Source organism: Rhinolophus ferrumequinum, chromosome 10, assembly GCF_004115265.2.
Source record: "Rhinolophus ferrumequinum isolate MPI-CBG mRhiFer1 chromosome 10, mRhiFer1_v1.p, whole genome shotgun sequence".
Classification (NCBI taxonomy): Eukaryota; Metazoa; Chordata; class Mammalia; order Chiroptera; family Rhinolophidae; genus Rhinolophus; species Rhinolophus ferrumequinum.
Window position 1 is genome coordinate 51702710 of NC_046293.1, and position 106804 is coordinate 51809513.

General features: G+C 45.2%; 3 protein-coding genes and 1 long non-coding RNA gene across 12 annotated transcripts; 1 reads left to right on the forward strand and 3 right to left on the reverse strand.

Moving 5' to 3' along the window:
* Positions 1-614: 614 nt before the first annotated feature.
* BIN2 (bridging integrator 2) lies at positions 615-31144 on the reverse strand. 2 transcript variants are annotated; one of them, XM_033118378.1, is made up of 13 exons: positions 30990-31144; positions 24552-24632; positions 17824-17878; positions 17424-17518; positions 16771-16866; positions 15387-15494; positions 14994-15079; positions 13798-13873; positions 12867-12949; positions 5224-5971; positions 3689-3769; positions 1889-1963; positions 615-1093 (listed from the first exon to the last, which is right to left on the reverse strand). In XM_033118378.1, the coding sequence occupies exons 1-13, from the start codon at positions 31068-31070 to the stop codon at positions 1064-1066; spliced, it is 1695 nt and encodes a 564-aa protein (XP_032974269.1). In that variant the 5' UTR covers positions 31071-31144; the 3' UTR covers positions 615-1063. The 2 variants fall into 2 exon arrangements, with proteins under 2 accessions (XP_032974269.1, XP_032974268.1); XM_033118377.1 differs by having other exon boundaries at positions 5224-5974.
* Positions 31145-34517: 3373 nt separating this feature from the next.
* Positions 34518-46244, reverse strand: CELA1 (chymotrypsin like elastase 1). 2 transcript variants are annotated; one of them, XM_033117110.1, is made up of 8 exons: positions 45827-46242; positions 45084-45166; positions 43816-43916; positions 42818-42943; positions 41900-42036; positions 40573-40718; positions 35443-35592; positions 34518-34675 (listed from the first exon to the last, which is right to left on the reverse strand). In XM_033117110.1, exons 1-8 carry the CDS (start codon positions 45864-45866, stop codon positions 34658-34660), a joined length of 801 nt encoding a protein of 266 aa, XP_032973001.1. In that variant the 5' UTR covers positions 45867-46242; the 3' UTR covers positions 34518-34657. The 2 variants fall into 2 exon arrangements, with proteins under 2 accessions (XP_032973001.1, XP_032973002.1); XM_033117111.1 differs by lacking the exon at positions 45084-45166 and having other exon boundaries at positions 45827-46244.
* A 7984-nt stretch (positions 46245-54228) lies between these two features.
* On the reverse strand, positions 54229-83704 carry GALNT6 (polypeptide N-acetylgalactosaminyltransferase 6). 7 transcript variants are annotated; one of them, XM_033117104.1, is made up of 13 exons: positions 79864-79890; positions 79144-79255; positions 76957-77197; positions 73381-73973; positions 71625-71797; positions 65639-65788; positions 64358-64592; positions 61164-61281; positions 59592-59792; positions 58921-59052; positions 58206-58307; positions 56986-57138; positions 54229-55970 (listed from the first exon to the last, which is right to left on the reverse strand). In XM_033117104.1, the coding sequence occupies exons 4-13, from the start codon at positions 73869-73871 to the stop codon at positions 55857-55859; spliced, it is 1869 nt and encodes a 622-aa protein (XP_032972995.1). In that variant the 5' UTR covers positions 73872-73973; positions 76957-77197; positions 79144-79255; positions 79864-79890; the 3' UTR covers positions 54229-55856. The 7 variants fall into 7 exon arrangements, with proteins under 7 accessions (XP_032972995.1, XP_032972996.1, XP_032972994.1 ...); XM_033117105.1 differs by lacking the exons at positions 79144-79255; positions 79864-79890 and adding an exon at positions 83634-83691; XM_033117103.1 differs by lacking the exon at positions 79144-79255 and having other exon boundaries at positions 79864-79921.
* Positions 83705-83809: 105 nt separating this feature from the next.
* On the forward strand, positions 83810-93274 carry LOC117028479 (uncharacterized). The gene is made up of 3 exons (XR_004424127.1): positions 83810-84167; positions 87946-88012; positions 93194-93274. It is a non-coding gene; the product is annotated as an uncharacterized LOC117028479 (long non-coding RNA).
* Positions 93275-106804: the final 13530 nt, after the last annotated feature.

Consider the following 106804-nt stretch of genomic DNA (forward strand, 5'->3'; position numbering starts at 1 on the left):
TAACTATTTTCCCTCATCATTGTTTCTTTAGTACCTAGTACAGTGCTTGGCACAGAACAGGTGCTCAATAAATGCTTGATGAATGACTGAACAAAAAGGTGACATCGTCCATCCCCCTTAGAAACAAAAGCAAAGATGGATGAACTTTTGCATGTGTGTTTATCAGGATGGTAGGACTTCAAATTTAGTTTTTTAATGTTTTCACAGAAGCAAATGATAGGACTTGAATCCAGGACTTCTGATTCCTAATCCCATGCCATTTTCATTATATTATACTTCGTATCCTTTCCCTTCACTTGGAGTTCCATTTCTTCTTCCATCCTGCTCAGATCCTTACTTACACCAAGGACGAGATTATAAACATTAGATGCAGCTCTAAAGTGTAACCCCTTTCCAAGGGTAATTGCTTATTAACCAAAGGTGGAGGGCGGGGATGTAGTATAGCATCTAGATTGAGGCATCACTACAGAGTTAGGCCAGGAGGTAGGGTGAGCTGGAGGTCAGGAATGTGACCAACGCTTTCTGAACCTGGGATGGACTCAAGAACCTTGCCCAAGTGGAGAGCAGTGTGCTGGGCTGGGACAACTCCCTGTGTCAAATAAAGAATCCATACGTAGAATAATACTTTATTTAACAACCTGAAAATATGTTCTTTTGCCTTTAAGTCTTGTAAAATGAGTGGTAAATCAAAGATTTGTTTTCTAGTCTCTGAGGAGGTGTGGTTATATATGTGTCTGTGTCTATAGTTGCTTTTGCTTTTTATAGTCATGTTAGCCCTACTTTAATTAATATGTCAAGTCTCATTATTCTAACAATGCTACAACCTGAATTAAATATTCCCTGAGTCGAACAATCTCTTCCCCCAAGCCTGTCCCCCTCCCTGCCCTAAGTCTGCTCCTCAGCCTCCATTAATGCTGGGTCTTTAGGGACCACTAGCATCCATGTTGTTTCAGAGCCTAGAAATGAATGCTGGATCGTACTTAAGTCCCTCTGACCTATGTACCCTCTAGCTGAGGAGTTTCTCTAAGATGTGTCTGCGGGGGGAGGTGTTGGCCGTTCTGCTTCAGCGTTCTGCACTTCGCATTGTAGATGCCTGGAAAGTAAACATGAACGCGTTAGACGCTCTCCTGCCCTCCCACCAACTACTCAAGGAGGGTTAAAAACTCAATTTGCTTCTATCAACGTATATTTCTTGCAATGCACTGGCCTCTGAAGAGGGAGGCGATGTGAAACTGGATTTGGGATTATTGTAAAGACTTGTTGCAGAAGGTTCTTTACATCCTTCACCATCTCTTTATGAGCATTCACAGGAGAAACTTCTTTTTCATCTTAGTAGCAGGAGGTGGTGTTCTCTCAAGGAATGGCATCATAAATTGGGTGAACTGATCAGAATTTTCTCTTTTGGGTGTTTAGAAAGTCTGGAACCAATTTTGGGATCCATCCTTGGTAAGTTTATTTCCTAGAATGCATTTTTGTACTTGCCTAACTCATGGTTCCATTTTATGGCAGTTTCCCTAATATACTTCTGAGTTATTTTGCTATATGTGTGTACGTGTTTACCATTTTATAGACCTTTTGTACATCCTAACTCCTTTTTGAAATAAGTTCAGATGAAACTAGATAAATACTTAGGAGATAGGGCTATGGTGAGAGGTCACGAAGTTCAAAGCCAAGTGTTGGGAAGTGGGCACCAAAAACCCAAAAAGTCCCAGTTTACCATTGGTTCCTCTGGCTCCCCACATGCTTGATTTTGCCCTAAGGGTATTTTTCACTGCTGGGTCCTCCTTGTAGCCCATGGTGAAGATTCCAGCCTGTGGCCAAACTTCTGTCCATCCCCAATGCCCAATCCTGCCACCCAACCTGTTCTCTGTGTATCCAGCCTCCTTACCTCTTCTTGAGGCTCGGGTGCTGTGACGTTACTCTCTTCTGGAACCGCAGAGATGTGAAGCTGGAGGCCTTGGCTCTACAAAAGGAAGAGTTCTGCCAGTGAGAGGTGGCTCAACCTTCCCAGCCTTCAGCTTAGAAGGGTCTTGTGTGCCTTACACTCTCTATATAAAGGTCACAGACAATGCAAAGGGCCAACACACAATGTTTTTCACTACGGCCTGAAGATGTCAGGGAAGGCTTTACTGTCATCCTCCTTCACAGATCAAGAAACCAAGATTCAACAGTGAAATGACTTGCTGGGGCAGGAAATCAGATCTTTGGACCCCAGAGTTATTTCCATGATCAGATACTGTGTGATTTGTGTGACATGCATCTTTATGTATATCTATGTGGGAGTCTGTGAGGGTATAAATATAGGTCTTAAAACTACCACCTACCACTTTTAGACTAACCCTCCTCAAGAATGCACTGCAACTCTCACACTTAGATGATCCTAACCTATGGCAATTAGGAGAGGCAAGTGGTATAATGATTTCTCTGGGAAAAGTTCTAGGTTCCGCGATGGGAACCCAAGGTGTGGAAAGCCCTGTCTAGGAACTGCTAAGCCAGGGGAAGACCTTGGCACTCTATGCTTTAGAATGAATTTATTTTTTTAATTGAAATTTAATTCATACACTGTAAAATTTACCCTTTGAAAATAGAACCAATTTCTATCAGTGTGTCAGCCAGTTGAAATTCTGTGATTTCTCCTGGGAGGAAATTTTCCTTCTTCTTGCTCCTTCCTCTGATTCCAGGTCATGAATTACCTCAAAGGTAATACCACCTTCCAGAAAGTTATAATTCTCACTCAGGTAATTCAAATGCTAAGCAAGAACAGATTTTCTCACAGTCATCTTTTTATTTACCTATTTTTATATGTGATATGTCCATAATTCTGCTTGAGAGAAAATATGATTTATGAGGCATCTGCAAGGGAAGTAAACATGTCTTGTAGGACATAGGCTTTGGTGACAGTGATAGGCTAGATTCTAAGATGCTCTGATTGTTTAATTCCATAGGGAAAATTTGTCTCCTTAGCCAGTGACCAAAGCAATCCAGAGGAGAGGCTGGGAGTGAGAAAACACTATAAATCTCAAATATAAGGAGGTGGCCTCAGGGGGAAAAAGGTTGTGTCTTGTACGTCTTTCCCAAGGAGAACAGCATTACCAGCCTGTTCCTCAAATAGTCAGACAGCATCTTGGCCCCCATAATCTCCCCTTCAATAAGATTACTCCAAGAATGCAAATTTGTTTTATTATTCACCAGAGCCAAACAGAAGTTTACTCTATTGCTGTCTCCATACTAAAATCATGTGTTACAAAGTCAAATTTAGATTCATTTTGGATTTTCCACTGTTGAGTTACTCTTTCCAGTGCAGAAAAGTAAGTACACTTTACCTACTCAAAAATCCCACATTTAGGGAGATGAGGGTAAGGGGGATCAAATATATGGTGATGGAAGGAGAACTGACTCTGGGTGGTGAACACACAATGTAATTTATAGATGATGTGATACAGAATTGTACACCTGAAATCTACGTAATTTTACTAACAATTGTCACCCCATTAAAAAAAAAAATCCCACATTTACCCTGTGCTTGTTCACTACCCACAAGCCCTGCACCTCTCCCTAATCAGCATGGCTACCTCAGACTAGACACCAGCCAAGGGAAAGTTTTGTATCTTGCTCTGTTAGGCCCTTCAGTACCTCATGGGAATTATGACTCAGGGCATAATAACGGTGATGACTTAGACTTTAGTACCTCAGGGGAGTCATCCGAGGTAAGCTTTTTGTTCTCTTCATCCTCTTCCATCTTCCTCACATAGCCAGACTCTGAAAACACCTGTGGATTAAAGTGAACAATGTAGGCCAGTCCCGTACCTTCACAGCCTGGATGCCACCCTGGTACCCTCTGTCCATGTTAACTCCTCTCAGATAGCAGGAGGCCCCCAAGGGAGCATGGTCAACCTCCAGTTAGACATGGCAGAAGTAGGGTGATGTGAGCTGAGGGGTACCAGACATCGCATACTCCCAGATACCCACATGACTCATGCCCTGGCCTCCTTCATTGCTCTAATGTCACCTTCTCCGGCCACTCTGTTTGAAATTGCAATTCAGCCCCCATTCCCTGTTGCCTTCCTCTACTTAATTTCTCTTCCATATCTCTAATCACCACTAATTGTAATTTTATTTAGTTATTCTGTTCCTTGTCTATCTTTCCCTGTCCCCCACTAGTGTAAGATGCAGGAAGGTAGACAATTTTGTGTTTTGTTCACTGTAATACTCCAGCTTCTAGAAAAGTACCTGGTACATAACAGGGGCTCAGTAAGTAATTGTGGAATGAATGAATGATTCTTGGTGCCATCTAGTCAGATGTCTCACCCTAATCTCTACAATGCACCTGACAGGTGATCATATATCCTTAGCTTTTAACATCAAGGAAGGAGAACTATTTCTCAAGGTGGCCTGCCCCATTTCGGTTTTTGAAAGCCCCTTGTGTCCCCTTTCCCCTATATTTAAAAAAATGTTTATATATCATTATTTTAACAGAGCTAATTGCTGAAAGTTCCTCTTGTATTGATCTAAAATGTACTTTAAAAAATCTTTACACATAAGGCCTAGTTCTCATAGAACAAGTCAAATCTCTCTATGATAGCCTTTCCATGTAATTTGAATAGAATATGACTTGATTTCCAGATCCTTCACAGAACTGGTTGCTCTCTAGGGGTTCCGTGTCTCTATTTTAACACAATTCTTTTCTCATTCATATTCTCAATCTTTCAAAAGACCATCTCTTTTGCTTTCCTCCCTCTGTGAGTTCCTTATTCTAGCTCTCTCTCATCATAGGAGATATACCTTGGAAATTTGCTAATGCCCTTGTGCTTGGGGTCTATTTACCATAGTTACAAGTATGACAAACTGAAGCAAGACCCTCCTCCCCTCCCCCTATTAAAAAAGGTAAAGCTCAGGATGCCAGTTGTACGTGCTTTATATTAGAACTCCCAGAACTTGACACACAAAAAAAAAAGAAAAGAAAAGAAAGAGAAGAAATTAGTAGGAATCTGCTCATAATGATATTAGAGATAAGCCCTTTTCAGAAGTCAATTACCCTGAGCATAGGTCACTAAATTAGTTGCTATGAAAATGTGAATCTCCAGAACTAAAAAGATGACAAGGAGTATCCTTGAGACTATAATATAATGACACAAAAACTGATCAACTGTTACCTGACTATAGTAAAGATGATCTACGTGAAGGTTTAAAAGAGAACAAAGACTCAATCAGATGCACTCTCACCTCAGGGACCATCGAGGCGGGGGAAGTACAAAGTTCTTCTGGGTTCACATTGTCAGTGTTTTCTTTTTCTCGGGACTCAGAAGTTCTTACTGGCTTCTCTGGTGGCTGTGCATCAAAAAAGACGTCCGAGGAGGCCCTAGGACTTGGAGTCCCAGCTCCCAAGGAGGCCCTGGAGCTGGTGGGTGAACCCTGGTCAGAGGCTGCAGGGCTGGAGGGTGTGTTCCCTGAGGAGGTCCTACGGCTGGGAGTAGCTCTGGGTGGAGGAGGCCTATTAGGGGGTGCTGAGGTCCTCTGGAGAGAGGCTCTCTTCTTTTGTTGTTCAGACCCTTCACTTGAGGTTCGGGTTCGGAGGACTACTTCTGGGAGAGATGAAGGCTGCTCTGAAGGGATCAGAGCTCTGTCTGGTGATGGAGCTGGGGAGCTAGGGGCAGCTTCCTCCTGGGACTCGCCACCCTCAACGGTGGGAGAGGACAGGGCCTGGGTGGGGCCATTGCAGGCTGGCTGAGGCTCTTCCTCCTCAGAGGAGCTTGCTTCAGCTTCTTCCTCCTCCATTTCCTTGTCTTTGAAGGGCTCTTCTTTAATTTCAGATTTGTCTTCTCCCTGGGTTGGATCAGATGTCAGCTCTTCTTCACTTACTGAGATGGAATCCCTCGCACTCTTCAAGGGAGGTACAGAGGGACTAGTAGGTGAGGTAAGAGGGCTGGAGACTGAAGATGTTTGAACTGGGGAAGAGATGACTAAGGAGCGTCTGCTGTGGCCAAAAAAAAGGAAGGGTATTCAGATTTACAAGAACTGAAACCTGCAAGTTTTATTGGGTATTTTAAACACCCCAAAATAATGATGCCTGCATAGAATAATAAAACAGAATAAAGCAGTTTAAAACGATTCTATATAATTTGCAATAATGCTTACATTATAAAGTGTAGTGAAAAAAGGCTATAAAATTTTATCCACATCACAATCTCAATTATGTAAAAACATACAAAGAAAAAGAGAGTGGAAAGTGACAGCAAAATACTAACAAAATATTTTCTCTGGGGAGAAAGATTCATGGGTGATATAGAGTTGATTCTGTATTTGCAAATTCACCTACTCCCTAAATTTACTTGTAACCCAAAACCAATACTTGAGATGCTTTCATGGCCATTCATGGACATGTACAAGTTGTGAAAAATCAGCGCTTGACAGCACTTTTCCAGCTGAGGTCTAACAAGGAATTCCTCTGCCCTCTTGGTTCAGCTCCCATACTTAAATGTGTCCTTTTGCCATGTTTTTTACATTGTTGTGCTTTTTGGTTAGTGATTTTGCTGTTTAAAATGGCCTCCAAAGGCTAAAGTACTGTCTAAAGACTGTGATGTGCTTTACAGAGAAAATATGTTTACATAAGCTCTGTTCAGGCTTGAGTTATAGCACTGTTGACTGTGAGTTCAGTATTCATGAATTAACAATATACTGAGGGTGCCAAAAAAATGTATACAAGTGGACACTTTGATCAGTGCTGCTCAAGCAGTAGTTCACCATAATCAGAAGTGTCTGGACGCTGATGGTAACCACTTTGAGCACCTCTTGTAATTGCAGAAGTCAAACGTGACGTGTATTCATCTTTTGTTATCGGTATATATTGACTATTACAATTTTAATACAGTTTTCCTTTCTTAAAACGTGTAATCATTTTTTTTTTTTGGCACCCTCTGTATATATTTAATGAGGTGTCTTGAAACAGAAACACACAGAAGACAAGGTTATGTACTGATTGGCTGATGCAAATGTTGGGACCAGGGCCTCACAAAAACCTAACCCTGTATTTCCCTAGGAACAATGGTTCAGTATTCACTAATATATACTTTATAGAACATAACTACCATGAATAACAAAAATTGACTATAACGTTTATGGAGTATGCTGGATACTGCGCTGAGTGCCCCTACAGCCAACATCAGCTTGAATCCTACTCATCTCCTTAAGTGCCTCCTAGGTACTCATGGTCCACCAGCTGATTAAGCAACCCACAAATATTTTCTTGACAGGGACCAACTATGTGTTGTGTCCTGGGCACAAGCATGGGAGATAGGGATAGGAAGAGAAAGACAGAAACTTAGTTCCTGCCCTGTGAGAGTTTCTGATGTGACTTAAGCTGAGTGATATAAGGTTCTTTCTAGCACTAGCATTCTAGGGGTCGGTATGTTTAGAAGGCCCAGGACATAGCAAGAAAACACCAGATTTCCCTACAAGGTTCTGGGACATCTTGGAGTTAGTAACGGTAAGTTTCAGATGAATGGACATTAGAGAGAATTCTGGTTTTCAATATTGCAAAGAGGAGAAACAGAGTTTTTGGAACAAAAGGGAATTCACAAAGGAAATCTACATAGGCCCTTTAGTGATTCTTTTTCATAGTCTGTAACTAATTGCTAAATGAGTAGTACAAGCAAGAGATGTGAGCCCTATTCTTCCTTCAAGTTCCAAGCTCAGGCTCTCCGTCTCCTTAAAGCCTTCCTTGATCATCCACACATTGGCAATTAGTTACCTTTCTGGATTTCCTACTGGTCTCATTAGGCACTTTGTATGTGCAAGTTTATGTCGTTCCTTGTCTCCTCTTAGGCACATTTTCTGTCCTTCTAACTTTTTGTAAATCACTTCAGGGAAAGGACAAATCTCCCTATGTCTTTGAATCCCTAACTCTTGGCTTAAAACCTTACTCATAGGAGGAACTTAATCAAATTTCTTAAACACAGGCTTCAGAATAAGAAAGTGATCACATTCTGAGGGATCAGTGAATTGCTTACACTTACTAGCATAAAGAATGTATGAAAGCAATAGGTACCACAAAAAAAAAAAAAAGAAAAACAAAAAAACGAGACAGGAAAAAAAATGAAAAATGAAACCATAACAGATTGAGAAAGGATTTTGTAATGCATATTATTAAAGGATCAATATCCAGAATATACAAAAACCAAAACCAAAACAAAAACCTCGTATAAATAAAAATTTTTAAAAAGGGTAAACAGATTTTCCCATCAAGATGGCGGAGTAGGTAAATGCTGTGTTTGCCTCCTCTAACAACTGCATCAAAATTACAACAAGTGGTACCCCGGTTTTCGAATGTCTCTGTTGACAAACATTTCAGTTTACGAACGTTGTAAATTTTATGGATCTATGGTATCATTAGATGGTAAAATTCATACTAAATTTGCAGTTTTAGGGGTTGATTTTAAAGGTCTGGAACGGATTAATCCATTTTGCATTACTTTCTATGGGGAAACCGTGCCTTGGTTTTCAAATGTTTCAGAACTCGAACATTCTTCCGGAATGGATTACGTTAGAAAACCGAGGTACCACTGTAAACTATAGTCAGAACAACCATCATTGAGAATTGCCTGAAGTCTAGTTGAACACAAGTCCTACAACTAAGGACACACATGACCACGAGGCTGGTGGGAGGGGCGGAGATGAGGAATGGGCTGGTCCCACACTCTTATGTGGTGGTTAAAAATCGGGAGGGATATCTCAGCTGTGGAGGTAACCCCAGAGGAGCGAGGGTTCCCAGCCCCACACCAGGCTCTCCAGCCCAAGGTTCCAGTGCTGGTAATAAAAGTCCCCACAACTTCTTCTGCCTGTGAAAAAACAGTGAGTGGAGTGCTGCTGGAGGCCTGGATGCTCCTCTTAAAGGGCCCACACACAGGCTTACTCACTGGCAGACTCACTTGCTCTGAGTTCCAGTGTTGGGGCAACAGCTCAAAAGGCGCCAGGGACGTATACGGAGGAACTGAGTTGTCTGGCTTCAGATCAAGGGCTGGAGGGGCAGCGTTTACCCAGACAGAAGTGCTGGCAGAAGTCATTATTTCTTTGTTGAGCCCTCCACACTCCCCATGTGCAAACACAGGGAGCTACCATGTCTGAGTCTCCATAAACCTGGCTAACATTATTTGTCCTGGTGATTTCCTGAGACCCCAACTCACCCAACTTGTGGACCACCCAAGCTGCTTTTCCATACAAATGGCCTGTCTTAGCTCATGCTGTGGACTTTCCTAAAAGTCTCTCAAAGGTTCACAAAACCCGAACAAGCAGCATCTGGTCTCGGTGTGTTTTGTATCTCTTTCTGAGCAGCCCCAAGGCTGGCAATAGCAGTAGCCAGCTTTAGTTTGCAGCTTGGCTTATCCCAGGCACTTCCAAGACCAGCATTGGTGGCTGCCATCTTGGATTGCTTTGTGGCTCATGCCAGGTGGCCCCAGGCAGGACACAGGCTGTGGATGAACTTGGCCTGTGGTGGGGTCCCTTCCAGAAGGCACCAGGACTGGCACACCTGGTGGTTGGCTTCAGACCCAGCTGGAGCACCATCTGGCTGCCTCAAAGGGTGACACACCCAAAGGGAAGACTGGGCAGGTACCAAATCCCTGCTAAAGCAAATCCTGCTCCATAGGGTCAGCCCCTGCATAACAACTCCTCCACTGTAGTCATAGCCAGTCCTCACAACCAATCAGCCAAAGGGTCAATCCCTTTCACTGACGTACAAACAGAAACCAAGGTTCAACTACAACAGGAAGGCATACACAACCCACACAAAGGACACAACTGGAACATCTGGCTCAGGTGACCAGGGAGACTGTGCCACTGGGCCCCACAGGACACCCATTACACAAGGTCATTCTTTAAGACCAGGAGACATAGCACCCTTACCTAACACATAGAAACAAACACAGGGAAGCTGCCAAAATGAAGAGACAAAAAAACGTGTGTTAAATGAAAGAATAGAACAAAGTTCCAGAAAAAGAACTAAACAAAATGGAGGCAAGCAATCTACCAGAAACTGATTATAAGGATGCTCAATGAACTGAGGGGCAGAGTAGATGAACTCAGTGAGAACTTTAACAAAGAGATAGGAAACACAAAAATGGAGATAGTAAGCATAAAAAAGAAACAGTTAGAAATGAAGCATACAATAACTGAAATGAAGAATACATTAGAGTGAATTAACAGTAGATTAGATGAAGCGAAGTATCAAATCAGTGATTTAGAAGGTAGCAGAAAATACCCAATCAGAAGAGCAAAAAGAAAACAAAACCCAAAGAAAATGAGGATAGCTTAAGGGGCCTCTGGGACAACATCAAGTGTACCACCATTCACATCATTGGGGTACTAGAAGGAGAAGAGGGAGAGCAAGGAATTGAAAACCTATTTGAGGAAATGATGACAGAAAACTTCCTTAATTTGGCAAAGAAGATAGACAAAGAAGCTTAGGAAGTGCACAGTCCCAAACAAGATGAACCTAAAGAGGCCCACACCAAGACACATCATAATTAAAATGCCAAAGCTTAAAGACAAAGAGAGAATCTTAAAAGCAGCAAGAGAAAAGCAGTTAGTTACTACAAGGGAGCTCCCATAAGACTGATTTCTCAACAGAAGCTTTGCAGACCAGAAGGGATTGGCACAAAATATTCAAAGTGATGAAAAGCAAGGACCTACAACCAAGATTACTCTACCCAGCAAAGTTATCATTTAGAATTGAAAGATAGATAAAGAGCTTCCCAGAGAAGAAAAAGTTAAAGGAGTTCATCAGTACCAAACCAGTATCACAAGAAATATTAGAAGGACTTCTTTAAGAAGAAGAAGAAGAAAGATAAAAAATATGAATAATAGAATGGCAATAACTATGTATCTATCAACAATTACTTTAAATTTCAATGGATTAAATGCTTCAATCAAAAGATAGAGTGGCTGAATGGATAAGAAAACAAGACCCTTACATATGCTGTCTATAAGAGACACACTTCGGATTGAAAAACACGTACAGACTGAAGAGAAAGGGATGGAAAAAGCTATTTCATGAAAATGGAAACAACAACAAAAAGCTGGGTAGCAATACTTATACCAGGGAAAGTAGACTTTAAGACAAAGGCTATATAACAAGAGACAAAGAAGGATCCAGTAATCCCACTTCTGGGTATCTATCTGAAGAAATCCAAAACACTAATTTGAAAAGACATAAGCATCCATATGTTCATTGCAGCATTATTTACAATAGCCAAGATATGGAGGCAACCAGGGTGTCCATCAATGGATGAATGGATAAAGAAGAGGTGATACATATATACAATGGAATATTACTCAGTCATAAAAGAGAATGAAATCTTGCCATCTGCAACAACATGGATGGACCTAGAGGGTATTGTGCTGAGTGGAGTAATCAGACAGAGAAAGACAAATACCATATGATTTCACTTATATGTGGAATCTAGAGAACAAAATAAACAAACAAAACAGAAACAAACTCATAGATACAGAGAACATTTTGATTGTTGCCAGCTGGGGAGTGTTGGGAGCGTGGGTGAAAAAAGCGAAGAGATTAAGAAATACAAATTGACAGTTACAAAATAGTCATGGGGATGTAAAGTACAGCATAAGGAATACAGTCAATAATACTGTAATAACTACATATGGTGTCCGGTGGGTACTAGATTTATTGGGGTGATCACTTTGTAAGTTACATAAATGTCTAGTCACTATGTGGAACACCTGAAACTAATATATTAATACTATTGTATGTCAACTGTAATTGAAAAATAAAACAATTATTAAAAAAGGTAAACAATCCAAATGAAAAATGTGAAAAAAGAATAAACAGGAGTCACAGAACAGGAATCTTAAATGGCTAATAACAAGATAAGATGTTCAAGCTCACTAGCAATTGTAGAGATGTGAATTAAAACTGCAAAAAATTCCATTTCATACCCATTAGCTTGGAAAAATTAAGAAGTCTGACAGAGTCACATGTAGCAAGAATATGGAGCAATGGGGGCTTTTATTCGCTGTTGGTGGGTTATAAATTGGAACAATCACTTTGAAGAATGATTTGGCCATGGCAATATCTAGTAAGGCTGACGAAGCCCAACTGCACAGACTCTGACTCAGCAATGCCACTCCCAGTACACACCTTAAAGAAGCTCTTGATAACTGTCACACACACACACACAAATGTAAAATGTGTTCACTGCAACATTATTTGTAATAGCAAAAGCTGGAAAACAATCCAAACGTCCACCAGCAGGAGGCCAGATAAATAAAATGTGAACTAGCCATACAATATCATCCATAACAGTATGATAAGGAAAGATCAGAGCTAGCAACATGGAGTTAACAAGGATAAATAAATCTCACAAACAATACTAAGAACAAAAGCAGTTGCAAAAGAAAACATACAGTATAATTCTATTTTTATAAAGTTTAAAAACATGCAAAAAAATATTTTCTGTGTGTGCACGTATGTGTATAATAAAAGTAAAAAGACATGCATGGGAATAATAAATACTGAATTTAAGATAGTGATTTCCTTTGTGGGACGGGGGGTGGGCAGGAAGAGAAAGTGAGTGGGTAAGGGACTCCGGCAGCTTCAATTATATATATAATAGTTGCTTCCTTAAATTCGGTGGCAGGTATATGGCTATTTGTTGTACTATTCTTTATACCTTTAGTTATAGCTGAAATATTTCATAAAAAGATAAAGAATTTACATAGGGACATCATGTAAACAACAAACAATATCATGTACACAAACACAAAGGAAAGGCCAGGATTTGGGACTGGAGACGGGAGCTGAACACATTCACACACAGGGCAAGTGAAGCAGGAAAGTCTCAGACGTTGCTCACCTTGATAGTCCCTTCACCACAAAGACCTTGTTGGAATGTTGCTTCTCCAGTTTGCTCATCACCTCGTAGAGATTGTGGTTCAGCTAGAGCCAGCAAGAGAGAAGGGGGTACTAGACACATGGCACCTGAGGCTGGCACGTCCCTTCCCTCCTCTTTCAGACAGCCCCCCAAAATAAAACCCCCCCACCCTTAACTATAAAATTCTTCCTCATCTCTTTTGCACTAGTGTCCAGGATCCTGTCCCACCACCCCTTCTTCTTGGACTTCCTTCTTAAGTTCTGTCTCTTCCATCAGACTGGCAGCTTTCTTAAGCCTGGGTCCGTGATGTTTGATGTTTGGTTTGAGGTTCTAGCTTCTCTCAGGTGGTCCAGAGAATGAAAACTCATTGTAATATTAACCAGGCAAATCATAATTTAGCCAGAGTAACGGTGGGGAGGAACATGGGTGGATGTGGGTGTGAATATAATTAATAGTGTAATAGCAAAGAGTCTTGGAATCCCAGGACGAGAAAGGACCCCAGGAGATCATGTTCTATGACTGCCTGTCACTCAACAGGATTGGACCAACTACCTGAGAAACTGACTTGTGCTTAAACACTGCCCTGTCTGCTCCCTAGCAATGAAGGACAGAGATTTCACAGTTTGGACCCCCATTTCAGCTCCATAGGCCTAACCTCCTTTATTGAGCTGAAGCTCAAGTTTGGATGCTATTATGTTCAGTTGTTAACGGAGATGAAAAGGGCCCTCTGACACATGGGCTTTAATACAGTCAACACAATCAACCAAGTGCTATTATTTCATTAAGAGAAAAAGGCAAAGATCTGTGGTGCTGATAAGGATATTTAATGAGATGATGTAGGAGTAAGTTAGCACTACCTACATATTGACTAGAAAAACGCACCTGGCATCTTCATTGACCATCTGTTCCTTACCTTGCTCATCTCCCTGTAGAAGACGTCCCTGAGGTTGGAAATGTTTTGGAAGATGGTCACATAACAGCCAATACGACTATCAGGAGGCAAAACAACACACAATACAGGTTAGGGTTGGTAAAGGAAGTCTTTGCTTGAAATACAAAGTAGCAGCTTAAGCCAAAGCCAGCTATCACCAACACTCTTCGGAGAAAAGCACCCCACATCCTAAGACTCAGGATGGTGTGGGATGTGGACTGCTTAGAGCCCGGCCAGGCGCACACTTGACCCTCAGGAGTAGGAAGGCCAAAGAGACACTACCAGTCCAGGCTGACACCCAAGTGTAACAAATCTCTAGTTGTGTGATGTTGTCTGATTCAGGCTCTTTAGGTATTGAAGGAGACACAAAAGTGTTTTGAAGAATTTTTAAAGTGCTATATAAATACAAGGACATATAATTATAATTATGATCATAAGCAATTATTCTTTTCGTTATGCAATATTGCACTTCTATGAAGCTGTATGTACATCAATGGAATTCTATTGGAAATGAATTGGGGAAGTTTACATGTAAAGACCCTATAAAATTTCAATTCTATTTAAATTAGGAGTGGCATAATTAATGTTTTAGAATACGGGTAGTCATTAAAAAGGCTCCATCATATGGAGACTAATATTAAGTGATAATGTGGAATACTGACTACAACTGCATTGAAGCATTTTTTGTACAGTGAAAAGAACATAGGACACAAATAGGATTTCTGCTCAGATTCTTCTTTCAATGTCGAAAATTTACATCTAAACACTTTTACCTACTGTGAAGCAAAGACATCTTCATTAATGGAAATAATCATCCCATGGTTTATTTATGTAAATCTGTGTAAATCTGGATGGTCACACATCAAGCTCGTTTAAAACAACACGCCCTCGTGCATGAAACCAGATACTCTTAGTCTGCATGATGACAGCACTTTACTTGCCAAGATCTGCCTTGAACCAAGAAGTGCCTTGTCTTTACACCCGGAAAAGCTGGCAGGGCAAGGATGGTTATCTCTGTATTGCAGATGAAGAAACCAAGGTCTAGCGAGATAAGGTAGCTTGCCTAGTATCACATAGCAAGTTAGTAGCAGGGCGGAGGCTACATCCCGCTCTTGGACTAGGGCTCTTTCTTCATGAGGTGACTTGAGTCCAGCACTTTCCTGAATCTCAGTCCTTACCTGTTATAAAGAACAGGCAACTCCTCTAGCAGTTCCTGGTTCAGCTCTTCAAACACAGCCTGGGCTTTGTTGAACTCTTCCTCTGCCTAGGTGGCAAAAGAGACAGGACAATTCCCCTCAATCTTGAATCCCAGGCTAGAAGCTGCTTCTTTTATCCTCTGCATTGTTTCCGGGACTAGGCTGACTTGGAACCATGCTTCTTCCCCAGACCCATGCCCTTCCCAGCCTCAAGTCTCTGGCTATCCTTAAAGTATCAGTGTCAAAGGAAAGAGAATTTCCTTGAGGATATTGGATGTTGAATTGATCGTTTCCTAAGCCCAGCGTGGCCCCGCCACCTGCCACCGTCATGGGGAGAGAGGGCAGGAAGGTTTTACTAGGCTTGTTTTTTTTTACCTTGGCAGTTTTGGCCTCATCTTTCTTCTTGGCATTCTGTACCGCCTCCAGGTGGTGTCGGGCACTGTCATAATCCACGAGTTTCCGACCCCGCTTGGAGATTCTTTCCTAACCCAGAGTCAGGAGAGAAGGCCTTGATGCTCTTCCGCGGTCAGGATGGAGGTAACAGGGGACCAAACAGAGAGGCAACAGTCCTAGGTCCTATTATCACATTTCACGTTCTAAGAGGGTTTTATGCCCAACGGATCTCCCTCCCTATCTGGAAAGAGTGGGGAATTCTCAGGAGGAGATAGAGTAAGGGCAATCCTACAGAGCACATGGCAGCCTGAATTAGATATTAATATTTCCTATGAACCCACTATGCACTGGTTCAGCCTCCAGGAAAATGGTCTTGAGAATCCTACGAAATTGAAAGGCAGGAGTTTGGGGTCTTACTCCCAGCGTTGCCATTTATTAGCCTTGTGACCCAGGTCGAGGCCCATCTGTTTTGGAGCCTCAGTAGCCTTATCTGCCCGAGAGCGTTATTTTAAAGATCAAATGCTAAATATAAGTAATTTGAAAACTGTAAAGCACACTGAGCACTGAAAAAATATGAGCACTGAAAGAAAACTGACTCAATCCAAACTACAAATTATGCCAGGGAGACGTAAACGATGTTATTGACCTCTGAGTCATTCTCTCAATCACAGAATTTGAAAGGATCTTAGCGATTATCTGGTCTAACTTCCTATGCAATATATGAAGCTTCTCTACAATAACCAAGATAAGAAGTCATTTGACTTCTGTTTGAAAAGAGAATAGAAACTCACCTTCTCATAGTATATTTGATCTCATTTCATTTTTGGAAAGCTTTAACTATTAGAGATTTAAGGCTCCCTTGCATTTCTTCCTGTTAATCTAAAATCAGTGCCTGATAGACTAGGTGTTTAATAAATATAAGTTAAGAATGAGATAAGATAAGGAGAATAAATGAATTCTCATTCTGCTTCCTAGAACAGTTTAGAACAGGCTCAATTCCTCTTTCACCTAACAGGCTTTCAAGTTTTTGAAGGTAACTCTTATGACTCCTCTAAATTCCTGCTTCTCCACAAAAACCACCTTCCAGTCCCATCAGCTGTTTCTCACAACTAAAAGGGATGCTCTGACCTGGATCTAACTTAAAACCAGCCCAAATAGTTCACTGAAATCTAAGTCTAAACGTAACCTTCACACTGCCTCTAACCGTCTACTCGAACCTCTTCTCTAGCCCTCCACTTTAATCCTTTTTCTACCCGACTTCAATCCTAACCATAAGCTCTACCTCAACTTACCATGTTTAACTCAACATGGTCTTTAACTTATGTGAGCTACTCATAACCCCGCCTTGATTCTGTAAATCGAGTACCTTAATCTCGCCAAACTGGGCGACATAGTTTTCCATGGTCCTCAAAGCTTGGTCAGCTAGTTTCTCTTCATAGTCTTCCCAAAGGAGATCATTATTCTGTGGGACAGAGGCAGAGCGGAGTGGTGAGGGCTCCACTTCTCAACACCTGCATACCAGGGAAATACTCAGATTCTTCCTAAACAGATGTCCCTTTTGGAGCCCTGTATACAGAATATCATGTTGGATTCTGGCAAAGAGTCAGATGAAGAAACAGCCCTTGCCCAAGGAACTGCCTGTAAGAGACTGAACATACATTCAGGGGTTAAGAACAGGAACAGACGGTCAGAGTCTTGGACTCTCGTGCTTGAAGGGTAGGGAAGTTTGGGAGTAAATAATTACATGAAAACAACCAATTAGGTTTCCTGTAGGTAAAACTTCCATAAGGTTTTAAAGAGGGGAAGAGGGTCTAAAACAGAGGAGCCCACCGATTAGGGCAAACTTGTTTTCACCTTCATAGTTGCAGTTTTTCTCTTCCACCCATGACGGAGGCTATACAAATGAGCAATGTGAGTTGGTTCCCTTGTTTTCCTATTTGCTTGGATGAAGAAACTAAGATGAGGCTGAAATGAGGGTAGGAGTGAGGTGTGAGGGGTTGCAAAGCCCAGGACACTTACCCCTACAATGGCCTTTAGATCCTCATGCCCGTCCCACTCGCTGCTGTAGATCTCCTGCAGGGTTTCTGACACTTTCTTTGAACTTTCATGCATCACTGGAAAGAGAGAACTCAGTTTTACCATTAAGGTTCTTAAAAAGTACTTTGGTATAAATATGGGTGACAGGCACATCAGTGGATCCAATTGAGAGGGACAAACTCAGAAGGTTTGGGTTATCACTGAGGGAAGCTGGTTGGGGCTGGGATAGGAAAAGTTACTCTTCCTAGGCCCGCAAAGTTCCAGGAGTGAGGGGCAGGCAAGTGATAAAAAGCCTAAGTATGGCTGTTTCTTTTTCCATCCCCCAGACCTCTTAACTAGCTGCATAAGCGCCTTCTGGATTCTTCTGTGTTAGAATACCCACCTTTGACTGCACTAAGGAAGTTCTTCAGGTCCTTGTATAGCTTGAGGCCTTCTGTCTGAAAGGGAGAAATGCCTTTGGTGACTAAAGAGAGAATTTGGAAAGATGTTCCAGACGTCCAAGTATAAAAGTAGCTTAAAAGCAGAATTTCTTCAAACATTTGCAAATGTTGCAATTAGCCTTTACTCTCCTTACCAAGAAGTTGCCTCTTTTGGGGCAATTTTTAAGTTGGGAGATTGCTCCCATTGCCCTGGCATGTCTCCTTTCCTCTGCTTGTTCCCTCTTCCAGTGAATAAGAGCCTATACCCAAGTTCCTCTGTTGAAATTTAAGTGTCCTACGTGACCCTCTGGCTTAAGCCATCCTCTCTGGGTAAACTGTTACCATCTTCTGCAGACACCAGACTCTCTTCCTTCTCTGCACCATCACAGGTCATTTCTCTCTTCTCCAGTGTTCTCTGCGTCGCCCCGCTTTACCCTTCCCTTCCATCAGTCGCCTGCTTTACGCTTCTCTTCCAAGGAGCCTCATCACGGACTCTCCTGTTCCAACTGCAACATCCTCATGTATAGTTCTATCTACCCACCTGATTCTACCTATGCTCCTGTCTCTGAATTCATGTTTTTTTATGCTAGGACTCCCAAGCACAGATTGGGAGTCCTGCTAAAGAAGAAGAGAGGAGAGTAAAAAAGAGTAAGGAGAGTACGGGTATTTAGATTTGGAAGTTCAAATCTCAACTCTACAGATGAACCACTTTTGTTATACCGTATTTTGCCGCGTGTAATGAGCTCCTGTGAATAACATGCACCCACGTTTTTGGCCCAAACTTTCAGGGAAAAAATCTTTTGTTTTAATTTTTTAATTCAAAATTTTATTTGTTTACATTTAGGTACTTGTTTTTTGTATTATAAAGGAATTTTAGCATCAATTTTTTAACATATTATGGTACAGGAAATTTTATGTAACAAATAATTACAAAACACAAGAACAGATACAAGGTATAAAAAATTTTATGTACTGGTAACAAATTTACAATTTTACCCATCCTAGAAGGCCAAGAACTCTTCATCGTTGCAAGTTCGTTGTATGTTCCACAAAACTGATTACCATATTCCAGGGTATTATTTTGCATACGGATTTCTAGAATTACACTTTTAACTCATAAGCATAATTAAAGAATTAAAAACATTTACATAGATAAGGAGTTAATACTACCCATATATAATGCACATCCTTACTTTTCCCTCACAAATTTGGGCCAAAAAATGTGCATTATACACAGCAAAACACGGGACCTCTGAGTTAGCCTCTGCTTCTTGAATGCCTCCAGCAACCAGAAACTCATGACCTCTTGCTGAGACTGCACTTCATGTGTAAATAGCTCTGACTCTTAGAACTTCTGCACACTAGTCTTAGACTGGCCGTCTGCTTTCAGAGTAGATCTCATTTCTTTTGCACATGTGTTTGAATACTTCTTTCACATGTCCTGTACCAAGTTTTCTCTTTCACAGGCTTCCTCAGGGTGCTGTTTAAAGCCCCTTCCCATTCTGGTCTCTTCCCTCTGTGTGGACCCCAGCTTTTAGGAGTTGGGTGAGAAGGAAGTTTGAGGCCAGACCACTGCCATTTGGGAGCCTGATTTCAGGAGTGTGGGACTGGCGTGAAAGTGCAGCCCACTTCCAGGGTATTCCACAGGGCCAGGCCTATGGTCGGGATAGTGACGCTCACACCAGTTCAGGTGATGGAGGATTTGAGCTAAGATGCATTAGGAAGTACACTATACAATACTTGTGAACTTGTTCCCTTGTTTTATTTGCTTGTGTTCATTACTATAGCGGCTATCGAGCATACCAAAAGTATTAAAAAATTTATAGCAGAAAAACTGAAAATCCAGTAAATTCTACCTGAAAACTTTTTTGTTATCTGTGGAAATCTTTAAGGGAAAGATCATTATTGTTTAATTTTAGCAGCAAAAAATCTAGGTCTACTCAGTCAAGTAAAGAAAACTGGACTAATTTCATTTATCTTCTTGCCTCTAGAACGCACCTCTAAACCAGTCCAAACTCTTGACCAGACTTCAGGTTAAAAGTTCTTCTCAAGGGACTGAATGCCAGGGCTCGAGGGAATCTAATGTCAGAGAGGGGAAAGAACTGGGCGTGTATAGTGTGTCATAGAAAATGAGGATCAAGAGAGCATCAGAGAAATCACCAAGGAAGGGTCAGATGCTACAGAGAGCTTAGAATGCAGGAAGAACCGGTAAAAGTCACTGGATTTGGTAACTGGAGGTCACTGGTGACTGTGAGAAAGTGCATGATGGAGAAAAATTAAGTCAATTTTAAAAAATTCAGAAATACCCAGCATTACCAAGAAGGATGTTTCACTTCCTCTGTGCTTTTTCATTCCCAGCAAAAAACTTTAAATATTCTAAGATGTTAAATGTACATAATATGTTATAAATATGGCTATAGTAGGTAGGTATAAGTTTGAGAGTTTTGAAAACGTGATAACCAAGGTTTTAAAGAGCTTTAGGGATTATAAAAATTAATAAGGCTTTCAGTTTCTTTTTTGAAAGAAAACAACATGGACTCAACTTGTTTTTTTAGAGGAGCAAAGATTTTTATTAAAGCGAAAGTATAGCTCTCTTACAAGAGGGTGTACCCAAATGGGATGCCCCTCCGGACTCAACTTTTTACTTCACCGTGAAGATTTGGTCTCAAAAATACCTATTTGAGGAACGAAAGCTATTACATTATCTTGCATAATTTCTACAAATAAAATTCTTAATTTTTTACCCCATTGGATATTATGTGGCCGGAAAAATCAGATCAATAATCAAGGCAACCATGTATGATCGTACAGGCTGTACGTACCCTGTTCCAAACTAGGGGGTACGATTTATACCATAGTCCATAAAATGTGAATGCCTTCTGCTCTCCGCTGCACCTCACAAAAGCCCAAATCCATTTCTGTGTTTTAGAATCTGGCCTCCTGGTCAAAGTTCTTCCTTTATGCTCTTGCTCTTTCCTTTGAGGAGATAAAGTGTGTGTGTGTGCGCGCGTGCGCGTGCGCGTGCGGTGGTAGTGGGGGTGGGATGGCACTGTGTGTCATTTTATTTCTCTGACCTGTGTGTCCTCCCTGAAACGTCTGCAGGCTGAATAATCCCAGCACATTTCTTCTTTTGTGACAGATGTGACTCTCACACTCTGAGGTTCCCACTTGTCTGGGAGTTAAAAATTTGTCTCTACCACCAATTAGCAAGTTAGTCCACTTCTCTGGCTTTCGTTTCCTCATCTATAAACGCTGGGTAAGGCCATTTCTAGCTCTCAATCTTTTTAGCGTTGCTGCTCTGACTCCTTGTGAAACTCTTGGCAGCACTATAAAGAGTGTGACTTAGTGCTTCCCATCCCTTATACAAACAGTCCCAGCCCTCAGTTAATGAGCCACGCACTCGAGAAGCTTTTCCTAAGCACTCAGGTGGGCAGACACTATGTCCCAAGACCTGGGGTACTGAGGATGGAGAAGAAGATCCCTCTCTTGGGATTCCCTACTTGCTGGAGAAACATGGACTCAGAGAAACCCAAACATTCAGCAAAACAAATAAGTAGCTTCACTAACCCAGAACAAGTGCTGAAAGTGTTTGACTTAAAGGAGGTCCAGAAGGGAAAGACGAAGCTAGATTGTTAGGTTTAATTTTAAGAGCAATGAATTGGAAACAGCTGTCACTATGAGAAACAAAAGATTAAAATACTAGTTGAGGAAAAGAATTCTTCCTATATGTTCTAGAGAGAGTGGAAGGAGGAAGCAAGCAGAGCCCTCAAAGAAAAATTACCTATGGAAATTTGATAAGGAACCTATGCAAGTGGCAAGGCCTGGAAATCAGGCTGGGAAGTTCGGGAGTGATATTTGTTAATAAAAAGTTTACCTACAAGCTGATTGTGGGTGAGGGATAGGGCACATGACCAACTGGGGAAAAAAAGCACAGGGTTTAAGTTTGAATCCTAGCTCTGCAACTTTTATGCTATGTTACCTTGATGAGATCACTTCTCTCTCAGTCAGATCTTATTTCTCCTCAAAGGAGTTAGACGAGATCAGTTGTTGCCAAATGCTGTTCTCAGACTAGCTGCTACATCATAATTACCTAGAAAGCTTACTGTAAAACACAGATTCCCTAGTTAATGATCACCTATGGCTGTTACTACCACACACAAAAGAAGACAACCAGACATTATGTGCCTCCAGATAGAAGAATAGAACACCTATAATAATAAGTATTCTTGCCACCAAAAGAAACAAAAACAAAAATCTGAATCTCATCAACAATTAATTTTCAGAAAATATAAGAGACAGAGGAACATGTTCAACAATACCACAGAGATTCCAACAGCAAAGTTTAGGCTGCAGTGAACCGCAGGAACACAATCTAGTATTATTCACAAACAAACTGCAAAAGGGAGGCGTTAGAAGCCTAGAGATTAGTTAGTTCTAAGAGATTTAAACATGTCAAGAAGCCGCTGATGTAAACAAACTGAAAAAAAAATGACACAATTAGAGGAGTGTGAACACTGGATATTTTATGCTATTGAGAAATTATCGTTAATATTTTTAGATATAACTAAAACTTATGTTTTAGTGGGATATTTAACATGAAATATCTGAAAAGATATCTGTACTATATTGTTAAGTGAAAAAGGCAAGTTATAAAACCATATGAATGGAATAATCTCACTTCTGGAAACCTCACATTTATTTATAGTGGATGTATTTACAGATCATATACATACATAACAAAGTAATTGTAAGGTTATAAAACAGTGTTGGTAGCGTGGAGAGTGTGAAATCATAATTGAATTCATTTTTTTCTTGATGTACTTTCCGATTGGTTATGAGGAAATGTTTTACAGAAAAATATTTTTAGGTGTGATAATGGTTTTGTGGTAATATTTTAAGAGTCCTTATCTTCAGAGATTGATAGTGAAATTTTTATAGATAAAATGATGATATCTAGAATTTGCTTCATAATAATCGAGGTGGAGAGAAAGATGAAACAGGATTCAAAGCTGAGTGATGGGTACACATGGATTCACTAAGCAAGTTTTTCTATCTTTGTATATATACGAAATTTTCCATTAAAACACGCTTAAAAGTACAGATTCCCAGGCCCTCCTACCAAAGACCTTGCATTTAAAAATGTTTACAAATGATTCTCTATACAGTCAACTACTGAATTAGATGATAGCTAATACCTTTTAATATAATTCTAAGGAATTCTTTTCCATATAATTCAATTAACTGACTGATGTTAATTAGTAAGGACAGACACTCACTAATAAAGATTTTAGCTGGTCTTTGGCCCTGGTTCCTGGGAAGTAACCCCGAAATCCTCGGGATTTCTTGAGTGATAAAAGTGTCTTTGTTATTTATGTGGGTCCCTCAGACCATACCTAGGATGGTGACTGATCAGGCTGAAAAGATGAACCATGGAATTGGATGGTTAGGGCTCTGAGACAGGTCCTATCAGCCCAGCCTCCCCCCAGGGCGGGAGAGGACCTAGAGGTTAAGTTCAATGACGTGGCCAATGATTCCCTATATACTGAAATCACAATAAAAACTCTATATCACTGAAACTCGGGGGAGCATCCCTAGTTGGTAATACTAGATCGATGTGCTGGGAGGGGGACATGTCTTAAGGACACAGAAGCTTCACATCTGGGACCCTCCCAGACCTCACCTTATATGTCTTCATTTGGCTGGTCCTCATTTGTATCCTTTATAATAAAACTGTAATTGTACGTAGAGTACTTTCTTCAGTTCTTTCAGTCTTTCTAGTGAATTGTGGAAGCTGAGCAGCTAGTAGGAACCCCCAAATTTGTAGCCAGTTGGTCAGAAATGCAGGTGACCTGGGAACTTGGGAGCTTGTGGCTAGTGTCTAAAGTGAGGCAGTCTAGTGGGGGACTGTGCCCTTAATCTGTGAAATGTGACCTAACTTGTGAAACTTGACCTAACTCTGGGGAGTCAGTGTCAGAATTGCAACGTAATTGGATATTCAGTGAGTTAACAACGCCCTTCTATTATAAAGAGGGAATCACGATCTCCAAGACTGACATAAGAATTAAATGAGATGTGGATAAAGCACTGAGCAGAATGCCTGGTACATGGAGATGGAAAGTCAGATATCCCACAGAAAGTTAACGCTCTGTTATCCACTTCTTAATTAAATTTTTTTACATAAAATTACCCATAATATCCAGTGAAGACAGAAGAAACAGTGAGAATAGGAGGTTAGTTGGTGAGAATGGCGGTGATAAATGGAGGTATTATTTTAGAATAAAGGGCTTACTAGGGTAGATAGACAGAGAGGCCACAAGGGAAACATGGAGCTATGGAGGTGAGAAGAGCCCTAGAGTGGGAGAGAGGAACCCTGGGAAGTAAATAAGGTGGCAGGGACTCATTCTGATTTTGTTTAAGGACCTGGTGATGCCATTGGTGGTACCCTGGGGGAACCACTAAGAGAAACCAACATTTGTCTGCCCCCCAGAACCCAGGGTCAGCAGGAACAGGAAAGGTGGGTTTCTTTGGTTCCAGGGGAAGGGGAAGCATCAGGGCGTCCTGTGGCCCTTTCCCCTGGGGGAGGATGGGTTAGTAGGGATGCTTGCGGGTTTGAAAAACCTGCTGTTCCTCTGCCACTCAGCCCCCATGCCTTCTTTCTTCCCGAGCTTCCCTTCCCCACCCTCCAGATTACCTGCTGATGGTAGAAGTTATTGGCATTTTGTTCAAACCGTTCATCTTTGGTTTCCACAGTTTTCCCCAACTTCTGTAGTACCTGAGGATAGAAGTTGGAAATGTCCATAAGGTTATATAGTTAAGTCTCTCTTATCTGTTGGCCTCATATGACCCTGGCTTCTCTCAAAGTCTCAGATGTAATGAAAGGGCTGCCATATTCATATCAGCCCAATAGGATTAGAAATATAGCACACCGCTGGATAAACAATCATGTTTTGTGGTTCTTCTCAAATGGGGATACTCCTGGGGTATGCAGCAGTGTACCAGGGGGTATATATGAAGCCTGGAATGACACTGTTCTTTACAGTGGGTTTTTTGGGGGGCGGATATGGAGAGAGCATTATATTTAAAAAGGATTAATAAGAAGAATGTAAAACGTACATGGCTTTTAAAGATAAAACATGAGTCTTGAAGACATTTTTCACTTGGGAAGCCCTTTTCCAGCCATAGCCGCAGATTCTTCTAGATAGGTGAGGTGAGAGAGGTGGGCAGGAGACTCTTCCCTTATGAGGGACCTTGTAGAAAACTTTGAGAAGCCGTGATAAAATGCATGTGAAACTCAGTTAGAAATGAATGTCATCCATGTCTATCTCCTCTGCCCTGGGAACCTGAGAGCCAACCATCATCCTCGTCTCAGTGATAATGCAAAGGACATGGAAATGAAGAAGATACAGTACCTGTTCTCACAGGGGACAGACACTCACTTATAAACAAATAAGAAAGTCCTGACTCTTCTACCTGTAACCCATTTTGGAAGGAGGCACCCCCAGGCCCAAGTTGGGATCTCAGGAGTTTCCTGTCCTCAGTTACTTCTCTCTCACCTCCTTCACTGAATCCCTCACCGTGTCCATGTCTGGGAATCCCATGCTTTCCAGTCTCATTTGCCACAGCTTCAGTCCAGCCCTGACTGTTTCTCACGGGCCTGCTACAATAGGCTTATCATGCTGCTGCTTAAAACCTTCTAATGGTTCTCCATTTATCTGCTTCACACATTTTTATTAAACACTCGTTATATATCTATAAGTTATAGATAAGCTCTCCCGTGCATACAGGTCTCAATGATCTAGCTCATCACTTAGCCTCAGGTCTCACTGTTCTCCTTCCTGCAGGTCTCCGTCCCTAACTCTTTATTCATTTCCTGAACAAGCCAGACTTTTCGCGTGTTGTGGATGCTATTCCCTCCTTCTGAAATGCTCTTCCCCACCTTGTCTGTCAGGCTACGCTCTAATACAATGCAATTCATATTCTATATCTGTTCTGACAATTATATCTACTTCATCTTATTAATCAAGTTAATCGCTCCCTCCTAAGCACTTACACCTTCTGTCCCTGTATGCACTTCTGTTACTGTTTTATTATTTGTATTTATCCAGCTATGTATCCTTCTAAACTGTGAGCTCCTTGAGGATAGGACGCTTGACTTACTCATCTAGATTTCTCAGTATCCAGCTTAATACTTATAACAGGAAGGAGAGTGAGACGGATACAAGAGAGGACCAATGGGCTGGGCCTTGAATTAAGATTTTGCTAGATTGGAATAGAGGATAAAGGGCGAGAGTGGAAAGAGGGTTCCAGGCAAAGACGACAGCAGCAAAGTCACAGGATTGTGCAAATTTATAGCAGCTTCATGGGATGGTTCAGCATGGCTGGTTTAGGGTGTCATGGGGAACGTGAGTAAGGAAGCTAGAAAGTCTCATTGTGGGGGGCTTTGAATCACATGCACGACTGCCCAGGTCTTGGGAGTGAGAAAGGCTCTATGTAGAGATTCTGACTCAAGTGTGTCCATTCTTAATCCTGGGGTTAGTACCTCTCACTCCTGGAGCTCTCTCTATCGTGGTTCAGATCAAGCGCTCTGGAGACAGACAGATACGTATATGCCCTCATCTAGGCCTTTGCTCTTATTGGCTATGAGCCTTTGGGCCAATCATTTAAACTCTTGAGCCTCAGTTTACAGAACTCCCTTTCCCTCCGTTAAAATAATAGTATCTCCTGGAGTTGTTGGTAGAATTAAACGATATACATGTAAATTGTTTTCCCAGTGCTGCCCTAAGGTGAGTGAGTCCTCAATATAAATCCACTATCACTATATCTAGTTCTACTCCCTTCCCTATAAATATCTGTATTTCCTTTTCAGTTGAACCATCCGTGTTTGTCTGTGTCTCTACCTTACTTAACACCCAGCTCTGAGTGTGCAGTCTGCCATCTTCCCGGGCTCCACCCTCTCCCCCCAACAAAACACTCTGTCCTCTACCAGAAAGTTGCAAAACCACCTTTAGTGGTTACCACAGCTCTCATTTCCTTCCTGCTACTACTCCTCCCTTCCTTTGCTCGGCCATGGTTCTTTTTAGGAGGAGGGTGTTGAAAGGATAAAGGGGTCAACTGAATCTAGAGTCCATGTGGCACTCCCCAAAGCAGACCTATATCCCCAATCCCCAAAAGGCTCAAGGCAAAAAGTCTTGGAAGATGTGGGAGGGTGTGTGCCGAGGGAACACTCCCACCTTCAATTCTGAAACTGAAAAAGATGCGTATTAGCACCTTGGAAACATAATCCAGTGTCCTAGGCCCCACGTCTTTTGTTGCCCTAAGCAACAGGGCCAGGTGTCATGGCATTTATACTATGCTGCAGACGTTTGTCCTCAACTAGAGTTCCTTGAGGGAAGAGGATGTACAGAGGCTCCACAGACGTTTGTTGAACTAATAAATTCTACCTTTGGATCACTTTCTAATGAAAGCCCACATAATACTAATCCCTAAAGTCCTGCACTGAGAATTTTGCTCCAAGTTGCTTGGTTTAGCAGCTGAGAAGTTAGAATATAGATACTTAGAGAGAAAGACAGGGACAAGAGAAAGTAAACGTGGCAAAATGTAAACTCTTGGTGAAAGAGGTGAGGAATATTCCAGTGTTCATTGATTTAACTTTTGTGTAGACGGGGGTAGGAGGGTATAGCTTTAAAAACAACCATCACTGCAGACATGTTTGGTGGCTATAGTTCCTCACCAGGACCCTTCCCAATAATCATTTATTATATCTTAGTGACTTTTCTCTGTTGGGATAATTTGAATAGGGCTTGGATATTAGATATTACGGAATTTTGCTAAAAACTTTTTCTTAGGTGCAGTAACGATATTGTAGTTATGTAAGAAATCCTTCTTCTCAGGATATGTGCTGAAATCGGTTCTCCTTAATGTGGCCCTAATATCCTTTCCATCCTTTTCTCCCACCACTCCCTGTGCTCCAGCTCAGCGGGCCTTTCTCACTATTCTGCCTAAAAGGGTTTCCAGACCATCCCTTGCATGCTATGCTGGCATTCCTCTTCTGGAATGCTCTCTCACCACTTGCCTGAAGAACTACTAATTAGCCATAATTCCTATCTCAAATTCAGGCTCCAACTACAAACCCGCCCTCAATTCTTCTTAATCTTTCTGTCTTCTGAATTCCCACAGACATGCGGATGTCTCAGGTCACTAACTTTACTTTTTTTTTTTTTTTTAAACTAGATTGTAAGCTTCTGCCAGGCAAGAATGCCTCTTACGCGTTTCTAAATTCCCTCCTGGGTGCAGCCCTGTATCCTAGACAAAGCAGTTTTTCTCGAAATACTGTTGATCGGCCATGTGGGATACAAGTTGAGTAAAAGTCAACAGAAGAAAAGGCCAACAAAGGGGAGGTAAACAATACCCTTTGGGCTAGATCTGAGAGTTGTGTCACAGAGCAATCACAAAGAGTTGGTGAAAGCATTAGTTTGAAATGTGAAGATGTATCATATTGTCAAAACACAATAAAGCCAGTTTGAATTCAATCTCATGTTGAGTCTGGGTAGAACTGGAAAATAAAACAAGAATGTTTCATCTCCATTGTGTCTGTGACCGGACCTTCACTCCTAGCTTTTCAGAGGAGGCCTGAGCAGAAGGTGTTCCTACTCCTAGCCTTGCTCCTGAGAGAAGAACAGCAGGAAGTGGGCAGGCCAGCAGGAAGTGGGGAGGCACAGATGTCAGAGCGGGTTACCAGGAACCCTGGTACGAGAGCAGCCTGAGGTTGGCGTCCAAAGGCAATACACCTGGGTTCCAGCGATAGTTCTCACACGTGCCAATCTCTTTTGAGACTGGTTTCCTCATTTCTAAAATTGGGATACTAATAACATGCTGAAGGGTTGAAAAGATGAAGTGAGATCATATCATGAGAATATTGGCTCTATAAAGGGAAAGATCATGTCTTCCTTATATTCCTGTGCCTCGGCCATCGCCGGCACTTGATAGTTGATACGTTTGACTTTTTGACGATAGTTATTACATATTACTCAGAAGATTACAGCTAATTGCTTATAGAAAAATTGTGAAGTGTCCCAGGGAGTCCTTTTGTTTCTTCTTCTTCTTTTTTTTTTTTTTGGAGTCCTTTCTTTTGACTGTAATTTTGCCGTTTTAATCTTGCCTTCAATAACTTCCCATTCAACAATATAAAAATAACTTCCCAAGATTCAAAGACTCTGGCAGGCTGAGCTGAGCTCCTCGCCATATCCCAGACCATTCTCAGTCTATCCAAGCAGCATTCTCGATCTCTAGGGTGTCAGCTGAACTACTTCAAGTTCAATGTCTGCCTGCCCTTGTGTCTAAGTCTGGGTTCAGAGTATCTTCTTGTTTTCTGTAACAACTTGGGAATTCCCCAGGGCAGATGTGAGTTTGCTTCTCTCTGCCTTCTCAGGGTTCAGACCAGGAAAAACAGGGTGTACCTGGGAGGCTGGTTTTCCCTTTGGGAAGTGTTTGAGGTTCAAGGAGCCATCTCCCCTTCTCACTTTGGTGTCCTTACCACGTTGAGTTTCCAAATCACTGAATTTCTGTCATTTTATAGATGCAGAATCTGAAGCCCAGAGTAGGTACATTATTTATCTAAGGCTTAGGAGTCCATGCTTAGAAAAGGAGAAAAATCCCAAAGCAAGGGCATAATGTTGATGATAGGCTGGATGGGGACAGAAGGTGAGAGTGAAGTGCAATCAATTGATGTTGTTTTAAAAATAACTATTATCCCTAAGTTTTTTTGTCTTTGGGATTTTCCTTTTGTTTTTCCAACCCATAGGATAGCTAGCCTTCCCCTCTTCTCTAGTACTTCCTCTTCTCTAGTTTCTCCACACTGCTTCTAACTGGACTTTCCCATAGACTCTGACATCTAGCTATCAAATCAGTTAACAGGACAGCCTTTGGAGAGGCTGAAGCCGTGACCACGGTGAAGTTAAAGTGAGGTGAAGTAACAAAGTCTAGCCACACAAAATCTTTCCATTTTCCTCAGTTCTTTCACATGACCCGGCTTCCTTTTTTCCCCAATCCCATTGTGAGCCTCTTAAAGATAGCGGCTATATCTACATTCCATCAATTCTCTGTTGATTGCTGATAATCCCACTTGGGAGAGCTGATTACCTTTCATCTTTCCAGGACCCAAGCCAGTGCTGTGCTTTTAGAAAATGACACAAATATTTCAGCTCTTAAGCATGTGGTATTTATCCAAATGCTTCTAAGACCAACTCTTAGAAAACCACCATTCTATGTCAGGTCCTTCTTATCTCTCCCTTCTCTTTTTCTTCTGGCTTATTCATCTTCCCATACCATCTTATCTACCAGAGTGTTGACAGGTGGCCAGAAGAGGTTCAGGTTAGAAGCAAAAACATGTATACTCTGTATAGGCAGAAACAAGAATGACATTAAAATGTGTAGAGAAGTGTCCACACAATCTACATAGGTAGGCAAGTTATAGATAGAAAGCCTCTGTAAATGCTAGTAGATCTAAGGAAGGACACAGACAAGAGATGCTCCTTCATCGCCCTGGGGCAGTGCTCTCCAACGCCAAAGGGACTGTACAGGAAGCAGATAAAGGTTACTACTTACATCAGCTTAAACAACACCCACAGGCCAGGCAGGGTTAGGTACAGAATCATGCAGAACGACTCTGGTCCAAGCCCACCGGTGGCCTTTACCAGCAGCAGGGCCGGTCATTGCTGTCTTACCCCTTTGGGAAAAGACCCTCTTTGAACCCTCAATTTCATCATCTGTAAAATGCCATCCTTGCTGGATTGCTAGCATAAAAACTGTTACATAGCAGTTGCCAACGTCGGTTCCTTTCCTTCACTCTTTCTGGGTCAGCCCAAGCGTTGAGGCTCCTGAGAGAGACTGCTGTCTCCCCAGCTTCCCCCATCCTTGTCCAAGATCGGGCCATGTTCTCCGTCTCTGTCAAGTCTGCCTGTTTTCATGGACGCCCTCTGCCCACCTCCCATTTCCCCGGGGAAGCGGGAGACCCTTCTCTTCAGTCCAGGCTTCCTGGGCCCCCTGAGCACCCTGCACGCCCCTCGCCATGCCTCGGGCCTCCGCTCGTTGCTAGCAACGGTGACCGGCAGGTAGCGAGGCCGGTGCCTACCTTCTCCTGGGCTCTGCTGAACTTCTTCTGCACCTGCTTGGCAAAGAGGCCGGCAGCGCCGCCCGCCTTGCCCTCAGCCATCCTGTCGGCTCCCCGGGGATGGCCTGCCCTGGCCCCGAGCTCTGCGGTTTTCTGGAGGCCCCTGAGGAGGAAGTGCGGCCTCCCGGCATGCCTCGCATCCGGCCTGGTGGGCGGGCCTCCTACTTCCCCTGCCCGCTGCTGGCCCTGCGAGGCCCGCCGAGCCACCCCTGTGGCCGCCCCAAGACCACTCTGAGACCACCCTGAAACCCAGTGCAGCGAGCCTGGGCCCGTAGAGCGGCCACCCTGAGACCTGCTGCGAGGTCCTCTAGGAGGCCCCCGGGAGCCCAGCCAGCAGTGGCCCCTGAGGGCCTCCCCCTGCCCATCACGGTCCTGCTCGGGGGTGCGGCCCAGTGCAGCCAAGTGGAGACTTTTGGAGATTAGGGTAGGGCTGGGCCCTACCTAAACACTGCCTTCAGGCAGTGCTCATTCAAGAGCAACTTCAAAGTTCTCCAGCTCTAAGGTATAGGAGTACCAGCCCCATTGAACAGACTTTTCAAAGAGGGCCAAGATTCATTCGTTTTCAAAAGCCAATTAGTTATAATGATCGGTACTGGAAAATAACTGAAGCAATTGGGTAGAAAATATGATTTCCACTCAGTAAGAGTACTTAACTGTAAGGGAAAATGCATTTCACTTTTATGGGTATGGGTACTGGGTTGCCAAGTACTTACTTCAGGTTGCAATTTTTTTTTTTATTAGTTTCAGGTGCACAAAACCATGTACTAGTTAGACATTTATCATTTATATCCCTCACACTGTGTCAGCCCCCTTCCCCCATCCACTATCCCTCTGACATCACAAACAGCCATTACATTTCCACTGTCTCTATTCCTAATGCTGTACTCTGCTTCTTGTAACTATACATATATATATATATATATATATATATATATATATATATATAAACTTGTCGTTGACATTCATTATTGTTCAGCTCCAGCCTCAGGTGTACAGTGCAATGATCATGTACATTTATACAATGGAGTATTATGCAGCCATAAAGAAGAAAGAAATCTTACCATTTGCAACAACATGGATGGACCTAGAGAACATTATGTTCAGTGAAATAAGTCAGATAGAGAAAGACAAATACCATATGATCTCACTTATATGTGGAATCTAAAGAAAAGCATAAATGAATGAACTAATCAGAAACAGTTTCAGAGACATAGAGGAAAAACTGAGGGTTGCTAGATGGGAGGGGGGTGGGGATTAGAAAGCACAGTCAGTATATTGGGGAATGTAATCAATAATGTTGTAAAGATTTTGTAGGGTATCCGATGGACCCTTGTCTCGTTAGGGAGACCACCTCAGGGAAGATGTAGATGCCTGATCAGGTTGCAATTTTTAAAGATGGAAAGCCTCTATCAGAGAAGTTGGCTCTAAGCCTAGAACTGGTAGAGAGAATGCAGAAGTGGGACAGGACTCCAGACATGGATTTGAAAGGGAGGAACAACGGAGGTCTTAGAGGTAGAAACGGGAGTCCTCAGGAAAGGAAAGGAAACTGAGAAAACTGAGGAGGAAAGTATGGAGCCTGTGCTGGGGATGGGGAGCAGATTTTTCTAGCTGGATAAACTAGTACAATGTACTAGAAGGAGGCAGAATGTGAAGGTGACACAGATTGCAAAAGTTCGGGTGGGACAGCTGAGATTACAACTGTTGCTTCTCTAGGTAGAAGGTCTCCAAATGGAAGTTACTCCCTATTTGTTTGAGGAGATAGCAGGAAAATAGGACACTAGGTAGGGAGGAACCATTTACTCAAAGATTTTACAATGCAGGTAGAATTCCCTTAAGGAAGGGAGGAGGGTCAAAATATACTTCCTAAGGAGTGGAGAGGGAAGCTGGAGACTGTAGACAAAATTAAAGACCCCGATTTGCTATTGTTTTCCAGGTCATTCCCCCAAATAGACATACTGCACTCAGGGTCAACTGTGTGATACGCATTCCTGAGTGCTGGGAAGCCAAGCACAAATTTAAAAAATGTGATTCCTGTCCTCAGATAATGAATGTCTGGAGGTGGAGAAAGGTTGGTGATCAGATGATTATAATGTTATGTTATATATGTTATTAATTTATAGAGAAAGATACAACATTTTCAGGTCATAGGTCAATAGGGTTTATTCTGAATGTTAGCCGTGGGGATGGTCTAGAAGGGGCAGTGAAGAAAATGGAAGGACTTGATGTTGAATGGGGAGAAGCCCCGAGAATGGTGGTACTGTGGGGACAACTGAGAGAAGATAGTGATCACAAGTGTGTCACTAGCAGGAGTGACCTGTGTCACTCTCAGGAATTCACAGCATCCTCAGCCATGCAGCCCAAACATTGCCTCCTAAGAAATAAGAAACTCTCTTCAGTACCAATCTCTTGGGAACCAAAATCGATGGTCACCAAATCATGTAACATTAGAGCAGAAACAATCTTTAGAAGTTACCTAGATAGGGAAACCGAGTGACAGAAAAGGCTGGTGACTTGCCCAAGGGTACCCATTCCTCAGTTGTAGAATTGAGGTTGGGAATATAGGCATCCTGACTCCAGCCCAGCCTCTTATAGTATATACACTGTTCTAGAGGCCTCTGCTGACATAGCAGCCAACAAATTCCAGGACCAGTCTTAGCCAGTTGCTCCTGCTGTAATACCTGCCTGGTCTCTCTTGTCTGGTCCTCAGTGACTGCTCTGGAAAGCTGCTTCTCATCCTCTTAGCCTGCTCTCAGTTCCCTCTTCCCTTTATCATAGGCCACTTTAACAAACTGAGCCCTGGCCAGGATAGGGCAAATTATCAGCTTCCCAGTTCTCTGTGGTTTAGAGAATCCTGGATCCGGTTGGCTATTTTAGCTCCAGCCTTGAAGTGCTGGCTCATACTTATTTTGAGGCCCCATATTGTTGTCTACTCTCCCTTTTTGTTCTGCTTCTTCCCCTCAATCCTTTTTTTTCTTTATTTAATAGCTTATTTTCTCCTTTTTTCTATTCTGTCCTTCCCAGTCTCCTTTCTAATTTGTCGCTTTCTTGGTCTGCTGGCATCTGGTCTACCACCTAATCCTATACTCCTATCTCTAGTATATCCTAGTATGAAGTTGCCATCACCCAGAACCTTGGGGTGAGCCCATGTTCTAGGCATTGAAGGGGGAAACAAAAGATGGAGGAGCCCAAAGTGTACCTGGGAGAGTCAGGGCACATTCAGTCACTCAGGAATATTTAAAAGCACTCTGTGCCTTTAAATGTAGCAAATAATGCATAGGAGGAGGGGCAAATGGGCAGATTAATGGGTAGGTAGATTCTAAAATAATCCAAAAAGGATAATATAAAATCACTACCACTTGGCTTAGTTTGTGAACTAATACAGGTGGCAGCAAATGGAAGAACCAGCCCAGAAATGTGATTAAATCCAACTTGGGTCCTATAACTGCACTTCTTCTAGAGGGCTCAATTACAAATAAAAAGACACAGGTAGACAATGTAGAAGCAGTTTTATTTGCTTTTCTGTATCTGGCTCAATAGTCTCCTAGAATGTTTTTGTCCTTGATGACCTCAAGTCCTGTTGTGGGGATTGAATGAGCATCTTGGGATGGCCGTTGTACTCAGGAAAAGGTTCAGTTGTTGGCAACGACCTGAAGGAAAAACCAGTTATATCCACAGTCAATTAGTTCTGCCCATCGCCTTTCTTTTTTCCTCAGGGCTCCAAGTTGAGTATGACCCTGTACTGGGCCATATGGGTAGTTCAGAGGGTTGGGGGGCAGGAAGTAGGTCTCAGCTGTGTTAGGACAGTTCAATGTTATAGGCAGAGACCCAGGACTCAGTGGCAAGGACAGACTGTGAAACAGGTGCGAGTCAGCGCTCTTACCACCAGACTCCAGAATGTGTGAAGACTGGAGGGTGTAGGTGGGATGACTGCCTGAGAGGCTCTCCCACTAGGTCAGTGTATGTAGAGTCTCGCCTAACCCTCATTGTTTACAGTGGTGAAACCTCTTTCCAAAGGGTAGAGAAAATTCTCATAATGCCCTTGGAAAGAGCTGGTAGGAGAGCATGCTAGTGCCTCTTCCGTTGCCCAGGAGTGTGCAGGCCTCGGAAGCTGTTTTCCCCTTGGCTCTGGCTTACGACAGCACTGACATGTGCCTGGTTCAGATCTGTTGTTACCACCATCTTACCCTAAGCAGTAAACAATACGGTGACGCCTGCTTTGTGGGTATGTGAAGGGGAACTCAGGATGGCAGCATTATTGAGGGAAAGCGCACTATGAAGGGAAGGGAAAGGAGGAAAACATATGAGTGTGGTGAGGAAGAGGATGGCTTCCCCTGCCCAACTTTTGCTCCCCAACCCAGCCAGTGCATGGGTCTCCTGGTGACTCTATTTCAACCCATCATTTGAGAGGACTCACATTATTTATCCAACTGATGTAAGCAGAAACCCGGGTGAAGACCGTGGGCTTCCTGGAGACATTACAACCCTGGCTGGACACAAAGCTGGTCACTCCATGGACAGCATACTGGCCATTCACCAAGCAGTTGAGAGGGCCCCCAGAATCACCCTGCAAGAAGGAAAAGCAGAGTCCTAAAATTCCAGATATTTTGACCTTTGGGCCTTTACTTTTGCTTATACCAGGCACCCCATCTCTGTTTGTGAAATCCTGTACAGTTTCAAAGCTAATTCAAATCACCACTTTCTTCATATCTCCACCATCAAGATGAATCTCTTCTTTCTTTCTAAACAAGCACAGTACTTCTTCTTTTCTTTTGCAGTATTTATGTCATGTTCTGCCTTGTATTTTGGTTTCATAATTTGTTTCTACCTCCTACACATATCTATGAGCTTGAGACAGGAAGTAGGTCTTGATATTTTTCCTTTCCACAATGCTAGCATAGAACTTTGAACATCTTAAGCTTAATAGCTTGTACTGACCTAAACTGAAGGTGGGATGGGAGAAAAGAGTCTTCTAATGATTTCTTTATTCCCAGCATTTAGACCAACTGGTCTAATTAGACTTAGCATTTAGACACAGGGCAGGTAGTGAACACATATTAAACGAAACTGGGGTGAAGTGGAGAGAAAGCGATGAAATGGGTTTACATGCTCAGTCTTAGAATCAAAGGAACCTGGGTTTATAGAATATGACCTTGACACTCTTCTTACCCAGTTCCCAGAATGCTAGTTCTATAATTACAGACATAAAATTGGACGATATTTCACTGACCAGCATAAGAGGGAACCAGCATAAGATACTGACATTGGGCGTCCCCCAATGAAATGGCCTAGCCAGATCACCTGACAAATCAGTTCACTATAGATGAACCCCACCTAAGGCTCAGAGCTACCTATCAGCTTTTTATTAGGTTGTTGCAAAAGTAATTACAGTTTTTGCAATTATTTTTAACCTTTTAAACCACAATTACTTTTGCACCAACCTAATACGACCCCACTCTGAAATAAGAGGAGACGGTCAAGGATTACCAAACATTTGAAGAAAGCCTCTAATATAAAAATAAAGATCAAAACAGACAAATAAACAATTAAAAAAATATGAAGGCAACCAAGATTATGCAGGGAGAAGAAAACAATAAGACTATGATTAATATCGCATCCATGGTACAAGACCAGCATGCTAGTAAACAGAACATTCAGAAAATAAAAAGAGCCTTTGGAAGTTATGAATATGATAGTAGAAATGAAAGACTGGAAGGGTTGGAGGATAAAGTAGAACAAAATATAGAGAAAATAATAAGAGGACCAATTTAGGAGGTAAATATGTGAATAAGAAATTCTAGAAAGAAAAATTAAAATGGAGGGGAGGAGATCATCAACCAGCAAACATTTTCAGAAACAAAGCTCTGGAGTTCCCAGAATGAAAAAAAAAACACCTAGTAGGTATCCCTCACGATGAGTATATATTATGCAAATAAAAAAGACAATTAGTATTTTCCAGGGAAAACAAAGTTATGCAGGAAATGAAAACGAATCCTAGAATGGTTTGGTTGTGAATAGCATTTTACATGATCACAATAAACACTAAATGTTAATCTAATCAAAATTATTTTGGAAGGTTGAGCTGGTTTTAGGGAAGTACATGCGTAGGGGGTGAGTATGTATGTGTATAAAAGGAAGAGAGATCCAGATCTCTCATAATGCCTGAACTGAAAAGTTAAGTAGCAATATAACTATATGTATATTTTAGAGAAGTATGGAGGCAGACATCAAAAACATCAGCTGAAAAGAGTTGAAAGTGGTCCCTTCTGGGGAGAACGCAAGAGGTAGAAGGTACACAATGACTGTTCTTTTCCATCATTAAGCTTCATAGTTTTATTTGCCACCTTAAGCAATTTCATGCCTATAGCTTCGATAAGAATTACAACTTTAGAAAAAAAAAGAACTAGGGAAAGAGACTGAAAGTTCAAATTGGGGGTAATTCTTTTAAAAAGGAACTGGCTGTACGCCACCCCAACTACAGCTTAGGAAAAGATGTTTTCTTTAGATTATTGTACTCAAAACAAACAACCTAAATCTCTTCCACCCAAATTCTAATAGGGATCTGAGAGCATTTCTGGGCTAGAGGACAGCAATATTACTGAATTGTATATGATACTATTGTCTTATGCTAATTGACGTAAAAAGAAACTATGGCTCTGGAGAGTTAGAGGGCCTGGCTGAGGATATTAGGACGGAAGGAAGAGCTGGAAAAGAGCTCAGTAGGCGTGGGTGGATTGAGGTGAGAGCGGGCTCAGTGAATCCACTCTGAGGAAAAAGGTTGGGGACCCAGATGTCTGAAAACCCAGAAGACACACTGTTTGGGAAACTCCAGTGGGAAGGGATTCAGAGACACAATTGTCTCAGAGAATTATCAATTTGGAGCGGCAGGCAGAAGAAATGTACTCCAGTTTTCAGTATTCAAGGCCCCGAGAGAGAGCAGAGGGAAGAGAATTAACTCAGAAAGGTTATACATTGAGTGACTATAGGTGAAGCTGGCTGGCGAGGACCGGAGGAGGTTGCCTTATGCATTAGTCTCTTTTTTTTTTTGGCTCCTACTTGCATGTAGAGAACCCAGGATACAGGAATCTTAAGTTTTATACTGGGAAAGCCCTGGGAAAACTGAGATGAGTTGGTCAGCTTCCTTCCATAGTTCTAAATGCTCACAAAAAAATCTTTTGATTCGATTTCAGCCAGCCTACCAGCCTTCTGCTGGCTTCTCTTCTTCTTCTTGGACATCGTATTTGATCTGCAGTCCTGTCCTTTTGCCCATTAATGCGGGAAAACCCAGTCCTGGATTAATCTATTCCCTACAAATGGGTCTTTGAATGAAATGGAGTGAAGCATATGCCCACATGGTTATTGCGTGGTCTCTAAACTCAGCCTAACAGTAACATTTTGGAAGCGAATCCTTTTCCCATTTGCTTTAATTAATCCAGACTCATACGACCCTTGCCTCTTCATTTTCAGCCTCTAATCTGACTTCTAATTCATGAGTAAATAGAAGCAATCATGCAGAACACTTGCCAACTTCCAAATACCCAGCACGCACATTCTTTCATGTTCATGCACATTTTGGTGTCGCGCTTCCTGTTCAAAGCCGGCTCCACCTGTACTCTTGGTTCCTTCTTTTCTGTCTCCTCTGGGATCTGGTGCCATTCATTTATTCCCCGTCTTTGACTCTATGGGATCCTTTCCTCTGCCTATTTCACACATTCAATTTTCCTCCCTCTTAAAAGATCCTCTCCCTCCTTGACTCTTAAAGCTACCAGACTTTTTTTTTGTTGTTGTTCCTCTCTTTCATCCAACATTCTCAGAAGAGTATTCTGTGTTCCTTGCTGTTTTTTATTACCTCTTCATTCCTCCATCCTCTATCAAGCTTCTTTCCTCACCACTCCACTGAAACTGCTCTTGCCAGAGTTCCCAGTGACTCACCCACTGCCAGAGTAGTCACTTTATCTGCCCTGGCTCCTGGCTGCGCTGTTTACTATGTGATGACCTATCAGTACTTCCTGAGATTTTGTAAAACCCTTATTACTACATTTTTCTCTTGCCTGTAATCCCTCTTAGATCTTTATGGGTTCTTTGTCCTCCACCCATTCCTGAAGCACTCAGGTATTTATATTATTACAGTTCTCCCAACTCACTGATCTTTTCTCTTTCTACTTGCCCCTGGTGTCACCCCCTGACATTCCCTAGTGTGGTAATAGTTTATGTTCTAGCCAAGGGGTCAGCAAAGGTTTTCTGTAAAGGGTCAAATAGTAAGCGTCTTACACTTTGCAGGACATACAGTCTCTCTTAAAACTACTCATCTCTGTGAAAGCAGCCAAAAATAATATGTAATGATCAACTATGGCTGTGTTCCAATAACACGCTTTTTATGAACACTGAAATTTTATATTTTTAATATGTTATGACATATTGTTCTGTTATTTTCCCCAACCATTTAAAAATGTAAAAACCATTCTTAGTTCACAGGTGAAAAAAAAAAAAAGCAGCTAGCCAGCGCTCGATTTGGAGGCTTGTGGGTTGACCTCTGCTCTAGCTAGCTGTAGGGAACACCCTATAATTCTCTGTGTGTCCTAGGTTCTTGGCCCATGTCTTTCTTCATGCTGTTCCTTCTCTCTGAATATGTTTTCCCCTTTCTCCTGTTTAACCTTCAGGACTCACTACAGACTCTACTTTCTCCGGGAAGGCAAGTCTTTTCTGATCCCAACAAGTAGAGGTAAGCACCCATCTTTTGTATGCCCACATCACCCTACGGGTATCTTTACTATAACACTTACCCGCAGAGTACCACAGTGTCTATCACCTGTCTGCTCTCTCCATTCCTCCCCTACAGACTGTTTGATTCACATTTGTATCCTTTGCTCTTAGTACAGTACCTGGCATTTAGATACGTAAGAACATTTGTGAAACTATGCATTAAGAAATCTGTAAAATGGTGTACTGCTGATTGATCTTGTCTAAATAGAAGAAGATTCTATTATATATATTTATTATATTATATATGTGTGTATACACACACACACACACACACACACATATATACATATACTATCATAAAACTGTTTTGTGCACTTTCTCTACTATATTCACCTGTACGTACTGCTGTAACTACTACTGGGATAAAAGGGTGATGGTGGAGGAGCTATAAAAAAAATTGGGTTGATGGAAAGGGATCTACCTTACACAAAATGACAAGCACCAGTCCAGGCCCAGCCCCACTACATCCATAAAAAATCTAGGTCACGAATAAATTCTTAAAAACGCACACATATACCAACACACAAATGTTGGGCCACATACAAGCTTTTGAAGCAGGGACATTAGGCAAGATGCATTTTAAGGTTCCTTTCAACTTTGAGATCCTGTGAGAATAGAGTTGCTAGCCCAGAATCATTCTCATTCAGACGCCGGAGTGGAAAGTTGAGTCTGTACATGTGGGTGTAAGTAGGTGTGGAACAGGGTATGAGGAAAAGGTGGGGGGCGGTAGGCAAAGAACGGAGGGATGGGGGTGGGACCCCTCACCGTTCTTGTGTGTGCTCACCTGACACCCTGAGCGGACTCCATCGCCTCCAGCACACACCATCGTGTTCTTCACAGTGGAGCCCCAGTAGGAACTGCTAGAGCAGGTGGAGTAGGACACGGTGGGCAGGTAAGCCTGCTGCAGGGTCTGGGCCAGCTGCCCATTGGCTGAACAGGACACACACCATTGGAGATCAGTCCCAGAAGCTCTCGAGGGAAAAAACCTTCCACACCCTCCCAAACCTTCCCACGCTCTGATGAAAGCTGAATTCAGGGCCAGCTCCTTCTCTCTGCCCATTGCATGTCTCAGATACTCCTCTTGTGTCTCTTTATATGGAATGTATAGGCTCCTTCCTACAGAGAGTCATCCTTGATTATCATTCCAGGCTCCAAACCACTGATCCTACTCCTGCTTTTTTTTTTTTAAACTCATGGATACCTTAGCTAAGTAACGAGAATGGTCTTGTTTGTTGATAACTTATCTGCCTGTCCTGCTTCCTGCTTACACTGTAAACCCCATGGAGCAGAACTAGGACTGTGCACCCTTGTTTCCACGTCTTAAGAGCTTGGTGCTGATTTCCTTTATCTTGCTTTTGGACTTTTCAAAGCCTTTGCACATGAATTATTTCCTTGGACCCTTACAACAATTCTCTCATGTGATAGATAGGAAATTGAATCACAGTGACATTGAGTAAACTGAGAGAACTGGATTAGACGTATGTCAGCGCCAGGTTTTCCCAGTATATTGGCTCCTGGCAAGGCCTTGCCCCTCTCCAGGCCTCAGGTACAGCCTGGTGACTGACAAACTTCCCTTCAGGCCTGGCATCTCTGCCCTTCCTGACTACCTCCGCTCATAGCCTCTCCCACCTTTCTATGTTATCTGAATGACATTTCCATGATGACCTTCTCTGCCTTGACTTTTCTGGACCGACAGCTACCCCTGGTTCATTCACTCCAACCCACAGCCCAGTGACTGACTATAGAGGTAGCACGAGGTGTAATGACCACCAAAGTGGGAGCCAGGATAACCTGGCTTCTGGCCTCAGCTAAGCAGTTACTAATTAGTCATGTGACCTTGTATAAGGTGTTTCATTTCCTTGGGCCTCAGTTTCCTCATGTATAAAATGAGAAGCTGGTACATATGCTCTCTGAGGTAAGTTTTTTCAGTTATAAGAGTCCACGAATCTCTGACTGGATGATTCCGTGGCCTGCTCTTAGCTTGATTTTATCTCAGTTATTTTTATCTCCGGTTCCTTTGGTGTCTGGTCCCTGGCTATGAACACTTGGGACCCCAGAAGCTCAGTGAATCCAGATCTATGTGGTAGATGGTGCCCATGTAGGTGACTTACTTCTGGTCCTGCCCCAGCCTGTGATGTAGCAGGGGCTGTTGTTAGCCAGGATGGTTCCCTCCTGGGGCAGAACACCCAGCTTGACGTAGCGGTTGAGGGTCACGCTCTGGCCCAGGCGCAGCAGGGCGATGTCATAGCTACGGGAGGAAAGGAGACTACTCACTCACGGGCGCAGGCCTTTCTTCAGGTCAGTATATGCGCAGGCCCTCACTGAGTTTTTGTGTCCCCATAGAATTGGAAATCGAGGATTTTGAAGAAGGAAGGGGCTGACTTGCTAAGTCTCAGACTTAGCAAGGCATGATACATTTGGATTGTTAGGACATTATATATTTCACAGCAGCTGGTGAGGTCTTGGGGTTGTAGTCTAGCTCTGATCCCTGCAACCCAGGGGAATGGAGCTTACATCTTTCAGGTATGAGTGGGGAATCAGGAAGGAGCAGAGTGGTGCGATGATGGTAGCAGAGCAGAGTTCTCCAGGAAAACAGATGTAAAATTCTGTGTGGTTCTGAAAGCTCTGTAGAAATATCCCAATGACTTGGACCCCCACATTCCATAGAATTGACCACCATTTTAACTACTTCCTTTGCAAAAGTGTACAGCTCGATCTTGCAGGAATTTTCTCATGTAAGATTCATTTTAAGAACCTTTCTTTTGCTGACGGAGTCTATTCCATAAAATGAATAATAAGTAACAATAAAAATGGAAACATTAAACTCTGTAGAGAAGGAGCTTCAGGTGATCCAGTCATAGAAACCAGCCTACATCAAATACATACCAAAGACTTTCAAAAATTCTCAAGCTCTCCAAAATCTAAATTCTCAAAGTCCTAACAGGATGAATGTGAAGGAAGCCAAGACCCCGCTGCTAGCTAGTGAGCCCTCCACCTCCCAGCCCAAGGCCAGCCCTCCTCGCCCTTACCCGGCAGCCACGTTATTGCTGTTCCAGTACGGATGCACGACGATCCTCTGCACGCTCACGTACTGCTCAGTGCCATCGTTCTGGCTCAGGTTGTGGTCTCCAACCACCACACGGAAGGTCATTTGGCTGGTATGAGGGAAGGAAGCCCTGAGTGATTCAGGGGGCTCACCTCTTCTCTGAGAGAAAAGTTGGGAAGCCACCTTGTATCTCTAGGACAGGAACCCATCTTACCTGGTCAAGGCAGAGGAAGGATGAAAGACCTGGATGATGAAGTAACAAGCCCTCTCATTTCCTAATTTACTAACTTGTGGGAGTGACAAAACTACCACCAACTTCATTTCCCCAGTTCATTAAGCTAAACACCTCATAGGCTGAATATTTCATAACCTGGGGGAGGTGCGGTGAGCATCAATGAAATAATGAATGGCTCTCCGCTCACAGAGAGATTTTGAGGGAAGTATAATCTTCTAGACAAGCAGTTCTTCAAGCGTGGTCCGTGGACCAGCAGCATCAGCATAACCTGGAAACTTGCTAGAAATGCAGATTATCAGGCCTCAGCCTGGACCTACCAAATCAGAAACAGCAATCTGTGCCTTCTGAGTGATTCTGATACGTGCTCAAATGAGAATCATTGCTCAAGACAAATATGAAAAAATTGTTACTGGCCAGGCATTGACTAGGCACTTAACTGTGTACGTACTTAACCCTCACAATAACTTTACAAAATAGGTATTATTAACCCCCTTTAGAGATAAAAGAATGAAGACTTAGAGAAGCTAAGTAAGTCCTCTAAGGTCACAAAGCTAGAAGGTAGAACAAGATTTGAACCTGAGTTTGCCTGATGCCAAAATCTGTGCTCTTCATTATATTCTACTACCTCCCCAGAGGTTCCCGAACACCCACGTAAAGTCTTGCCCTGAGCGGTCAGAGATACATATTCCTCCAGAAGGGCCAGACTCTTCCGGGGGCTCAGAAAAGCTGGTCTTCGTTTTTCTCACCTGTCCACACAGTGGGCAGCTGTCATCACCCAGTTCTGTCTGATGAGGGTCCCTCCACAGGTGTGATACCAGTTACCTCTGGACAGGTACTGGAGGGAGATCTAGATGGGGAGGGAAGAAAGGAAGCATAGGTGGTGCTTCTTAAAAGGCTTTGCCCCAAACTGCACGTTACCCCCTTACATTCCTGCCATCTTTCAAAACGTTCTCCAACTTTCTGGGCTAGAGGTGGCAACTAGATTTTGTTTGACCTGTCAATAGCTGTTGATTGGTTGGTAGTGGCACCTGCAGTGGTGGTGAGAAGGGGTGTGTAGATGCCTGTGGGATCAGCAGGAAAGGGTGCTCCCTTGCTTGGTGATGTTCCCTGTGGACCTGGATACGTGGTGGGGGCAGGTAAAGCCACACACACACACACACACACACACACACACACACACAGTGTATTTCGCATCCCTGCTCTAGGCTGCTGCAAAGAGCCAAGAACCCAGGTCCATCTACCTCCGTTTCCTCTTGGGAAGGAAATGTCGCCAAGGAAATGTCGCCCACAAGCTTAGGTCTCAGAGCTTTCTCTTCATTGTTTTCAAAGATATATATACCCGGTTCACCCACTTCAGCGAATATTTCAGAAACACCACTGGAATGTTCATTTTTATCAGTTCATATCTTCTTCTTCAGCACCTCATATTACAAAATAGCTCCACTCCCGAAAATTGGGGCTCAGACTTTTGTAAATTGAATTGCAGTTTCATTGCAAGGATTCCTCTCAAAGTGTGGCAATTCACCAGTTAACTTGCTAGTTTTACAGTTAGAATTGCTTAAATCAGAGCCTAGCTGTCCTGTTACGAAAGTGGAAACTCTCTAAATAGCCAAATAAGCAACATGTCCTACTTGGGGGTGGGAGTGTGCTTGAATGCATGACACACACTGTGTGAGGGGTGTGTGTGTGTGTGTGTGTGTGTATGTGTAGGTATGTGGAGTCTGAGGTGTGGGTCTGACACACAGTCTTGTTAGTGTGGCACCAGTGGTCTTGCTGGGAGTGTAAATGTGGGCACTGGAGAGAGTGTGTGGTTGATGTTCCAGTTCCTTCCTCCAAGTCTTCTGCATTTAGAAAAACCACCTAAGCCCAGTCCCATTCATCTTTAAAATCTAGAGTCCAAGCAGTTGGAGAGTTTCCTGTGCGTAAGGATATACACAAACACATGTAATACTGTATATCAGCGCCCAGGCAACTCTTATTTTCTTGGAAGTCTGGGGTGTGAAGAAACACCCACCTGAGAGGGCCAGGCGTTCCTCTGGGCCTCAGTCCCTCCAACTACCCGGGGGTTGGTTTCTGGAAAGTCCTGGGTACTGTGTCCTTTTCAGGGTAGAAGAAAAGTGAGTGATGAGTAAGTATGGGGTCAGCTGAGGGGGAGGGTTAGGGTGACGGGGAGCAGCTGTGCTTTGCCGGCACATTCACAGTTCCTCCCTAGCAAGTGAGGGGCCCAGTGGTGAGTTCTCTGAGCTCCTTTGGAAAGCAGGGGAGTCTGAGTGCCTTCTGCTTTCCCTGGGTGTCCCCCGAACTCTGGCGTGCTATGAAGGACCTATCTCAAATCACCAGGCTAGGGCCTCAGAGGCTCCTTGTGGGCTCAGCCTTTCTCAGGCTCATCCCTTGGCCTGAGGGGACCCCCCCTCTCCCTAACCTCTGCCCCCAAACACAACACAGCTTTGGCAGGATTCTCTAGGAGGCAGGGACAGCAGGGCACATGCCATCCAGGCACCTGCTGAGGATGTCTTCTTCTCAGTGGGGGTGGTAGGGAATCCCAGGCTCCTGGAAGAGGCTTCTCTCTGCTTCATGAGGGGCTTACATGTAGAGGGACCCTGACCTTTCCTTCACGGGCCTCAGAAGAGTGAAGACTCATAAGCAGTGTCCCACTCACCCACGCTGGGGTGAAGAGCAGGCCTAGGCTTGGGGATAGCTTTCTGGCCCTCCTGCTCAAACCCCCTCACTAGAACTCAGGCCACATGACCCACTTACCATAAAGGACCAGGGTGGCGAAGAGCAGGAAGCGCAGCATGTTGCCAGCAGAGCAGACCACTGCCCCCTTGCCATGGAACAAGCCCTCTTTATACTCTTCTTATCAGCAGCCTTGCTGACCTTCTTTCTGCCAGCTGGCAGGGCAGCGGGTGCAAGGCAGGGAAAACCACAGGTGACATGGAAATACACATGAAAAGATTGCTTTTCAAGTAAACTAATTTATCTGTTGTTCAAAGACAGAACAAGGTCAGGGCTGAATTAATCATCTGCTTTTAGTTGAAAAGCATCCAACAAACTCTTTTTCAGAAATAAGACGGAGAATCAGGACTGGCTTTTCCCTCAGGGTGCTTCCTTCATAGTCTGCCACTGCCTTCTGTCCTCAGTGGCACTACAAGCACAGAAACCCATCCTGTGCACCAGGAGGTGGGGCACAGGGGAGTGGAGGAGGGAAGAAGGTGGTTAGCAAGAGGAAGGAAGAGACAGCAACATCTCCCTGTGCAAAGAGGGCGATGGGACGTTCCCCAAGGGTGCAGACATAGGTGTACGTGCAGGGAGGCAAAAGCAAAATAGGTTCAATGGAGGGAATTCTGGTGGAAAAGGGTACTAAGAAACAGGTCTGGGGAGACTCAGATGGAGAATCAGAGAGAGAGCTCCCAGAGGAGAATGTGGGGCAGGTTAGAAGATGGAGCCCTCGGGATAGGGACATAGTCTGAGGGCGATGAGGGTAGAGGGCAGGGGAAGCAGGAGGTAATGAGCCGGTGTGTCCTGCAGGAGATGAAAGGCAGAGAACTATGGGTGGAGGGTGATGTAGGCAGAGGGAAACCTAGAGGGAGGCAGGAAAGTCACCTGATCCACCTGGGGGCTCTTGTTCCCTAGACACTCCAATTGAAATTGCATGCCTGCAGGTGCTGGAGAGGCCTGGAAAAGCTGTTGAAAGGAGTTCTGTACAAACTGTCACCTTTTCAGGTCCTTGCGCTATTCCGGGGAATTGCTCTATGATGCTCAGGTAACCTGGAGGGCTCCCTCTACAGTCTAACCCCCTGCAGTCTAACACCAAGTCTGAGCTGGGCTGGGAAACCAGGGCCTCTTTTGTCATTCTCCTCACACCTCCCTGCCTCCTCTGGAGACAGCTCTAGCCTCAGGATGAGGAGTTTAAGAGGAGGTTTTAGAGCTCTCTAAAAGTTACCCCTCAACATCACACACTCCAAAGTGAACCTTTAAGGGCAGGGCCAATATCACATCCATCTTTGTACCTGTGGCTTAGCCCAGAGAAGCCCAATCTGTATTTGCTTAAAAACTAAACTCTTTAGCACTGCACGCAAGACCCTCACAACCAGTGTCTAACCTACACACCCAGCATCATCTCCTATGCTGGGCTTACTCTTTTGTTGTTGTTCTCCTCTTAGGGGGAGGCATAGGCAGTGGCTTCACTTTCTTTTTTTTTAATCTTTAAAATTTTTTTTTGGTTACAGTTGATATTCAATATTATATTAGTTTCAGGTGCACAGCATAGTGGTTAGACATTTATATAACTTACAAAATGATCCCCCGTTAAGTCTAGTACCCACCTGACACCATACATAGTTATTACAATATTATTGATTATATTCCCTAAACTGTACTTTTACATCCCTGTGACTATTTTTAACTGCCAGTTTGTACTTCTTAATCCCTTCCCCTTTTTCATGCAACTTCCCAACCGCCTCCCTTCTGGCAACCATTAGTTTGTTCTTTGTATCCATGAGTCTGTTTCTGTTTTGTTTATTTTGTTTTTTAGATTCCATATGTAAGTGAAATCATATGGTATTTGTCTTTCTCTGTCTGACATAGCATAATATCTTCTAGGTCCATCCATTTGTCATAAATATTAAGATTTCATTTCTTTTTTATGGCTGAGTAATATTCCATTGTATATATACACCACATCTTCTTTATCCATTTGTCTTTTGATTGGAACATTTAATCCATTTACATTTAAAGTAATTATGGATAGGTATAAAGTTATTTTCATTTTAATAATTGTTTTCTGATTGTTTTGTAATTCTCTGTTTCTTTCTTATTCTCTTGCTCTCTTCTGTTGTATATTGATGACTTTCTGTAGTGTTATGTTCGGATTCCTTTCTCTTTATTTCTTATATATCTCTTGTACATTTTTTTTTTGTTTGTTGTTACTATGTGCTTCACATATATCAAGCTTTACTTATAGCAGTTTTAAGTTGATGGTCGCTTAAGTTCAAACACATTCTAAAATCACTACCATTTTTACTCACCCTCTCCATGTTTATGTTTTTGTCATTTTTTTTTACTTCTTTTGTGTATTCCTTAATTTACTGTTGTAATTACACATGATCTTCCTACTTTTGCCTTTTAACCTTTGTACTAGTTTTAGTATTAGCTGATCCACTGCTTTTATTATGTCTTTTCCTTTGTCAGTGATAATTTTTTTCTTTGCGATATTTTCTGATTCATATTTTTGATTTCTTTTCTTCTTCTTAAAGAAGTCCCTCTAACGTTTCTTGTAATACTGGTTTGGCAGTGATGAATTCCTTCAGCTTTTTCTTGTCTGGGAAGCTCTTTATCTTTCCTTTGATTCTAAATGATAGCTTTGCTGGGTAGCGCAATCTTGGTTGTAGGTCCTTGCTTTTCATCACTTTGACTATTTTGTGCCAATCCCTTCTGGTCTGCAAAGTTTCTTTTGAGAAATCAGCTGACAGTCTTATGGGAGCTCCCTTATAAGTAACTAACTGCTTTTCTCTTACAGCTTTTAAGATTCTCTCTTTGTCTTCAATATTTGGCCTTTTAATTATGATGTGTTTTGGTATAGGGCTTTTTGGGTTCATCTTGTTTGGGACTCTCCGCATTTCCTGGACTTGTATGTCTATTTCCTTCACCAGGTTAGGGAAGTTTTCTGTCATTATTTCTTCAAATAGGTTTTCAATTCCTTGCTCTCTCTCTTCTTTTGATAGTCCTATGATGTGAATGTTGTTACACTTGATGTTGTCCCAGAGGTCCTTTAAACTATCCTCATTTTTTTTTTCTTTTTACTGTTCTGATTGGGTGTTTTCTGCTACCTTGTCTTCCAAATTGCTGATTTGATTCTCTGCTTCATCTAATCTGCTGTTGATTCCATCTAATGTATTCTTCATTTCAGTTATTGTATTCTATATTTCTGACTGGTTCTTTTTTTGTTTTCTACCTCATTTTTTTATGTTTCTTATCTCTGTTAAAGCTCTCACTGAGACAATCTACTCTTTCCCTAAGTTCACCGAACATCCTTATAACCAGTGTTTTGAACTCTGCATCTGGTAGATTGCTTGTCTCAATTTTGTTTAGTTCTTTTCCTGGAGTTTTGTCCTATTCTTTCATTGGGACATATTTCTTTGTCTTCTCATTTTGGCTGCTTCCTTATGTTTGTTTTTATGTATTAGGTAGATCTGCTACATCTCCCAGTCTAGGCAGAGTGGTCTTATATAGTAGGTTTCCTGGGGGGCCCAGTAGTGCATTCTCCCTGTTCACCTGAGCCGGGTGCTCCAGGGATATCCCTTGTATGAGCTGTGTGTGCCCTTCTGTTGTAGTTGAGCCATGATCACTGTTGACACCTCAGTGGGTGGGATTGACCCTCAGACTGTCTGGCTGTGTGGACTGGCCATGACTATAGCAGACAAGCTATTGTGCAGGGGCTGACCCCATGGAGCAGGATTCACTTTAGCGGGGCTTTGGTGCCTGCTGAGTCCATCCTTTGGGTGTGTTGTTTGTGGCACTAGTTAGGTGGTGCTATTTGTAGTCTGAAGCCAGCCACCAGGTGTGTTGGTTCTGTGGCCTTTTGGGAGGGGCTCCAGTGCAGGCCAAGGTCAGCCACTGCCAGTGTCTGGCTCTGGGCCACCTGGTCAGAGCTACAAAGTTGGTAGCTGCCTGTGCTGGGCTTGGAGGTGTCTGGGAGTGGTTATGGTGTGAACTGAGTTCGGCTACCACTAGTGCCAGGCTTGGAGCTGCTTAGTAAATGGTACAGGGCATGCTGAGGCCAGGCTCTGCTCGTTTGGAGTTTGTGGACCTTTGAGAGATTTTAGGAAAGTCCACAATACAGGCCCAGGCCAGCAGCTTGTGTGGGCAAGTGGTCTGGGTGGGGAGGGGTCTCAAGGAATCCACAGAGCAGGGCTAACAGTGTTAGCTAGTTGGCAGAGACACAAATCAGGCAAATCCTCAGCACCTGCAGACTGTATGGGGAAGGGATCAACAAAGAAACAATGGCTCGTGTGGCACTTTAGTCCCAGAGAGAGCTACCCTGCCAGCCCTCACCCTGAAGTTCCTTCCTGTGTCCCTGGTACTTTCTGAGCTGCTGTCCCTTCCCTGGAGCTTAGAGCGAGTATGAGTGAGTGTGCTTGGGCCCTTTAAGAGGATACCTAGGTATATAGCAGCCCTCTGTCTCACCCAGACTGAGTCCCTGCTGATTTTCACAGCCAGTTGTTGGGAGGACTCCTCTTCTCAGGACTGATGCTCTGGGCTGGGGAACCCACTGTGGGGTGCTTCTCAGAGGGGACCTCTGCAGCTGAGATATATCTCCTGATTCGTAACTGCCACATGTGGGTGTGGGACCAGCCCGTTTCGCATCTCCACCCCTCCTACCAGTCTGTGTGGCTTCTCCTTTATATCCATAGTTGTAGGAGTTCTGTTCAGCTAGTTTTCAGGTGGTTCTCAAAGGTGGTGGTTCTATAATTTAGTTGTAATTTTGATATGGTTGTGGCAGGAGGCAAGCACAGTGTTCACCTATTCTGCCATCTTGACCAGAAGTCTGGCTTAACTTTCAAGGCACTGCATTTCTTTTGACTAAGCAATTCTAATTCTAGGAATGCATCCTTTTGAATTAAACACAGCACAAAAATTAATGTACAAGGATGTGGAATATAGTTTGTCACAAAACTTTGTATAGCATAACCCATAGCAAACTATAGATTCATTGCAATCCCTATCAAAATACCAATGGCATTTTTCACAGAATTAGAACAAATAATCCTAAAACGTATATGGAACCACAAAAGACCCTGAATAGCCACAGCAATCTTGAGAAAGAAGAACAATGTTGGAAGTGTCACACTACCTGATATCACACTACATGGCTATAGTAATCAAGACAGCATGGCACTGGTGTAAAAACAGACACATAGATCAATGGAACAGAATAGAGAGCCCAGAAATAAACCCACACCTATACAATCAATTAATCCATGACAAAGGAGATAAGAATATACAATGGGGTAAAGACAGCCTATTAATAAATGGTGTTGGGAAAAGTGGTCACATACATGCAAAAATGAAACTAGACCACTTTCTTACACCATATAGAAGAATAAACTCAAAATGTATTAAAGACGTAAATGTAAGACCTGAAATCATAAAACTCCTAAAAGAAAACATAGGCAGTAAACTCTTTGACTCTGCTCTTAGTAATATTTTTTTGGATATATCTCCTCAGGCAAGGGAACCAAAATAAAAAAATAAACAAATGGGACTACATCAACTAAAAAGATTTTGCACAGCAAAGGAAACCATCAACAAAACAAAAACACAACCTACCAAATGGGGGAAGATATTCACCAATGATACATCTGATAAGGGGTTAATATCCAGAATTTATAAAGAACTCATACAACACCAAAAAAATAAACAATCCGATTAAAAAATGCATAGACAGTTCTCCAAAGAGCACATACAGGTGGACAATAGACAAATGAAAAGATGCTCAACATCACTAATTATTAGAGAAATGCAAATTAAAATCACAATGAGATATCACCTCACACCTGTCAGAATGGCTATTATCAAAAAAATCAATGAACAACAAGTGTTGGCAAGGATATGGAGAAAAGGGAACCCTCGTGCACTGTTAGTGAGACTGCAAATTGGTGCAGTCACTATGGAAAACAGTATGGAGGTTTTTCAAAAAATTAAAAATAGAACTACCTTATGACCCAGCAATTCCACTTCTGGGTATTTATCCAAAGAAACCCAAAACACTAATTCGAAAAGATATATGCACCCCTGTGTACAGTGCAGTGCTATTTACAATAGTCAAGGTATGGAAGCAACTTAAGTGCCCATCAATAGACGATTCTTAAGAAGAAGTGGAACATATATACGACGGAATATTATTCGGCCATAAAAAAGAATGAAATCTTACCATTTACGACAACATGGATGGACCTAGAGGATATTATGCTAAGTGAAATTAGTCCGACAGATAAAGACATAAATACCATATGATTTTACTTATATGTGAAATCTAAAAAACAAAACAGAAACAGATTCATGGATACAGAGAATAAATTGATGGTTGCCAGATGGGAGGGGGGTTAAGGGGATGGGTAAAAAAAGAGAAGGGATTAAGAAGTACAAATTGGCAGTTAAAAATTGTCCTGGGGATATAAAGTACAGCATAGGGAATGTAGTCAATAATAATGTAATAACTATATATGGTGCCAGGTGAGCATTAGACTTATGGGGGAATCACTTAGTAAGTTATATAAATGTCTAATCACTATGTGGAACATCTGAAACTAATATAATATTGAATGTCAACTGTAATTGAAAAAATTGGGGAAAAAAACCTTTGTATAGTTGGTTACAAAGTTTGTTGCAAAATTGGGGAAAATGTAAGTATTCATCAATAAGGTTAAAGAAATTGGGTTTAACCACATTATGGAATATTGTGCAGCTGTTAAAAAGAATGAATTAGATTTAAATGAACTAACATGAAAAGACGTCTTTGTTATACTGAATGAAGAAATCAAATTGCAAACAATACAGGATGTGTATATTTATAGATTCATAGAAAAACGGTTATGGAAGGGTTTGTACCAAGCCGTAGAGTTATTACATCTAGAAAATGAATCAATAGGTATAGGAGCATCGTGAGGATAAATTTCAGTTTTTACTCATATTTTTCTGTATTATTTGACTTCACTACAGCATTACTTTTGCAATTAAAAATAAAGAACTTCTGGGACTTTTAGCTGTTTTTGACAATGGCACCAATACCCTTCAAGAGAGAACCCCAAAAGGGGCCAGCCATTCCGTGCTAAGGCAAGTCTTCTGGAACCGGGACACAGTAGCACAGGGCTAGCATTAGGTTGTAGCTTAGCTCTGAGAATGGTCAGAGGGGTGGCTTTTAAGAAAGAGTGCGGGTGTCAGATTAGGGCAAGACTAGCCTTGGCTAAGGAGAGGCCAGGAAGCTGGTTTCTTGAGCCTCCCCACCACCCGTCAGTGCTCTCTCCCTCTTGACTACCTCCTTCCCTAGTCCCTTCCTCACCCTGAAGCCGGGGCCTCCTCTATAGACATCGCTTTTGTCTCTTCTACTGCATCTCTCGCTCCCTGAGTTCCTCTTCGTCCCTGGGAGAGGCTGTGCTGTTTAGGGGGCGGGGTGAGGAGCCACATCCGGGCACCTTGGTTAGATGCATACTACAGGACGGGGCTAGGGAGCTACTGGGTGCTTCTATGGACCGTGTGAGGGACACTGGGATAAACGGCAGCTAATCAATGCCTGGTAAGTGACTGGGTGTTGAATGCAACCAGGAGTAGGGCTCGGATGAGTTAGGGACTAGGGCTCTGTGTAGCTTACCCATTAGCATGGCGTTCAAAGCCTTCTCAGTTGGGGGCCAACCCACTGTTCTATAGGCTGACTTACCCGGTAGGCACAGCAGGCATAGTACGTAGGGTCTACAGTACTGTTAGGGGCCCACAAAAATGTTTTAGTGTCCTTTAAAAATCAGAAGAAATAAAATGAATGTCATCAGCCTGGATTATATTCATCTTTATGCCAACGCAGTTGTAAAACCTAATTTTAAATATTTTTTTATGAAGGCAAAAGTGCCCATGAAAGTCATAATGTGACCCTGATCTTCTAGCTTCTGTATCCTCTACTCCCTCATCACTTTGACGTCCTTTTGGTTTCCCAGATCCACTTGTACCTTTGTCCCTCTGTGACTTTTCTCATGCTAGATTGTTGCTAGTGTGAAGTCTTTGCATATTGAGAACTTCCCACCTGAAGACTCACCTTCTGAGGTCTAAGGTCAAAGGTCACCAGCTGTGTGAGGCCTTTCCTGATTCCCCTAAATGGAAGGAATTGTTCTAACTCACCTAGCGCATCTCTGAACACTTTCAGGCTTGTCATGACTTGCCTGCATCTCTGTTTTCCCAGCCAGAGTGTGAGTTCCACAGAAGAGCCTTATCTTGTAACTTGTGTCTACATGTGTTTGACACACAATATGTAGGCTAGATTGGGGGCCAGAGGATATTTGGGGACCAGAGACAGTGGACAAAAGACAGAACTTTTCAGATGTGTGTAGTTTTTTACAGCCTGAATCAACTGATTCTCCAAATGGATCAGCTAAGGGATAATACAGAAGAGGAACCCAACACATCCTTTACCAATGCCGTAAAACCTTTATTTCCACTGGGATATCATGTCCAATTTTCTTCTTTCTGGGAAAGAACTTTCCGCTTTCCCTACTCCAGGTCACATCCTGGCCACTCTTTTTCTTTTGGCTGGGTTACCCCGGAATGTTTCCTCTACAGGGTCCTGCAGGCTTTCAGAGACCGAGGACATTTCCTGTAGTACGGAGTTGCTGGGAAGGAGGCAGCTGTGGTCCCATGGCACCCTCACGTGGCCATGCCCAAGATGACAGTCATGCCCTGCTACTGAAAGTCAGAAGTCCTCTGGCAAGGAACGTGAGTCCTCTTCTAGGCAGCTGGGCTCTCTCGTTCAGGCAAAGCAGTTGTATGTGTGGGGTCCAACTTGCGTGGAAAAGAACTGACACGCATGTCAGATCTGTTCCATGTGGGGACAGATGACACAGCAGACAAGGCCAGTCATGCTCGACTGACTACATCCTGTCCCTGCTTCCTCCGATTTCCCAGGGCTCGTTATCCTTATCTGGGTCCTAGTTTCAGGGCTGCCAACGCCATGCACGTGGCCTTGGGCAAACTCCTTCACTTATTTGGCCTTGGTTTCATAATATGAAAATGATAAGATTGGGCTAAAACCACGGTTTTCAAATTGTGTTTACAGAACTTGAGAAGATCAGGGGCGGGTGGGCATTGCCCTCACCCCCTCAATTTCACCCGTGGCTACTCTGCCTTTTGTTTACATTATATATGAGGCATTGGAAAAAGGGTTCTGGGACTTAAACCTGAGAAACACTGGCTCCTGAGCTTTTTTCCAACATTAACATCCCAGGATTCCCAAATGTAAGGTCCCTTATGGCTCCCTCGCTCCCCCATTCTAGGCTTTATGGAGACCAGCCAGCCAGAAATGATCAGAATGGAGGGAAGAGAGAATGGGAAGGCTGATGGTTAGTTGTCTAGTGTTCTTGTGGTGGTAGAAGGCACCCCGATTCGGTGTTCAAGATCAAGCCTGTCTCGCTCCAGCCATCCACTAGCTGTGGGATTGTCAACAAGCTCCTTTACTCCTCTCTGCCTCAGCTTTCTTATCTGTAAAATGGGCACAGTGGTTCCTGTTCTGCTTTTTCACAGGATTATTGTGCAGATGAAATAAGATAAAGGATTCCTGTCAGGGTGCTTTCTGTAAACTGTAAACGGCTCTAAGAACTTGGGGTACTATTAGCAAGGGAGGCTCTCTTAGACCTCTCATCCCTGATAGAATATACGATTTCACTAGCTTCTGTGGGTGCTCTAGCTGACCAGGGATTCAGGACATGGCTGCAGAGGTGCCTTTCTTGAATTCAGCATTGCTGTCGTGGGCCCTATCTCAGATGCCTTGTCTGTTTTGGAAGTCTCTGTTTCTAGGACAGAAGGAAAGCTCTAGGCCAAGTATTATGTGTTCTTACAGTCTCTTCCATCCATGTGCAGGAAAGAAGATGGGCCCCGTGTTGTTGCAAGTAGGTAGGTCGTGCCTTGATATCCAAAATTGGGTTCAGAAATCCATCTTTAAGGCCTGCAGAGAAATGGATGATTGGGGGCCCAAAAATACTATTTCCTGAGAGGCATGTGGGAACACCCACGGGGAACACTCCGAGGCCTAGATGAATAGCCAGTGCTGGTGGGGGTCACTGGGATTGCAGGAGGCCATGGCTGGCTTTTTGTTCTCAGACGTCATGCAGGTCCCGGATCCTGAGTTCCTGATGAGCTGGTCCTAAAAGATGACAGAGTAAAAGGTCAACCTGGGCCTCAGACCTCCCAACCGTGCTACTGGGGGCCAACAAGATGGGTGACAGCAGATAAAAGGCAAAAAACCCAACAAGGTACAAAGAGAACACCTCCAAGTTCCTTTCCTTGGATACCAGACACTCTGAAGGGACGCATTCCTGAGTTTCCCCCCTGTGTCTGGTGCCAATTCCCCATCCCCAGCTGTCGCCTGGAACAGAGGAAGGACCACGGGCTAACTGAAATGCTTTCAGGGACCCCTTCTCCAGATGGCCAGTCTTAACTAAAGTCCTGGGCCACTGCTGCCCACCTCCACTTTCTGCCTTGGATCCTATTTAGACTCCTACCTTTCTGGAACCCAAGGGTAGGCTCTTCTTTCCCTAAGTCAGAGACTGGGGATGGGGTCGACTGGGGTGTGGAGGCTCACTGGGGGTGCTAGTTTTGGCCCAGGACTATAGAAGTACCATGATAAATCCTGAGGTAGTGTAGGGTAATGGAAAGAACCCGAGCTTCCCAGTCAGACTTCCCTGAACCCCGCAGGTCTGAACCCCAGGCCTGCGGTTTCCTAGCGATGGTCTTGGCGTAGTCACCCCCTTGTTGAGCTTCAGCTCACTCCTCTGTAGAAATGGGACACCACCTACTTGGGAAGAACCTCTGCAAGATTAACCAAACCAATGTATGTGAGCGCACAGCTTTGCGCCTGGCGCACAGAGGGCAGGCAGCAACCACGAGTGCCCCTTCACTTTCATCTGCTTAGGTTCCGTCTAAAAATACTTAAACCGTGACAGAGCTGGCCATGGACCATAACCCCTGACCACATCTTTATACCAGCCATCACCAAACATTACTTAAGCCCCGGGAACCCCGCCTGCAACCAAGCCCACACTCTCCATGCTTTCTGTCCTCCTGCAGCTCATGGGATCTCGGACATGAGATACAGAAAGGGAGGGGGGCAGTGGTGGTCCCAGCTTCTCGATGCCGCGCTCCCTGGGCGTCTGACTCACCTGGGTCAGTTCCCATTCCTCGTCCTTGGGGACTTGGCTATTTTTGCCAGTGAAGTGACAGCTCCTAAGGCCCAGAGCGCCAGCACTGGCATGTAGACACAGCTGCTTTGCAATGTTGTGGCGAAGGTCCCTCTGGGTCGTGTACTCAAAGTACTAGAAGTCAAGACAAAAGGAGGTTGAGGGACAGGCGGGAGTGTGCCCACCACCTTCCGCAGCCCACAGATGGGCTCCTGGGGAGGGAAGGGAGTGGGTGCCAAGACTTTAGTAATTCACGTTATCACTTTCGGGATTTTTTTTTTTTTTTTACCATATCTGGGTTATACTGGAAGAATAGCTTTTTAATGTTTTTTTCTTTACAATTTTAACTTAGCTTAATTTTAAGCATTACCTGTAAAGCCATGTTGTTTGATACGCTAGTGTGTTTTGTTAATAGGTTACTATTAAAATAAAACATGTTCACCAGTATTCCTCCGACAATCATTGTGCAGGCCAGTGGTACAGGGAATTGCTTTAGGATGACTTTGTCTTCATATGTGTATGTCGACAGTGTCCCATACACTGTCGACAGCCTGTTCAGTGTCCCAAGCCTCAACTTTCCTTGCGTCAGTTATGTTTCAAGTGCTTCTTCCTTACCAAACTCTGGGCATTCAGGGTCAATCACTGGGGTCAGGGAGGTGACTGTACCGTAATAGTCACTCCTCAGGGAAGAGCTGGGGCATTGTAGGGCACAGAGGGCATTCTCAGGATGCCAGGTGAAATGTCATTAGTTGGTTGTTTTGGGGTCATTTTTGGGTGGTAGGAGCAGAGTGGTATTTCTGGGCAGGGGAGGCATTGGAGACAGAAGTATGTAGGGAAGGGAAAGTGCTGCACAATTTCCCCCACTTCCTCTGAAACATCACTCAGCAGCTGGCATCCTCCAGCAAGCCGCCTCTGATGAGCGGTCCTCTCCTCCATCCCTCTCGAGCACCCAGCCCTGGTGCCCCACGCTCTCTGGATTTCCCTAATTCAGACCTCAGACCTTGTCTGTGTGTGTCATGCATTCCCCCTCAGACCAGGAGCTTCCTGAGGGCGGGGATGGGATGTTCTCCTCTCTCTGGATATCCCCCACCCTAGTCCTCAGGAAAGGGCTATTTGGAGTGAAGAAAGGGGGCCGTGCAGAGAAGAGATGTCGCCGAGGCAGGCTTGTCTCGGGCCTGCCCCGGTAGGGTTGGGCTGTATACCTGGTTGCCGCCAAGGTGATGGCAGGGGTACAGGATGAGGGGCTTCCCTCCATGGTTGTTCTCACCCACGTCCAGGCATTGATCAGCACCGAGGTTCTTTATCTGCAGAATGGTTAGCAGAGGGGGACCAGGACAGCACAGTCAGGAGCTTTTAGTTGGTGGTGTTGGGCCTAACTGTGCATGATAAGATTGCTTCTCTGATTTTTCTCCTCTGCATATCCTTCCTCCTCATTAACCGAGATGCCTGGAGTTAATAGCAAAGTCAGGTGCCCCGCCCAGAGGCTGGGCCAACGCAGGCTGGGCAACCTCCCAGGCTGCCAGGTCCCTGGAGAAGCCCTCAGCACAGGTGAATTTCCTTAGGGCCAAATGGCTTTCAAAATGGGATTCCCCAGGCCACCAGCATCGCCTAGGAACTCGTGAGAAGTGCACATTTTTAGGCTCTACCCCAGTCCTACTGAATCAGCAGTCTGTGTTTTAACACTCCTTCCTGATGATTTTGATGCAGGTGAGTGTTTGAGAACCATGCTTATGGGTCGTTTTCCTCTTACTGGGATGTTAGCGATCTCTAGAAGCCCTGAAGTCCTTCTGGATAAAAGAGTGTGGAAAGTAAAAACCAATTCTCGTTTGCCATCCCTCTGTGGGGTAAGGGGTCCTGAACTTCTCTAGGGGCGGAGTCTGTGATGATGGGTAGGCAGGCTGGTTCTCAAAGACTCACGGCTCCATAGAAGGTGGGCTTCAGGTCAGGAACAAACATCTCTGGGTAGATGTTGTGCAGGTACCAGGAAAAATTACGGCAGTGGAGTTGTTCCCTCAGCTGCAGTCGTTCCGAAATGTCACCGAAGGATTTCTGTCAACCAAGCCAGCACCCTCACGGTTAGTTCCACCAGCCCTGACCTTCTGTCTGGGTTGCAGTAGCCCCGAGTTCCTGCGGCCGCCTCCTCCCAGAATGGGTCTCAGGCTCATTCCTGCTCAGGACCTATTGGAGCCACTGACTCAGCCTCCAATCAATCCCAAACGTCCCGTCTTGGGTTGGGATCCCCACTCCTAGCCCCTTACTCCGTCATCTCCTGTCACTTCCCAGTGAACTGTCTCCCAGCCCCCTACTCCGAGCCTCTCAGAGCAAAGCCATTGCCCCTTTAAGAGGTTCTTCCTCCAAAGCTCTTCGCCCTCCCCTCCTAAAAGAAGCTGGGGCTCTCCAGGCAGGGACAACGAAGGCTCCTCTCCTCATTCTCTAGCCTCCTGGGCTCTAGTTCACAAGGTCAAAGGGGTACAGGGAGGCACCAGGTGGTAGGGATGGGTGGGCCTCTACCATGAAGCCCTTGACTAGGGCTTGGGATCTGTACTTCTCTTCATCCAAACCCCTCCAAGAGCACCATTTCTTCTCACCTCTTGGGCCATCTTTGCTGCTTGCATATTTCTCCGGTAGAAAATCTCCTTGTAGTCATCCATCCAGACCTCAGCCAGGCGCACTTGGTTGCGGGCAATGACGTTGGTGCCCTTGGGAAAGGTGTGGGGGCTCTTGGTACGGAACACGTGGCCTACCACAGAGCAGGGGATGATCTCCAGCTGCCCGCCACACTGCCACACCTGCCGTAAGAGGATCCAGATGAGGCTTCATGGAGCAGGTGTGACAGTCTCCCCCCCCCCCCCCGACGGCTCTGTTCTATTTGCAGAGCACCAGACCCCAAGTCCTGGAACTCAAGGATATGCTGCTCTCTCCTGGGAAAAAGGACATCGACCAGGCCTCTTCCTAGGTCGTGACTACACAATCCCCAGCTCTCTGATGTCGGTTCACTCTGATTTGCAGGGTCCTGATGGTGACCAAGTCCCACTTTAGAGAAAAGACAGTCTGACCAACTTGGTGTTCGTATACGTATTTTGAGCTTTGGTCACTTGGCTTTTTGACTTGGAAGTGTGATTTTATCAGCTCACCCAGGTGTTACTGGAAACTCAAACTCCCTCAAATCAAGATAGACTTGTGACCCAGTCAGAGCACCAGTGCATTAATTATATTAAGGATAGGCAACTGCCAGGTGGCCTGTGGTGGTCCCCTGGACCTTTAGCACACTAGCTTCCTAGGAGACAGACTGAACAGAGGTCAGAGGCTCATGGATAAACCTAGAATCAGAACCCTGAGAGTTACAGTGACTGAGCCGGTGATGCTTATGTATGCCAGGAGGCTGGATTAAGCCCTCCCACCTATCTTCTCTTTTTAGGTTTTAAATTAGGAGGTTTATTGTTCATTTTAGTATAGTAGGGACACAAATATATAATCATAGTAACAGGAGGTATTAAAAATGTACTTAGGGGTGACCTCATAAATGAGCTCATTTACTTTCTAATTACCTCCCCACTGGCATGGGGATTTGTGTACATTTCATGGAGAGGCAATCTTTTCTTCCTAACCTGATCCTGGTTGGCCTTATTCCTGGAATCTCTCAGAGTTCTGGGACCCCCCAGAATTTGGGCCACCATTTTCTTTCTCCTACAGTACGAACAGCTTGCTGAGCACAGGGTCACGGAAACTCCGAAGACCACCAGGGCGTGTGTGCTCTGACCGGGAAAGGGGAGACTGATTTTTCTAGAAGAGGGACAATGACTACTTCCTGACCTGTTCCAGGGTCTCACCATTAAGCCCTGACCAGGGTCTCATCCCCCCACTGACATCATGAAAGATGCCACCAGTCCCCAGAGGTCTAGTTCCTATTACTGCTATATTATCCTTTCTGTCTGAGAAGTTCTGCCCACTCATTTGTTTCAAATTGTCCAACGTGCTTCCCAAAGTCCTACTGCCAGAGACGGGAGGGGAGGAGAAGGAAAGTGGAGCCATGACAGGAAACAGCCACCTTTTAAGTTCAGTCGCAGATGTGATACCCCTGAGGCTCTGCTGCCTAAGACAGGTTCTCAGGCTGTTCCCCGGATGTTGTGGTCCCCCCTCGAAGCCCTCTTCACTCTCACCCGGAAGGACATTTCCACGTTCTCCCCTCCCCAGATCTCCATCTGATTATCATAGGTACCGATGTGCTCAAAGTAGGACTTGGAGATGGAGAAGAGGCCACCAGCAAACGTCGGGGATCTGGAGAGACAGAGGGAGAAGCATGTGTGTCTTCTGAGGGGAAGAGGAGTGGAAGCCTGGGGTGCAAAGCGGGGGACTCACCACTGACGCCTCCTCACCGACCCCCTCATCCCTTTCCCACGATGGGCAGCCCCTCTTCTGCTAACTTACTCATTTGGCAAATGTTTACTGGGCTTTTATTATGTTCTCGTCACCTTCTAGGAACCAGGTCCAGGATAGATGTAATTATCCTACTCTCTTCTAAAAGGCATTCATTCATTCATTCATTCACCCAAGGGTATATTGAACACCAGCCACCAGGGCCTGGTAGACTACGTGTTAGGCATACAGAGCTAAGAAAGACAGATCCCATCTTCTGAGAATGCAGTCTAGTGGCAGAGAGTAAAGCTACTATCATCGTTTGCTTTTTTGGCATCAAGTTTCCTGGAGCGTAGTAGATACTCAGTTATTATGCTAATGAAGCTGTGTGAAATTGGTTTTGAGAACAGGATTCAAATCATAAATGAGTGAGTATTATGAGCTGGACTGACCCCATTCTCTTTCAGGGTCCCTGGCCCTTCAGGGACAAGAAAGCCAGTTTTCGTAGGAGCGCAGCCCCGGTGCTTAATACTGCATGAGAAACTTTCGCTTTGGGGAAAATCTGCCTGCTGCCTTGAACAGAGGAAAGTGATAAGAGGTGCTCCGGAAACAGAGTAGGAAGTGAGATGACTTCAGGTTCACTCGCAGTAAAAGGAGCATTTGGAGGTAACAAAAAGATTCTGGCTTTCATATAAAAGCAGGGAGGCACAGACCCATGTGAAGATAAGATTGACAAAAACGCCTCCTTCCTAGAATTTAGGTACCACGTTGCTCACAAGAAGGGCTGGGCTAAGGGTTGAAGGTGGGGTAGGGGCTGGGTGAGATAGAGGCAGACATCAGGTACATAGTCAATAGCTGTTGGCAGCGGTGTGGGAGCCAGGTGTGCCTGGATGGGGCTTTGTTGCCCCCTTCTGTTGCTTCTTCATATAGTACCTACGGGCAGAAAGATACTGACACCTTCTCTGTAAGCCCAGTACAGATCAAAGTGCTTTACACACGGCAGAGACTCAATCAGTGTTCATTGGACTGATCTGTCGAGGTGACTACCCGGGAGCCTGACCTTGCTATTACCTTGTGGCTGCTCCTATTGCACTGAAGTTGGCTCCTTCAGCTGCTTTTTGAAAGGCACTCCAGTTGGGAAATCCTCATGCTCACGCAGGCTTTGTGTCACGGGTTCTGACCATTCCCAGGGGTGCTCAGCCAGTCTAAGTAAGGCCCAGAAAGGCTCAGAGAGTTGTGGGACTCCAGATGAGCACGCTGAAGCTAACCTGCTTCTTCTTGAGGGTCTCCCTGACTTGGACCTGTCTCTTGGCTTTGAGAGATCTGTCTGACCGAGAAGCTACTAACAAATTGCCTCTGAGGACAAACTTACACAGAGAACTTCACTGCACACCCACAACCAACAGGCAACAACAGCCTGTATTTCCTGGCCTACTTCTTAGGAGTCTCCGGCGCCTTTAGCGCTCCTCTTGGCCTCCTGCTAGCTTTCCGAGTGGAGGACAGGAGGGTACTGGCCAAAAGCCTGCTGTGTGGAGTGCTAGGACTGAGGGCAAGCCTTGCATGCTCCCAGGGAGCCGGGTCATTCCCCGAACACTGGAGCTTTATCTTCCAGTTGTATTGTATGGTCCTTGGACATCGGAGCCGGGGATGTCAGTGATGGGTGGTGGCCAGGTGCCCTGACCCTGCCTGTGCCACTGGGTGCCTGGCCCCCAGCTTGGGGGAGGGCGGCTTTCTTGCTGTACACACCAAACAAAAGGCATCTATGAAACAAGCAGACGGTCAATAGGGAATTCCAATTTCTCTTCTCTCTCCTGCCTTCTCTTTTCCCATCTCCCCCTTCTGTTGCTTCTCTTCCTGTCAATGGAGACAGAGCAGGTGGCTGTTTAGGATCCACAGGATTCATCCTGTGGCACCCACCAGAGCCCTCTCTGCTGCGACTCTGGGCAGCATGTCTTAGGATTTTGGCATGTGGAGGGGGAGGAACTCCGACCCTCTCTTCCTTTCAAGCCTTCCCTCTTATCTCTACTCACTGTGTCCCCCTTCTCTGCTTCCCTTCATCACTTACATATACTCAGTTGACCCTCAAGTTTCCTGGCCCATATAGGAAAACAGTGGCAGTTAACTCCAAACCACAGCATACTCTAAATGTCACTCCCCGCTCAGTTTGGCTGAGACATCCGTTAAAATAAACTTGTGGTCTCAGTACTAACACCAACAGGCAATTAGAGAAGGAAGGACAGGGTGGGTGTATAAGGGGAAGGTAACCCCAGGTGGGAGGTAAACATGGGTAACTTTCGTGTATCCACCCTGTGGTTCAGGGTTGGCAAGCTATGGCCTGGGGGCCAAATCTGGCCTGGCTTTACAAGGCTCTGGAGCAAAGAATGGTTTTTACATTTTTAAAGGATTGTTTAAAAGAAACACAAATAAGGAATAATATGCAACCGATTGTATGTAGTTGGCAAACCTGAAATATTTACTATTTGGCCCTTTACTGAAAATATTAAGGGCAATTGCAAACTGCAGAACACTTGTCTATGTTCTTTTAATAGGTTCTCAGTCTTTTCAAAGATAATGGCACCCCCCTTATTATAATGGCTCTTCAACAATGGCCTGTACCCACTGTCTCTCAACACCTCTGCAAGCACCCGTCATGTCCTTCTATGTGCAGGGAGGGATACAGGCGATGAAGTGGCACCCAGTAAGCGGTGGATGAGAGCAAGTAGTGTGTGCGATGGTTAGGAGCCTGGGCTTTGGGTCCGTCAGGCCAGGATGGGCGTCCTGGTTCCACTGTTGGCTAGCTGCGTGATCTGAGGCCACTTGTTTCTCCCTAGGAACCTGTGTTCTCACCTGTATGTAAAACAGGCTAATCCTACAGGATGAGGATTAAATAAAGTATGTCAAGTGCTTGATAGAGCACCTAATAAATACATGTGGGTCTGAGATGACGCGGGTCCCTAGAACTGGGTGGGCTGGGGGCTCAGCAGGCTGTGGTCCTTACTTGATGGGGTAGGTCTCATCCTTGCGCCTCTGTTTTTCATGTAGAGGTAGCGTCTCCCAGCCGAAGGTCAGGCTCCAGTCGAAGTTGCCACGGCTGTGGACTCTGCCCCTCTGGATGGGCTTGGAGAACTCGAAAGTGTTCAGGTCAATGGTGACGATGTCCGGGCTCACCACCGCTGTCCTGTCCTCGGCGACACGGGCCAGGAGGGGCTCCAGCCAGCCATGGAAGCACTCACCTGCAGGCCCAGGCCAGGACACAGCTGTCAGGGTCCTGTCCACAGCTGAGCCCCCTGCCAGCAGGGAAACCCAGCAGGACAAGAGAACCCTCCATCCACTTCCTCGTCAGAGGTGGAGAAACACCGGCAGGCTCCACAGCTGGAGAGGGCATAGAGGGCCCCGAGAGCCACAGGAAGGGCTCAGGGGAGTAACATGGTCAACTCAAATGATTCAAAAGCACAGGGAAGGCTCTGGATGGGGGTCTTCGGGTACCCAGCCTATCCCCTGAATTGGCCCTCCCCACCCAAGTATAGATTTCCAAAGCAGATAGCTCCTGTCCCAGGGGAAGCTCATCTCAAGCTCCAGCTGTAGAATAATAACCCCCTTCATTTGCCTAACGCTTTGAGATTTTCAGTGAACTGTATATATGACTTTATTTGGTCCTCAGAGTAATAATTCTGTTGGTCAGGTTGGTATCCTCATTCCCATCTTACAAATGAGAAAACTGAGGTTCAGATAGTGGCAGAGCCGGAACACAAACGCAGGTCTTCTGACTCCCGAGTCTAGGGCTTTCCCCAATATATAGCACCACTTTCGGGGAACAGTTGTTTTTTCTTTTCCCTGACAATGGTGGGAGGTGTTCTGGTTTGGGGCAAAAGAGAGGCCTTCCTGCCTCCAGGGGCCACAGGAAAGCTCCATGCAAACCGCAAACCGGTTCCCAGTGGTAACGGGAGGTGTCTCTGAGGGGCTGAGTTCAGAATGAGGCACATACCCATCAGGGGGGAGAGGGAAATGTCTGCGACTCCAGCACACTCCCAGCAATTGCGGGGTCAGCAATTTAGGGCTGTGTGTGCCTCCTGATGAAACTTTCCTGGGGTTGGGGTGAGAAGGGGCTAGAAAAAGCTGGAGCTGGTCCTAAGCCTCCTTCACTCCTGCAGCAGCGGAGCAGGAAGGGGCCTTGGTGGTGCTGTGGTCAAAGCTTTTCATTGGGCCGGGGCCAGGGAGGGGGGGTGGCCCAGACTACATCCGGGCCTCCTGGGGGCCGGGCCAGCACTCTTCTACTCACAGTGGGCATCCAGGAAAGTGAGCACCTCTGCCTGCGCCACGCTGGCTCCCAGCAGTCGGGCAGTGATCAGGCCCTTCCGTTCCTCCTGCCGCACCACCCTCACGATCTGCAGCTGCTTCACGTACTCCTCCAGCTGCTCCTTTAAGTACTCTGGAAGGGAGCAGGCCATGGTGGTCAGCTCACCACTTTGCCTCCAACCTAATCCCCGGAGGCACCAAGCCCTGGCACAAGCCTGAACCGCCCCCCTGACCCCCCCCCCACCTACTGCACTGAGCAATTCCATGGATGCCGAAGGTGCGGAAGGGGATGGAAGGAGCCAGTCCTGCAAGTCGCCAAGCGCACCCTGCCACCCGAGCCCATCTTGCCAGGACACTGGCTCTGCAGTGTCGCTCCTGTGCCTGTTTACCTAGGCACCTTCTCCAATGTGCTAGACGGGACCTCAGGCTTCTGTTTCTTTGGTCTCAAATCAAGTACAAACTTCCAACAAAGACTATCACATGCCTCCCTTGGCCTCTGCCCCCTCCGCCACTGCCTTTCAGAGCTGTGATTCCAGCCTCCTCTCCTTTCCACCCCTGGTGGTGGTGGCAGTTGTTTCTCCGTGTCTGATTCCATCTCCCTGGCTCTTCAGAGTAAGTTTGCCAGGTAGCACGCACACAAATCGTGATTTTTCTTTTTTTGCTTGCTCATCAGCAGCAAGTAGTCTTTCTCTAATCCTCTTTATTACCTCCTCTGCATGTGGAATTCTTTAGGAAGATGCAAAGACGCCAAGTAGCTTTTTGATTGAAAGTGCCTGCTATGGGCCAGGTACAGTGGTGAGCCCGCCACCCAGGAAACAGGCGATCAGTGACCTGCCAGTGCAGGACCGGGAGGGCCTACAGGAGGGGCAGCCATCCTGAATTTGGGGATGGGGGTGGGGAAAGCTTTTTGAAGGGAGGGGTATCTCTGCTGAGATTGTCAGTTCCTCCTGAGGAGGGGTTGACTCCATGACCGTTATTCAGTTGGAAATCCTCAGGGCATTAAAAATAGCTCTATTCTGAGGCAATCCATTTGAAACATATTACAAATCTTACTCGAGGTTTTAACTGCTATTTTGGTTTATCCACGCCACGGTTCTGTTCCTGATTGTGCAGAATGGAGTTGCCTGTAGTTTCAGAAGTGGAGGTGGAGGGCAGGTGTGACAGATGAGTGTGTTCTTTCTCTTTCGGGCTGTAGGATCAGCCAAGTGCTTGGACCTTGCTCTGAACACAGTGCTTTGCAAACTGTAGGCCTGCAATCAGTGCAGGCGTAGGGTGGGTGGTTGATCTCTCTCTCTCTCTCTCTCTCTCTCTCTCTCTCTCACACACACACACACACACACACACCATATCCAAATACTAGAGCACCTACTATGTGCCAGTCATTGAGTTACCTGCTTTCACGTTGACTTTCTTTATGTCCCTTTCTCTATGAAGATTAAAACACTACAATATAGGGAGTATCGTCCCCAATGTTCATGAGTCCAAATGAGCCTCATTTGGCCTCGTCAGCCAAGCACTCACTTAGCAAACAGAGGCTGACTCTCTGCCCAGGTGCCAGACACTACCCTGGGCAGGGAGGGACCTGGTCTGGGTCCTGCCTTCAGGGAGCTCCCAGACTCACAATCCAGCCATAGCCCCAAGTGCTGGCTCTAACAGGAAGGAGGGAGGAACCCCAACCAGGAGCCTCACCTTCTCGGTGTAGCTGATTTTCCCCCGAGAACTCGCTTAATTGTGTTCACAGGAAGTTCAGGGGCAAAACATCATAGGAAGTGGGTTTTGTGGTAAGAGACTGCGAAGCACTGAGCTCTGAGCCTCAGGAGGGCCTGAGCTCTACAAGGCCTTTCTCCCACACCTTCCATCCAGGCGCAGGTGGCGAGGCTGGACCTAGGGATTCTGAGTGTGAGTGCAGGCCCTTCTAGGGGCGTGAGACAACTCCCCTAAGTTATGCCCTCCTGACAATCTTCCCGGCACACCCCTGGGTCCACTGAACACAGGCCCCAGAGCTGGGTATAGCAGAGCCAAGCGCGGAGATGGACAAGCATATCCGTACTCTTGTGTCCCCCAGACAACAGCCTCCTAATTTAGGTTTAACACCCCAACCCAGCTTCATTCCTCACGACGAGTCCCCCAGGCTCCTGTGACTTCCTGCACACACACCTTACTCAGTCCCGTCTATCTGCAGATGCTGGGCGATCTCTCTTCCCGGCCTCGGCATCTTCACGGGGACGTCTCACAGAACCACAAACCAAACATGCCCAAAACGCGACTCAAGGTTTCCTCCAAAGCTGCATCCCCAGACTGCCCCACGTCAGAACACAGTCCCCGCCCCCGTCCAGCTGCTCTAACCTCGGAGTCGTGCTGGATTCTCCCCTTTTCTCATCCTTTACAATTTGTCCCTCAGCAAGTACTGTCAGTTCTCTCTCTCCATCCCAGTGTCACCCCCAGCAATAATGCCTTAACGGGTCACCTGGCCTCTATGCCACTCCTCCCAATCTATGTTTGACATAGCAGCAGAGTTATCATGTCAAACTACAAAACAGATTATGTCACTGCAGTGGTTTAAAATTGCACTTACAAACAAATCCAAACAGTATGGTTGTTCCTCAAAAAAAATTAAACATCAAGTTACCCTATGGTCCAGCAATTCTACTTCTGGGTCTATACTCAAAAGAATTGAAAGCAGTACACAAGTCATTATTTCAGTACACAAATACTTGTACACCAGTCATTATTTCACAGTAGCCACAAGGTGGAAACAACACCCCTGTCCATGGACAGATGAATGGATGAACAAATGTGGTATATAAACAGTGACATATCCAGCTAATCCAAAATGCTCCACAAATGTCGCCTCCCCTGGGTTTCACACCGTGTTTCCCGCCCTTTTTTTCCTCCCTGCATCTGCTGATCCCTCTACTTTCGTTCCAACAGCACCACCGTCTCAGCCAACCCACCTCCTCACTTCTCGTCTTTCCATGAGGAGCTTACTCACTGCGGGAGGGTTCTGTTCACTTCTCAACTCTCGGGGTCCTGGGCATGTGTCTGATTTCCTCCTATGCATCTAGCACATTCCCACAGGAGGGAGGCCTAGCTTCTCTCCTCCTCAGTCTTCCCCAGGGGCAGGGCAGGGTGTTTGACAAGGGGATGCCCTGTTTGGGGCACGACAGACCCACAGGCCTGGGGGCCAGTTTTTAGGAGCGTGTGGAGTGTGCCATGCTAGGCAGGAGTGGACCTGGCATCTGACCTGGCCACACGGGAGTGAAACCTGTACCCAGGGTTCAGACTTTGAGGTAGGTGAGCAAGAGTTCCCCAGCCTGCTACTGGGCCTCTTCCCCCACCACTGGCATCAAATGTCTGTATACTTGTGGTCACAGAGCACTGCCAAGTGCCTGGATAGGAGGACAGAAAGCACGGACATTGTATTTCAGCAGAGACATAGCCCTTGTCTGTGTGTGTGTGTAATGAGAGCCAGTTAATCTGATCAAACAGTCAACTGTGTGGGAAATTTTATCCCGCTGTGGACTGCAGAGCTTTCTGACCATGGATCCAAGTTGTGTCCTTTTCCCCACTGAACTGAAACATTGCTGAAAGTACTCGAGTGTCCGAAAGCCCTTAACGTAGGGTTGTTTATCCTAGGGTCCACAAATTCCCTTTTACGTGCAAAAACGTGGGGGTATACATCTCCTTGTGGCAGTTCTGCACTATTCTAGGGAGAGAAGCAAAGCTTTTCACAGATTCTCAAAGGAGGCCAGGACCCAGAAAAATAAGAATGACTGGTTTAGGTTTTTCAGGCAGGTGATTCTGAGAGGCTGGAATTGGCCCTAAGAGCGAGTCCAGGGCAACAAGGGAAAGACAACCAGAAAGAATGCCTGCTGTGGTGGGCAGATCCTTTGGCGGGGCTACGGGGCCCACTGCCAAGTCCACCCTACTAGGCACAGGCTATTGTGCCCTTTAGATGCTGCCTGTGCCAGCCTGGCATTATGCTACTTGTCTAACCTGGTCAGAGGAGTTGCCCAATTGGGCATTTGTACCATATGGACTCACAAAATTCTGGGTGACACATAGAAACGGTTTAGAACTCCCACCCCATGTGATTCAAGGAAAGAAGCTTCTGAGGGATGGGCAGCATAGGTATGGGGGAGAAGGGTTACCAGAGAGCCCAGTTTGAGAGGAAGGGAGGGCAGCTGGTACACGTGCTCCCGTTCCCTACAATCATTCCATTGCTACCAGGCTATTCCCAAGCCCCTCCCTTTCCAGAAGCCCCACCTTACCCTCCTTGGTCCCCACTCTCTCACCACATCCCCAATACTTGTTTGCTGTTGCTTTGTAAGCGCTGCTAGGTGTCTGAACTCCCTGGGGAAGGGTGAGCTCCCCAGGGAAATGGACTCAGCAGTTCTCATCCTCAGCTCCTCCTTCCACTGCCTTCCCCAGCCCTAGTTCACCTTTGAGCATCCCCCCTAATCTAGAAGGCAGGAGGGAGGCTCTACTGGAGTGGCCCCACGGCGTACACTGGGAAGTGGGGTGTCCGTTCCTGTGCTCGATATGGGAGCACGGGCCCTAGAGGCCAACCTGGGAGAGCCCCAGACACTCCTGGAGACTCCCCCCCAGCGATGATTCTCCCCCAGCCCCTCTCCTAGTTCTGGCCCTGTCATCCCACTCTCGGCTGACTATAAGAACCTCCTGTTCGGACTCGGGGTCCTCTGCCTCTCTTCCTGATAATTGCCCTCCCCCAAACTGCCAACCGTCTGAGACAAGGTCCCTCTCCAGCTTAAACACCTTCAGTGACTCATTTTTTCCTCAATAAATACTTTCAGCATGGCATGAATTCCAACTCAACATCTTTTTAGTGTCGTTTTCCACAACTAACCTAAGCTTCAGCCACATCAAACCTCTCCCATTTTCACAAACACACCCGTGTCTCTAGGACTCTGTGCCTTTCTCTCTTCTGGGAATGCCCTCAATGCCGCTTCTCTCCCTAGACACTCACGTTGTAAGGCCCAGCTCCAGTCTGGCCTCCACGGTGGACCGCCCCAGCCAGGCCACACAGACATAACACCTTCTGGCCACGTAATCCCAGAGCGCGTGGTTCCCACACAAAGAGTAAACGTAACCTAAAGCGATGGAGCTCCTACTCCGTGCCCAGTACTCTGTGTCACATGAAGTATCTCATGTATCACCCATCTCTGATCCCTGATCCACCACGTGAGGGAGTCAATTGTCTTCATTTTTCAGAAGAGGAAACTGAGGTTCAGAGAGGCTAAGTAGGTTCCCCAAGGTCACAGTTAGGAAGGGGCAGAACTGGGATTTGACCTCCTGGGTGTTGGCCTCTCAAGTCCATGGCCTTTCACAACCGCTAGGGATGTGTCATGGGCCACGCGGCGGTGGTTGGTGTTGTAAGGGCCATCTGACCCATGAGGGCTGTTAGCTTTTCCAGGGCAAGATCTGTCTCCTTTGTTATTTGTCATGGTACCCCCATGTCTAGGTCAGTGCCAGACACAGGGTACGCGGTAGATGCTTGTGGAATCGCTTTAAAGGGTGAGGGTGGAAATTTGGTGAGCAACCTCACTTGCTATGACCCACTAACTATAGCAGAGAGGGCTTTGGAAGTGGAGAAGCAGTGTGGTCTAGCAGGTAAGAAGCAGCGGGAAGGCCCGTCCCACCCCCTGTCCTCACCTCTCCCAGCATGGGACTTGGGGTTGGGCTTGGCAGCTCCAAGGGAGTCTTAGAAGCCAGAACTGCTAAGCTTTCGGAGCTCTTTGTGTGAAGTCCAGGCTCTAGAAACGTGGTCTCCCTGCCTCCTGTCTCCCATCTTCCTGCCTCTCACCTGCCTTCTCCCTGCTCCCTGTTTCATGACGAGCCGTGATACCCGGCAGCAGGCAGTGAGGGTGCCTGTTCTCTCGCGAGGACCTGCCCTCCGTCCCAGTCCCGGGGAGACGCTGGCCCCTCCTTAGGGCCTCCTGCAGCCTCACCCTCAGTGCTGGCGTCGTCCACCAGGATGATCTCCTTCAGCAGGATGGCAGGGCTGGTGTGCAGGACGCTGTACACTGTTCGCAGCAGCGTGGACCAGGCCTCGTTGTGAAAAACGATGATGACGCTGGTGGTGGGCAGTGGGGGGCAGCGCCGGAACTTCTGGTCGACACATCTGGAAGGATGAAAGCGCACATACAGCTCTCCAGGTCCGCCGGAGCTGCAGGGCTGGGGAGGGCTCTGTGCACGTTCTCATAGCCACCCTCTGCGCCTCGGACCCAGCAGCCTGTTGTCTGGTGCAGGTGGGAGAGCTGCCCCCTGTTCCCAGCTTATGCTCATCTGCCCCCTACTCTGAGCCTCTGCACAGGTCCTAGCCAACCCATTCCCAAATCAGTCTCCCCGAGAGCTGGCTCCGTGCCCCAGCTGTGATGCTGGGGGTCCCCCTCCCTTCTTCCATCTGCTCTAGGAGTTCCCATGGCTGGCTCTCTCTCTTCCTCAGCGATATGTGTACTGCATAAAGTGCAATCCGATCTAGAGGTCCCAGAGGGGAAGTAATAAAGGGCAAATCTGACATCTGAGAAAAGTGACTACCATTTCCATACTCTTCTCATTACACTTTACAGTTCTTCTCTAGTCCATTTTTTCATGAATCCCCTGTAATCTGACACTAGTATCACAATCAATTTCCTGTGACCTTTTCTCTGTCCTCATCCACGCCAGCCACGCTGTAGCATCTGGCCATGCTGCCACCCTCTTGACACTCCATCGCGGGTGGAGGTGGGAATGTGTGAATCCGGGATCTCCAGAAATCAATCAGCCTGACATCCTTTCTTATCCCTTCTGCTGGTCAGAAAGATTTCTCATGGACCCTGCAGAGGAGACTCCCCATTTTCCTCCCCTGGCCGCCCTCCTGGCCCAGAGCTCTTCCCTGCTGTGAGCTCCTGACAGCTCCTAGTGGCTCCACCTGTTAGGACTACAATACTCGGTCCATGTCTGAGGAACGCCAGGCTCACAACCCTAAAAAATCATGAATTTGGGGCTGGGGCTGCCACGTGACAAAAGGCCAAAAAGGGTCTAACTCTTGAGTTGGGAAAGACAAGTTTCAATGAGAAAGACACAAACATCTTTGACTTGGGAGAGTGTGAACATAGCTGCGGACACGTGCGAGTGAGGTGGCTGGCAGCTCAAAGATCTCAGTGCCGGTTCACTGCCCAGGATGGGAAGTATAAACAGTTTCAGATAAAGGTTGGAATGAATTCATGGTCCCGTGGGCCTTCATGGGAGGAAGGACATCAGGAGGCGTGGGGACAGTCGTGACCCCCGGGGCTGCTGTCAAGAAAAGTCGCTTTGCCAGCAGCTCAGCAATAAGTCTCCCACTTTCTGGGGCGGCCTCAGGAGAAGCCGAGGCCACTGAATGAGCCCTTCTCAGTCGTCCCTGTGCCAGGTCCTGGTCCCAGGCCCTGAGTTCTTTTTTATTTTTCTTCTTCTTCTGTTTTAATCTTGTCACCTTCATAATTGTGTTTCACTCTCACAGGTGTCCCCGGGCCTCTGGCTTGACCATAATACTCTTGAACCCTAACCCTGGGATAAGGGCAATTGGTCAGGAAAAGAAAGGAGTGAGGGTGTAGAGGAAATGCTGGCCTACATTCTAAAATCCCCATTAGCTCTTTACCTGGCACTTGGCCTGTGGCCACGGCCTTACCAGCCACACCCTGGGCAGGGCCCTAGACTCACCCCAGGACTCTGAGCGCTACTTACTCAGGGGGTCGGGTGTCTGGGCCCAGGGCCCTCTGCAGGGAGATCCGGTCACTGGCAAAGGCATTGAAGCAGTGCTTCTTGTAGCCCTCGTCCTTTTCCTGGGTCTCCAGGGCGGTCCACTTGTTCTTCTGAAATGCTTTCCCATCGGCCCCAGGGCTGTTGGGGTTCTGCGGTGGCCGTTCCCAGAAGGGCTTCAGTTCGGCTAGGGAATAGAACCCGGGGAGGCAGGGCTGCTTTCGGGGGACCAGTGTCTCCTGGGGCTCCGGAGCTCTGATCTGGAGCTTGGGGATTGAATCCTTAAGGTTGTTGACAGCTCCCAGCATGAGGTCCAGGACGTGATCCTTCTGGCTCACCAAGGACTTCAGCCATGGTTTCTCAGTGGCCTGCTCCCTGCTGCTTACATCCCTCTGCAGGATGAAGAGGAAGAGCACAAAGGCGCTGCCCACCATGGCCAGGCGCAGGGGCATGTGGCGTCTGCGGAGGAGCCGCATCCTCTGGGGCCAGTGGGGACCCCGGCGAGGTCAGCTCGGGGGCTGGGCCGGAGCCTGGGAAGAGCTTGGGATGCCGTGGCGGCCACACCGTGGGGCCTCAGCCTGAGAAGGGAAGTGATGAGGGAGAGAAATAAGCCAAGGCAGGGGTGGGGAGGAGTCAGGGGGTTTGGGGTTCGAGTCCAGGCTCTATTGCCGAATGGTGACATGACCTTAGCCTAGTCCCTTAACTTTCTTGTGCCTAAATTTCCTCCATCCACAAAATGAGGAGACTAGACTCAGTGTTTCTCTCCTGCCCTAACATTCTGGCATTAATGGATCTAGAATAACCAGAACACTAAAACTCGAAGTGAAGAGATTTCACTGACATAACCACTTTGGGAAACAATTTGACATTATCAAGTAAAATTTAAAACGCACACACCCAATTCAACTCCTAGTTTTATATTCCGGATAAATTCCAGTGCACGTGAGCCAGGAGGCATGTACCAGAATGTTTCTAGTAGCGCTGACTAAAATGGGATAAATAGCAGCAATCCAAATGTCCGTCAGCAGTAGAATAAATAGAGTGTGAAATATACCCACACCACGGGGTACTCTACAGCAGTGACAAAGAATGAGCCACTTCTACACGCAACAACACAGATATAATGCTGAGTGAAAAAAGCATAGGTGCCGAAGGATACATATAGTATGATTCCATTCATAGAAAATTGTAAAACATGTAAAACGAAACAATGCACGGTTTACGAACACGGAAATGAATACAAAATATTGTTCATGAATACAAAAATGAATATGTGGTAAAGCTACACAGAAAACTAAAAATGATGAAACCAAAGTTTCTGAAGAGGGAGGAAAGGCAATTCAGGTACACGACGATTGCAAAGTAAAGTGGATGGTAGCCGCTTCTGGTACTGTTATTCTTTATACCTTAAACACATTTTATAAATATGCTCCCACATCTACTCATATTTAATTAAAAAATATCTAAGATTCTATGACAACACTTTCCAGGCCGGACGAGCTTGGGTGTTCATCGGCTTACACCCCCAAGCATGGCTCAGAGGATGAATGTTTGCAAAACTTCCTGTGGCGAGCTCTGGAAGCATAAGGCTCCCTTGTGAAGCACCAGATGTTGGTGGCAACAGACCTGGGCACAAATCCCAGTTCTGCCCCTTTCAGTAATAATAGCACCTACTTCTTAGGGTTGTTATAAGGATTAATAAGTTCAATGAAAATAATTCATGGAAAAAGCTTAGCAGTCTTTACATACAGTAAGTTCTGAAAAAGTAGTAGTTTTTATCATCAGTGGCTGTGTGACCCTTGGACAAATTACTTAATCTCCCTAAGCCTCAATTTCCTCATCTATAAAGTGGGGGTAACTGATACCTAACTCACAGAGTTGTGGTGAAGATTAAATCAGAGATAATGTGTGTAAAATCCTTGGCAGAATGCTGGCACATACTAAACCTTCAATAAATGGTATCCATTATTTCTATTATTATAATTACTAAATCCTTGCTCAGCTTTCCAGCAATTATCCTCAAGGCCCTGGTCCTTGGCCAAAGCCACACTCATTACCCTGTGGCATAGCTTGCTTAAAAGTGAGCTATTTAATGCTGTTCCTTAAACACACAAGCTCTTGCCTGTGGAGAAGCCTGGTACCTAGAGTCCCTTGGATCTGGGGGATATGTGGCCTTCATGATCTCAAGGGGGAGCAGGGGTCACTCTGGGATGGGGGACAGGTAGTTTTCTTTTATAATATCAGACTCAGCAGCATCACCAAAAAGCGAATAAAATGAAATCTCTTTGAGTGTCTGTTTTGTATTAGATGTCGTCTAGGAGATGGGAGACGAGATTTGTTCATTCTGCCAGTATTGCCTGAGTACCTGCTGTATATCAGGTAATCTGCCGGATGGGGAGATACAGAGATGAGGAAGCCCAGCCTTCCAGGAGTGTACAGTCAACTGGGAAGTCAGATTTTAAATGGAGATCACGCAGTGAGAAGAGGGCACGAGAGAGGCAAGAAGCACACTTGTGTGCTGAGGGAGAGGATGCAGAAAACTCAGTAAGTGAGGGAGAGGGACGTTTGTGAAGAGGGCCTGCAGGAGGAGGAGCTTGGGCTGAGCACTGACCCACGAGCAGGAGTTGGGAGTTGGCCCTGTGAGGTGAGCACAGACAGAGGCCTAGAGGCAGGAGACAGCACAGCCAATCAGAGAACAGCAAGTAGATCAGGTTGGTGGGAGTATGAAGTCTGATGGGAGTAGCAGAGGATGGGCCTGGAGAGGCAGCTGCAACCCAATCATCATGCCAAGGAGCGTGCCGTCGACCTGAGGTATGGGGAGCAATAAAGGATTAGGGGGAAGACCAGAATACAGGAAGAACAGTATGATAGCTGGTGGAGGGGACGGACCTGATTGGCAGCTGGATGGCCAGTTAAGAGGGACTTGGGGGAGGGAGAATGTGATGCTAGCAAAACTCTCTCGGGTGACGGGGTGGGACAGTCCACTGCAATGGGACACAGAGGTAGGAGACGATTCCTTTCCCCATGGCATTTTAAAATCTAATTGGAGAAAAAGAACTGGTAGTACTGGGTCCAGGTAGCACCTGTCTAGGGAGGGGACAAGAGCAGGAAAAAGATCTTCCACTGAATACCCTTTTGCACTTTGAACCCGACTATATTATCTATTCAAAAATTAGTAAAATTAAAACTTAATAGCACAGACAGTAGTGCCAAGCTGAGAAACACAGAGTTCCCGTGGGCTTGAAGAAGGCTTCAAGGAGGAAATGGGGATTCAGTGTAGAGGCGGTTTCCTGCGCCAGGGGTTGAGCTCTTCTGGGCCAACACAAGGAGGTCTGCTTGAGTGAGATACATCACAAATCCTGGAACTGCCCCAGGTAAGCACAAACTGCCCCGCAGACTGGGGAAGTGTTTGCCATGACAGGGTTGAACCATCCTGCAGGCTGCATCTCCCGATACTTTCTGTCTACCTTCCCACTCCAGCAAGAAAGAGGGAGCACAGTTAGAAAACACAGGTGTGGGAACAGCTTAGTTACCAGCTGCTGCCAAGTGCTTAAGACTCACCTCCTCCAGGAAGGCTTCCCTGACCCCCTCTCTCAGAATCACCCAGGGCACTTCAACTCCCTCGTCCTGGCATTGCGTTGTGGTCCCTCGAAGTGGGGATTGCCTTTTCCTTTTATTCCCTTTGGAGAAATTGACCTAGGGTTAAATCGAGCCCTTCCCAGGGATCTGCTCTCTCAATCCAACCTGGCAGGCTAAGGCTTTCTCTCTGGAGCCTGCAGTTCCTCAAGGTACTAACCACATCCTGAAATAAAAGGAGACACGTGTGATTAGCCTTGGCAGTAAGCGACTCAGGCTCTATCTTGTTTACCATTTAGGTGACAGGAAAAAGCCACTTAGAAGAGACACATAATCTGATGGAAGCCAGAAGACTGGGAATAGGATTCCTGCTCTCTGCGTAGGAGAGGATTCCTCTAAGTGCGATTATCGACAAGGTCGGGGAGGTCACCGCTCCACCCATCGTGGAGAAGGAAGAGTCCCTCTTGCATGTAGTACTTTGCCAAGTGCAGGGAGGGCTGCACAAGGTCCCCCCTCCTCCCTTGTCTTGTGTAACTCCCGCACCTTTGGGTCCCCCCAGGATGGCCATCAAGTGCACTGGCCAAGTGTGTGCAGAGCCCTCATCCACTCACACCCCTCCTGCCGCTGCTGAGCGTTCATGCCCAACCCTTCTGCCTCCAGACACCCTTGGGATTGCAACTCATGGGCCCATCTTGGTTACGGTACTGAGATGAGGCCAGAATGCAAGCAAGTTCACCTTCTCTCACTGTTCCAAGCGAATTAGGGCTTCACCCAGCTCAGTGTATCAAACCACTGATTGCAACCCACTATAGGATTGTGAAATAAATTCAAAGTGCTGCGTGTCAGCATGAAACAAAATTCTTTTAAAAATCAGAATAGAACAAAAAAGAAAATACCCAAATATGTCACATGTAATACAGGTATTGTTTTGTCAAAATTTCATTTCAGTTATATATACCTATATGCAGTGTACCGAAAGTTTTAATACAGTTTTAAGCTTTAATAACTTCAGAAATATAAATGCTACAGACTTACAAAGAATATCATTTTGAAAATGTTAAACTTCTTTTACCTTACTGAGTTTTATGAATTTTGAATACAATTTTATTTTAAATCTCAGTCCATTAAAGATGATGAACGTTTCCTGATACAAACTTAAAATGAAAAATTTGTTATTCAAAATTCATAAAGGTAAAAGAAATTGAAGGTATTACATTTTCAAATGAGTTTTTGTTGCTAAGTTTGCAGAATTCATACCTCTGATGTAATTAGAGTGTAAAACTGGTTTTGCGATACCCTGTCCCATGTTAAATGGGAATGAAATTTTGTTGTAAAATGTCTGTCTTGCTTTGGTCCAGTGACAGAAATATGAACGCCAATGACACAATCCCATCCCTCCATTTTACATCCTAGCTCCCCAAGACGCCTTCTTAGATCTCTAGCAGAATTCACCTCTCCCTTGTTTTGCCCCCTTGGCGCACTGTTTATTCTCAGACTCTGGGCCCGTCACAGCCTTCCCCGTGTCAGAGGAGCCTGTTCTCTCTCACACCTCTGAATCCTGGATCAGAGAAGCCAGGTTGTTTTCCCTTTTGTATCGCTAGCAAAGTAGGAAGTATTCCTTAAACTCTCGTTAAATGAGACGAAGCAAGATGGGTTCAAGAGACAAGGGGAGCACTGGTTTCGCTAAATGTTCTGGACGTACTTACTCCAACAAGCATTTGAGTTCCACGATACTCCGTTGTTACACACGCCACTGTGACTAGGTCTTTCTGGGGTCCACACCCTCACTTTATAGGTGAGGCCAGAGTGTTTACATGACTTCTCTGTGGTCACACAGGAGCAGATGCTGGTCTCCCAACTCCCAGGCCACTGCTCTGTTCCCACACTAGCACCTACCCCTTGTACGTTCCCTGGGGGAGTGGGGAACTGGTTTTGGCTCTCCTGAGCCTGGGGCAGGGCTGTTTTCCTGACTGTCCCAACTCCACTCTTAGACACCCTCCCACCTGCCCCCACTCCCCACTCAGGACTACAAATGCTTTCAAGATGCTGAAACCGGAAGTCCGGGACAAAGTTTTTGTGAAAGCCAGGTTCAGCCACCCAGAACACACCCTTGCTGGCCAGGTGGCCTCTTTGTAGCAAAGTTTCTTTCTGTTTATCAGCTGAGTTACTCACCTCCGGGAGACGTGGCAGCCAGGAAGTAAGAACGTGCCACAGGGATGTTTGCTCAAGTTAGTCAGACTAAAGCTCAATTACAGGTTTCTTCCAAAAGAGATGACTGTCCCCACTCGAAAAGAGATGACTGTCGCCACTCTTACCCAGGGCGCAGGTGTGTGAAGCTGGACATCATGTTGGGGAAGGGACAGGTCAATTTCAAGCTACTCGTGGGGGTAGGGGACCAAGAAGCTGTTTTGGCCAAATGATTCTCCCTTTCTTTCTCCCCATCAAATAGGGCACTCATTTCACTTCCTCTGTTCTCATGTTATGAACAAAGTAGCAAATGATCCCCTCTAAACCCCTCCTCCCAACTCTGACCTTTCTGATTACAGAATGCTGAGAGGTTTTCACTTTTCTCTATAATTACACCTTTAAGACACTTGAGCTTTCCCCAAGATTAAAGCTGCAGTGCTGTGGCTTATTTTTCCAGAAAGATGCACTGAAAGTTATTTCTGTAGCTAGTCTGTCAAGTTCTTTCCCCGGCATATCTAGGTTCATTTTATATTTGCATAATATTTTAAACTTAAGTTACCCAAACAGATTGTCAATTGAAAAACACCAACCCAGCTTTGCTCACGCTGTATACCTAGAACAGTGGGCGGCATATAGCAGGCACTCAGTAAATATTTGGTGATTCATTCCAAATTTGTAAAAGTCCCTGAAGGGTCGGTCAGTTACCTCAGTTGGTTAGAGTGCGGTGCTCTTAACAAGGTTGCTGGTTCGATCCCCACATGGGCCACTGTGAGCTGCGCCCTCCACAACTAGATTGAAACAACTACTTGACTTGGAGCTGATGGGTCCTGGAAAAACACACTTAAAATAAATAAAGTCTTAAAAAAAAAAGTCCCTGAAAATCAAAGGAAGTTCAACAGTTCACAGGTTTTTACTGGAGTTCCTTCCAGGCCCTGCCAGGTAGGACAGGGATATGCAACTCTTCTCAAATTGAGCCTCGCGACTTAGGAATCTAGGGATGAAGGGGGAACCCAGGTGGGGATGAGGTGGGATTCCCTAAAACCCAGTCAGGCTGGGTTTGTGAGAAGGCAAAGAAAAAGGGAACTTGAATTGAGTCTTATCATCTATCCGTTGGGGGTGGGGGGCCGGACACGAGGGGGTTAAGAGGAGGGGTATTCTGAAAGGCTTGGGCTGGTCTCGGGATTGGGGTGAGAGTGACAAGAGAAGGCAGAACTGAAGTTTTTCTTTCTCTCCTCACCCCAGTCTGCTCCTGGCTGTAGGCCGAACTCAGGGCCCCCAGATACTCAACCTGCCACACTCTGAACTTAGGGTCTGTGCTGGCCTTCCCAATTTCCCCATTGCTGCAATAGTATCAAAATCCTTGCAAGAACCCCTGCCCCTGCCCACCCCTGGGTGTGGTTTTGAATCCCTTCTCACTGTCAGGTTCACACCACACCCACTCTCAAGTCCTGCTGATTCATTCTCTGCCTCCTGGATCCGTTTCTCCCTCTCTACTCAAAACCGTCATCTGAGACAGTGCCCTCCCTTATCGCCCAACATCTGGAGGATAAGCAGAAGCTGCCTGCCAGCCTCCTTTGCTTCAGGCCTCCTTCTCCCTTTTACAATCAGAACAGCCATTTTTCTTTAGCCCAGCACCAGCACCATTTGACTGTAGCAGAAACATGGCCTGGGCAGTCTGCTTCCTGGTTGCTACTCACCCTCACTGGCTTTCTTTTCCTCCTCAAAGCCTTTCCTTTATACTCTTGCGATGCAAGCCATGTTTCTTTTCTCTTTCAGTTTCTTAACTTGAAACTCCTCTCCTCCAAGAAGCTTCTTAGAATAAGGTGCATTTTACTGCCCTCAGTATCCACGTGTATTTGTTTCCACATTTCCCCATGTGGGACTTCCCCACTAGATGTTACGGGGGAGGGAAAATGAACAGGTCTAGACACTAGGCCACCTAGATCCTGTTTTCTTTCTCCTTCCCAATCCTTAAATCCTGGTCCCCAGTCTTCTCCCACGGGAATGCTTTCCCCTACCCGTCTACCTGGCCTTCTAATCCCTGTAGTGTCCCTCTGCCGTGAGGTATTTGGTTATGCTATTCCACTGCCCTCATCTGTCCGTTCTTTGTTCTCTATTATATGCAGAGCTGAGGGTGAGGATTAGGTTTCCTCCTTCCTTCAAATCTCTACCTAGGGCTCAGGACCAGGTTGCATAGAGTATAGGACAAGAACCTGACCCCACAGGCTCTCAGGTGCCACACAAGTCTTCTAACAGTCCTTTTTCTCCCCAGACTGAACCCATCCTTGTTCACTACGCAAGCCTTTTACACAGCACAATTACAGCATTGAGCTCAACAGAGACAGTCACTGCCCTGCACTTGACCTCTCTTTCATTCAAATCCTCACTCTCATTCTCATCAAACGAGAATGGACATTTTTGGCTTTTCCAGGAGGGCAGAGGGCTGTATGAAGAGCAGAGTCCACCCAAGTCTTTGGCACAGCCAGTCACTGGCCCCTCCGGCGCACAGACACCCACTCTGGTCCTCAGCTTCATTTCCAGGGCTGGAGATGTCGGAACACATCCGTGGAAGACAGGAGGTTGAGGACACCACCACCACCATTTTGATTACTACTTACCATATCAAGTCAAGTAACAGCAATCTTCCCCATTTTACACAGAAGGAAACGTAAGCACAGGGAAGGTAAGTAACTGGACCAGGGTCACATAGCTAGGAAGTCGCAGAAGCAGGATTTACATTCAGGACCAGGTCTCTCCAAAGCCCAGTGTCTTCATCATGACACTACGTTGTCTTGCATTTGGCTGGTGCTCAGGGCTTTGCCAAAGCCTTTCACATACACCTTCTCATTTGCTCCCCACACAGGGAGTGTTTATGTGATTTGGCCAAGGTTAGACAGCTAAATTAGCAACAGGGCTGAGTCAGCGGCCAGCCTCCATTATACTCACTGCCTCCCAGCATTGAGAGGCCCTTTGGCATGGGGGTAGCGGCCCCTCCTACTCCTGACTGCTGTTCCAGGCAGTCAGTACATGGACCAAGCCCATGATCACATCTCCTGTCCAGGTTTCTCCCAGCTGAACTTGGGCTAAGATGTCTCTGACCCAGAGGGCATCTGACATGCATCAGGGCCTCCCTCTCCTTTCCTGCCTGAGTTCGTGCAAGCTGCTGTGGGTGGGAGTCAGCTGCCCTGCCAACTGTGGGCAGTGATTACCAAGGGTGAGGCCATGCTGGGCCGCCCAGATCCTTAGTGGTTCCGCCAGCTCCAGACCACCTCTTCCCTTGGACAGTCCTGCCCTCTTTTCTGCCCTGGTGCCCCTGAAAGGGGTTTCCTTGTGGTTACTGTTGGATGCCTCCAGTAAATGGCATTGTTGAGGAACAGGAGCTCGAGAAGGGCCTGCTACGATACTGGCTTCTGCTGGATAATCTGAACCAAAGTATATGTCAAAGCTTTCACCTTAGTGTGTACTATTCATCATATGGATATGCCTGTCTGATCCTGTTTTACCCTTCCTGTGATGCATAGGGACACAGCTCGTCTGTCAGCGAGGAGAACGGGGCCTTGGCAGTACACACACCTCTGGGAAAATGAGCCCGAGTCCCAGGTTCTCTGGTGTGTCCTCTGCGGGCCTGGGGTGCACTGAGAGCACAGAATCAAAACCTTCTTGGGGCTGTTGCCATGGGTTGTTGGCTAAGCTTTGCTGGCAAACCGACCCTCCCCTCCCCCCACCACACACACACACACAGAGGTCAGGGTCTGGGAAAGACTGGCTCTGGGGACGAGTAAACTGCTTCTCCTTTCGGTTAGCCTGGGGCTTGGAACGAGTGACGGGGAACAGGGAAGTTGGTGACAGTCATGAACACCCATCAGGCTCCCTCCCTACAAAGACCACACAGCTCCCACCTGCAAAAGGCCCAAACCTCCGGAGAGAGCATCTCCGAAACCCACCCCCACCACGAGGCTTCTCTTGGCTTGCCCCTTCTGCTCAGGAGCAACGTGGCACTGGCGGGAGGGCACCTCTCTGAAAGATTTCCTGTAGCGGGGCACATGGGGTGGCCCAACCTGGCAGACGGGCACACGAGGAATGCGGCATCCTGCGTGGGTGAAGCGAAGCGGGGGCAGAGCCCTAGAGGGAGTGCTGTGGCTTGTCCCTCTCCCACGCCACCTCTCCAAGTCCCAGAGGTCTGAGCTTTTCTTTCATCCATCCTTTAGGGAAGGCGCAAAGGTGGACAGGGATCCGGCCGAGGGAGGAGCTAGAGGCCACCACAACGGATTAGGACCAGTCTGGCCCACCTGCTTCATTTCACTATCGGAGGAAGTGGTGAGGAGGAAGAGGAGGAAGCGAGGAGGACGAGAGCAAGGACTTGGCAGAAGCGAGCTCGACTGAGGGAAGTCCCGAGAAGCGGGAGAGTTCTGGTTCCAAGTCAGGGGGAGGGTCGCGGGGGCCCGTGAGGGTCGCGGGCTGCTTCTGCCGCTTACCTGTCGCGCCAAGGCAGAGCCGCAGCAGCGCCGCTAAGCAGCCCGCAGGTTTCCCGACGGGACGTCCTGGGGGCGGGGCCGGGGCGGGGCCTGCACGGCTACTGGGGCGCGTCCTACCGACCCCGCCCAGGGCCAGGTGCAGGCGGCCACCCGCAGTGCCCCCGAGCTCCGCGGCGAGCCGCGCCACGCCCGCGGGCAGGGCTGCCTGGAGGCTGGCGGCGGGGTAGTGGCCTCTCGCCCCATGTGCCCCCTCCGCCACGCCTGCCGGCCGCTGCTCGGAGCCCAGCTTCTCCAGATCTCAGCCCACCCTGGGGTGCAGTCTCCACCGCCAGGTTCTCAGCGGCCAAAAAGATTGGAGAGCTCTAGCCACCCCAAAGACGACAGGCATTAGCGGAGCTGCCAGTGGCGGGGAGCAGCTTGTGTAGGGAGCCGCACTTTCGGTGGCCGCGCTGCTGGAGAGCTCAGAGCCGGAGGCAGCGGCGCTGGAGGAGAAAAACGCGGCTGGGCAATGAGGAGTTCAGAGCTCCGTCCCAGGTTTGCTTCTCATGGACAGGGTGGGTTTGGGCAAATGACTCCTTTCCTCCATCCAACAGCAAGAGTGGGTACTGTGTGCCACGAACAATGTTAAGGGCTTCAAATGCCAGGTGTCAGGTAAACCCCAGCTCCAGCAAATAACCTACGATTATTATCCCTGATATACTTGGGAGGCGGCCAATAATACAGCTAGAGTGATGCTCAAAGTGCATTCATTCCTGGACCAGCAGCATCAGCAGTAGCTGAATAATTTGTTAGAAATGTAGATTCTTGGGTCCCATCCCAGACCTAAACAATCCAAAGCTCTGGGGTTGGGGCCCAGATATTTGTGCTTTTAAAAAGCCCTCCGGGTGATTCTGGTGCAGGCTGAATTATGAGAACCATTGAACAAGTAGTGGCAGGGCTGGTATTAGAATTCAGCTAAATGCAATTCCTAAACCCATGCTTTGAATCATACCCACAAGGCCACGGGCTGCTCCCCGGTCCTCTCCACCTCTAAGGTTCTGTGACATAATCTTTGGGTCCTTATCTCAGTAATAGAGAAGTAGCACAGTCGACTGCGAATAGCTGATACGTTGGAAATTTTCTATGAAACTCGGACCACTAATACTGTTTTTCTTTTGTTTTGATATTTAAACGAGTTTGTATTTCTAAGTCCATAAGACCTGGAAGCAGAGGGGTGGGTGGGTAGATCTGAGGAAGAAGACAGTTCTGACGTGAACTGGGACAGGCAGGGGAAGCCACTTGGGGATTAACAGTTGGGTGAAGAGAAGTAATCTTGTTTTCTAATCTGGGACCCCATGGTAGGATTGAGCTATTCAGCAGGAGGCCAGAGGTTTTCCAGTGATGGAAGCTGGAGAGACAAGGCCAGTGGAGCATGGAGAAGATCTTGCCGAGCTCTACTAGATCAGAAGGATGCTGCAAGAGGGACATTTCCAAAGGAGTAGAAAGGGAAGCGTCCACCCACTCTTGGCATGGTCTCTGATCTCCCCTCATTCCAAGTAGCTAAGTAACCCCTAATCCCCCAACTCCCTTACTTTCACACTAGAGACTTTATGGGGTTTAAAGTCCTAAAAAAGAGACTTTCTACAGAGTTTACCTTGATCATCCATTTTAGCCCCTTTACAGACACTCAGGGCTCATTTTAAAACCCATTGCTCCAGCTGCCACCATTCTCGTCTCTTGCCTTATTGAACAGCTATCTTTCTCAGAATAAGGGCATTATCTATTGAAGATTGTGGGATACTGCCTCTCATTTCTCTCTGCGGGCTGGACACTCCTGTATAGGTCTGACCCTACGGTCTTTGCTCTACCTTTAACTCTGCTCTGTGACCCCCAGGGGTTGGTCGTGACCGTCAGGACCCAACCTGACCTGAGGGTGATAGGCTAGGCTACACTCACGGCCTCTGTTCTTCCCCAGGACAGAGGCATAAGCCCTAACCCCATCCTGGAGTTCTTGAGACAGTGGTATCCAGTTTCTCAAGGAAGTAGCATCAGTCTGTGTTGGGTGCTCCACTTTCCAGAAGCAAATGACTCATCCAGTTTTAGTTCAGCTGACGCTGACTATAAACGTGACTTTGAGTCCTCAGAATCATTAAGTGTCTGATTTGAAGGCACGTTGTAGTTTGCAGGATGTGGGACCCACCCCGCTAATGTGTCGTGCCCTGAGCAGTTCTCTAATAGGAGGCAGGGCTGTTTGAGCTTCCTGCCCTCTGCACCCGGCCCTGGAGATGCACCCCGGCAGAGTGAGTGGTGACTGACTGCAGCCTGCCACTGATGCCAGGCCGCTTTAAAAAATGGTTTTCTTTAATTGAAAAAGTTATATAGGCACATGGTTAAAAAAAATCAAGCACTATAAGAAAGTATACAATGAAAGATACATTTCCTTCTTCCTTAGAGCTTCTGCTCTTCTCTCCAGAAATCATCTATGCATATTCATGACCGAAACTTCCCGTCATTAAGCAGGACATGCCTGAATTCCCTGTTCCGCCCTCAGGAAGTTCTGTGAATTTCATTTTTTCTTCCCCCTCACAACCTTATTTTTGTTGCTTGGCCATTTCAGATTTGCTTTTGGGTATTCTGAGTTTCACTTTTCACATCCGTGTGCTTTAAGTGGGTCTTCGCCATCATAAAGCAGGAAATGCGGTGGGGAGTAGATCAGTGGAAGGAAGTGACACAGGAGCAGCTTTGTGAGGCTAATGACATCAGCTTTGGCCCTTATCAAGTCTCTTCCTTCCACATGCAGTCCCTGGTGAGGGAACGCCCACCTCTGGGTGCGGCAGAATGAAGGAGATTTGTCTATCAGGAGGAGGTGCTGGCTGCACTTAGCAAGGAAAGTTTGCAGAGGAAGCTGCCTTGAGGTTGCCTGGAAGGGCAGCTGGTCTGCTGACAACCTGCCCATTCTACCTAGCAGTGTACCCGCCCCCCCATGCCTAACCACAGAAGGAACCTGACATGTCCCTTTCACTTTCTTACATCTCAATTTCTTATCTGTAAAGTGGAGTTAATGATGCCTAGGGTTGTTGGAAAACTCAAGCAGATAACGGAGGTGGAAGTGTCATAGTTCAGTTCTTCTACTCCATCTATTTCTTCATCTCTTTTCTCCCTGTGTTCCCCCTTCCTCGTTCTCATTTCATTTCCATGGCCAGAAGAGAGAAGTCAAAGCAAGAAATGTTTTAGGAACCTAAGCAGAGCTGTTCCAAGTTCTGCCATAATCACTCATGCTTTGCAATTCACTCACCTCTGTGTGCCTCAATGTCTTCATCTGTAAAATGGGTATAATTTTATTTTTATTATTGAGTTATTACATTAAATAAGTAAAATGTTTAACCCATTACCTGGTTCACAACATGCACTCAGAAAACATTAGAATGTTAGCCATTATCCTTAGCTATTTTCCTTCTTTCCTTCCTCCCTTCGACAAAACAATGTTGAAGCCCACCATGGGTAGCCTCTGTGCTAGGTATTGGGTAGGACACAGAGCTACAAAGGTAAATAAGCCGTGTCTTTCTCCTCAGGGCACCCATAGTCTAGGAAAGGAAGTTGATGAATGTAAAAAGGATTAGGAGTGTGGCAGAGCCAGGACTAGGGTGAGTGAGACATTTGCCTTGGGTGCAGAATTGAAAGTGGCAACAAAAATTCAACAATCAGTAATAATATAATATTTTAAGAAATCAAAATGAATGCAAAAAAATCTGTGATGAACAAAATATCAACAATTTAAAGAAGAGTGCTCTACTGAGCCATATTGGAGCCTAAGGCAAAAGAAAAAATGTGTCCCCCATATTCATGTTTCCCTGTATTTAAAAAAAAAAATTTTTTTTAAATTGGAGAACAGTGTGTTTTTCCAGGATCCGTCAGTCATTGTCCTTCAATCTAGTTGTAGAGAGCGCAACTCCCTGGCCCATGTGGGAATCGAACCGGCAACCTTGTTGTTAAGAGCTCGCGCTCTAACCAACTGAGCCATCTGGCTGCCCCTATAGTTTTTAAATGGTTATTTTTTTTCTAGTACATTAAAGTAGTTGAAAAATACTGAAAAATTGAAAAGTAAGTGTATTACAGTTCACAACATTAATTTAAGTTTAAATATTTATACCCAAACAATTTACTATGATTTTACTTCAGCTTAAGTTAAAGTTTATTTAAGATCGTTGCTTCGTCGAGAGAAATTTTCAAACATGGCAGTTTCTGAACTGAAAATGAAATGAGCAAGGAATTAGATTTTGAAAGTATCATTGATGAGTTTGCTTGCATTAAAGCCAATTTCTTTTCTCCTCAGATTCCAATATGGCTCAGCATTGCACTGGATTGGGGTCTGGACAAAGAACCTGGAGAGAATGGAGAGGGTAATAAGAGAAAGGGAGAAGGGTTAGAAGAGTTGGAGGGGTGGGTAATAATATTAACTACGCCCCTGGAGGTGAATAAGGAAAGGAAGTACAATTTGAGTGCTGTGTCCAGGAAGCCCCCGGTAGTTAGGAGGTGGCTGTGTTGGTTAATTTTATGTGTCAGCTTAACTAGGCTATGGTGCCCAGTTGTCTGGTCAAACACTAGTCTAGAGGTTGCTGCAAAGGTGTTGGTGGATGTCATGACCAGCTAGTCAGTTGAATTGAAGCAAAGCAGGTTACCCTCCATAGTCCAAGTGGGTTTCATCCAATCAGTTGCAGGCCGTAAGGGCAAAGCCTGAGGTTTCCAGGAGAAGAATCAAGTTCTGCCTCAAGACTGCAACCTAGAAACCATGTCCGAATTTCTAGCCGACTGGCCTGACCCAAATCTCAGACTTACCAGCCCCTGCAGTCATATGAGTCAACTCTTTAAAAGAAACCTATCTATGTGTATCTTGTTCTGTTTCTCTTGAGAACCGTGACTAATACAGTGACCATATGTGAGATAAGACGGTGGACATTGGGCAAGAACTCTTAGCAGAGATTCTCCTAGAAAATACAGCTTGTCACAGCTTTAGTCCCAGCTTGTCCTGGCCTCTGCCCCATTTGTTGCAGAAAGTGCTGGCATCTTTATCCTTAGTGAAACCCTTTCCAGCATCACAGGAAACAATACCCCTTCTCGAGGAAGGACTAGGAAGCAGGCACTACGGGTATCCCTGTTTTTACAAGTGAGTGGTTTCTAGGCACAGCAGGTCCCTGTGACCCCAGGATCGGAGCTCTTTGCCACTCCTTTCGGCGAGTCCCTTCATTCATTCAAGTCCTTATTTTATAATCCTCAGAAAAGTTTTCTGGTGTTTTCCCTCCCCGATCTGCCAAGTTCTTGTTAAAATGACTCAGTATTTTATATTTTGGTTGCTATGTAGAAAATATTATCTATTCCAGGAGACTCTTGATCCATTTTAAAAAATATGACAAGCCTCCTAATGTCACACAATGAATAATTTTTCCTCTCTTGGGAAACATGTGAGATTGGCAAACTGGGGCTATGGACTCTTTTAACAGTTGAACCCCCAGGATATTTTAAGTCTTGATAATTAATATGCAGAACCAATGTCTTTTCAAAGTTAGAGCTCATCCTTCGTTGTGACAATATATGCCTGTCACATCCTACTGTAATCTGGTAGAACGTGTGTATATTCAGGTACCAATTGGTCTGTGTTCTCCTGCAAGTATGAGATATGAAGGAGTCCATTTATGCTCCTCTAAGGTCTTGCTGAAAACAATTATGTCATGTAAACAAACTAGGTAGTTCACATCCCCAATCACCTTTTTCATGGAGTAGCTAAAGGGATCAAATGCTCAGGGCCATCCCTTCAAATTGATAAAATTCCATGGACAAGTAAGAATTTGGGGGTTTCCCCCTCACTAACCATAGGTTTTTCTTAGCACCACTCCTCACCAAATACCACCCACTCGCTGTCTGGCAGTGGGCCCCAACTCTGAGCTAACCTACATACTGTACCTCCCCACTGTGCCTGGTATTTAGACACTGCCACAGTGGGGCTTATAGAGCCTCACTGATCATCAGTAGCTGCTCAAAGACTTTCTGGAAAGCCCAATTTCAAACAATAAAATCTAATATGCTCTCAGAAAACATAAGCCACATTCCATTCACTGAGAAAGAAAAGATTATTTTAGTTGAGGGCTTCCTTTCTAGTCTCTCCTCCTGATCTCTGGGTATTTAGGAGTCCCTGAGATCAAGGCACTCTGGATTTAGCCACAGATCCAGGTGGAACAAACCCAGGGGAGAGCAGAGGGACAATACTTGGCTCTGTGTGGCCTCTGCCCATCCTACCCACCACACCTGGGGGGAAGGGCCATTTGGTACCTCCATGCTGTCTTTGGAGAATGCCAACAGTTGATAAAGGCTGGGTTTAAGACCAGACAGCATCCTGGAAGAGCCAGGATTCCACCCAGGTCTCACTCCAAAACTGTTTTCACTTTGCCAAAATCATATGCTGCTGATATGTCTCAGCAGACACTTAGAAAACCCAAGAGAATCAATTGGAAATCTATCAGAGCCACAAAGAGAGCTCAGTAAGTTGACTGCTTTTAACGTAATTTAACTGTTTCTGACAATATCATGAAAAAAGTTACTATTTAAGGTACTTACTAAAAATCAGCACGATACCTGAGTAGTAACAATGGCTGCCTCTGGAGAGGAAAACTAGGTACAAAACAAGGATGCTTCAAGAATAGAAAGAGAAGACCCCTGTGGGGAGCTGGAGATGGACTTGCAGGCCTTGGTGAGCTCTGCAGTGTATTATGGTGTCCTGGCATTTGCTACCCTGACAAACCCACAGGTGCTGAATTTGAAGCTTATAGTAGTCAGAGTATTTGGCCTTTTGGCATTTATTGGTCCCTTGGCTGATAGTCTAAGCTCAATATGGTGATCCCTTTCTCCTTGCCAATGAAGGGCAAAGCAGGGTGTCTGCTGGGGGCCACTAGGAAAGCTTTGATTGCTTTGAAAAACAAACAAACAACAAACAAATATAAGAATAAGACAGTCCCTTAGAAGCCTATGTGAGGACAAATCCCCACAGAGGGATGGGCCCCTGTTGACACTGCTGAGCTGGAGCTTATACTGCTCTTGGGATCCACCCCATCCTGTTATGTGAGGTAACTCAGTGGGCTGTTCTGGAGCCAAGGGAGAGAAAAAAGGGGGAAAAGGGGGGCATTAGCCCAAAGGAACCCAGACTTCCTCCAAGGACATTAAGGTTTTGCTTTGAGCCTACCCAAACTAGAATCTTCTACAGAACCTGGAATGGGACAGTGGAAACGATCCTGCCTGGGGAGCCAGAGAACCTGACTGCCCATGTGAATCTAATCTTTTAACTCCACGAACTGAGTCAGCCATGTCTGAAGCTGCCATGTGAGTGGCTTCTCTGACACCTTGCAAAGGAGTGAAGTCTTGGAGCTGGGACTCATGCACTTCTTGCCTTTGGAACCAGAGTTGGAGCACAGGGAAGTTTCTGGAGGTGCCAGGTCACATCACCCATTCTTCACAGGGTTATCCATGGTCAGGTGCTATAGGAGAGGCACATCTCAGCGTATGGGGCTGGGAGGCCCTGATAGGACTCCGTCCAATCAAAGGAGTGACTCACAGGTGACAGCTGGCACTTCTGTAGTCATCGGCAAGTTGTTTAACCTCCATCTTCTCTTTTTAAAAAGAGGATATTGAGATGAGTGTGTTGTGACATTTAGATGAGACAATGTATGCAAATCACTTGTAATGTGCTCAGAACACCACGTTCCATGTTCAACAACAATAACAGCAGCGACAGCACAGGCACCCAGGGCCACTCTTTTCGGCCACCAAGGAGAGCCGTGGAACTCTACTAAACATGTTGGGGCCACACAGGCCTGAAGACAAGGGTCCATGGAGCCAGCACGTGGCTTCCTTAGTATGTGCCTGTAACTACCCGAGAGCTTCACTTGTTTTCAGATCTTGAGCGGGAGCCTCACAGCTCGTTGGTGAGCTTGGCTAATCCCTAAAGTTTGGTCTGGGTTGGAAGGTGGCCAAGAAGGACCGCTTGGATCCTGCTCAAAGTTCTTTCATTTCGGTTTACTCCCAAAGCAACAGAAAGCAGTGCAAAGACTAGAAATGAGACAAGGGTACATCCAGTCAGTGGTGCCCTTCCCCATGGCCTCTTGTATCGTTTCACAGAGATGCACCCCCAGAGTGTGGTGGTGTTGTCCAGTGGGAGGAAGACATCCATTACACTGGAGGAGTGCAGAACCTCAGACTTGGTGCCTTTATACTCCCCACCACCAGAAACAACAAAAACACAACGATTCTGTTACTCAAGCCATGTAATGCAGGTCTAAAGCGCAAGCCTCAAAGTTGTTCCTGTGCCCACCTTGGGGCAATCTCCCCTGTCTGTACCTGGGCTGCAGGCAGGCAGTTATTAGCCCGTAAGGAGCCCTCCGAATTGTTAGAAGGTCTCCTTCCTCTGGGCAGATACAGACCTGTCTGGATGCAAGCTGCACAACCACCTGTGGGGGCATGCTACAGGGCTTTGGAGGTCTCAAATTTGTCCAGGGCCTGCCTCAGTGATCCCTGCCTTAGGGTAAGCAAGGGAAGTGGGCTTCACTCAGGGGAAAACGAGACTTAGAGACAAACTCTAGGGATCGTACCGCTTAGCCACTGTTGGCTGTTTGCTGTAAAAGTAGACCCCAATCTGATATCAGGAGCTACATGAAGCAGGCTGATGACTGCTTTGGAACCCCGGGCTGCCTGCTGAACATAAAATTGTCCATCTGTGGAAGGTGACTCCTGACTAAATGCAGGAGCTTGACTATGTATAAGGATAGACAGAGGCTGGGACAGGGCTGGTGAAGCGGAAAGGACCTGCTTTCTTCTTTGTCTAGCTTATCTTCAGGGAACTACCTCCCTTCGAGTATTAGTCCATGAGATTCAGATGAAGCCCACATCCCTCCCCAGCACAAACGGGGCATATGGTATCTGTGTGCATGTATCCTTTGGCCACCATGATTGATTCAGGGTTAGACACATTACCTAAGCCAGGCTACTGAGAGCCATCTCTGAGAGATTCCTTGGACCTAGCCAAAAAGAGAACCCTTCCCCTGCCCCACGCTTCCTATCCCTCACCCTACATGACCATTGATGAAATAATTAGCTGGGGAGGTGCTAGAAGTTTAGAGCAGCTAGTGGCCATCTGTGCTGTCACGTGAGAAAGGAGAATGAACCTGAGCATGAAGCCAACACTGAGAAAGCAGAGAATAAAGATAAAGAGTGAGAGAACCCTAATGATATATTTTGGATTCCTGGGTCCTGCTGTATGTGAAATCATTTATTCCTATATGTCTCCCTTTCCCCATTTCCTTCCCTTCCCTTCCTTTCCCTTCCCTTCCCTTCCCTTCCCTTCCCTTCCCTTCCCTTCTCTTCCCTTCCCTCCCTTCCTTCCTGCCATCCATCCTTCTTGTTTTGGTTGAAATTTGTTTGAGTGTGGTTTTGTTACTTGCAACCCCCAAAATCTGACCAATAAATAATCCGATGTACTGAATTAACTTACTGCTATAGGGCAGTTGGTGAAACAGCTGTCCATGTTCACTTAATCCTAGGCCCAGCAGAAGGAAGCAGAGAGAAACTCCCAAGAGTAACAGGAAACGATGCTTCTGACTCACCAAAGACCCGAGAAAGAGTTGAGTGGTGACTCACCGTGGGAAGGTGGGGACATATTAGATTGGGAAACGTGGACCACCCATTCTTCTAGGTTTTGTCCTGTCAGATGCCTTTGAACCAGTTCTGGGAGATACATGGGAGATACATGGGAGACCAGGGGAATTGAAGGACTTCCCCGTGGGAGAGGAGGTGACCCCAAGACTAGAGGGGCAAGAGGCTGGTCCAGTGCCTGGTCTATCTCCAGGCCCACCCAGGGCACACTGTACCTCACCTCCTATTAGTGCTGAGTGAGCCTGGGAGATCTTCATTTCTCCACCTCATTATAATCAGGCCTGTTGATATTCTATAGCCAACCATATCCCTTGCGTTTGCTTTGGAGAGATTACACCAAATTCCCTAGTGAGGTCTCCCCTGTTCCATATAAATGATGCTGCTGTAAACCCGCCCTGCCCCCTCCCCCATTTTCCTAGGGTAAACTTCTTGGAGTAGAACTTGCTGGGTCAAAGGCTATGAACATTATTAAGGTTTTTGATTCTTATTCCAGGAGGAACTATTATCTGTTACTAGAAAAGAGATGTAAAAAGTTCTTGCCGTTGTCAACTAGGAGAGGGCTGATGGCCAAATAACTAATGTAAGAGGTGGTCTGTTTTTCTCAAAAACAGGCATGTCACGAGGTCTATAATAAATTAAATTAAGACCATAAAATATGGTGTGAGTGCAGCAGATCACATGGCATTAAACAAATTGGACTGCCTGATTCCCAGGAGTTAGAGGGGATAGAAAGCACCAAAGAGGCATAATGGGGTTATCAGATGCTTCCTGGAAAGTAGGAAGTGTGGTGGGTGGCAGCAGCTGAAGTTGCATTTACTGAGGGCAACTACTGTGTAAATGGGGTTAGGACCGGAGGAGGGCAAAGAACTAGCATTTTTCTTTAAGGAAACGCTTTGTTTAATGAGGGAGATCACCATCTGCAAATAAAATTATCCCAGGAGAGATTTTGTCCTGGCATAAGGAAGAACATTCTAAAATGCGATCCACAGTTGGAAAGGTCAGTGCGTATGAAAGCACCACGCAAGCCACAGACCATTATTGGTCTAGAGTACAGGGCTAGGCACCAGGGAGTCAGAGATGAAAGACATAAGTCCCTATTTGTAAGGAGCTCCCAGTCTACTGAACCATTCCTCTAGAATGTGGTAGGAGCTGTAACAGAGGAACATACGTACGAGGTCAGACAATTAAGTTTGCAAACTCGTCCTAGACAAAGTGCTACATACCTCATTGCCGAATATCACTACGGTCAACTTCGAAGCACTCCCCTTGGGAAGCTATGCACTGACACCAGCGCCCAGTCCACCTTTCAAAGCAATTTTGGAACTCTTTCTGAAATGGCCATCAGAGTTGTCATCATATTACCCTTGATGTCCTGAATGTCATCCAAATGTCTTCCTTTCAATATTTCCTTTATCTTCAGGTAAAGAAAGAAGTCATTGGGGGCCAGATCAGGTGAGTAGGGAGGGTGTTCCAATACTTATTTGTTTACTGGCTAAAAACTCCCTCGCAGACAGTGCCGTGTGAGCTGGTGCATTGTCGTGATGCAAGAGCCATGAATTGTTGGCGAAAAGTTCAGGTCGTCTAACTTTTTCACGCAGCCTTTTCAGCTCTTCCAAATAGTGAACTTGGTTAACTGTTTTTCCAGTTGGTACAAATTCATAATGAATAATCCCTCTGATATAAAAAAAAAGTTAGCAACATCATTACAAGTTCACGAACTTAATTGTCAGACCTCATATGTGGAAGGCCCAGGGATGACACAAAGGAGGGAGTGATTAGCTTACCCGCTGGAGGAAGAGGTGACATGACCTGCTTTGTGAAGAACGAATAGAAGTTTGCCAGGTGGGTATGTGGGAGAGACACAGGTAGAAGGGCACTCATGTGACCTCGGTGGCCACCACAATTTAGAGCACAAATGACAGGCCTCAGCTGGTCCCCATGCCCCACAGCAATATCAGACCCAAAAGTCCAGTCTGGGGCGCTCTGAGGCTCCATTCTCACCCCAGGATCCCTGGGTTATCAGTGTTGTGTAGCAACAGAGCCAGCTTGGTCCTTGCAGCAGGGGCCGTAGTTAAGGAGGAAGAGCCAGCCCAGGTCAGAGAGGCGTCAGCGTGCCAGCTGGGCAAAGTTAGGGAGGCATGTGGAAACCTTGTCTTGCCCTGAGTGTGTGTCTCTCAAACATGGGATCCTTGTGCTCCTAGCTGGACTGGTCAGAATTTCCTGTTGAAGACTCTTTTTTTTTTTTTAAACCAGGCAACTTCTACCAGATGCTCAGCTGCCTGCCCTAGAGATGGGGAATGCACAGATTCTGACTATAGATATCTGTATTAATTTCCTAGGGCTGCTATGAAAAAGTACCACACACTGGATGGCTTAAAACAGACATTTATTGTCTCACAGTTCTGGACAAATCTGCAGGGCCATTCTGTTGTCTAAAACCTACAGAAGAACTCCTCCTTGCCTCTTCCAGCCATCTTTGTCATTCCTTGGACTGTAGACGTATCTCTCCAACCCTGTCTTCACATGGCCATTTCGTTATAAGGACACCAATCATACTGGATGAAGGGCCCACTCTACTTCTGTAGGACTTCATTTTAACTGATTACACCTGCAATGACCCTATTTTCAAATAAAGCCACATTCTAAGGTACTGGGGGTCAAGACTTCAACTATCTTTTTTTTTTTTTTTTTGGAGGGGTGAGACAGACACTATTTACCCCATAAAAACATCTCTCAGACATGTGGCAGAACTGATGGCAAGGACCGGAACTCCCAGCGCCCTGAAGTGCTGCTCGGGGGTGACAGTTCAGGAACATGGTGTTTACATCTCTCGGCTCAAAGACCCAAGGCTTCCAGGATTGTGGACGTAAGAAGGTGTGGGTTACAGGGAGCTGGGTCTGTGCCACACCACAGCGATGGTGGGTGTGGAGGGAGCGGGCGGATGTGAGTCCCTGTCAGGGGAGCCCTTCTGGGGCCCTTTCCTGGTTGTTCTTCAAGGAAGGAGGCGCCCAGTGTAATGCTCCCTCTTGAGCATTTTCCTTCCAGAACAGGTGAGGAGTGAGGAAGGGATCTGACCAGCTACCTGGTTTTGTTCTGTTTTGTTTTTTTCAGAGTTTTCCTGGATAGTTTTGCTTGCTCTTAAAAAAACCCAAAAAACCCGTTGGTGGTTTAATTCTGATGTCCTGCAATTTATAGATAAGTGAAAGGAGAATTAACAGCTTTAAAGAGATTGAGTTTTTCCTACCAGACGCAGGGGGTGCCTTTTGATTTACTCAAGACTTCTTTAGTGCCACTCAGTAAGTAGTACTGACTTTTTTCATGTAGTTCTTGTTCCTTACTTGTTTGATCTTTTATTTCTTTATTACTGTAACAGGAATCTTTTCTCTCTTTCTATTGCCTAGTCGCTTGTGCTTTGTGTTAGAGGAAAGTTATTAATTTTTGCACAATAATCTTGTGCCCAGCCAGTTTTCTGAATCGTCCTATTGTTTGCAGTAGTTTTCAGTTGATTCTCTTAGGTTTTCCAGGTTTACAATATTATAATTTAGTCTCTTCCTTTCTGATTTTTCATGTATTTTTTTCTGTTGTCAAGTTCCATTGGGTAATTCCCTCCTACACATTAAGTAATAGTGATTGTGATCATTCTTCACTAGTTTCTGGCTTTGCTGGGAATACTTGTAGTGTTTTCCTACTAAGTATGATACTAGCTTTGGTTGTTCTGTTTAGAGTCACCATGAATGCATCTGAGCTTGACTTTATTCATCTTTTTAGTGGAGGGTATTTCTTTGAAACTTTCTTGTCCTGCCTCTCCCCCACCATGATTTGGATTTTCTCTCTCTTCTAACCATCTTTCTTTTCATAGAGCATTTGCCATTTAGTTGAGTTTTTTCAGTTATTGACACAGAGTTGAGCATATTTTCTTTGCATTAATGAGGTTATTTATTCTCATTTCTTTTTTTTTTTTTGCATTTATACTTTTGCCCCTTGCCTGGCCCTTCCCCACACTATGACTCGCTTAGCTGATGGTTTACCTTTTTACCCAAAGAATTAATTTTGAATATTTTTTCCCCAGATTTACTGAGATATAATTGACGTATAACATTGTGTTAAGTTTAAGGTGTCTGACCTGATGATTTGATACAAGTATATATTGCAAAATGACTGCCACAATAAGGTTAGTTAACACATCCATCACCTCACATAACTTTGAAGTAGATATTACAGTCTTGTTAACTATAGTCACCGTGCTGTACATTAGATGTCCAGAACTTACTTATCTTATGACTGGAATTTGTACCCTTCGACCAACCTCTCCCCATTTCCTCCAACCCCCAGCCTTTGGCAACAACCATTCTACTTTCTGTTTCTATGAATTTTGTTTTTTTAGTTAGATTCCACTTTATAAGTGATGTTATACAGTATGTTGTCTTTCTTTACTTATTTCACCTACCATAATGCCCTCAGATTCCATCCATATTGTCACAAATGGCAGGATTTCTTTCCTTTGTTGGCCAAGTAATATTCTGTATGTGTGTGTACATTCTTTATACTTTCATCTGTTGATGGACACTTAGCTTGTTTCCATGTCTTGACTATTGTGAATAATGTTGCAATAAACATGGGAATGCAGATATTTCTTTGAGATGGTGATTTCATTTCCTTTGGATATATTTCCAGAAAAGGGATTGTCGGATCGTATGATAGTGCTATTTTTAATATTTTGCAGACTCTCCATACTTTTCTCCATAGTGACTGTACCAGTTTACCCATCTCCCTGATGATCAGATGTTGAGCATTTTTTCATGTACCTATTGGCCATTTGTATGTCTTCTTTAGAAAAATGTCTATTCATGTCCTTTGCCCATTTTTAAATTGGATTATTTGATTTTTGCTATTGAGTTGTATGAGTTCCTTATACATTTTGGATATTAACCTCTTTACCAGACACATGGTTTACAAATATTTTCTCCCATTCCCATAGGTTCTATTTTTAATTTTTGAGGAAAATTTTCTCCCATAGGTTGCCTTTTCATTTTGTTGATTGTTTTTTTTGCTGTGCAGAAGCTTTTTTAGCTTGATGTAATCCCATTTGTCTATTTTTGTTATTGCACCTTGTGCTTTTGGTGTGATATCCCCCCAAATCATTGCGAAGGCTGATGTCAAGAAGTCTTTTCCCTCTGTTTTCTTCTAGGAGTTCTGTGGTTTCAGGTCTTACATTTAAGTCTTTAATGTATTTTGAGCTAATTTTTATGACTGTTGTAAGATAGGGGTACAATTTCATTCTTTTGCGTGTGAATATCGTTTTCCCAACCACATTTATCGAAGAGATGATTCTTTCCCCATTGAATATCTTTGACCCCTTTGTCCAATATTAGTTGACTGAATATGCATGGGTTTATTTCCGGGCTTTCAATTCTGTTGCATTGGTCTATGTGTCTGTTTTTATGCCAGTACCATACCATTTTGATTACTATAGCTTTGTAATATAGTTTGGAATGGTTTTGAATATATTTATAAGTTCGATTGTTTTTCAGTTTTCTCATTTAATAATTTCTACCTTTATCTTTAGGAAGTCTTTAGTTTTTTTGTGGCTCTCTTTCTAACTTTTTGAGTTGGGTGCTTAATTCATTTATTTTCATATTTATGTGTGTAATTATTTAAAGCTGTAAAATATTTTTGGTCCCAGTCTTCTGCAATTTCAGTTTTAATTTCCTTTCTTTATGAATGAATTACTTAAGAGTTTTAAAAATTCCATTAAATAGAGTTTAAAAATTTTTTGTTACTGATTTCAAGTTTTATTACAATATGGTAATAGAATGTCTTTTACTCTATAGAATTTATTTCATTTTCTTTTGGCATAATAGTCAATTTTGGTGATTCTTCCATAAGCCCTTGAAAATATATATACTTTGTTTTCAAAATATAGGGTTTAGTATATATCAGTTAGCTCAGTCATATCAATTATGTAACTCAAGTGTATATCTTTACTTAATTTTTTGTCTTGCTCTGTCACAAACTGAGAGGTAAAATAAACTCTTCTTATAATAATATGTGTTTCAATTCTTCTATGTATTTCCAGTAAATTGAGTTTTTCTATGTTTGTTGATACGTTATTTGGTTGCATAGGTATTTATTAGATCTTCATTGTAAAGTAAATGTTTATTGTTACAAAGTGCTGCCTATAATTCTTGCTTTGAAATCAATGTTACTAGAAGGAAAGATCATGACTTTAGATCATGACATACTTTCTTTCTTTCTTCCTCTCTCCCTCCTTCCCTTTCTCTCTCATTTAAATGGCATACTTTTGCCCATCCCTTATCTTTTAAACTGTCTGAGTCACCTTGCCTTAGGCATGACACTCATATTTTGGGGACAATCTGTACTTTTGGCATTTGGTCAGCTTGGGGCAGGAGATGTCGTGAAGTAGTTAGTGCCCACTGGCCTGGGAATTTGCCTGTTTGATAGAGATCTTTTTTTGATTATGTTTTTGAAAATGTCTTTATTTCACTTTCATCACCCCCCTTTTTTGCCCCTCTAGCTCCCAATTTTTTTTTTTTAACAGGTCTTTATTGAGGAACAGTGTGTACTTCCAGGACTTTTTTTTTTTTTTCCCAAGTCAAGTTGTTGTCCTTTCAATCTTAGTTGTGGAGGGTGCCGCTCAGCTCCAGGTCTAGTTGCCGTTGCTAGTTGCAGGGGGTGCTGCCCACCATCCCTTGCGGGACTCGAGGAATTGAACTGGCAACCTTGTGGTTGAGAGCCCACTGGTCCATGTGGGAATCGAACCGGCAGCCTTTGGAGTTAGGAGCACAGAGCTCCAACCGCCTGAGCCACCGGGCCGGCCCAGCTCCCAAATTTTAATGATGAAAAATTTCAAACATTGCAAGATGAAAAACAATAACAATGAACATCTGTAAAGCTTCCAGTAGATTCCACAATGTTAACATCTTGCCATATTTACTTTATTTTTCTCCCTCTCTCTCCATCTCTATTATCATTTGAAAATCAGTTGTAGATCATGGTACTCTACCCCTAAACACTGCAGCATGTATCACCTAAGACTAAGAATCATCTAAGAATCACATGACCACAAACCATTATCACATACCGTGTTTCCCTGAAAATAAGACCGGGTCTTATATTAATTTTTGCTCCAAAAGACACATTAGGGTTTATGTTCAGGGGATGTCATCCTGAAAAATCATGCTAGGGCTTATTTTCTGGTGAGGTCTTATTTTCAGGGAAACACAGTACAAGAAATTAACAATGGTGGAAGTGTTTAAATGCTGTATTTCATTGCTGGCAGTTCTCCTGGTATTCCAGAATCATAGGGATGCAAGGGGCTTGCTGGAGGCAGAATCTCATCCTGATCATGACCTCTCAGGAAGACGAGAGCAAGGGAGGACATCATCCTGGGCGCAAGTGTTCAAAGGGCTGTCATGTGGAAGAGTGAGCAGATTTTCCCATTGGAGCTACAGAAGTGAGCACTTGGGGTAAAGAGTAGAAGTTTTCAAGGAGGAAAACTGAACTTGGTATGAGGTTGCTGGCTCCATTCAGCAGTGAGTTTCCTGTCACTGGAAATATCCAGGGAAAATTGCATGGCCCTTTTCTGGGATGCTGTGGAGGGAATTGCGTTGGACCGAAAACTGGGCTATAGGATTTTCAAGTCCTTTCCAATAATTCTTAGGGGAAAAGGACAAGAAGTTCTGGAGAGACCCAGGCTTATCTATAGGTTATAATCAAATGGTAATGGCCCTCGTTCATTTTGCCTACCCCCAAACAAAGCTGATTGTTTCTACATGTTTTAAGGCTGTTTATTTTTTTCTCTGCTTTTCATCGTCTGATCATCATCTCATAGCTGTGGTTGTTCTTGGTAAATCTAGCAAATACTCTTTTTCTGTTTTTTACAAGAAAGGACCAGAGAAACTCTGTCTCCTTTAAAGAGGAGGCAGGCCTTTTCAATTTGGCAAAGGATTAGAGGTAGAAAAAGATAAATTGGTGAAATATCTTCTAATTCAATGTCTATTCCTTTTTGCTCCAGCCCAAATGTCTGAATGGCCCTCTTTTCTTTTTTATTAACTGCAAAATAAAAGGCCTCAAGGGATGTTTCATGGGGAATAAGCGTAGATTGGATTGAATTTATATCTATGTCAGATAATGTGCTTCCAGAGATATAAGCAGTAATAGTTATTTTCAGAACTTCATGAGAGTTTGTTCAGTACACTAATGAGTGGGTATCACTGACAAGCTCTCCAAAGTAGAAATTATATGAAACTGTCGTCTGATCGAAAGGGTAACAGAGGGAACCACCGGGTTTTTGCTATGGACAGGTCATGTCAATTCTAAAGGAGATTTCACATTTTCACTGTTCCATCAAAGCCAATTCAATTTCATGCAGGAGGTGGCTGAATAGAATTATATTTCTAGGAAGCCACTCAATGAAGTGGAAAGCATAAGCAGTTCTTGAGCCACCTCTGCTAGTATTTACTGGCCTGGGCAAGTGCCTTTTCTAGCCACATTTTAGCTTCCTACTCCATGAAATGTTCTGTGTACATTTATAGACCCATTGAAGGGAAATGAGATAAGGCGATAAGAAGTTAAGAATTATACACATATGAGGTGTTGAATTTGTGGCTGCCTTAAGGATTTCCCAGGTCTATTGGCTAAAAGTAAGAACTTCCCTACTTAGTATAACAAGCTCAAGAGGTCCTTCCCCCAATCCCCAGTAGATAAGATATCGGATGAAACCACTGTACACATGTGGGGACAGAGCCAGGAGAGCAGTTTCTAGGATCCCAACCTCACGTGGAAAGGTGCTGGCTAGGGTAGTAGATGGCCATCAGCTGTGACTAGTTGGCCATCAGCTGTAAACAGCCATTAGCCACTAATATAACTGCCGTGGCTACGCTGGCGAGGGTTTGGCAGAGAAGCAGATGGTGGGTTGCAGCTGGCAAGTGCAGTTAGCAAGCGGATGGCAGATTGCGGATCATGTGGATCCTACTTCCTGTGTCTCGTCCGGCCGCCAGTGAGACTGGGGTGCAGGAAGACCCCTTGTTGGGGTACTGGTAGATGTTTGCTTTTGTGTCTTGACCAGCCGCCAGCGAGAATATAGTGGTATGACTCCCCTATCTATGTCTCCGTGGGTGTTCCTTTTTGGCCTCACCATGTCCTGCGTTCTTATGTGGGGAGCGGGAGCTGAGACCCTGCATTACAACACAGACCTGATTTCTAAGCAAGGCTATGTTTGGTTAGAAACAGGTAAGATAAATGTATTTAATTAATATGTGTTCAGATCTGATATCAAAGACTTTGCAAGTAATCCTGGTTAATGCTTGTTTCTCCCAAATTCCCAAATGACTTCCCATCTGAATCTGAGAGTCTCATGGCCTCTTACCTCCAAAGGCTGCTTTTTTATTTTGTTCTGCTTCCTCTATAGGTCTTTCTCCCGACCTTTACCTCTGTCCAATATCTTAATCGTGATTCCAGAGAAGGCAGAAAGTAGATCTTTGCCATTTTACTTGTGTTCAACCTACCAGAGTCTCACTAAGTCTGGAGCTAGATGTAAATGAGAAAAGTGTAAGGAATACCTATGGATAATGGTGATGAGAAATGGGGGCGGGACGGCGAATTTTCCTAGTCAAGGGTCAGTTGCTGTGGTGCTTCATTGTTCTTTCCTGTGATGTGTAGTGTTCCAGGCTGGCAGCATGCTGTGAACAAAGGAAGTTGTATGCTGTAGATATGCCATAACTTGGCAAGGGCTAAAGGCAAGTCAAGCACCTGCATAACCTTTTAGTTTGACAAAGAATGGTGTTTCTCTCCAGCTCTCCCTCCCTTCACAGGAAATGCTCCCAGATGACAGCACAAACAAGCCCTAATTAAGTCTTTCCTCGCATCTTGACAATCTTTTCCACCAACCTTTTTTTTGGGTTTAGATGTGTAATTAAGAGGAAGTGGGAGAAACTAAGATCAGGTATGAGTAGCAGCTGGGAATTGGGAGTACCTAATGGCAAGTAAAGACGTGAACCTCTGTCCTGGCAGCTCTTTGGACAAATTAAACAGGGCAAGAGATACGGTAAATTGACAGAGGAATTAAGAAGCTTTTGATGGAAAACTTGGTTGCAATTATATGAGAACATTTTCTCAGACCTTTTGAGTTCCTTGTGTTTTTGCCTTTTAGTCTCTGAATAAGAGCCTTTCAATGTTTTTCAGCCAATATTTAAAGATACGTGCCTAGTGCTTCCCTGGGAAGGCTGTGAACATATTCTTATATGTCAAATTTGGGCCTTTGTGTACTTACCTGAAAGGAGAGTCCCATATATTTTATCATGTCTCCAGGGGTTCAAGACCTACCCTCTCCACCCCTTCCCCAAGTTTAAGAACCACTGGTACTAGAGAAGAGAAGGATCTAGAGTCAAAATCTGGACGGATAGCCACATTTGGAAGCAATGAAGAGACGGTGGAGCCTATAAAAGTTAGGGCAGGACGGAGGCGCCAGGCAGTCCTATGAGAAGCAGTAGGTGATTAAGCATGTGCCCTCTGGGATTGGATACATCTGAGCTCAGAGCCCAGTGTCTATTTATTAACTGTGCTGGCTGTGTGAACTGGGCAGGTTACATCTCTAAGCCTCAGTCTTCAGTTTTCTCATCTGTAACATGGGATGATAGAATCTACATATCTACATCTATGATAGAACATGGGATAGATAGAATTGTTACAAGGATTAATTGAGGTCATCCATGTGGTATGCCTCCTTGCCTCCGTGTGTATGTGTGTGTGTGTGTGTGTGTGTGTGTAGCCCCTGTCTCTACATGTATTTTGTATTTTCTGTCCATTTTATGCCTTGTTCTAGACCAAGCATCTTGTGCAGGCCCCGGGAAGCTCTGAGTTCTGTTCCCCTATCTACTTTTTCTGCTCTCTTTAGAAAATCAGGGTGAGGTGGCATCTTTGGCTGAATATCCTCCTTCCAGCTCCTTTAGTACCAGCTTGCTGGCCAGGCTGAGAACAGAACATTTGTACCTTTCAAGCAATGTAGGGAGCAGTAGAAGCTAAGAACCTAGAGCTTGGAGCCTGGAGCCAAGTGAGCCAGCCTCTTTTGGAAAGGAGAAACCAAACCAGCGCTGGGAGAGCAGAAACTATAGGCAGTAGTGCCCAGATGGCAGGCAGCTGCCTCAGGCAGCCTCCGAGGCTGCTTCTGGGACCTGCTTCCTTTTGTAATTTGCACCACAGACCAGAAGATGGGGCTCGTGACCCTGGAGTCAAGGGCCGGAGGCTCTGCCGTGTTCCACTTTTGAACTGGAGGAAAATCAGACCCACTAGAGCTCCCACAATCCTTTACCTCCTCATTCCTCTCCCTACTCTGCCCACTCAAGCCCACTTTCATGGCTGGGAGTTGTCTTTCTGGAGAGAGGGGAATGTGGGCATATTTTCCTCTGGTCACCATCCTTGGCCTCTCCTGAATTACCACGTTGCCAGAGTTAGTCTAACCCTCTGCCTGAGATTTCCCCCTCTAATCCATCTTGCCCCTAATCGCAGCTTTTGGCAGTGGTATTACTTATATGAGACGTGTTGTGTAGTGACCAAGAACTGCAGAATCAGACAGACTCGTCCTTGACTCACCTCCTCAGGTGAAGCTCTCCTCACCCCATCTAAAGTAGCCCTCCCCACCCTCCCCTACTCTCTATCATATAACTGTTTTTTGCGTCATAGGAGCGATCATGACCTGTGATTACCTTGTTTGTTTACTATCTCCCCACTAGGTTGTTAGTCTCGAAAGGGCAAGACCCTGTTTGTCTTATTGCTGTTTCCACAACACCCAACATAGGGCTGAATACATAGATTCTCAGTAAATATGTTTTGAATTAATAAATGACTGAATCTCAGCTTAACAACTGCTTGACCTTGAGAAAGCTGCTAGACTTCTCTGAGCCTCAGTTTTCTTACCAGTGAAATGGAGAAAGAAATAATGGAGCTATTATGAAGATTAAATGACACACTTCACTTATACCATTAAGCCTGGGTCCTGGTTCGTGGACATGTACTCTAAAACCTTCAACAGTGTCCTACTTTGTATCATGTGAGAAAAACAAAGTCTGAACTAATTAGCTGGCTCTCCATCATTTGACCATTCCTTTTCTTTACCACAATTTTTACTTCCCACTGCTGTTTTCTGTAACTTTCCACTTTGACCCAAATCATGGCTACCCTGAATGGGCCATGTGCATTCCTATTCTTAAGTCTTTGCCCAAGAGTTAAAAATGCTTGCTCTCTACCTTGGCTCAACTATTTTCAGATTTAGCTCAAATCCATGTCATCTGTGTCATGTTCCCAAAGTGCCCCACGTCATAAAGATCATTTTCTTTTTTGAGTTTTTGTAATCATTGTTTATATTTCTCATATGGTTCTTATCCTACGTTCTATTAGCTTGTCATTGTATTAACAAACAGTATATCCTGTTTCCCTGATTAAATTGTAAGCCCCTTGGAGATATGTATTATATTTTAGATTTCTCTGTATCTTCAGTGCTATTTGAGCCTGTACATAGTAAGTTTTCAATATGTTTTTGATTAGATTGAATTAAAAGCACATATATTTGCTAACTACTTTCTACATGCACAGCATTCTTTGATGCTCAGTGGATTATATAGAAGGATTATTGTAAGAAAAATAGCCATTGCCTTCAAAAATTTACAATATTGTAGAAAGTTGAAGTCAACATATAATTAAAGTACTTAAATAACCACAGCACGGTAACTACTATAAGAAAGATATGAAGTGCTGTGAGGATTTAGAGGAGAGAGAGAGGACATCTCAGAAGTATTAGGGAGAGTGGGATCAAGAAAAGCTTCTTGGAAGAGGTCACCTTTGAGATTGACTTTGAGGAGAGGTTATGATTTTGATGGGAAAAGATGGGGTGAATTCCAGATCCAAGGGACAGGATTAGTGAAGAGAGTGATAGAGACTGTGGCAATGAGCTAAAACTCAGAAACAGGACCAGTGGCCTATACAGGAGATCAGAAATATGGTTCTGCCTCAGTGACACTGAAATGCACCCTTGTTTTAGATTTCAGGGCCAATGCAAGGGGTGGTATGAAGGGGTTGAAACTTGAACATGTACCTATGGTGCTCAAGTGTAGCTTCTTTGGAGACTGAGAATGACTTGCAACAGTTCTTTTTGCTCCAATGTGTACTCACCTATAGTCTGATGTGATAGTGCAGATAAAACTAAAAGGCCCCTTTCCTCCTCTCAAGGACAGAGGATTGATTGGATTACGGCCAGCCTCTCTTCTTTTAAACCCAAATCAAATTGAATGTGTTACTCATGATTTTCTAATATTGCCTTCGACCAGTAGTTCTTGTTATTAAATAATAATTTGCCTTAGATCATTTCTCGGAAAAGTTGGAAGTGTTTTTGTGGAATTACTTCAACAATCATCCTTCGCTCAACTTTGTGCTTTTCACTGCCAACTTGAAACGCAGGGTGAAGACCTAATCATAGTGAGTCGGTA

Bases quoted from the DNA above. Each gene is read 5' to 3' on its own strand.
- BIN2 (XM_033118377.1), bottom strand. From the start codon at position 31,070: ATGGCTGAGGGCAAGGCGGGCGGCGCTGCCGGCCTCTTTGCCAAGCAG. The intron at 17,519-17,823 runs GTGGGTATTCTA...CTCTCTTTCCAG, and splicing joins CTTCCTTAGTGCAGTCAAAG to TGATGCATGAAAGTTCAAAG. The intron at 13,874-14,993 runs GTAAGGACTGAG...GCCTCCTGATAG, and splicing joins TTGCCTGTTCTTTATAACAG to TCGTATTGGCTGTTATGTGA.
- CELA1 (XM_033117110.1), bottom strand. From the start codon at position 45,866: ATGCTGCGCTTCCTGCTCTTCGCCACCCTGGTCCTTTATG. The intron at 42,944-43,815 runs GTGAGAAAAACG...CCCTCATACCAG, and splicing joins GCTGCCCACTGTGTGGACAG to CCAAATGACCTTCCGTGTGG. The intron at 40,719-41,899 runs GTAAGTCACCTA...TGTCCTGTTCAG, and splicing joins AGGCTGGGGCAGGACCAGAA to CCAATGGGCAGCTGGCCCAG.
- GALNT6 (XM_033117107.1), bottom strand. From the start codon at position 73,871: ATGCGGCTCCTCCGCAGACGCCACATGCCCCTGCGCCTGGCCATGGTG. The intron at 71,798-73,380 runs GTAAGTAGCGCT...TCATCCTTCCAG, and splicing joins CCAGACACCCGACCCCCTGA to ATGTGTCGACCAGAAGTTCC. The intron at 59,053-59,591 runs GTGAGAAGAAAT...CTTGGTTGACAG, and splicing joins CAGCAAAGATGGCCCAAGAG to AAATCCTTCGGTGACATTTC.